This window comes from Oncorhynchus kisutch, linkage group LG27 (assembly GCF_002021735.2).
Source record: "Oncorhynchus kisutch isolate 150728-3 linkage group LG27, Okis_V2, whole genome shotgun sequence".
NCBI classification, from domain to species: Eukaryota; Metazoa; Chordata; class Actinopteri; order Salmoniformes; family Salmonidae; genus Oncorhynchus; species Oncorhynchus kisutch.
The window spans coordinates 23,144,075-23,288,253 of NC_034200.2; the positions used below are offsets into that span (position 1 = coordinate 23,144,075).

At 40.9% G+C, this 144,179-nt stretch overlaps 2 protein-coding genes across 3 annotated transcripts; both read right to left on the reverse strand.

The window, feature by feature from the left end:
* Nucleotides 1-10,144: 10,144 nt before the first annotated feature.
* Nucleotides 10,145-15,587, reverse strand: kiaa0040 (KIAA0040 ortholog). 2 transcript variants are annotated; one of them, XM_020463578.2, is made up of 2 exons: nt 15,208-15,587; nt 10,145-12,980 (listed from the first exon to the last, which is right to left on the reverse strand). In XM_020463578.2, exon 2 carries the CDS (start codon nt 12,379-12,381, stop codon nt 12,064-12,066), a length of 318 nt encoding a protein of 105 aa, XP_020319167.1. In that variant the 5' UTR covers nt 12,382-12,980; nt 15,208-15,587; the 3' UTR covers nt 10,145-12,063. The 2 variants fall into 2 exon arrangements, with proteins under 2 accessions (XP_020319167.1, XP_020319166.1); XM_020463577.2 differs by having other exon boundaries at nt 15,052-15,426.
* An 18,667-nt stretch (nt 15,588-34,254) lies between these two features.
* Nucleotides 34,255-90,098, reverse strand: tnr (tenascin R (restrictin, janusin)). Its single transcript, XM_031807371.1, has 21 exons — nt 89,499-90,098; nt 88,713-89,189; nt 83,096-83,359; nt 81,882-81,997; nt 78,767-78,917; nt 76,232-76,501; nt 74,395-74,598; nt 73,362-73,451; nt 70,998-71,261; nt 67,759-68,025; nt 65,430-65,549; nt 64,837-64,980; nt 58,761-58,880; nt 57,969-58,112; nt 50,632-50,762; nt 48,082-48,214; nt 47,636-47,787; nt 47,380-47,476; nt 38,366-38,527; nt 37,730-37,893; nt 34,255-36,320 (listed from the first exon to the last, which is right to left on the reverse strand). Exons 1-21 carry the CDS (start codon nt 90,013-90,015, stop codon nt 36,198-36,200), a joined length of 4,110 nt encoding a protein of 1,369 aa, XP_031663231.1. The 5' UTR covers nt 90,016-90,098; the 3' UTR covers nt 34,255-36,197.
* Between the last annotated feature and the right edge of the window lie 54,081 nt (nt 90,099-144,179).

Consider the following 144,179-nt stretch of genomic DNA (forward strand, 5'->3'; position numbering starts at 1 on the left):
AACTTTTTCAGTTCAGCAATATTCTTGGGATGTATGTCTGGTGTGAACCGCTCTCTTGAGGTCATACCACTGCATCTCAATCGGGTTCAGGTCAGGATTCTGACTGGGCCACTCCAGAAGGCGTATTTTCTTCAGTTGAAGCCATTCTGTTGTTGATTTACTTCTGTGTTTTGGGTCGTTGTCCTGTTGCATCACCCAACTTCTGATGAGCTTCAATTGGAAGACAGATAACCTTACATTCTCACGCAAAATGTCTTGATAAACTTGGGAATTCATTTTTCAATCGATGATGGCAAGCTGTCCAGGCCCTGAGGCAGCAAAGCAGCTCCAAACCATGATGCTCCGTCCACCATACTTTACAGTTGGGATGAGGTTTTTATGTTGGTGTGTTGTGCCTCTTTTTCTCCACACATATTGTGTGGTCGTTCCAAACAACTCAACTTCAGTTTATATGTCCACAGAATATTTTGCCAGTAGTGCTGTGGAACATCCAGATGCTCTTCTGTGAACTTCAGACGTTGTCCTGTTGGAAGGTGAACCTTCGCCCCCAGTCTTAGGTCCTTAGAGCAGGTTTTCATCACGGATCTCTCTGTACTTTGTTCCATTCATCATTCCCTCAATCCTGACTAGTCTCCCAGTCTCTGAAAAACATCCCCACAGCATGATGCTTCTACCAGATTTCCTCCAGACGTGATGCTTGGCATTCAGGCCAAAGAGTTCGATCTTGGTTTCATCAGACCAGAGAATCTTGTTCCTCATGGTATGCGAGTCCTTCAGGTGCCTTTTGGTAAACTCCAAGTGGGTTGTCATGTGCCTTTTACTAAGGAGTGGCTTCCGTTTGGCCATTCTACCATAAAAGCCTGATTGGTGGAGTGCTGCAGAGATGGTTGTCCTTTTGGAAGGTTATCCCATCTCAACAGAGGAACTCTGGAGCTCTGTCAGAGTGACCATCTGGTTCTTGGTCACCTCCATGACCAAGGCTCTTCTCCCCCGATTGCTCAGGAACCACCAGGAAGAGTCCTGGTGGTTCCAAACTTCCATTCAAGAATAATGGAGGCCACTGTGTTCTTGGGGATCTTCAATGCTGCAGAAATGTTTTGGTACCCTTCCCCAGATCTGTGCCTCGACACAATCCTGTCTCGGAGCTCTACAGATAATTCCTTTGACCTCATGGCATGGCTTTTGCTCTGACGTGCACTGTCAACTGTGTGACCGTATATACTGTATACAGGTGTGTGCCTTTCCAAATCATGTCCAATCAATTGAATTTACCGCAGGTGGACTCCAATCAAGTTGTAGAAACATCTCAAGGATGATCAATAGAAACAGGACGCACCTGAGCTGAAAGGGTCTGAATAGTTAAGTAAATAAGGTATTTCTGTTTTTAATTTTAATACATTTACAAACATTTCTAGTAAACCATTTTTGCTTTGTCATTATGGGGTATTGTTTGTAGATTGATGAGAAAAACAATATAATTGAATACATCTTAGAATAAGGCTGTGTCACGCCCTGATCTGTATCACCTGTCTTTGTGATTGTTTCCACCCCCCTCCAGGTGTCGCCTTTCTTCCCCATTATCCCCTTTGTACTTATACTTGTGTTTTCTGTTTTTCTGTTGCCAGTTTGTCTTGTTTGTCAAGCTTACAAGCGTTTGTCCTGTCAGCTCCTGTCTTTTCACAGCCTCGCCTTTTCTCGCCCTCCTGGTTTTTGACCCTTGCCTGTCCTGACCCTGAACCCGCCTGGCTGATCGCTCTGCCTGACCCTGAGCCTGCCTGTCATCCTGTATCTTTGCCTCTGTTGCTGTAATAAACATTGTTACTTCAACACGGTCTGCATCTGAGTCTTACCTTATCCTGATAGCTGTAACGTAACAAAATGTGGAAAAAGTCAAAGCGGTCTGAATAGTTTCCGAATGCACTGTATGTTATTTATTAATCATATGCACATAATTGTCATAGCATGTTGCTTGTATCGCTGGCAAGAGCACGCGTTTAGGGCATGGTGATATATTTAGGCTACTAATGTTTTGTTGTTCCACTATTGCCCCATCAATGCACTGGCCTGAGCCTTTCTGCCCAAAAACGTTGGACATCTGGGCACTTGCTTGTAGTGTGTTTTATTTGATTGTTGTAAACATATGCTTGCACACAAACCCTGTAATTCAACCATAGTTTTACTGTCATCCATAGCTGTTCATTACATTAGTGGTCACTTCTCCGGTCTTTCCCCAACTAGTATCAAATAGTGGTGGGATCATCGTGTTGGTTTTATCACAGATTGACCCTTGGATAATCTGGGATAATGATATGCATTATTAAGTATTTTAATTACTGTGGTCATCTTCATTCTTGCTGTCGTGCACATGAAACATTTAGGTAATGCAGTTTCTTGGAGTGTCTTTATTCTAGCATAGCAGTAAGCTGTTTTGTGCATGCTTGTACATTGTGCATATGCAAAGTATCTTATAGCCTTATACAGCTCACTCGGCTATAGTATATTTTTTTATCATGCTGTAGGTCAGTTTCAACTTCCACCTGACTGTGCTGCTGCTCTAGTTTCAACTGTTCTGCCTTATTATTATTCGACCATGCTGGTCATTTATGAACATTGAACATCTTGACCATGTTCTGTTATAATCTCCACCCGGCACAGCCAGAAGAGGACTGGCCACCCCACATAGCCTGGTTCCTCTCTAGGTTTCTTCCTAGGTATTGGCCTTTCTAGGGAGTTTTTCCTAGCCACCGTGCTTCTCCACCTGCATTGCTTGCTGTTTGGGGTTTTAGGCTGGGTTTCTGTACAGCACTTTGAGATATCAGCTGATGTACGAAGGGCTATATAAATAAATTTGATTTGATTTGATTTGAGCTTCATGCACAGTAGCTGGGCATGACTCACATCTAGTACCATAGTGCTGTCCAAATGCTGTGGACTGCCATATGCGCCGTTCAGCAGCCGAGCAGCGTGATATCTCCAAATATTATTACTGGGTTTCCGTCACTAAGCATATTCGCAGCTCATTAAAATAAAGTATTACTACTTCGAATCCTAAAATTGGATTTTTCTCAGATTTCAAATGATCACCTTTGACCTTAGTGGGGAAGCTGACACTATATTGTGGTCCGATGACCAATCAGGCTTGTTATACTGTAGCTTCCGGCTGTGTTGTATGGCTGTTGATACGAGCATTATCTAACATGTGGAGGGCTTGTTAATCACCCACATGGTGACTAGCTGTTGGCTATCAAGCGTTGTACCACTTGAATGAAAATTACAATTTTATTAAAATAACATAAATAAAATTGACCAGAAATACAGTGTAGACATTGTTAATGTTGTAAATCACTATTGTAGCTGGAAATGGCTGATATTTTATGGAATATCTACGTAGGCGTACAGAGGCCCATTATCAGCAATCATCACTCCTGTGTTCCAATGGCACGTTGTGTTAACGAATCCAAGTTTCTCATTTTAAAAGGCTAATTGATCATTAGAAAACCCTTTTGCAATTATGTTAGCACAGCTGAAAAACTGTTGTGCTAATTAAAGAAGCAATACAACTGGCCTTCTTTAGACTAGTTGAGTATCTGGAGCATCAGCATTTGTGGGTTCGCTTACAGTCTTAAAATGGCCAGAAACAAATACCTTTCTTCTGAAACTCGTCAGTCTATTCATTATCTGAAAAATGAAGGGTTTTCCATGCGAGATGTTGCCAAGAAACTGAAGATCTCGTACAACGCTGTGTACTACTCCCTTCACAGAACAGCGCAAATGGGCTCTAACCAAAGAGGAGTGGGAGGCCCAGGTGCACAACTGAGCAAGAGGACAAGTACATTAGAGTGTCTAGTTTGAGAAACAGACGCCTCACAAGTCCTCAACTGGCAGCTTCATTAAATATTACCCGCAAAACACCAGTCTCAACGTCAACAGTGTCATGACGTTGACCTGGGGGGTAGGTGTATGACTGTCATAAATACCTCTTCCCCCCTTTTTCCTCTCTCTACCCTACTGAGGTTACATTTGCAAAACCCCTGGTTAACATAGAGATTCTGGGAACATCAGAAGATGGGGGGAAATGAACTATATTCTGGTAATCCGACCAATGGAACATACAGTGGGGAGAACAAGTATTTGATACACTTACAAAGCATTTAGAGGTCTGTAATTTTTATCATAGGTACACTTCAACTGTGAGAGACGGAATCTAAAACAAAAATCCAGAAAGTCACATTGTATGATTTTTAAGTAATTCACTTGCATTTTATTGCATGACATAAGTATTTGATCACCTACCAACCAGTAAGAATTCCGGCTCTCACAGACCTGTTAGTTTTTCTTTAAGAAGCCCTCCTGTTCTCCACTCATTACCTGTATTAACTGCACCAGTTTGAACTTGTTACCTGTATAAAAGACACCGGCCCACACACTTAATCAAACAGACTCCAACCTCTCCACAATGGCCAAGACCAGAGAGCTGTGTAAGGAGATCAGGGATAAAATTGTAGACCTGCACAAGGCTGGGATGGGCTACAGGGCAATAGGCAAGCAGCTTGGTGTGAAGGCAACAACTGTTGGCGCAATTATTAGAAAATGGAAGAAGTTCAAGCTGACGGTCAATCACCCCCAGTCTGGGGCTCCATGCAAGTTCTCACCTCGTGGGGCATCAGTGATCATGAGGAAGGTGAGGGATCAGCCCAGAACTACACGGCAGGACCTGGTCAATGACCTGAAGAGAGCTGGGACCACAGTCTCAAATAAAACCATTAGTAACACATTACGCAGTCATGGATTAAAATCTTGCAGCGCATGCAAGGTCCCCCTGCTCAAGCCAGCACATGTCCAGGCCCGTCTAAAGTTTGCCAATGACCATCTGGATGATCCAGAGGAGGAATGGGAGAAGGTCATGTGGTCTGATGAGACAAAAATAGAGCCTTTTGGTCTGAACTCAACTCGCCGTGTTTGGAGGAAGAAGAAGGATGAGTACAACCCCAAGAACACCATCCCAACCGTGAAGCATGGAGGTGGAAACATCATTCTTTGGGGATGCTTTTCTGCAAAGGGGACAGGACGACTGCAGCGTATTGAGGGGAGGATGGATGAGGCCATGTATCACAAGATCTTGGCCAACAACCTCCTTCCCCCATTGAAGATGGGTCGTGGCTGGGTCTTCCAGCATGACAACGACCCGAAACACACAGCCAGGGCAACTAAGGAGTGGCTCCGTAAGAAGCATCTCAAGGTCCTGGAGTGGCCTTGCCAGTCTCCAGACCTGAACCCAATAGAAAATCTTTGCAGGGAGCTGAAAGTCCATATTGCCCAGCGACAGCCCCAAAACCTGAAGGATCTGGAGAAGGTCTGTATGGAGGAGTGGGCCAAAATCCCTGCTGCAGTGTGTGCAAACCTGGTCAAGAACTACAGGAAAGGTATGATCTCTGTAATTGCAAATAAAGGTTTCTGTACCAAATATTAAGTTCTGCTTTTTTGATGTATCAAATACTTATGTCATGCAATAAAATGCAAATTAATTACTTAAAAATCATTCAATGTGATTGTCTGGATTTTTGTTTTAGATTCCGTCTCTCACAGTTGAAGTGTACCTATGATAAAAATTACAGACCTCTACATGCTTTGTAAGTAGGAAAACCTGCAAAATCTGCAGTGTATCAAATACTTGTTCTCCCCACTGTATGCGGTGGTACTTAATGAATATGATGTCAGTTCGGTTGTCATCTGAGACATTCTCATCAATGATAAGATGACATAAACTCTACAGTGGAAAGTCTACACATCAGAGTTATCGGATTCACATGGAATTCTTGTTCAATTTAAATGTTTGAATATGAAATTATTTGTGATGGGATGAAATGTGATTTTAGCTTCTAAAATGTGAGATTTGGGTTTTCATAAGATCTGCTCTGCTCTGCTCAATCAGTGGCCCGCCCCTGTGAAGGGACATGGGCTATAACACTTTTCAAACACGCCCTCCTCTCCCTTCCTAAATAATGCCTTGATGACAATATAACCTCCTGTTCCGAGGACGACGGTCCTATGTCAGAATGGTTCAGATAATAACTACAGAACTAAGCCAACATCAGCGTGAGTTTTGGTTGCGAATGGTATGAACTCTTATTCACTACAGAAGTGAGACCTCCTAGCCGTTGAGTTAGCAACAGCAGATGCAAATGAGGGTTAGGAAGGAACAGACAGACTATCCCGTCTATCACCCAACAACGTTACTACAACGTATCCAATTGACAAACAGAGACATTCTTCAAAGGACTCGGTTGGGCAACACGGCCTTCCATCTACCACCAACCTACCGAAGCGCAGCTCAGAGTAAATATTTGCATTTTCCTTTTCCAAATGGGTGGTAATTTAGAATGCATCAGATACTGTATTTACGATAGCACAGCTTCTTCCCTTTGTTCCTCAGTCTTCCCGCTCTTTCACTCAAACCCAGCCCCTTTTCTTTTGTGTAACAAGCTGTCATACAGTATCTGTTCTGCCCACTAGGGACGTTTTCCTTTATGACGTAATTTGTAATCAAGTTATGATATGATTATGTGTATGTGTAATTCTGTGTGATTAGATAGGTATTTAGTAAATAAATAATTTAACCCAATTTTGTATTGCTGATTCAACTTGTGAGCCAGGGTTCGTGCAGATAGCCAAGAATGTACAACTTTCAGATGAGACGATGACGATTAAATATTGACTGCTATTGATGTAAAATATTACTAGGTCTTTAAGAGTTTATTCGGAAGATAACAGCTCTATAAATATTATTTTGTGGTGCCCGACTCTCTAGTTAATTACATTTACATGATTAGCTCAATCAGGTAATATTAATTATGGAGAGGGGATAAAATTGAATAGCATGTCGTATCACTTAATCCGGCATAGCCAAAGACACGACAACAGTGAAGAGGCGACTCCTGGATGCTGGCCTTCTAGGCAGGTACTTTTGCGGGTACTATAAGGTCTTCACCTGTTGTATTCAGCGCATGTGACTAATACAATTTGATTTGATTTGATCATGCTAGCTCTGAGCTATAGACATCTTACTCTAGCATGGGCACTGCTACTGCTTCTCAACCAGTCCCAGCTTCACCCTCAAGATCATGGGCCGATGATCCTCTGCTGCTTACAAAAGTTACATTTGATTAAATGTTCTTAGATTGTGGAAGCCTAGTTGAGTTCCTGCATTAATGGCTAATTTTGTCATGATTGTCAGCCCCATGGTCCAATAGCCATGTTGCTTGTCTCTTATTGCATTACAATCTGCTATATAACACTGACTGTAGATGCAGGTGGTTGGCAGGGGTCACAGGTAGAATATTGTCATGTACCAGATGACGGCTCATCTTGCCTCAGGGAGGGCACTGGACTGTGCGTCACATGAGAATAAGCCTACTCATAGTTCTGAGAAGCTATCTCAGTGTCGTGATTATGGCACAGTGTAGATGCGTTGATTCTTTTCATTTACCAAGATGGCAGGTTCATCTTGCCTCGGCGAGGACCCCATGTGGTCAGTATACGAGAGATAAGCCTACTGAGATTTTCTGAGAAGCTATCTCAGTAAGGTGTGCCTGCTATACTGTAGTTTACACAGAGTTTCAGAATGCTACACCATGTCATACACATGACATTGCTGAATTACTGTTTAAAGGACATGTTGCTGCCATACACATAGTTTGTTGTCTGTCAGCGGTTCTGCAGTTTTGGGGATTGGTACAGCGTACCTTGCTCACTGCTTGTGATTATTATTATTTTATCATGATGCAGGCTCTGGTAGTGAGCTACCCCGAAGGAGCAGACCCTAACACCAAGACAACATATTGCATGTATTGTAATCTTTTCTAATAAATGGTTAAACGGATATGTGATGTTTCCTGTCTGAACTTGAGGTTTCTCAACTTCCACTGGTTTCTCCGCTGTCGTTGCAATCCACTGCTGAGAAATGATTTGTGTAGATCACTCTGTGAATATCTTTTCTTGCATTGCTATTCACACAGAGTTAAGCAAGAATGACAAGAAGAAGAGGAAGAGACCCATCCTGGAATATGGTAGTTAAGCTTTTGAAATGTCTCACGGGAGCCAGTTGATGCAATAGCCCATTTGAGCCACACCGATGTCAAATTTTGGTAAATAAAATTGGTTCCTATAACAGCACTGCGGGGCAAGTGGCCTCTTAGTGCTGAGATGTATATAATAGTGATGGAAAGATAAAGAAATGCCTCACAATTCTTCACACATTTTTATTCAGTTAGACAAATCACATTAATCCTCCCGTAGGAAAATAAATAAACAGCTTAACCCTGCTCATGACTCTTTTAAAGTCTTATCCGTGCTGCATAGGCCGACTCTAAATGTTTTCTGAAGTCTGTACCTGGTTACGTCTATTGTCAATTAACATATAGAAAGTCTAAGCTTATTTTGTCATCCCTATGTAACAGTGTGAAACTGTTGAAGTGTTGAATGCAGCCTCTGTCAGCACCAGGAGTCTGTAATTGCCAACTGTGTGGCAAAAGGTATACATACTTGTCTGTTTCATTCATTCAGGGGACCCCTTACTATGTGCAGATTAGCATGCCTTGGGAGGATGCGTGTGGAGACTGTGGCCTAGACCAAAGTGATGACAATATATTGTGAGCATGTTCATGACAAGGTTGCCATAGCCACTGGTACCTGTTCCCCTTCTCCCATGGCACGACTCCCATGATACAATATGTATTTTGTGTGTTGGCCAGAAACAATAAGAATATTGATTGTAATGTAATACACTCATTGATGTATGTATGTGTGCTAATGGAACTCTGAGGATGATTTTCACCCCGTTGTGCTTGTCAGCAGTGATTGTACAGAGAACTAGGTGCAGAAGATGTCCATGAGAAGATTTCATTGAGTTGCTTGAGTAATTGTGATTGTGAATAAAACGTATATTTCTGGCCCGATCATTCCCATGCTCCACTCCCGGATGTAAAGAACCTGTGTATTTTAGATAAATCCCGAGGACCTCACCTCGAGTATATAAAAGGTGGTGTAGTACAGGTACAGGAATACAATTTTATGTTAAATTCCACATTACACTTACATTTTTGTCTATAATTGCAGCAGTGTTTGATTTTAGTATGTGTCTATTTTTGTCTCACTCCCAGGGAACAAGTTTAACACGAGCACAAGTTTGGACTTCAACAGATTCCAAAGCATGTGTCATCTGACGAGGACTTTCAAACAACCGAGTACCCATGAACATGAACCGAATCACAGTTGAGGCGGCTAAGCGTAGGGTTGATGTATTTTTTCCCCATGCGTGGTAGTGTAATATTCTAACAAGGCTTGTTTGTTCAGAGGTGGAGTAGTTAGTGGGAGGGGTGTGTCATGGCAGGCAAGCTGCCATCAGCTTGCAGACACTTTCCACTGCATGGCTGTGTTCTGCCTCTGGATGGTTGGGTCTGTCAGTGCTGTAGGACTCAGCTACACAGCATGTGTGACAGAGAGTGGGAAACCCCCACACCATACACTTGTCACACCTTTAGCTAGTCACTGCTCCAGAGTCAGACTATGTATCACTACGTATCAATTCGAAATAACAAGCTCAAACATCCAGTGTGTGTGGATGCTAATGATTTGTCAGTTACCAAACATCAGATAAAATTATGATAAAATTGCCCAAACCCCGTAGGGATGAAGTCAACATGTACAACAAAGATGACAGAAATGGAAGGCCTACAGAAATGATGTATGATGATCTCCAAGTGAAGATGGGTCTGATATGTGAATGGGCATAATCACTGGATTGCAGCGACTAGTTGGTGTCCATAAACTACTTTCGAGGTCAGAACATGTTTAATAACAAAATGGAAATAGCTCTAAAGGTAAAGGCCTACATTTTCCGTTATAAAATGTATCATATATTGTTAGGGCTCTATTCAATTCGTATCGCAGAAGTTCAGTGTTACAGCGTCATTGAAATTGAAATGCAATTTTCCCACGTTAGGTGAGATTGTGATACACAATCGGAAATTGCCTTCACATTTATATTGTGCGATCGGTACCGCTTCAGCGATACAGACTGAGTAGAGCCCTAATCTAATCGCACATATTGTGAGCCTGAGCCAAACATTAGCCAATCAACAAAGAATTAACAAAGCATAAAAAAGACTTTATTTTTTTGGCCCCCTTTTCTCCATATAGCTGTTATGTAAAATCAAATGACAGGATAAATTATGCATGCGGTATCCACTGTAGCCTGAGCTCATAACTTGAATGATTACCTCAGCTTTTTCTTGTGTAATAACAAAACAGTCAGAATATACAGTATGTTCTCATGCATAATTGGGACAGATCACAGCTTCAGTGATAGAATGTGAAACTATCGTCTATGGCAGACTTCCTGTTCAAACAAACGGCAAATCCCCCCCCCCTCCTTTGCAAAGGAAAAGTATTTTTCCACCTTCAGATTTTTTACATGTGAATAACTAACGCAGAAGTCTTTAATCTCAAAATAAGGATCATGAATAGATAACAAATAAAAATGATTTGTCACCGGATTTGTAATTTGCAAATCAATTCAGAGATTCTTGAAAGATGGAACAATCTCTACTTTTGTTTCAAAAATACAAACATTTGTAAAATATAGAAAATGATTCATTTGAAAATCCCAAATAAAAACACAACAATTCTCAGATCTTACAGCACTCTGATGGACTTGACGTCAGACAAAAATCTGACAGAGTTTAATTGCCCTTTTCTTGACAGTTTATGGTTGTGACCATTATGATTTCAAAATTGTGTGTTTAAATCTATCAAAAGTAGAGAACTTTACAGACCATGAGTGGTCTTGCTACGCTACATGTAATGAGGACATGAATAAGGGGTCCTTATGGTATAGCTGACCCTGCCCACTCCTGATTCATTTAGGATTTTAAACATCTGATGGAAGTTAACCAAATCCTCTGACAAATTTTTTAGGAATCCCAGTTTTGAGATAGAATAACTATTATTTTAAGTCAGAGGGCCACATTGGCACTGAGGGATGGAGGATATAAGAAGGATCCACTCAGCGCCCCATACATCTGAGAACCTGGTGTCCATGCATAATGATATTATGAACCAATAGGGATAGTGCAAGACAGTAAACATGAATCTGTGTCATCAATCTGAGCATAAGGCAGCGTAAAACATGGAAGTGTTAGATAGATTTTTTTATCCACAATCCTAGCTGCTGTATGTAGGATACTCTACGGGGAAAGAAACATATACATTGAGCAATGCAATTGAAAGATCTGAGTGCTTCACTTGGTTCTGTTATATTCTGCGTTTGGTAATTAACTCATAAATGGAATTAAGATCTCCATTCAGTGGGTATAGCAAGTACAGCAAAATATTTCAAAGTAGTTACACAAATTTCTGTTGTAAGTGCAATAACTGCAAGTGCTTTGAACTTAAAATGGTCTAACCTATTAAAAATAGTCTTCTAACTGAATCCCAATACTAGATTGCTGGCCTCCAGCATTGGAAATATAAATAGTCCCCAAATGTGAAGACAGTGAATTTCACACAGAAGTGCACACCATGTGTCATCTATCACTCTTCCTTGCACATACACACATTTGCTCATGCACACGCACACACCCACGTATGCAAGCACACGCGCACATGCGCACACACGCACACACACACACGTTTTGTCCTTCTATACTTGTGGGGACCTAAAATTTGATTTCCATTCAAAATCCTATTTTCCCTAACCTTAACCTGTAACCCTGACCCAAACCCTAAACCTTACTCCTAAACCTAATCCCTTACCCTAACCCTAAACCTAACCTAATAGTCTTTGTCCTCATGAGAACATGGGAATTTGACTTGTTTTACTATCGTTGTGGGGACTTTAGGTCCCAACATGGATAGAAGAACACACACACACACATCGTTGGCTCTTTTACTGTGTTTCAACCGTTTCTGTCGAGCATATTGAACACCAGTGCTCGGCATCATGTACCTGTACCTTGCAGTAAAAAAAGAGCTTAATGTGAATACAAATAAAACCTTATCTGAACCTTACACCATCGTCAGGGCAACCCTGTCTGGTGTCATAGGTCCTGTTTTGACCGAGATCCACAAGTCCTCATCTTTCGGACTCTTCTTATTTTTGTCTGATTTTGCTGTGGCTGAGCTGGGGCTGTCTGCACAGCAACCAGCGCAGTTAGCGTGGCGACAGCAGCAGCAGTGGCAGCACACCACCAGAGAAGTGAAGAGCACCACCATAGGCAGGGCTAGCAGCACCACCAGGCAGACTGTGTTATAGATCCCCTGGTCATGCTTAGTGGTGGCCACCTTCCACAAGTCACTGAAAAAATCCAAGATGTCTTCCTTCATTGTTCACTGACAGTGTCTTAACAATTCCTCTTGAGGGTAATCTTTGAAGAAGAAACCAATTACAATAGTGAACACGTTCTGATTGAAGTAGTCAGCAAGGGTGTTGCTGTTATCTGGGGATTGTTCTTGTGGTGATTTGACCCTGATCTAGTGCTGGTTTCAGTTTCTTGGTGAACTCATGACATTGAAGATTTCACTGATATAGTAGGACATCCCAGTCACAATGAATATCTGATGAAGGAAAGGGAGGATGGGACAGACTAGAAAAATTCTTGATGCAGGGAGAATCTCTTTATCCTCCCCTCCTTCCTTAACCGCCTTATCTGGGGGTTTGAAGACCAACGCATTTTTTTATGAAAGTTTGAAGTCCAAAGATCAATTGTTTATGAGAGAGGGGGGTTTTTCCTTTGTAATCCTTCAGTTGCTGTAATGATTCCGATCTCTCCTTGCCTTGATGGGAAGGTCTATGAAGTCTGCCTGTTTGTGTTGTTTGTTTGTTTCCTCTTTTGGGATATGGGTTCCCACCTCACGTCCTCTGGAGTCTCCTCTCTATTTTAATCCATTCTCCTCTGGGAGAAGTGATGGAATGAGGACATTTTCTGTGGAGAGAATTAGAGAGAAGAAGGTGAGCAGAGTGAACCCCAGTCCCACTGGTGCCTTTTTCGCTCTCTTCCCTCCCCTGCTCAAGTATCTTATTCAGCTTTCCTCTCATTAAAGTTGGAGGAAAATGTCATGGCTCTGGCTGCCTGAATGCACCATGGAGGGAAATACATTTAAATGTGCCGGCTAATGGCGGCCTAGCTTCGATGGCTTTGACTTTAACATTGACTGAGTGTAGCACTCAGTGTAGTAACTTGGATCAATGGTAACCGTTATGGGTATCCAGGAGGTCAAAGGGTAGTTTATAGGTTTATGTTGACTAGGATTATGGCCCTGTGAGGGAAAAAAAAAGATATATTATATTTCCTGCTCCATTTTCTAAGCCAAATGTTTCTGACTGCAAGTGAACAGAAAAAAAGTTTGTGTTTTGTCTCACAGCCCATGTGTGAAATTGGCTTACCCATAGTCAGCTTCACTTCCTTCCCAGCATAACAAAACAGGAAACTGTGCGCTGCTGCTACTTTGTTGCATTGAGTTAAGAAGGCTGCACCTACTTGCAGTTTGTCAACATTAAGGTCCCATTTCAGCTAAACACATTTTGTTCACCAAATCCATTAAATGTAAGCTTCTCCATTATTCATGTATGTAGGTCTATGCATTTGTTTTATGGTGATGCTGAGTCTAAAGTTGAGACATACAAGGTATGATGACTGGAAGGAATGAGTAACAATCCCATTGGGCACGCACTGGTTGAATCAATGCCACGTCATTTCAATGGAATGCTGGTTCAACGTAAAATAGATGTGGAGTTTACATCTTATCCCAGTGGGATATCACTCATTAGCATTGTCCAGCAAGGTGTAAGAATCATCTTCCTCGCCAGAGTAGAAAATGGTCAGAGGTCTGTTGTTGTGCACACCACATACATTTACAGATGCTGAGGTAGTTCTCAAGCCGAAATTGAGAACGAAGAGAATCAATGAAAGCTCAATGCATTGAAAAATCTATCAAGATCTAATTCTCTATCACAACATCCCCACTCCATAGTGTGTCATGCCATCAGACGGCCTTTGCACTCTGGTCAGGCCGTGGGAATTCATGTAAAATAACAACAACGTAACAAAATGACATAACATTGTCTTGGCCTATGATCAGCTGTGAACAGGAAGATACTTTCAGTGGCTCACAAAGCCAGGATGGGGGAAAAACTCTTATGACTGCATTAGTGAGCTACAGCTATTTATGGAACATGGAACTCTGTTCTGCCCAACCTAAAAGCCTGAATGACAGCAGGCAACACAAGGCAAAACAGGAATATTTAATGAATGGCCCACGGTAATCATTTGTTGAAAAACCCTTATGAAGAAGAACTGGCAAATGTTCAATTCTAATTATCTTAATAATAAGAGTCAGTCAACAGTGTTTTGCAGAGATAGTCAAAAGTTTAGAGACAGCAAAAGTCATGTGTTAGTGTACCAAATTCATATCTTTACTCAAAATCAGTGTCGTGGTAAGAAACACAAGAGTGCATATTTTTGATGGGAACAGTTGGGAACATGCCCATATCTCCACACAGTATAAGAGAGGACATTCTCTCAATGCGTTACAGATCAAGCTGAAAGGTAACCTTTGAGTCAGGGAGAGTGAAATAGTATAAGTAGAGAGCATAACGAGGCAAAGTTTCAAATCAAATGATAGAAATCTCAGACATTTAAGATCTTAGGTGAACCTTAGGTTTCAGTCATCAAAACCATAATGTCACTAGTCATAGACAATGTGCGAAGCATTGTGCAAAGGCCCAATGCTATATTTAAGATTTACATTTCCTGATAGAGATATGCTATAGAATGGCACTGAGTAGTGACTGAACAGCAACATATCACCTGGTACATCATCATTAACTGACGGAGGGGACTTTCCAAAACAAGACCTCCAGTTCACACATAGTATTATAAGTATATACATCGACTCCTTAGCCACAGATACTCAACCAAATAAGATCAACAGCATTCAAGATCAACAGCTTCCCATTCATCATTTCTCAACAGTCTTTTGAAATGTACACCTTACCGGCAAAAGGTTTTAGAAGTCCGGGCCAGTAAAGCTGTTTTTTTCCCTCTCCTCTTCCTTGTAAATCCTGCTTTTTGTTGATATTCTCTAAGCTCTCAATGTTGCCCCATACTTGGTATGTATTGAACTGTGCTCTTTGTGCCTGTATCTCTTTACCTCTCTCTGCCCGTGTGTGTGACTCTCTCAGTGCAGCGTCCCTTCTCCCTGCCCTGCATACCCGGTGAAAGAAAGGGCCCTCTGTCTGTACTCGCGTTCCCTTGCCTGACACGCTGCATTCTTGTGGTTACTTTATACACACAAGTTCCCAGTGATGTCAGAGAGAGAGCGAGAGAGAAAAAAAAGAGAGAGGACAGAGAGCTCCCCTGAGAATCCCACTGCTCATAATTAATTGGATTTGTCTGCAGTTTGTAACTTGATGTTTTCAAATTCGTATTCTAAAGAGCTACTGACTTTAGTGTTTGAACGCTTTACCACAACATTAATGCGCATAATTATAAGTGTTATAAACCTAAAATTAACCAAAACACCTCACCCATTTCAGCGCTACCTCACTAACTCTAATTGGAAAGAGGAAATTAAAGTGTGTGTGCATGCGTGGGTGTGTGTGGGCGCGTGTGTGTGTGTGTCCTGTATGCTCAGGGTGTGGACAGAGCAGGGAAACAGGTGAAGCAGAGAGAGATGCACTGATGTGTGACTGCTCTGTAGAAATCTGTGAGAGATCATGTGACCCTGTTCGTGAGGAGAATGGACCTCATCCATGCCTGTGGCAAACAGCATGCACTCACTGGTAAGAGACTGTCACATCCCACAACATACACACTTTGACCCTTGTACTGTAATTCACAGAGAGAGATGAGGACAGAGAGAGGGAAATACCCACTGAAATATGTTATTTTAAACCAAATAGGTGCTCTGACTGTCTGACTGACTGTATTATTTTGTTAACCTCCTACTGAACCATGAATATGCTGTCTGTGGCCATGTGAGTACATGTGTTTCATGATCACAGTAATCCTCATTTTGCAATAAAAATGTGAGATTTATTCTGTTTGCTCCAGGCTTTGTTATAACGTGGAGTTTATTGGGATAAGCTACACCCAGTTACCTGTCTGTAGGCTATATACTGTCGTACTTCACATTGAGGGGTGAGGACTGAATCGTACAATCTTAGAAAAAAGGTGCTAGCTAGATCCTAAAAGGGTTCTTTGTCTGTCCCCATAGGTTAAACCTTTGAAGAACCTTTTTTGGTTCCAGGTATAACCTTTTTGGGTTCCATGTAGAACACTTTCCACAGAGGATTCATTCTACCTTGATCCAATAAGGGTGCTACTATGGGGACAGCCAAAGAACCCTTTCGGAACCCTTTTTTCAAAGAGTGTAAAGAGGTAAAGGAACTGTAATCAGGATGTAAAGACTAGCACTACCGCAGTCATTGCTCAAAGCTAGGATTCCCCTATTTGTGCTGCTAAATCAACCCATTATCTCTCCTAATTTCCTGTTTGGAAACTCTATTCTCAATTTTGTGGCAGAAACCAAGAACACTGCTCAGCAGAAAACATTCTCATAAAGAAGTGGCTCTTCTTGGGGATCTTTGGGGGTATGCCCTGCATTGCCCTGCACAGCAGCATTAGGGGGCCTTTGAAACGTTACTCTGCACATTTTATGAGCTCGTGTGCTAATGAAAAGTAAATCAGAAGGATGCGGAGGCCAAAAATAGGCTCGGCCGTTCCGTTGCTAACAGGTCCCAAAAGCAAAGCAGGCCATGAGTCACTCCTGTAAAATGTTTTGGCCCAGTGCAATGAAAACAGGAGGAGGGATCTGAAGAACACACAAAGTTGATTTGATGGAGATTACTCTATATATGGAAGTAGCTCTCCTGTATTTTCAGTGATGGCATTGTAAAGAAAAAGTAGTTATTAGCTCTGATGTAAACAAAGGCCTGTTTAGGAACTTTCCAATCCACTTTCTGATTGACTGGTCCAACATACAGCTTGTGTAAATGTGACTGGATGAAAGTAATTTGACTATGTCTATGATATCAGATTCATGTTAAAGAGACTACTGATTTCGAAAGCACATCAATAAGTAGCCAATCAATTCCAGGCTAAAGGTCGAGAACTTGAGGCAGGGGCGTCAATTGGCTATGGCAGACACCATACCCTAGCTCAACACCAACTATTTAAAATAGGCTACAAAAATCATTCCAATCCCGATTAAAAGGAAATTAGGTTTGCAAGAAAGGCATTTCACTGTACTTTTGCATGCAATATTAAAACTTAAAACTTAGCGGGCTGGTTTTAAGACCATGCGGACAGCTCAGAGTGGACGGGGATGCTGTTTGCCTCGCTGCAGTGAACAGCTCTAAAGAATGCAGAGGTGGAAGATGGCTGTAGATGACTATGTAAATCCTATTTGACTTGATATGAAACGAAACAACACTTTTTTAATCCCAGTGCATAGAAACCAATCGCTGTATGACGTGCTGTATGACGTGCTGTATGACGTGCTGTATGACGTGCTGTATGACGTGCTGTATGATGTGCTGTATGAATTGTTGTGTTCAAAATGTTTGTCCCTTGTCAGCTGAGGGGAATGATGCTACAGCAGCCAAGGTGTTCTCTGAATGGTTTTAAATTGTGTAGAAATGCAGTTAATAAGATTCTTTATAAAAATGACGCGGATTAGCTGAAATTACACCACTGACTCAAGGTACATTTGACCACATGATATACTGGACACACTGTTTAAACCGGTTGGTTATTCCCAAGTGACTCATCTCTTCCTTCCCGTTATTCAAGTATTTTAAAAGGCAGAATAAAGTAGGCACCTTGTCAACCTGTCTGAACATGGATTAAGAGACCCTACCAATGCTTGGATTTGTTATTCTCAGTAGTTGACTACTAGGGTATACTGTCTGGTACATACAGTCCAGTAAATCAGACAACATCTATAGTAGAAACAGAAGTATCTGATTTTCAGGAGGAAATCAGCAAGATGGAGACATGAACTTGTGTGGTCTGGCAACTTACTTTCTGTTTCTCTGTCTGTATTGTTCTGTTGCATTTCTCAGTAAATTACCCAGTATCACCATGTGGTATGTACACAGAAAGGAATAAATTCCACAGAAACTCCTAAAGAAGTGTATATTTTGGGGGAGGGAGTAACTTTTCCCACTTGGCACAGACATCATTTCAATGTCTAGTTTTGAATGACATTTGGTTTAAAGTTTTAAAAAAGTATATACTTTTTTTGTTGTTGCTTTATTTAACTAGGCAAGTCAGTTTAGAACAAATTTTTATTTACAATAACGGCCTAGGAACAGTGGGTTGACAGATTTTTACCTTGTCAGCTCTGGGATTCCATCTAGCAACCTTTCGGTTACTGGCCCAACGCTGTCAAGTAATGTGAATTCAACGTGAAATCAACCAAAAAATTCACGTTGTTATTGGTTTTAGGATAAAAGTTGGATGAAAAATAGACTAAAATCCCTTCTTTTGATTACTTTTTGCAAATTCAATCCATTTTCCATGTTGATTCAACGTCATCACATTCATTTATTTTTGTTGAAACTATGTGGAAACAACAACATAACAGCCTAGTGGGTTGTTACGTGATTGTATTTGCAATAACATAAAGATTTTCCTGAATTACAGTTCATATAAGGAAAGCAGCCAATTTAAATACATTTATTAGGCCCTAATCTATGGATTTCACATGACTGGGAATACAGATATGCATCTGTTAGTCACAGATACCTTTAAAAAAAGTAGAGGCGTGGATCAGAAAACCAGTCAGTATTAAGTGTGACCACCATTTGCATGCTCAATGGGTGACATGTCTGGTGAGTATGCAGGCCATGGAACAACTGGAACATTTTCAGCTTCCAGGAATTGTGTCCAGAGCCTTGTGATATGGGGTTGTGTATTATTATACTGAAACATGTAATAGTGTAAATAGTCCGGGAGGCCATTTGATTATATGTTCAGCGGTCTTATGGCTTGGGGGTAGAAGCTGTTGAGGAGCCTTTTGGTCCTAGACTTGGCGCTCCGGTACCACTTGCCGTGCGGTAGCAGAGAGAACAGTCTATGACTTGGGTGACTGGAGACTTTAACAATTTTTTGGGCTTTCCTCTGACACAGGTCCTGGGTGGCAGGAAGCTTGGCCCCAGTGATGTACTGGGCCGTACGCACTACTCTCTGTAGCGTCTTACGGTCAGATGCTGAACAGTTGCCATTCCAGAAAGTGATGCAACCAGTAAGGATGCTCTCGATGGTGCTGCTATAGAACTTTATGAGGATCTGGGGACCCATGACAAATCATTTTCAATCTCCTGAGGGGGAAAAGATGTTGTCGTGCCCTCTTAACGACTGTCTTGGTGTGTTTGGACCATGATAGTTTGTTGGTGATGTGGACACCAAGGAACTTGAAACTCTCGACCCGCTCCACTACAGCCCCGTTGATGTTAATTGTGGCCTGTCAGCCCGCCTTTTCCTGTAGTCCACGATCAGTTCCTTTGTCTTGCTCACATTGAGGGAGATGTTTTTGTCCTGGCACCACATTACCAGGTCTCTGACCTCCTCCTTATAGGCTGTCACATCGTTGTAGGTGATCAGTCTTACCACTGTTGTGTCGTCAGCAAACTTAATGATGATGTTAGTCATGTTTGGCCATGCAGTCATGGGTGAAAAGGGAGTACAGGGGGGGGACAAAGCACACACCCCTGAGGGGCCCCAGTGTTGAGGATCAGAGTGGCAGATGTGTTGTTGCCTGAAGTCCAGGATCCAGTTGCAGAGGGAAGTGTTTTGTCCCAGGGTCCGTAGCTTAGTGATGAGCTTTATGGAGACTATGCTGTTGAACACTGAGCTTAAGTCAATGAACAGCATTCTCATAAAGGTGTTCCTTTTGTCCAGGTGGGAAAGGGCAGTTTGGAGTGTGATTGAGATCTGTGATTTGCGTCATCTGTGGATCTATTGGGGCGGTATGCGAGTGGGTCTAGGGTTTCTGGGATGATGGTGTTAATGTGAGCCATGACCAGGCTTTCAAATCACTTCATGGCTATAGATGTGAGTGCTACGTGTCAGTAGTCATTTAAGCAGGTTACTTTGGTGTTCTTGGGCACAGGGACTATGGTGGTCTGCTTGAAACATGTTGGTATTACAGACTTGGTCAGGCACATGTCAGTGGAGACACTTGCCAGTTGGTCAGCGCATGCTCGGAGTACACGTCCTGGTAATCCATCTGGCCCTGCGGCCTTGTGAATGTTGACCTGTTTAAAAGTCTTACTCATATTGGCTACGGAGAGCGTGATCACAAGTTCGTCTGGAACAGCTTATGCTCTCATGCATGCTTCGATGTTGGTTGCCTCTTTGTAGTCTGTAATAGTTGGCAAGACCTGCCATATCCGACGAGCGTCGGAGCCGGTGTTGTACGATTGATGGTTCGTCAGAGGGCATAGCGGGATTTCATATAAGTGTTCGGGTTAGAGTCCCGCTCCTTGAAAGCATCAGCTCTATTCAGACCCTTTACTCAGTACTTTGTTGAAGCACCTTTGGCAGTGAATACAGCCTCGATTATTCTTGAGTATGACGCTACAAGCTTGGCACAACTTTATTTGGGGAGTTTCTCCCATTGTTCTCTTCAGATCCTCTCAAGCTCTGTCAGGTTGCATGGGGAGCTATTTTCAGGTCTCTCCAGAGATGTTTGATTGGGTTCAAGTCCGGTCTCTGGCTGGGCCACTCAAGGACATTCAGAGACATGCCCCGAAGCCACTCCTGCATTGTCTTGGCTGTGTGCTTAGGGTCATTGTCCTGTTGGAAGGTGAATAGTTGCCGCAGTCTGAGGTCCTGAGCGCTCTGGAGAAAGTTTTAATGAAGCTCTCAAGGATCTCTCTGTACTTTGCTCCGTTCATTTTTTATCTCAATCCTGACTAGTCTCCCAGTCTCTGCCTCTGAAAAACATCCCCACAGCATGATGCTACCACCACTATGCTTCACCATAAGGATTTTTATTTATCCTTTATTTAACTAGGCAAGTCATTAAAGAACAAATTCTTATTTATAATGCCAGTTTACCCTGGCCAAACCCAGGCCAATTGTGCACTGCCCTATGGGACACCCAATCATGGCCGGATGTGATTGAGCCTGGATTTGAACCAGAGACTATAGTGATGCCTCTTGCACGGAGATGCAGTGCCTTTAACCACTGCGCCACTCGGGAGACCTGGGATGGTGACAGTTTTCCTCCAGATGTGATGCTTAGCATTCAGGCCAACAAGTTCAACCTTGGTTTCATCAGACCAGAGAATCTTGTTTTTCATGGTCTGAGAGTCTTTAGGTGCCTTTTGGCAAACTCCAAGCGGGCTGTCATGTGCCTTTTACCGAGAAGTGGCTTCCGTCTGGCCATTGTACCATAAAGGCCTGATTGGTGGAGTGCTACAGAGATGGTTGTCCTTCTGGAAGGTTCTCCCATCTCCACACAAGAACTCTAGAGCTCTGTTAGAGTGACAATCTGGTTCTTGGTCACCTCCCTGACGAAGGACCTTCTCCCCTGATTGCTCAGTTTGGCCGGGTGACCAGCTCTAGGAAGAGTCTTGGTGGTTCCTACCTTCTTCCAATTAAGAATGATGGAGGCCACTGTGTTCTTGGGGACCTTCAATGCTGCAGCCATTTTTTTGTACCCTTCTCCAGATCTCTGCCTCGACACAATCCTGTCTCTGATCTCTACGGACAATTCCTTCAACCTCATGGCTTGATTTTTGCTCTGACATGCACTGTCGACTGTGGGACCTAATATAGATAGGTGTGTGCCTTTCCAAATCATGTTCAATCAATTGAATTTACCACAGGTGGTCTCCAATCAAGAAACATCTCAAGGATGATTAATGGATACAGGAGGCACCTCAGCTAAATTTTGAGTATCATATCAAAAGGTCTGAATATTTATGTAAATAAGGTATTTCTGTTTCATTTCTATTTAAATAAATTAGCAAACAATTCTAAAAACCTGTTTTTGCTTTGCCATTATGGGGCATTGTGTGTAGATTGCTGAGGATTTAAAAAACATGTCATCCATTTTAGAATAATAATAAAATGTGGAAAAAGTCAAGGGGTCTGAATACTTTCCGAATGCACTGTACATATTTTATAGACTTTTTTTATTATCTTCATCAATTGTGCCAATAATTCTGGAGATACTTTTTCATTTGAAAAGCTTGGTTAATCTCAAATTCGTTTTTTAAATTATGAATGCCAGTGACATCTATTTTTCAGGTAACTGTCATTAATCAATATATTAAAGTAGGTACCTTACCTTCGTTATATTAGCAACACAAATAATCAATAACTGAATTACTGGTAATGATCTATGCAGTTCCTATAAGGATACCTGCCACAACATATGTAACTGGATGTTTCCTAACTTTATATTTCAGGCAGTTGTGGAATCTTATAATTATAGGGCTCCCGAGTAAAAGGCATCACTACAGTCTCTGTTTTGAATCCAGGCTGTATCATATCCAGTCGTGATTAGGAGTCTCATAGGGCGGTGCACAATTGGCCCAGCGTTGTCTGGGTTTGGCCGTGGTAGGCCATCATTGTAAATAAGAATTTGTTCTTAACTGACTTGCCTGGTTAAATAAATAGGCATATTTTACCCCTCCTCTAAAAGAACAGACACATTGTAGAGAGTTTCCCACCAGGCAGTGGATTGACCTCATGTTCAAACCTGGCCTAAAATTCTTCAAGAGCAATGAGCTCACTCAAAATAATACAAACATAATAATAGCTCTAGCTCCAAGCTAGAGTCTAGAAGAAGCACATGCTACACAGCATGACTTAGATTATGATTCAATCATCAATGTAAAATTACATTAAAGAAACAGTAACAGAGGTCAAACATTGTGCGTTCCATCGTACAACATGACATTATCTAACTGTATGGTTTAACACACAAAACAGAACTAGAGGGGTGTCAAAATGAAATGCTGCTGTGTCTTGAATGTTTTCACTTGCATGTCCTGAGATTTCAATTCTATTACTTCTAGTCTGCTTCCCAAACAGAACCATATTCCCTTTATAGTGCACTACTTATAGTGCTTTGGGGAATAGGGTGCTATTTGGGGCGCATTTCTATAATTTTTCACCCTGAACGGCCTGTAACAGCTCTGAGCTGGACAGATATAGAACAGAGCCCGGAGCCCTGAGGCAGAACGATAAAGTGGGCCTGAGACTTCACATTCACATGGACCAGGAAGTGCTTACTTGGACTACATCCAGAGGGGCAGGAATAAGGTCTCCAGGACAAAACATTACTTATTTTGGAGACGAAGAAGCAAAGCATTAACAATGCTCGCCCAGTCCACAGCCTTAAGAGGCACTTTTGTGATTGTCTATGCTGTGGCATATTAATAAATGGGACAAAAGAGAGTGGTTTGAATAGACCCATGGATGGAAGGAGGAGGGGATTTGTACAGAGATGATGCCTTTGAGCATCAATTCCAACAAAAGATTGCACATTGTAGAGAAATTCTATACCTTCTGGCCATGTTGACTTATACACAGATGATCTCTTTCCTGTATTATCTCAGCATGAGTCAACTCTGACCAGAATATTTACACTCCAGAAATGATGCTTTGTAAGCATGTTGCCACAAGTATTGCATAGTCCTCATTTGTCATAGTCCTCGTCATGGACTGTTTAACAGTACAAGACTGATATCTTATGATTCCTTAATTATAACATACAAGCCCATTTCAATAACTGCACAATGCTGACATAGTTTGCCTTTGTAATCATGGCTATTCACTATTGATGAGTTATCAGTGATTTGCTGGTAAAGCACAATTCTGGTAACCTTGGCAAAACTCTATATGATCAGTTCAGATAACGACATCGTCACCTTGCACACAAACGTACACAACACTAGATCACTGACTAAATCACGCCCTACAAGAAGAGAAAAAGCAAGAGAGAGACAGCACAACATGTGGACAAAAACTCATACCTCTTATTTTCCTGCCTCCAATGGAGTTGTCACTCGTCTTCTTCATGGCCTGGAAACATTCATGTCGCGTAGCCCCACTGGCTTACTAAATGTTAGCTATGTCAGAAGTATCAATGCTGCCCATCAATCCGTTCCCGGTCCCTCAATTCTCAATTAAGCCAACACGTTTACGGCACTATTACACAGTCCAACGAAGAGCAGCACTTGTCATACCCAATCTGCTTCCAGGGCTCAGTGAGTTGTGAAACCAACGCAAGCCGCCCAACCAGGCTGAGGTTTGGGACTTTACAGTGTCGCCTTTCATCACATTCCTCCCAGTGATCTGTGAAATGACTGGTGTGTTGGAAGAGGGGCAGAGGGACCCCAGGACCCATTAATGGTTGTCATCCTTATACAGTATGTTTGAGACAATTGTGCTGTTAAGCAGGAGTACACACACGTTACTACGAGCACAGTGAAGAATACCAAGAGTCCTATTCTGGTGTTAAGCTCAAGCTGGCTACAGACACCAAACATCAGGTGTTGACATTTATCCTATGTTACTGTTTGTTATAGGTTCATTATTGTTTTACCACAGTATATTGCAATACCTCGTGACAACCTGGAGTCAGTGACATGTTTTTTCAATTAAGGCAGAAAGAATTATGTTTTTCAAAAGCAGCGCTGTCCATGTTGTATTTGGATAAGGACAGAGTATAGATAGCCATGACTTGTGCCTAATCTTTGGTCTTTCCCGCAGTATGCTGTTCTGTTTTTAACATAACTACATCCGGCAGTAATTGTGTTGTTCATTATTTAGTGCATCATTTCTGCTCGCTAGACATTTTTATTTAATTAATGACTAATTAAGACATTCCATTATTGTCACGCCAGCTCCCGCTCTTCCTCCCCCTGGCACTCAAGGGTGCCAGGATCCCCAGCATTATGCGCTCAAGCCACCATCAGTACGCACACCTGCCATCCCCTGTCACGCGCATCAGCAATCATTGAACTCACGTGAACTCAATTACTTGTGTCATTACCGTCCTTATATCTGTCTGTTCCCAAGCTCTGTTCCCTGCTTTGGGATTAATTGTCTCATGTCTGTGTTACCCGTGTTCTGACGCTGTTCCTGTCTTGTTTCCTTGTCTGTTCCCGAATAAATGTCTGACTCCCCGTACCTGCTTCCCCTGTCCGACATTGGCCCTTACAGAATCCCGAAGCCATCACACGAAGCATTGGAGAGTACTGGTGTTCCGGTTGGTGGTGACGTCGGTCCTGGGTCGCGGGCCGATGGAACTGGTGGTGCCTAGCCAGCTCGTCGGGCTTCCATGCCCTAGCTGGCTCGAGAGGTTTCCTTGCCCCGGGTTTGGCTCGGAGGGCGCCCATCCCAAGTTGGGCCTCGGCAGGATCGTCAGGTCTTGTTCACCCAGCTGGCTCGTTAGACTGTTCCATCTCCGACGGATCATCGGGCTTCCATGCGCAGCGGGATCGCCAGGCGTTCATGCCTCAGCCTTGATGTCAGGCTCCTATGCCTCAGCCGGCTGGAAAGGAAACTATTACGAAAACTATTATGGACTACAAAGGGAAATCCAGACGTGAGCTGCCAGTGATGCGAACAAACCAGATGAGCTAAATGCTTTTTATGCTCGCTTCGAGGCAAGCAACACTGAAGCATGCCTGAGAGCACCAGCTGTTCTGGATGACTGTGTGATAATGCTCTCGGTAGTCTTTACTGACATTTTCTACCTCTCCCTGACTGAGTCTGTAATACCAACATGTTTCAAGCAGACCATGCTCAAGCAAGCAAAGCTAACCTGCCTAAATGATTACCGCCCCGTAGCACTCACGTCGGTAGCCATGAAGTTCTTTGAATGGCTGGTCATGGCTCACATCAACAGCATCCCCCCGGAAACCCTATACCCACTCCAATTCGCACACCGCCCCAACAGATCCACAGATGACCCAGATCCACAGATGGGCAGTGTGGAGTGCCCTTTTCCCACCTGGACAAAAGGAACACCTATTTGAGAATGCTGTTCATTAACTACAGCTCAACGTTCAACACCATAGTGCCAATGAAGCTCAAAACTAGGCTAAGGACCCTGGGACTAAACACCCCTTTCTGAAACTGGATCCTGGACTTCCTGACGGGCCGCCCCCAAGTGGTAAGGATAGGCAACAACACGTCTGCCACGCTAATCCTCAACACTGGGGCCCCTCAGAGGTGTGTACTTTCTCCCCTCCTGTACTCCCTTTTCACCCACAACTGTGTGGCCAAACACAACTCTAACACCATCATTAAGTTGCTGATGACACAACTGTGGTAGGACTGATCACCGACAACGACGACACAGCCTATAGGGAGGAGGTCTTTTTTCCTCCTCAAAAAGTTCTACAGCTGCACCATCAAGAGCATCCTGACCGGTTGCATCACTGCCTGGTATGGCAGCTCCTCGGCATCTGACCGTAATGCGCTACAGAGGGTAATGCGTACAGCCCAGTACATCACTGGGGCCAAGCTTTCTGCCATCCAGGACTTATATAATAGGCAGTGTCAGAGGAAAGCCCATTAAAATTGTCAGAATCTCCAGTCACCCAAGTCGTTGACTGTTTTCTCTGCTACCGCACGGCAAGCGATACTGGAGCGCCAAGTCTATGACCAAAATGCTCCGTAACAGCTTCTACCACCAAGCCATAAGACTGCTGAACAATTAATCAAATGGCCACCGGACTATTACATTGATCTCCCCTCCATTTGTTTTGTACACTGCAGCTATTCTCTGTTTATTATCTATGCATTGTCACTTCACCCCTACCTACATGTACAAATTACCTCTAACCTGTACCCCCGCACACTGATTTGGTACCTGTACCCCCTGTATATAGCCTCGTTATTGTGTTACTTTTTAATATTTTTTTAGGTTTTACTTTAGTTATTTGGTAAATATCTTCTTGAACTGTACTGTTGGTTAAGGGCTTGTAAGTAAGTATTTCACGGTAAGGTCTACACTGTTGGTTAAGGGCTTGTAAGTAAGTATTTCACGGTAAGGTCTACACTGTTGGTTAAGGGCTTGTAAGTAAGTATTTCACGGTAAGGTCTACACTGTTGGTTAAGGGCTTGTAAGTAAGTATTTCACGGTAAGGTCTACACTGTTGGTTAAGGGCTTGTAAGTAAGTATTTCACGGTAAGGTCTACACTGTTGTATTTGGTGCATGTGACAAATAAAGTTTGATTTGATTTTTAATGCTTAAGCATGATATCCAGGTTGTGTGAGTCTCTGTCAGACTCTGAGGTTGTGTCCCTATGTGATGCACTACTTGATCAAAATAAGTGCACTATATAGAGAATAGGGTGGTGGGAGATTTACACCTTCTCCCCCGGATTTTCAAGGGCCAGCGAGAGCTCACCGGACGCCGCCGGAACCGCAACACTTTCCAGGGCTTGGGCCCCTCTCTCGGGGCGAACCCATGCCAGGGTGCCCTGCCCTTCACAAAGAAAAGAGATCTCTCCCCGGGACGTTGCTATTTGGGACACACCCTAATGTCTCCGTCAGGCTCTTCCTCTTTGGGTCAGTTAGTGTTGAGTATGATGGCAGCCCCTTTGCTGCAGCCATCACAGAGAATCCCATCGTTGCATGACCCAACACAACACAAAATCACCCACACATTTACTTAACTTTCAATCAATCACTTTCATGAACTCACAACATGTTGTACATGTGAGTTACTGAGAATACATTCTCTGTAAAAACAAATAGGCCAAGAGATAGTAGTATTGAATTAAATTCAAGCAAAAAACAACTATTAGTTTGAGTGAAATTACTGTTAGATTGTTGTGTTTATTTTTTAAAGCATGTAAATGGTCTTGAAACAGAAAATAACATCTGAAATAACTGCACTTGTAAACAGCAACATTGACTATTGGAATATTTTATTAATATGTAGAAAATGTATTAAAAAATTTACTATACAGTACACGTTTTAAATCAAACTAGAACTAATCTGATCAGTAATATCCAAGATTATACAACACAATCCAGATACTAATCAAAGTAGCTTTTCCACGGTCTCAACCTTCCTCAACATTCTTCATGGGATCTTAAGCCAAACAGGTAAAGTACACCTTTTAACATTCCCTGGGTCTCTTTTCAGCTATACAACAGTTTTGCATCAATGGAACAATTAATAACATAGCTGTGTCTAGTAGTCATAAATACCACAATATAAATAAATGACCGGAAAATATTCCACACACTTACTCTAAGCCTGATTAAATCACACAACAGAGGAACAGATTGTGGGTTTGAGTAGTGAGCCAGTGCGAGTTGTTGTTCCAGTAAATTGTGAAGCTGTGATTGGTTAAGTAATGGGGAAATATGGAACATTCTGAAGCACTAGATGAGCTCCTACCATCTGTTATGCAAATGAATAATAGAGTAAACTCTGCCCTAGACATTGTTAGAAAAATGCAGTCTTAATTTCACTCCCATCCTTAGACAGAAAAATCTCCAGACCTCTCTCAGATATAAATACAAAGATCTGCTGTGTGTGTTCCAGATAAAACAGAGAAAGACGCTTCACACTTTCTCATCTATTCAAATAGAAGAGCAGCTTCTCATGCAAGTCACCGCTCATAAATCCTTTAAGGTCGAGATGCTAACTTGGCCTCAGGCCACATTCAAAACCCTAACTGCATCCCAAATGGCACACTATTCTGTATATAGTGCACTACTTTTGACCCTGGTCTGGGAATAGGGTACCATTTGGGATGCAGGTCCAATCTGACTATTGTCCTGATCCTCCTACATCAGCTCCTGGGTAGAGAGGGCAACAACATTAATTTAGAATGCCTACTAACAGAGTAACAGCAATGTTATTCCTACAGCATATCAAAAAGCATATCAGCACTAATGATTCTAGGGCAATATAATCAAAGACACGGGTAAACAAACCAAGGTACCTAATTGGCGTTGTTTCCAATGGGAGCAAATTAAGCACTGTGGCAGAACAAGCAAGGACGTGGGCAGAGCCAAGCACGAGCTAGTGAGATCCTACTGGTGCTTTTTAGCATGTATTTGCATATTTCTGTTAGGGAACGCCTTCTCTGTGAAGTACGTGTGTGCAATAACTCAATTCGCCCTACTACTCCTACTACTAACACATTATTTGCACTCTGTTCGTAACAGATTCTAGTTTTGGGGGCAGAAAACTGTATTGAGAGCAATGATAATTAGCAGAATGTCGGCCAGGTTTCTTCTAGCTCCATTTTCTCCCACTTCCCGCCACTGGACCTTGTATTTGATGGTGAGTGGAAATTCTAAACCAATGCTTCAGTTGAATCTAGCTCCTTCTTCTGTCAGTGATATAATCATCCTAAAGTGATGAGATAATTCACCCATAATCTGCATGATGTTTTATACTGCCATGCCATTGTCCGTCATTTAATTTACATAGGCTCTGTGATAAACTGTGACTAAAGCATTAGTCTTTTCTGTGAGGTTGATTATGTGCAGTCCTATTATCAGAACCATAGAAATGGAATCACAACGGTGTGTGTTAGACCCATTCTAGTGATTATATTTCTATGATCAGAGCTATTCCTTCTCCTTTATGATGAAAGTGATGGCATGGGAGCAATAGTAGGACAGATCGAGTTGGCACTAAGGGGAAATACATTTTTTCCCCCAAAAATGTAAGAATTAACCACATTCTCACTTCCCGCCACTGGACCTTGTATTTGATGGTGAGTGGAAATTCTAAACCAATGCTTCAGTTGAATCTAGCTCCTTCTTCTGTCAGTGATATAATCATCCTAAAGTGATGAGATAATTCACCCATAATCTGCATGATGTTTTATACTGCCATGCCATTGTCCGTCATTTAATTTACATAGGCTCTGTGATAAACTGTGACTAAAGCATTAGTCTTTTCTGTGAGGTTGATTATGTGCAGTCCTATTATCAGAACCATAGAAATGGAATCACAACGGTGTGTGTTAGACCCATTCTAGTGATTATATTTCTATGATCAGAGCTATTCCTTCTCCTTTATGATGAAAGTGATGGCATGGGAGCAATAGTAGGACAGATCGAGTTGGCACTAAGGGGAAATACATTTTTTCCCCCAAAAATGTAAGAATTAACCACATTCTTCCCGAGTGGCGCAGCGGATTAAGGCACTGCATTTCAGTGCTAGAGGTGTCACTACAAACCCTGGTTTGATCCTGGGCTGTATCACACCCAGCTGTGATTGAGAGTCCCATAGGGTGGTGCACAATTTGCTCAGCGTCCTCCGGGTTAGGCCAAAATAAGAATTTGTTCTTAACTGACTTGCCTAGTTAAATAAAATAAAACCATCTATACAGTACCAGTCAAAAGTTTGGACTCACCTACTCATTCAAGGGTTTTTCTTTATTTTTTACTATTTTCTACATTGTAAGATAATATTGAAGACAGCAAAACTATGAAATAACACATATGGGAATCATTAAATAACCAAAAAAGGTGTTAAACAAATCAAAATATATTTTATATTTATATTCTTCAAACTAGCCACTCTTTGCCTTGATGACAGCTTTGCACACGCTTGGCATTCTCTCAACCAGTATCATGAAGTAGTTACCTGGAAAGCATTTCAATGAAAAGGTGTGCCTTGTTAAAAGTTAATTTGTGGATTTTCTTTCCTTCTGAAATGCGTTTGAGTCAATCAGTTGTGTTGTGGCAAGGTAGGGGTGGTATACAGAAGATAGCCCTAATTGGTAAAAGACCAAGTCAATATCATTGCAGGAACAAAAAAAAAGCTAAGAGAAATGACAGTCCATCATTACTTTCAGACATGAAGTTCAATCAATCTGGAAAATTTCAAGAACTTTGAAAGTTTCTTCAAGTGCAGTCGCAAAAAACATCAAGCGCTATGATAAACTGGCTCTCATGAGGACCGCCACAGGAAATGAAGACCCAGAGTTACCTCTGCTGCAGGGGATAAGTTAATTAGAGTAACCAGCCTCAGAAATTGCAGCCCAAATAAGTGCTTCACAGAGTTCAAGCAACAGACACATCTCAACATCAACTGTTCAGAGGAAACTGTGTGAAACAGGCCTTCATGGTCAAATTGCTGAAAAGTAACCACTAGTAAAGGACACCAAAAAGAAGAATAGACTTGATTGGGCCAAGAAACACTAGCAATGAACATTAGACCGGTGGAAATCTGTCCTGTGGTCTGATTTTTGGTCCCAACCGTCGTGTCTTTGTGAGACCCAGAGTAGGTGAACGGATGATCTCTGCATGTATGGTTCCCACCATGAAGCATGGAGGGTGAGGTGTGATGGTGTGGGGGTGCTTTGCTGTGACACTGTCAGTGATTTATTTAGAATTCAAGGCACACATAACCAGCATGTCTACCACAGCATTCTGCAGTGATACACCATCCCATCTGGTTTGCACTTAGTGTGACTATCATTTGTTTTTCAACAGGACAATGACCCATCACACCTCCATGCTGTTTAAGGGCTACTTGACCAAGAAGGATGGAGTGCTACATCAAATGACCTGGCCTCCATAATCACCTGACCTCTACCCAATTGAGATGGTTTGGGATGAGTTGGGCCACAAAGTGAAGGAAAAGCAGCAAATAAGTGCTCATTATACGTGGAAACTCCTTCAAGACTGTTGGTAAAGCATTCCAGGTGAAGCTGTTTGAGAGAATGCCAAGAGTGTGCAAAGGTGTAATCCATGCTCAGGGTGGCTACTTTGAAGTATCTAAAAAAAATTTGGTTACTACATGATTCCGTATGTGTTTTTTAAAATAGTTTTGATGTCTTTACTATTATTCTATAATGTAAAAAATAGGATAAATAAAGAAAACCCTGGAATGAGTAGGTGTGTCCAAACTTTTGAATGGTACTGTCTGTTATTCTGCTTCACAGTTGCTGTCTAGTAGAGGTCTGACAATGCCTGGTAGAGGTATACTTTATTTACACGGTTCAGTTTCCACAGTTTATGGAATTAGTTCCAGCATCGCAAATACTCCTGTTACGTACACTACATGGCCAAAAGTATATGGACACTTGCTTGTCAAACATATTGTTTCAAAATCATGGGCATTAATATGAAGTTGGTCCCCCTTTGCTGCTATAACAGCCTTCATTCTTCTGTGAAGGCTTTCCGTTAGATGTCGGAACATTGCTGCAGGGACTTGCTTCCATTCAGCCACAATAGCATTACAGAAATCGGGCACTGATGTTGGTTGATTAGGCCTTATTCGCAGTCTGCGTTCAAATTAATCCCGAAGGTTTAAGGTCAGGGCTCTGTGCAGTTCCAGTCAAGTTCTTCCACAACAATCTCGACAAGCCATTTCTGTATGGACCTGAAATCATGCTGAAACAGGAAAGAGCCTTCCCCAAACTGTTGCCACAAAGTTCGTAGCACAGAATTGTCTAGAATGTCATTGCATGCTGTGGCGTTAAGATTTCCCTTTACTGGAACTAAAGGGCCTAGCCTGAACCATGAAAAACAGCCCCAGATCATTATTCCTCCTCCACCAAACTTTACAGTTGTCACTATGCAGTCAGACAGGGAGCGTTCTCATGGCATCTGCCAAACCAAGAATTGTCCGTCGGACTACCAGATGGTGAAGCCTAATTTATCACTCCATAGAACACGTTTCCACTGATCCAGAGTCCAATGGTGGCGAACTGTACACCACTCCAGCCGACACTTGGCATTGTGCATGGTGATCTTAGGCTTGTGTGCGGCTGCTCGGCCACGGAAACCCATTTCATGAAGTTGTGCTGAAGCTGTGCTGAAGTCGCTTCCGGAGGCAGTTTGGTAGGTTGAACAATTTGGAAGGTTGAACAATGTTTACACGCTATGCGCTTCAGCACTCGGTGGTCCTGTTCTGTAAGCTTGTATGGCCTACCACTTTGCAGCTGAGCCGTTATTGCTCCAAGGCGTTTCCACTTCACAATAACAGCACTTACAGTTGACCGGGGCAGCTGTAGCAAGGCAGAGATTTGACAAACTGACTTGTTGGTGCCAAGTTGAAAGTCACTGAGATCTTCAGTACGGGACATTGTACAGCCAATATTTGTCTATGGAGATTGCATGGCTGTGTGCTCGATTGTATACACCTGAAAGCAATGGGTGTGGCTGAAGTAGCTGAATCCACTCATTTGAAGGGGTGTCCACATACTTTTGACAATTTAGTGCATGTACAAAGTGTTGTCCTGGAGTGTAAAGGCATGATTAAACAACTTTATATTCAGCATATTGAGATTCTATTACCTTTCTTACAGACAATACATTTTTAGTGAGCATTTATTTTCCTCCTCGGTATCCCTCAATCTGTTTATAATCTTTAGCACTCAGCATTTTCTCAGCCAACATTGATTACATGCATTTGCACTTGAGGTTCCCTTCAATAGTTAGATGTGCTTTTACATCGTAAGCCAAACACAAGATAACAGTATCTTAATACTCTAATACCTTTCAATCAAAAGTCTAGTTCTTTGTAGATATTCTCTCTTTAGGCTCCCCTGAAACCATATCAAAACAGGTAAGGGTATTTAATCACTGCATTTGAAATACTTTTCCAGCTCAGACCTCAACTTGAATTCTTGGAAGAGATTCTGGGGGTTTAAATAGTGACAACTAGCTTAATGTGTGTGCACATTGCACACAGCCCTGCTAAACCAGGGGTGTGAAGGAAAAGGTTAAGTTACTGAAAGGAATCATAACATAAATAAGAACTACAGTATACCTGTCCTACAGCTTGGAATAGGCCTGCATCAACTTCTGGATAATCTTCTGGATAATCAGAACACTTCACTTGACCAAGCTTGAGGCTTTGCAAAATAAGACGGTGTCATTCTGATTGATTGATTGATTGACAATTCATTAATTTCAGATTTCTGTGAAAGAGAGCAGGAGTCAGTAAGCATTTGGATTACAATTCGGGCACACCAGCGTTTGACAAAAGTGATATCTCTTATGTTACATACATTCCATCTGTTATCTACAGAGCTTCATCACTCTCATTCCTTGCACAAAGTGCCATGAAGCAAAGTTAGTCTAAGTAGTTAATAAATAAGTACACATCCTATTCTAGTAAAAAAGAAAACACTATGTCTTGCTCTGGGAGATGCATTGCATTAACAGATCTGAAACAGTCACTTGACAAGCAGAATTCAGAGGAGAATTTCTACATTTAAATTCAAAAGTAAATCAAAATCAAATCACATTTTATTTGTCACATGCGCTGAATACAAAGGGAATTGGAATTTGTGGAATTGGAATTTACCGTGAAATGCTTACTTAAGAGCCCTTCCCAACGACGCAGATTCTGATGACACGTTTGTTGTTACCATGGAGGTGTTGATCATGATTGTTAGCATGCAGTAGGCTCACCCCTTTTCAAAACAAGTCTGTGTTAACAACTATGGTTAGAACAATAGGGGAAGTAGTATCAGCGTTTCTTAATGCTTCTATATTACTCTGCATCTACAAGGGTAAATATTGAAATATGTCTCCTCCTCCTAATTCTTATATGGATATATTAGTACCAGTAGTCTATAGGATGGACAATCACCAAGTCTAAAGGACAATGAACGACATAAAATGTACAAAATGATTATGACCCACTGTGTGGTTGTTATAGTTTGTAGAGATTGGGTGAGGGTATTTAAGCCATATCTGAATGAAAATATGAGTCAATTAGTCAATAAAAACAACTAAGGAGAAAACAGTTAAACGATTTGATGAAAAGTATTGGATAAGTAGGATTACAGTGTATCCATCAAATGTACATCGAGGACATGAGGGGTTCTCTACAGCAGGCCAAGTGTTACTTGCACTGGTGGCATAACATAGTTAAACATTAAATACGGGTGAGACAGGAGGATTGTATAACGTACAGGACGACTATCGAACACCAACATACAGTAAATGAGCTTATCAATTTCAAATCATTCGCTAAAATACTGACAAAGAACTAATGTTCACAAAGTAACCATGAGAATTGTTGCTGGGCCTAAAACTGAGGATCACAAAAACATCTGCTAAGGTGATGATGAGGCTACAAAGAAAGAGAGCTCTGTCGACAGCGCATTTTCTCTTCAGCAAATCTTTGGTTTCATGTCAGAACTATTAGCACCATCAATGCAAGTAACATAGCGGGGAAACATTTTAGAGTGCTAATTCCTAAACAGGATCTTCAGTTGGAATCTCCTCATGGAGAATACCGTATGTGAATATTGGTCAACAATGTTATATATTTGAGTTATGCAGGGCAGTGTAAAGACAAGTATTGAATGACAATGGTCATACTATGTATTACCTCAGCGCAAATAACTTGCTCACTGTTATTTTCTTACTAAATGGGCACTGGAGTCTAGGCCTATACATTTCAAGTTGAGCAGCTATTGTTTGATGATCCTGTTTCTTCCATTCCAACAAGGGTGTGGATTTGGGATTTTATTGTATATTCAAAAGCAAATTGGACAAATGGACATAAATAAATAAATCAATAGCTGATGTTGAATCTACTGCTACAGGCTGGTGTGTAGCTTGGTGATTGCTAATGCTGATTGGCTCATTATGAGTGCCAATGTTTTGTCAATGTCCAATGAATTTCTCCATGCAGGCATTTGACTATGAAACTCATGGAGGGTTGCTATTTCAATAAAAATATCAATAACAAGGCATCAAATTATATAATGTAATAAATTAACTTTGTTACAATATCAGTTATAAAAATAGAGATATCTTACTTGTTTACGGGCATATAGAATTTAGTTAAAATTACTTTTTTTTTAATGGGGAAAATAATCCCAGCTCTCATGTACTTATATTGTATAGATAGAGAGAAGATCATGACAGCTACTCTGAGTTCATCTCTTCACCTTCCAGGACAGGGCAAATAACTAAACACAAAAACCTTATGGTTACCTCCCTATTTTAGCAAATAGATAGCCTTAAAATCCAGACTGAATGGATTGTGAAACAAACATGAAACAGAGCTGAGTTCAGTCTGGATATCTAGGCTAGCTAACAGAACCATTGTCATTCAAATTTTGTATAAATTGCATAGCTCCTCCTTTTGTCTTTCAGCCTTATGTAAAAGTAGGAACAGCAAGCTGGATTGGGGTTGAGGGGTAAGGTGTAGGGGTTTATTCTGGAGGAGTGGACCTCCTTCGCTTGCCACTGATGCTTCGATAGTTGAACGGCCTCATTTTCATCTCCACAAAGGGGACAGAGAACTCATGGCCCTTCCAGTGGTACCAGTTGATACCCTGTATAGGATGAAGAGAGGACAAAACGTAGGATCAAGAGAGAACCGTGTTCAGAAACTAAGATATCTGATATCTGATATCTGATATTTTAGAATATGTACAGTGCACTTCATTTATCAAGGATGTGCGTACGCCACAAACTTTACTATATGACTTATACAATATGTCTATTATGGATATTGTCCTCAATGTTCAGTTCACTTCTAATTCAAATGTGACATCCTCAGCTGTCTCCTGTCTCCTCAGCTGTCTCCTGTCTCCTCAGCTGTCTCAGATCAACCTTAGTGGTATTTCTAATATTGCCCATTGTGCTGTTCAGAAAAATGTGTGGACATTTTCAATGCTATTTGTGGTTTGAACTCACTATGGTCATTGTAGACCATAATTCAATTAGTGGATAAAAAATAATTATCTGTATCTTACCTATCTTACCTACAGTACAATGCACAGGTAACTGCCAAAATAAAGGAAACACTTGATTAAATTAGGGATACAAAGTATATTGAAAGCAGGTGCATCCACACAGGTGTGGTTCCTGAGTTTAATTAAACAATTAACATCCCATCATGCTTAGGGTCATGGATAAATAAGTCCAGTAGCCCATTATTTTGGCTACCATGGCTAGAAGTGGAGATCTCAGTGAGTTTGAAAGAAGATTATCAAAGGAGTATAGGGGGTTTAAAGTGTGTGTGTGTGTGTGTGTGTGTGTGTGTGTGTGTGTGTGTGTGTGTGTGTGTGTGTGTGTGTGTGTGTGTGTGTGTGTGTGTGTGTGTGTGTGTGTGTGTGTGTGTGTGTGTGTGTGTGTGTGTGTGGGCGTGTGTGCGAGCGAGTACGTGTGTATGTGTGTGTCTCAGTCACCAGATCTCAATTGAGCACCGGTGGGAGATTCTGGAAACAGCGCTTTCCACCACCATTGATAAAACACCAAATTATGGAATTTCTTATGCAAGAATGGTGTTGCATCCCTCCAATAGAGTTCCAGACACTTGTAGAATCTATGCCAAAGCACATTGAAGCTGTTCTGGCAGCTCGTGGTAGCCTAATGCCCTATTAAGACACTATGTTGGTGTTTACTTTATTTTGGTAGTTACCTGTAGCTAATTCCTCTTTTTATGTCTGAGATCATTTCATGTCATCAAAAGGTTATATTGGAAACTGCTGATCTGTGTAATGTTGCAAGGCTTCTGTAGTAGTCTCATCAAAAGCTCTTTACAAGACTCTTACTTGTGACAAATATCACACTGTTGGGAAAGCAGTAAGAGATTTAAAGTTTTCTTTACGTCTTTAATGGAAATGACTGGGAATCTCACAGAGTGTGGCCTTTAATTCCAGTCATCACAGTGGTAAGCTGAGACAGCTGTTCAGTCCCACTGCTCAGTCCCAGTGCGGATGATAACAGGGACACCAACCTGACTGTGTCTCGACTCCCCGTATTTCCCGTTCAGGTTGGCCCGATGGCAATTTTTGTACCACCAGGCTCCTTTGTAGGACAGAGCGCAGTTGGTCACGGCGATGTCATTGTCTCTGTCCTTGGTGGAGAAGGGACGGCCTTGGTGATAGCTAAGCGAGTCCCCTGTGACAGGGAATAAAAATGAATTGAACTGACGGAACCAGCAAATGACATGGGTACACTGGCAGTCTGAAGCGTATAATACTACAGGGCTAGAGCCAAGTGTTGAGGGATGGGGGATAAAATAAGTACAAATACATTTCATCAAGAAACCATAAAGAAGATGGAGGAAAAAGGCTTTTACTGTTCAGTGGGGCGGCAGGTAGCCTAGTGGTTAGATCGTTGGGCCAGTAACCAAAACGTTGCTAGATCAAATCCCTGAGATGACAAGGTAAAAATCTGTTGTTCTGCCCCTGAACAAGGCAGTTCACCTACTGTTCCTAGGCCGTCATTGTAAATAAGAATTTGTTCTTAACTGACTTGCCTGGTAAAATAATAAAAATGTCTTGGCTGTCAGAGGTCATATATGTTTAATAGATCAGTTGATTGGTCATAAATCAGCACCACATAGAATAGTGTGTACATAAGCGCTCACCAGCTGTGCCATTGTACTCTCCTATCCTGAGTTTGTACAGATTCCTGACGTCTCCAATGGCGAACTTGTCATAGCTGGCGTAGACAGACTCCTGGCCATCCTTCATGTCGATCCGGAGCTCATAGCGACCTTGAGCTGAGAGCTTCTGTATGTTGTCCAAACCTGAAGAAGAGACAATAAAAACACACAAATATTATACATACATACCAGTCAAAAGTTTGGACACACCTACTCATTCAAGGTTTTTTCTTTATTTTTACTATTTTCTACATTGTAGAATAATAGTGAAGACATCAAAACTATGAAATAACACATATGGAATCATGTAGTAAGCAAAAAAGTGTTAAACAAATCAAAATACATTTTATATTTGAGATTCTTCAAAGTAGCAACCCTTTGCCTTGATGACAGATTTGCACACTCTTGGCATTCTCTCAACCAGCTTCACCTGGAATGCTATTCCAACAGTCTTGAAGGAGTTCCCACATACACTGAGCACCTGTTGGCGGCTTTTCCGTCACACTGGGGTCTTCACTATTATACTATTATACTATAAAATAGTAAAATAAAGAAAAACCCTTGAATGAATAAGTGTGTCCAAACATTTGACTGGTACTGTGTATACACACTATATATACAAAAGTATGTGGACACCCCTTCAAATTAGTGGATTTGTCTATTTCAGCCATACTGTTGCCAACAGGTGTATAAAATCGAGCACACAGCCATGCAATATCCATAGACAAACATTGGTAGTAGAACGGCCAGTACTGAAGAGCTCAGTTACATTCAATGTGGCACTGTCTTTCCAACAAGGCAGTTCGTCAAATTTCTGCCCTGTTAGAGCTGCCCTGGTCAACTGTAAGTGCTGTTATTGTGAAGTGAAAATGTCTATGAACAGCTCAGTCGCGACGTGATAGGCCACACAAGCTCACAGAACGGGACCGCCGTATGCTGAAGTGCATAATGTACTCACAACTGAGTACCAAACTGCTTCTGGAAGCAACATCAGCACAATAACCATTTTCTCGGGAGCTTCGTGAAATGGGTTTCCATGGCCGAGCAGGCGCACACAAGCCTAAGATCACCATGCACAATGCCAAGCATCAGCTGGAGTGGTGTATAGCTCGCCGCCATTGGACTCTGGAGTGATGAATCACGCTTCACCACCAGATTTGTCAGACGGACAAATCTGGGTTTTCCAGTGATGGGAAATCTTAGGTAAAGGACAGCATACAATGACATTCTAGACTATTCTGTACTTACAACTCTGTGGCAACAGTTTGTGGAAGGCCCTTTCCTGTTTCAGCATGACCTCAGCCCCATGGAAGACCTTTGGGATGTATTGGAACGCCGACTGTGAGCCAGGCCTAATCGGCTAATATCGGTGCCGACCTCACGAATGCTCGTGGCTGAATGGAAGCAAGTCCCCGCGGCAATGTTCAAACATCTAGTGGAAAGCCTTCCAATAAGAGTGGAGGTTGTTATATCAGCAAAGGGGAGACCAACTGCGTATTAATGCCCATGATTTTGGAATGAGATGTTCGACAAGCAGGTGTCCACATACTTTTGGTCATGTAGTATATATGGTGCATTCGGAAAGTATTCAGACCCCTTGACTTTTTCCACATTTTGTTACATTACAGCCTTATTCTAAAATTAATTAAATAAATGTTTTCCTCATAAATCTACACACAATACCCCAAAATGACAAAGTGGAAACAGGTTTTTAGAAAAAAGAAAAAAAGAAATACCTTTAATATATAAGCATTCAGAACCTTTGCTATGAGACGCGAAATTGAGCTCAGGTGCATCCTATTTCCATTGATCATCCTTGAGATGTTTCTAAAACTTGATTGGAGTCCATTTGTGGTAAATTCAATTGATTGGAAATTATTTGAAAGGCACACCGCCTGTCTATATAAGATCCCCCAGGCCATGAGGTTGAAGGAATTGTCCTTAGAGCTCTGACACAGGATTGTGTCCAGGCACAGATCTGGGGAATGGTACCAAAACATTTATGCAGCATTGAAGGTCCCCAAGAGCACAGTGGCCTCCATCATTCTTAAATGGAAGAAGTCTAGAACCACAAGACTCTTCCTAGAGCTGGTTTCCTGGCCAAACTGAACAAATCCAGGGAGAAGGGCCTTGGTCAGGGAGGTGACCAAAAACCTCATAGTCACTCTGACAGAGCTCTAGAGTTACTCTGTGGAGATGGGAGAATGTTTCAGAAGTTCAACCATATCTGCAGCACTCCACCAATCAGACCATTATGGTAGAGTGGCCAGATGGAAGCCACTCCTCAGTAAAAGGTACATGACAGCCCGCTTGGAGTTCGCCAAAAGGCATCTAAAAGACTCAGTGCATGAGAAGCAAGATTCTCTGGTCCGATGAAACCAAGATTGAACTCTATGGCCTTATTGCCAATCGTCACGTCTGGAGGAAAGCTGGCACCATCCCTACGGTGAAGCATGGTGTTGGCAGCATCATGCTGTGGGGATGTTTTTCAGCTGCAGGGACTCGGAGACTAATCAGGATCGAGGGAAAGATGAACTGATTAAAGTAGAAAGAGATCCTTGATGAAAACCCTCTCCAGAACGCTCAGGACCTCAGACTGAGGTGAAGGTTCACCTTCCAAAAGGACAATGATCCTAAGCACACAGCCAAGACAACGAAGGAATGGCTTCGGGACAAGTCTGAATTTCCTTGAGTGACCCAGCAGAGCCTGGACTTGAACCCAATCCAACATCTTTGGAGAGACCTGAAAATAGCTGTGCAGAGACGCTCCCCATCCAACCTGACAGAGCTTCAGAGGATATGCAGAGAAGGGAAAAACTCCAAATACAGGTGTGTTTGCTGTAATCGCTGAAGAAGGTACTTCAACAAAGTACTGAGTAAAGGGTCTGAATAATTATGTAATTGTGATATTATATTATATAAACTGATTTTTGCTTCAGCATTATGGGGTATTGTGTGTAGATTGACGAGGGGGAAAAAAACTATTTCAAACATTTTACAATAAGGCTGTAACCTAACAAAATGTGGAAAAAGGAAATTGGTCTTAATACTTTCCAAGTGCACTGTATATATATATATATATATATATATATATAGAACAAGTCAAAAGTTTGGGCACACCTACTCATTCAAGGGTTATTCTTTAAATTTACTTTTTTCTACATTATAGAATAAAAGTAAAGACATCAACACTATTAAATAACACATGTGGAATCATGTAGTAATTATTCAAAGAAACCACCCTTTGCCATGAAGACAGCTTTGCACACTCTTGACATTCTCTCAACCAGCTTCACCTGGAATGCTTTTCCAACTGTCTTGAAGGAGTTCCCACATATGCTGAGCACTTTTTTTTGGCTGCTTTTCCTTCACTCTGCGGTCCAATTCATCCCAAACCATCTCAATTGGGTTGAGGTCGCGTGATTGTGGAGGACAGATCATCTGATGCAGCACTCCATCACTCTTCTTCTTGGTCAAATAGCCCTTACACAGCCTGGATGTGTGTTGGGTCATTGTCCTGTTGAAAAACAAATGATAGTCATACTAAGCGGAAACCAGATGGGATGGCGTATCACTGCAGAATGCTGGTTTAGAATGCCTTGAATTCTTAATAAATTGACCACAGTGTCACCAGCAAAGCACCCCTACACCAACACACCTCCTCCTCCATGCTTCAAGGTAGGAACCACACATGCAGAGATTATCCGTTCACCTACTCTGCTTCTCACAAAGACATGGTGGTTGGAACCAAAAATCAAAAATTTGGACTCATCAGACCAAAGGAGAGATTTCTGCCTGTCTAATGTCCATTGCTCGTGTTACTTAGCCCAGGCAAGTCTCCTCTTCTTATTGGTGTCCTTTAGTAGTGGTTTCTTTGCAGCGATTCGGCCATGAAGGCATGTTTCACAGTCTCCTCTGAACAGTTGATGTTGAGATGTGTCTGTTGCTTGAACTCTGTGAAGCACTTATTTGGGCTGCAATTTCTGAGGCAGGTAACTCTGATGAACTTATCCTCTGCAGCAGAGGTAACTCTGGGTCTTCCTTTCCTGTGGCGGTTTTTATGAGAGCCAGTTTCACCATAGCACTTGCGACTGCACTTGAAGAAACTTTCAAAGTTCTTTTCATTTTCCGGATTGACTGACCTTTGTCTTGAAATAATGATGGCCTGTCATTTCTCTTTGCTTATTTGAGCTGTTCTTTCCATAATATGGACTTGGCCTTTTACCAAATAGGGCTATCTTCTGTATATCACCCCTACCATGTCACTATACAACTGATTTGCATTAAGGAAAGAAATTCCACAAATTAACTTTTAACTTTTAACTTTTAATTGAAGCTGGTTGAGAGTATGCCAAGAGTGTGTAAAGCTGTCATCAAGGCAAAGAGTGGCTAATATAAAATACATTTGGATGTGTTTAACACTTTTTGGTTACTACATGATTCCATATGTGTTATTTCATAGTTTTGATGTCTTCACTATCGTTCTACAATGTAGAAAATAGTAAAAACATTGGAGTAGGTGTGTCCAAACTTTTGACTGGTACTGTATGTATATAAAATAATTGCTCATTTCAAATGATAACTGTCACTTACTCAAGTCTAAAATTAACTTCTACCTGCATCTTGACATGGTTAAAACTGATGCACACAGCAAATGACATGTAGAGATAACAGGAAGTGGTCAGATGGTGAAAAGTGTCCATATCTTCCAGTCAACAGTCTGTGGCGGATTTGGCCTTGCTGCTACTGCCAGCCCAGAGCCTAGCCAGGCTGTGAGGATAAGGACCAGCGAGATTATACCTATCTTACCCAAGATAACAAACCTTCCTGCTTGGCATGGATGTTTCCTGTTTAACCTCAAGCTGAAAATCATATGATGTTGTAGATGCCTCATGATAGCAGATGGCAGTTTTTTGAAGCTGTCAAGCTTCCGATGATAAGCATTGGGCTGAACCAGAGCAAAACTGGGCTTGGTCTTCGATATGTCAGCAAAAGATACAGTCGGCATTAGAAAGCAAAGAAGGCACTTGGTGGTGACAAGGGAAAAGCAATTGCTGTAATAAGATGTGTTAAACATTGAGTGAACTCAGATTTGCCATCGCAGAATGCAGGATCATCTGCTATTCATCGCTTAGATAGCTTCGTTTTTCATTACAAATTGCCAGCAGGATTAAAAATGCACTCAGAGGCTGTATTCTGTTCAAATTTTATCTCCTAAATTAACATCTCTTATCTTTTATTACCCATCTTACTCCTACACTTCCACAGAAATGAGGGGTCAAATTAAAAAGTGCAATAATAATTGCATATTGCACAACTGCATCAATTTCTTTATATTACGACCTCAAATTGACAATATATTTGGCCAGGGTCAGGTCAATGAGTCCGATTAATGGATAGCTCCCCAACTTAAAAAAAAAAAAAACGGCCTCTGATAATATCATCCGCTAATTCCCGTTTCTTCCGTGTGAGCAAATCGTACTCTTAAGTGTCCCAGTAGATAGAACTCTTCCATATCAGGGTAGTTAAACCAAATGTTACTGTGTCTCCCTGTACTGCAGGATGTTGTAGATAAGGTCAGGTGCTGTGTGCTTACATCATCTGAAGCTCCACTATGCTGTCCTCCGGGAGCACCACTATTCTCCTCTCATGGTCATATCTATCTATACCAGTGGCGGTCACTGCCGTTTAAGATGAGGGAAGAGGATTTTTTGAGGGCCTGACTTCTATGACAGCATATTGGATGACTCTCATTCATATTCCATTCACCCAGTTCAATGTAACAGTGATAGGTTTAGGCTACTACATGATGCTCATATTGTTCGCTATACCCATCGTGAGCTTGCTACTACCTAGCCTATGAATGAAAGTTTACAATGTAGGTGCACACAGGTCGAGAGACAAATTTGCGGCGACACATGGACAGACAGTGACATTCATTACCGCCTTTCACACTCTTGCTTGCATCTAGCTGATATAGGGTGTAATCATTAGTCCAATAGTTGCACGCGAGAGTTTCTACTGGACAAATTCAGGTATGTTTATCCCAGTTTTGTTCTGTTTACTACCGTTTAAGAAACTTTTTTTGAACAGAATCGGCAGAATGAATGCACCCCTGATCAGCCATTTGGGGCGCAGAATGGGTCTGCCAGCAGGAGTGAACACAGAACTGAGTCAGGGGAAATGAAACCAATGAAGTCATAAGGAATATTTACTGGATGAGAAGTGCTTTTACCAATCAGGAATGGAGTCATGAATCATAGTCGTTTACCAGGATCTGTGTGTCACTAGTACATGTGGTACAGCCTGGGTAGGGGCTTAGTGGCATTTGCTGATATAGAAAGAGGCATGGATGAACGCTCTGACGTAAATGCAGGGTCATCAAGACTCTGTAATGTTCTAAAGCTTAAATTAATTAACAATCCTTTTATCAAACAGACAGATTTGGGTTCTGAAAGTGTACTGTCTTGTCATTCTATTTTTCTAATTAAAAGTACCAAAAGTATTTCTCAAGGTTGGGATCTCTGTTATGAAGTATTCATGGGTACAATCTTTTATCTATTTCCAAAACAATAACATGAAAACTGGCCCATGAAGAAACAGCTTTTCTAATGAATATAATTATGGCTATTATAATGAGATTTGCAGAAATGTTTCACAGTGCATCAAAGGAGCGAGCCTTTTGTTTTGTTTCAGAATCAGAGAATTGATGAAAAAAAATTACCATGCAGTGAGAAATGAGAGCAGAATACATCCATTAATAAATCACAGAACTAGTGTTGTGAAGTAATAAAATAAAGGAGAGAGAGAGTGAGAGAGAGACAGCGAGAGAGAGAGCGAGAGAGAGAGAGAGAGAGAGAGAGTGACTACAAACCAATGTGTAAATGAGGTCAACTGTTAACCCTGCTCTGGGAGAGATAAGCAGAAGCAGACTGCAACACAAACACAAGGGCCTCCTGTTCCTATTTTAAAGAGTTTCTTCTGTACTTTTTGTACTTTTTAGCCAGTAGTTCTGAACGTAGTACTCCCGAGCCAAAAGTGGTCCCCTGAAAACTGCGTACTACGTGTACCACGTCATTGCTCTCTATCTCTCTCTCTGCTGTGTCCACTGAGCTGTTGGGCCCACCCTGCAACCTTATTGGATAACGCTGGGCAGACCTCTTGCTAGCTGTCACTCAAATGCCAAGTGCTGAAGCTCATTGGCTACAACTCAAATTGCTAGGGGGCTGGCCCATGTGGGGGGAATGTGGGAAAATTTGTGACGCATTCTTATCTGTAGACTCAATAGCCTTGGCTTCTCAAATGACTGCCTCACCTGGTTCACCAAGTACTTCTCAGATAGAGTTCAGTGTGTCAAATCGGAGGGCTTGTTGTCCGGACCTCTGGCAGTCTCTATGGGGGTGCCACACGGTTCAATTCTCGGGCCGACTCTTTTCACTGTATACAGTATATCAATGATGTCACTCTTGCTGCTGGTGATTCTCTGATCCACCCCTACGCAGACGACACCATTCTGTATACATCTGGAACTTCTTTGGACACTTTGCTAACAAACCTCCAAACGAGCTTCATTGCCATGCAACACTCCTTCCATGGCCTCCAACTGCTTTTAAATGCTAGTAAAACTAAGAGCATGATCTACAACCGATTGCTGCCCGCACCTTCCCGCCCTACTAGCATCACTACTCTGGACGGTTCTGACCTAGAATATGTGAACAACTACAAATACATAGATGTCTGGTTAGACTCTAAACTCTCCATCCAGACTCACAATAAGCATCTCCAATCCAAAATTAAATCTAGAATTGGCTTCCTATTTCACAACAAAGCCTCCTTCACTCATGCCGCCAAACATACCCTCATAAAATTGACTATCCTACAGATCCTTGACTTCGGTGATGTCATGTACAAAATAGCCCCCAACACTCTACTCAGCAAACTGGATGTAGTCTATCACAGTGCCATCCGTTTTATCACCAAAGCCCCATATACTACCCACCACTGCGACCTGTATGCTCCCGTTGGCTGGCCCTTGCTTCATATTCGTCACCAAACCCACTGGCTCCAGGTCATCTATAAGTCTTTGTAAAGCCCCGATTTATCTCAGTTCACGGGTCACCATAGCAACACCCACCCGTAGCACGCGCTCCAGCAGGTATATTGCACTGGTCATCCCCAAATCCAGCACTTACTTTGGTCGCCTTTCCTTCCAGTTCTCTACTTCCAATGACTGGAACGAATTGCAAAAATCTCTGAAGTTGGAGTCTTAAATCTCCCTCTCTAACTTTAAGCATCAGCTGTCAGAGCAGTTTACCGATCACTGTACCTGTATACAGCCAATCTGTGAATAGCACACTCGACTACCTCATCCCCATATTATTACTTACCCTCTTACCCTTTTGCACCCCAGTATCTCTACTTGCACATCATTATCTGCACATCTATCACTCCATGCTAAATTGTAATTATTTTCACCTCTATGGCCTATTTATTGCCTACCTCCCTATTCTTCTACATTTGCACACATTGTACATAGATTTTTCAATGTTTATTTTATTTTGTGTTTTTGACTGTACGTTTGTTTATGAGTAACTCTGTGTTGTTGTTTTTGTCACACTGCTTTGCATTATCTTGGCCAGGTCGCAGTAGTAAATGAGAACTTGTTATCAACTGGCCTACCTGGTTATATAAAGGTGAAATATTTTTTTTTAAATGAAATGGAAAGGCCCAACTTCAGGAAAACAGTCGCTTTCAAACTATGGATTTCGTGGCAAATTGAGGTGAGACAGTAATTATTTTCATAGCTTATGCATGAACTACACATTGACACATCCAGCCTTAGTCACCAAAGTACTGGTACATGTATTTAAGCAGTGTACAATTCAAACTACATTCTCTATCCCAGGAGTGGGGGTACCTCTCTAGAGAGCTAGATATAAAGTACCTCCGAAAAAGTGTTATGGGGTTGAGATGAGTCATCTAGAAAACAGTCTTACCGAGCCAGAATTCATCCTCTAGGTTTCCAAAGCCGACCCTGTAGTCACTCCACTTCCTGGAGAAGTCTGTCAGGCCGTTCTGACGACGTTGGAAGACCTGAAACACAGATGCAGATAAAGATAAGACCAGGTGACAAAACTTTATTCTACCAACATTTTGATCAAGTACAGTCCCAAATGGCACCCTTTGCACTGAAATGTTAGGTGTTGTTGGGTTTTTGTCTGCAAGGTATACATCTTGCTATGAGACACTTACGATCCAGCCTCCTTCATCTGTGGTCATATCACAGTAGACCTGCACTCCCTGATTGGCATCTCTGTTGATGTAGATGGTGTAGACGCCATTGAGGGACTCCCCGTTCAACAGATGCTGGGCACAGTTCTGAGGGGTGGCAAACAGACGATTTCCTGGAGAGGAATAGAACAGAGCACATGAGATCAGCTCAACACAATGGAGAATCACCAGGACTGGGCCGTATTCATAAAGTGTGTCATAGTAGGACTGCTTATATAGGACTGCTGATACAGGATCATAGTGAATACGATTATATAGACAGGGGAGATCTGATCCCAGATTAGCTATCCTACTCTGAGATGTTTATTGAATATGGGATTGGACTTTAGATAGAGATTGTGGATATGGGGATAAATGGTAAATGTGTGTGTGTATATCTATGTGCTTGCATGCGTGTGTGTGTTTACCTGTTGTGAAGGCCGTAGAGACGATTCCGCTGGTCTCTAATCCCCTGGCAGCCTGCAACCTCACAGTGTATTCTGTGGTTTCTGCCAGCCCCTCCAGACGGATCCAAGTGTCCTCGGCATCCAGGATCAGCTCCTGTAGTACCACCCACACACACACACACACACACACACACACACACACACACACACACACCAGGGAACCGGAACTATGAGTGGATACGGTACAGCAAACTGTTTTATCTAGATACAATCCTAACAATTGTACAGCAGACAGTAGCCCAAAGAGGGGACACTATCTGACTCCTACTGTACCAACAAACAACAAAAGCACCCAGGCACATCTACAGAAATGAAAAATGTAGGTGAGGCCCATTTACATGTTGAATTCATTATTCAGTGTTGTTGGTCCTTATACAAATCTGTCCTGTGTTTTTCTTAGAGTTAAAAAGGACAACTTAAATCACAGATTGAGGAGAGGAAAGGACCTTATCAGACACTGGTGCTATAAGGAGCTGCCAGGAAGAAGAATAATTTATATTTCTGTCTAAATCTCAAGATGGCTCAATTCCCTTTCGTTGCTTTTGACAAACCGACTTTTATCAAGCGGATCTTCTGATGGCATCATGTTTCTCTCAGAGATCTCTTTTTCTGGCAGATGAAAAAGAGATCTCTTTGATAAGCTCTCTAGGAGCCTGCCGTGACAGCAGAGTGAACTGTGAATTTAATGGGGCTTTGAGCCACATGAAATATCTATGAAGAACTGGATGAAATATTCAGCCATTTTGTAAAAAGTCACACATTTTAAGGCAATTTGTTGGATGAATTATGCAGTTAAAGCCGCTCTTTAATTGATGTTTCTCTCACAATGGACCTTACACTGTTTCGCTGCCGTTTTTTTGTAAAGATTATTATTTTTTGTTAGAAAGACTTGTTACTAATATAAAATATTTGCATGTTTGGAATTGTTGATCATGTACAAGGAATCATTTACAATAGAGGTTGCCTAATTACTGTATATGATCTAGTATCGCTCTGATCTGGAAGGTCAACATATGATTCATAACCAAACTAAAACAGATTGCTGTGGTGAATATGAACATTATATTAACAGAGAGAGGAGGTTGGGAATAATTTATGCAGACAGAAATGAACTCAAACAGAGTAAAATAACATAGTCTGTGACTTAAACCAACTCCTCTGTGCATGACTGACACCCACTGGACAAACACAAGCACCAAAAAAGGTCAATATAGTAAAACACATGCATCTTAACAGATGTGTGTGTGTGTGTGTGTGTGTGTGTGTGTGTGTGTGTGTGTGTGTGTGTGTGTGTGTGTGTGTGTGTGTGTGTGTGTGTGTGTGTGTGTGTGTGTGTGTGTGTGTGTTGAAAGATATAGAAAAGACGAAGACAGAGTACAGTACAGTCTTGAGCTCTTTCTGTGACTTCGTACCAAATGGCACTCTATTCCCTTTATAGTGCACTAGATTTGACCAGAGCCCTATGGGAATAGGTTGCCATTTGGGACGTATCCTTGGGCTCTGTCTGTATGATGTAATTAGTTGAGAGAGATATCTGCTGCAGAATATCAGGGGAATTGTTCCTGGTGAGTCATTAATAGAGGTATTGCATCAGAATAGATCGGTTAATCTACTTTATTATTATTACCCAGCTACATCAAAGAATTTTATTAAAATGAAAAATGTTCCAGGAGGCAAATTAAAAGATCTAAATGGCTCTATTGCCTGGGCATCCACTGTGGAGTAGAGCTGCATGGGCCTGTATTAAGAGGCAATTTGTCTGGGAGATACAGGATGTCCACTGTTTTGGTAGCTTCAAAACGCTACCGGTAACACTCACATTACGGCTCATATATTATCAATCATATCTCCTGTGAACATGTTTGGCTTGATGATACAGCATGGAGGCTACAGTGTGTGATTTAGATTGGAAATTCATAGACAAAGATAAGGCAGTATTTTGGTAGCCTGTATGTTGGGGCTATGATGCTAACTCCTTGTCACTAATTCATTGTCATGCCAATGTTTGACTTGACAATGACAGCAATGGAGAAAACAAGAGCACAGACAGATCCAGGACCAGGCTAGTATTTGGGCAGCTTGAAAACACTACACATAACACTTATGGCTCATATCAATAGGGCTGGCACAATTACAGTATAACTGTGTAAAAGAGAAAAAATCATAAAAAAAATGACTGACAGATGTGGATGAAAACCCTCATGAAAATAAAATAAGTCAAAAATGTTTTGGGTGGAATGAACAGGGACAGACGGGAATTTGTATGGTTATTGATCCTAGCTGAAATGTAAAATGGTCAACTGTTTAAAAAAGTATATATGGTGACGGTGGTCATTTGGCAGGCCAATTACCATCATCCAAAATTCCATGACTGTCACAGCCCTACATCTCAATTCCTCATGTGAGCTTCTTTGGCCTGATTATACAGTAACAGTTCAGTGTGTGTCTGTGTGAGAGTGATTGGAAACTCTTGTTGATGAAGTTAGATAAGACCTACTGTATTCTACTTACCTTTCTGTTGCCGTCCACTGACTTGTATGTGAGCATGTAGTTGTCGATGTCTGCGATGGGCGGTTGCCAGGAGATGAGGGCACTGCGGTGGTTCACCTCGCTAGCTGTCAGGTTCAGAGGAGCGTCCATGGCTACAGGGGACCAATCAAATAGCAGATTATCACATAACAGTTCCATTGAGTCAAATCATTATGTCTGGTGGTAACATTTTTTAAATCCATATACTGTACTTAAATTGGAAATATTGCCCAATTATGGTCTATCTCCTAATCTGATGACCCCCCTCTAGCGGACCTTAGTTGAAGTCACCCTTCTGAACATGCATTCTCATGTCCTTTACCCAGCATCCATAACGGCAAAATGTTTTATCTGCTGAAAATTCACACAAAAAAAAAGAATTAGCCATTCCAAACAGAAGATTTTTTTACCCAAGACCCTATCCTCCTCTCACATCTAGATAGCTGATACATGCACTCCTTTTCCTATCTCTCTCAATTTCATATCTCCCTCCTCCTGTTGTCCTCATGTGTTTTTAGGGGGCGGGGGAATCTATGACAGTTCAGTAATCAACAGCGTGTTCTACCACTGATAGCCTCAGGACCGAAGGATTTTCTACATGAGATGCAATGACATCTCAACACTGCAGTAGTGCCGACGAGAGAAAATTACAATGTGGATGTCCACACTGACCTGACTGCCTCTTCCAGGAGAGACTGTCATTCTCCTTCTGCCTCCTCAACATGACTGCAATGCCTGAGAGAGTGTTTATCTTTCCTTTCCCTTTCATCCCCCTTTCATTGTGATGGACACTGATTCAACATTTTCATGTCGTCCGAGGGCACATCTCAGAAGCTTTTTCAGTCATCACAATGCCTACACTTCTCTCTTGTTTCTTTTCTCTCTCGCTCACTCTCTCACTCTCTGATCTCGGTCAATTCTTTCTCGACTCGCTCTCTCATTCCTGTCTTTAATTACAGTATGCCTGCACTCTGAGGCGTGTTAACACTCTTTACAATAGGACGTTCTGTAACATTCTAATGTTCTATAGTTTTGCCACATTCAAATGTAGAGGTGTCTCAATAGACAAACAGATGGCAAGGGCAGTAATGAATTATTATTAATATTACTCCTGTATGCATTGTACTGAGACAAAATAAACGTGTTTCCTTCAAGAAACAATTATAAAGTTCATCCCAATGCACTGGTTCAGGTGGATACTAAACCAGGCTTTAGTTATTTGGAAGAAACATAAAAACTTCTGTGAATAACATATCTCTCACTGGTCAAGTCTTTTAGAAAGTGAGTCAACCAATAACTTCATGCTCATTAGAGGTCACCAACACTGGAACTATTCATCAAAGCATAACAGCCAGTGAAACAAAGCATAAGCAATGCATAACCACATCAAAAACATTTAATGAGACGCAAATTAAGAGCAAAAAAGCCCAATAAAATCTGGTGAATTTGGCCATCCCATCCAGTGATTATGTGTCAACATCAGACAACAAGGCTGGGACTGGAGTAGCAAAGCCAATGGCCTGTGACACTTTAGACTAATTCATTTAGCCAAAAACAGTGTCAATAAATAAAGTTTTGCAAAGGCCACTGTTTGATTAAACATTGGGGAATTGCCCCTCATTCTAGGGAGACTTTTACTGCAAGACACATGAAAAAAATAAAGCCAGAAAAAAGTACTGGTTGTTGTTTTTTCTGGGAATAAGTTTTTGTACTCTACAGAGGCAGAGCAACAGCACACGTGTTCTGAAAATGTTCTAAAACTCTGCCGCTCTGCTCCCTTGGGGATATTAATGGCCTGCTGCTGACAGGGAAATCTTGTCTCAAAAATAAGTTTAGAGCCCCAACTAAACTAAACTAGACCATTTTCTCCCCTCCTCTTCTCCCTCCCCTGCCGTAGAGTAGGTATGATCTCATTGGCTTGTGGAGGTCGTTAGCTAGGAGTAAGGTGGCATATTAGGACAGCCTCAGTCTCGGCAACTCCTGCGGAGATTGAAAAAAATCTTGCTGAGACTGAGGCTGTCCTAATATGGACACTGTATAGCAGGAGTAGAAACATGGTCAGCCACTGCAAGGGCCTCAGTAAGAGGGGCAATGATTCCTGTTGCTAATTAGACACACTTTATCTGGGAGGTGTAAAAGGGCACCCGTTAATTGAATAGGAGCAAGTTTCAAGTAGCTCCAGGTAGCCTGCCTTTCTCTGAGTAGTCTGTCTGTGCTGCTTCTTGAACATGTGATTCAGAAATTCCACATTTTGATGTGTTATAGTCTGGATTTAAAATGTATTATATTTAGATGTTGTGTCTCTAGCCTACACACAATACCCCATGTTGAAGTGGAATTATGTTATTACAAATTAATTTAAAATGAAAAGCTGAAATTTCTTTAGTCAATAAGTATACAACACCTTTGTTATGGCAAGCCTAAACAAGTTCAGGAGTAAAAATGTCACATCCCATGTTCAAGAATTGGCTTTTTCTCACTCACTCTAGGTTAAATAAAAACGAAATCTCCAAAATATTGTTATTTTTTAAACAAAGAGATTATTATTATTATTACTGAATTTAGAATGATATAAAAGTCCTTTAGATATTCTCAGATATTCTCACAGATCCTAACAGAAAATGCCCCTTAGATATTAATTTAGAATCCTCCAATCCTCTAAATGTAATTATTGGCAGAGAGACACATCATTGAAAAATATATTTTTTAGATATACTGTAGGCCTACCATAGGTGAAATGAGTCTCGCTAGTGTTGAGTAATATGCTGTTAAAAGTGGTGTAGGTCTAATTTCTTTAAAGAGCATATTGAAGTTAGAAGCAATAGGATTTGAAGCAATAACCTGCAACTATTTTAGCACCATTTTGCGCTGCTCTGAGACAAGCATGGGGACTGGTCTTGATAAATCAATAATATTTGTATTTTCACTTAATCTCCGTTTGGGTATAGGTTAGACTAGAATTAGAAAATTAGGGTGCAAAAATGTTATGCTCTTAGTGTAACCTTTATTTAACTAGGAAAGTCAGTTAAGGACAAATATTTATTTAAAAGGACAGCCTACTTCTTCCTCCCCATCAGGGAATTGAACCCCGGTCTCCCACGTGCCCTGCCTGCAAGACACAGGGATTCTTTTGCTAAATAGCCCAGTAATGTACTGCCGACTGTCACGTTATACAGCGCCATATTTTCCATTCCATCCTAATGGAAACCCAGAGGGATTTTTGTTTTTCTTGTAATAGAAACACCATAATATTAGTCAAATGAATTAGCCTCAAGTACAAGTACAAGTTAAAAGTTTGGACACAACTTCTCATTCCAGGATTTTGCTTTATTTGTATTATTTTCTACATTGTAGAATAATAGTGAAGCCATCACAACTATGAAATAACACATATGGAATCAGTTAAAAACAAATTCTTATTTACAAGGACAGCGTACTTTTCCTCCCCATCGAGGAATTGAACCCCTGTCTCCTGCATGCTCGCATTCTCTAGTACAGACACTGCTCTCCCTATGTAAGGAATTATGATAAAAATACTATTTTCAACATGCAGATGTGAATTAGTTATGGATCCATGACAAATTACTATGGGAATAAATATCACTGATTTACAGAAATATTGGAACAAAGTTTTCCGATGAAGGCAAACAATTTAGAATCCTCCAATCCTGCTGTAGCCTACCTCCGACCATCACGCTGTACAGCGCCATAATAACCCTGAGGGTTTCGTGTTTTGTTTTTATTGGAAAAGAAACACCATAATATTGATCAAATTAATTAAGCAAAATTTCTTAAAATCAATCCCATATACTATGTTATTACAAAAAAGGGTTTAAATTATCTGGTAATGCCAAAATGGAAGACTATCAAATGCTTCTCAAAGAAGTGGTCAAACTAGCACTAACTTGCAATAACTGAAAAAATGGCTGACAATTAAATAACGTGCCACGGAATGCTCCAGCAGCCTACAAGGTGTGCTACAGTATGACACGGCTTTTAATGGAGGAACCAATGTAATAAGTTGCATGGATGGACTCTGTTTGGAATAATAGTGTTTAACGTGAATTTTTAATGACTACCATCTCTACACCCCACACATACATTTATCTGTAAGAACCCTCAGTCGAGCAGTGAATTTCAAACACAGATTCAACCACAAAGACCAGGGAGGTTTTCCAATGCATCGCAAAGGGCATCTATTGGTAGATGGGTAAAATAAAAGCAGACATTGAATATCCCTTTGAGCATGGTGAAGTAATTCATTACATTTTGCATGGTGTATCAATACAGGCAGTCTTAACAAAGATACAGGTGTCCTTCCGAACTCAGTTGCCAGAGTGGAAGGAAACCACTCAGGGATTTCACCATGAAGCTAATGGTTGTTTTAAAACAGTTACAGAGTTTAATGGCTTTGACAGGAGAAAACTGAGGATGGATCAACAACATTCTAGTTACTCCACAAAACTAACTTAAATGACAGGGTGAAAAGAAGTTAGCCTGTACATGATAATAATATTCCAAAACATGCATCCTGTTTGCAAATAAGGCACTAAAGGAAAACTGCAAAAAACGTGGCAAAGATATTAACTTCATGTCCTGAATGCAAAGAGTTATGTTTGGAGCAAATCCAACTCAACACACCACTGAGTACTACTCTTCATATTTTCAAGTATGGTGGTGGCTGCAACATGTCATGGGTATGCTTGTCATTGGAAAGGAATAGGGATTTAGTTGTTTTTTTATATAAAAATAAATAGAGCTAAGCACAGGCAAAATCCTAGAGGAAAATGTGGTTCAGTTGTAACGATTGTCCTCTTCTTCTGACGAGGAGTAAGAGATGTCGGACCAATGTGCAGGGTGGTAAGTGTCCATTTTAATATATAAAACTGAACAATACAAATAACAATGTGAATGAACAAACGAAAACCGAAACAGTCCCGTATGGTACAGACACAGGAAACCAGGTTACCTAAGTATGGTTCTCAATCAGGGACATGAATGACAGCTGCCTCTGATTGAGAACCATACCAGGCCAAACACAGAAATCCCAAATCATAGAAAAAGGAACATAGACAACCCACCCAACTCAAGCCCTGACCATACTAAAACAAAGACATAACAAAAGAACTAAGGTCAGAACGTGACATCATTCTGCTTTCCAACAGACACTGGGAGACAAATTCACCTTTCAGCAGGGCAATGACTTAAAACACAAGGCCAAATATACACTGGAGTTGCTTACAAAGACAACATTGAATGTTCCTGAGTGGCGTAGTTACAGATTTAAATAAAATCGTCTTGAAAATCTATGGTAAGACTTGAAAATGGCTGTATAGCAATGATCAACAACTATCTTGACAGAACTTGATTGTTAACAAGAATAATGTTTAAATATTGTACAATCCAGGTGTGGAAAGCACTTAGATACTTGTATTGTATTGAATACTTGCAGTTGAAGTCGGAAGTTTACATAAACTTAGGTTGGAGTCATTAAAACTTGTTTTTCAACCATTCCACAAAGGTCTTGGTAACACACTATATTTTTGTCAAGTCGGTTAGGACATCTACTTTGTGTATGACACAAAGTTTACATACACTAAGTTGACTGTGCCCTTAAACAGCTTGGAAAATTCCAGAAAATTATGTCATGGCTTTAGAAGCTTCTGATAGGCTAATTGACAACATTTGAGTCAATTGGAGGTGTACCTGTGGATGTATTTCGAGGCCTACCTTCAAACTCAGTGCCTCTTTTCTTGACATCATCGGGAAATCAAAAGAAATCAGCCGAGACCTCAGAAAATAAATTGTAGACCTCCACAAGTCTGGTTCATCCTTGGGAGCAATTTCCAAACGCCTGAAGGTACCACTTTAATCTGTACACAAGTACACAACAATAGTACGCAAGTATAAACACCATGGGACCTCGCAGCCGTCATACCGCTCAGGAAGGAAAAGCGTTCTGTCTCCTAGAGATGAACGTACTTTGGTGCGAAAAGTGCAAATCAATCCCAGAACAACAGCAAAGGACCTTGTGACGCTGCTGGAGGAAACAGGTACAAAAGTATCTACTGTATATCCACAGTAAAACAAGTCCTATATTGACATAACCTGAAATGCCGCTCAGCAAGTAAGAAGCCACTGCTTCAAAACCACCATAAAAAATCCAGACTACAGTTTTCAACTGCACATGGGGACAAAGATCGTACTTTTTGGAGAAATGTCCTCTGGTCTGATGAAAGAAAAAATTTAACTGTTTTTCCATAATGACCATTGTTATGTTTGGAGTAAAAAGCGGGAGGCTTGCAAGCCGAAGAACACCATCGCAACCGTGAATCACGGGGGTGGCAGCATCATGTTGTGGTGGTGCTTTGTTGCAGGAGGGACTGGTGCACTTCACAAAATAGATGGCTTCATGAGGGAGGAACATAATGTGGATATATTGAAGCAACATCTCAAGACATCAGTCAGGAAGTTTAAAGCTTGGTCGTAAATGGGTCTTCCAAATGGACAATGACCCCAAGCATACTTCCAAAGTTGAGGCAAAATGGCAACAAAGTCAAGGTATTGGAGTGGCCATCACAGAGCCCTGACCTTGATCCCCATAGAATATTTGTGGGCAGAATTGAAAAAGCATGTGCGAGCAAGGAGGCCTACAAACATGACTCAGTTCCACCAGCTTTGTCAGGAGGAATGGGCCAAAATTCACCAAATTTATTGTGGAAAGCTTGTGGAAGGCTACCCGAAACGTTTGAAGTTAAACAATTTAAAGGCAATGCTACCAAATACTAATTGAGTGTATGTAAACTTCTGACCCGCTGGGAAGGTGATGAAAGAAATTAAATCTGAAAGAAATCATTCTCTTTTCTTTTATTCTGACATTTCACATTCTTAAAATAAAGTGGTGCTAACTGACCTAAAACAGGTAATATTTACTTGGATTAAATGTCTGGAATTGTGAAAAACTGAGTTTAAATATAATATAAGGTGTAAGTAAACTTCCGACTTCAACTGTATGTAAATGGAATATTTCTGTTTTGAATTTGAAATACATTTGCAGAAATGTTTTGACTTCTTCATTATGGGGTATTATGAGTGTTATGAGTTGTATTCAGGCTGTAACACAATAAAATGTGGAATAAGTCAAGGGGTATGAATATTTTCTGAAGGCACTGTATTTGTACTGTAGCTGCTCTCAGTCTGTGTGGGTTGCTTCTGAACAGCTGGGAGGTATTTTTTTATTTCACCTTTATTTAACCAGGTAGGCTAGTTGAGAACAAGTTCTCAGGTAAGTAACTAAGCAAGTAAAGTAACTAACATACGTGTTTCAAAGTTGGCGATGACGGTTCCACTGGTCAAGGGTCCCTTGGTGGCGTAGAGGGCTACAGAGTAAGTGGTGCTGGGCTTGAGTTTACTAAGCTGGTGCTCCTGTTTCACACCTTCCACCAGGAAGGTATTAGCTGTCACTACAAGAGTAGGAGGAACACAAATACATATTAGATTAGGAGAATACATGAGATAGTAAACAAACCTGATTTGTATGATTACATTAAACAATTTGGAGTCTTAATTATTAATGTATAGTGGTTGCCTTGGATATGCATGTACACGGTCAGGGTTGGTAGATTGTGGTTCCTATGGGTGTTACATAAATCAGGTTTAAATCCATTTAGCTCAAATTCATGATTCCTTATTTGTTTGCATGACTAAACTTTGTACAATAAATCTAAATAAATTGCCTGTTTAATAAATGGTTTGCTGTAGCCTCAGAAATACCAGGATCCATGTCGATGGTGAAAAATAATAGGTTAACAAAAATGTTCAGCCAATGTTTTCATTGCTTGGCTGAGTAAATTAGAAAGGACACCTAATGAACACACCAAAGAGTCAATAGAACACATTGGCAAGAGGTTGCTGAAGAACCATCATTTGTGGCCATATTGATGAAAGCTGCATCGACTAGCAAGCGGATGTCTGAGCTGATTTCCATGTAGCTGTGCGACACTTTCCTCTGAGAGCCGACTTGGCAGGAGTCCAGTCCAGCTGGTCTCACTCTACAGCTCCACCCCTGTAGCGGAGAAACGTGGCTGTGAGAAGACAATCAATCCGCCTACCCTGGTAGCAGGTGAGGGTGAACACGTAGTTGTCAACGCTGGACAGAGGAGGGTTCCACCGGAGTAAAGCTGCTTGTGGGGTAATGTTGAGGGCTGTTAGTTCCATTGGCATGTCCATCGCTATATCAAAGAAAGAGATGAAAGCAATGTATGGCTCAGAGAGGGTACCAAGATGGCCCCATCACTTTCCAAAATGTAATCAACTGTATGTTCCAATTTGCAGACCACCATGTGGACTATATACTCTGCAGATTGAGGCTAATTTATAATGACTCTTTTCTCCAGTGAGATCACAATTCTTGCTAGTATAACTGAAATCAAAGGCAAATTATACAGTCAAATATTCTGTACAGTACACAGAAGAACAGTTCTTAAAAGCTTTTATTTCAGACCCCCTACTTACCGGAAGAACCAAGAGAGAGTATAAATGTAATTACATGTTTCACTTAGTGTTTTAACCTCCAAGTTTTCATATGGATTTTTGGCTTAACAGAAAAAGTATAGAGAATACAGAAGTAAACAGCTTGACTTGATAGGACTTGAATCAACCGTTAATTCACCATACCCCCATGTCTGGGAAATGTCTATGATTATATCTAGGAACTTTAATCACACTGCTTGTGAATGAAAGGTGTTTGATTACACTCATTACTTAAATTACAATAATATTTCATTTCATCTAATAAAAGCTGCCAATTTGAAGTGAAATAAAATTTAATTAGATTAGATTGAAAAAAAACTATAATTGTATTTCTGTAACTGTTTATTGTCCTATTTGAAACTAATGAATATATGTCAGAATAAAAAATAAAAAAATATATTAGATTGAATAAAGCGTGTAATGATGTGTGGGGATGTCAGTAGCACCACTACTGAGTAGGGATGTGTTTGTGACTAGTTGGTACTGGATGAACCTTTAAAGACGATATCGATGGAGAAGGATGGAAGCGGAATGCCAGAAATCGGGTGCAAAAGAGGTGGTAGATTTATTAACAAAAATGGTTACAAAATTAATAAATTATTCATGCATAAGATGTATAAATTAATATATTCCCGGGGAAATGAAAATGATTAGAATAAAGTACAAATAAACTTACTCAAAAGTTTCCACAGTCTCAGGACACGCTGTTCACTACCAGCTATATACTTTCACAGAGCCCTGCCCTGCTTGGACTGAACCATTTCTGCCGGTAAGTAGAGGGTAGGCTAAACAACCGGAAGTATAGAGTAAATGCTTTTTCCAACTATGAGGTTGGAATAATACTGTGAAATTGTGATGATAATGCCCTTCAGCATAAGAGATGTTTGAAAAGATGGAGTTTTGTTCTGCCTGTCACCAGGCGGTAAATTAGTTAATGGATAAATAAGAAAGAGAGTTCCAAACCTTTCTGCCAATAACAGCTAGTTTTCAGTTCTCCTCCCCACTCAGACCACTACCACACAGTCTTAGCAAAATTCTTCTTTTAGAAATTGCTCTTTGCTAAGAAGCTATTTTGTTTCTTTTTGACCATTTTAATTGACCATTTTAATTGAAAACGATCACAGTAAGGTACTTATTTGTGTTGATTTATTTTCCACTTTGATGGCAAACTTTCTGTACTGATAAAATTCACATCAAGACATTCTCGTTTTCCCCAAATGTGTTTATTTCAGAACCCTTCTGTATGGAATTATGATGCTGTCTTAAAGCCCCATGGAGAATTTGCATTTTATTTATTAAATCTAATAAATCAATTAACAGGTATGCCTTGTTAAAAGTTAATTTGTGGAATTTCTTTCCTTCATAATCTGTTTGAGCCAATCAGTTGTTGTGACAATGTAGGGTTGGTATACAGAAGATAGCCCTATTTGGCAAAAGACCAAGTCCATATTAAGGCAAGAACAGCTCAAATAAGCAAAGAGAAACGACAGTCCATCATTTATTCAAGACATGAAGGTCAGTCAATCCGGAAGGTTTCAAGATATTTCTTAATGTGCAGCCGCAAAAACCATCAAACGCTATGATGATACTGGCTCTCATCAGGACCGCCACTGGAAAAGAAGACCCAGAGTTACCTCTGCTGCAGAGAATAAGGTCATTGGAGTTACCAGCCTCAGAAATTCTACCCAAATAAATGCTTCACAGGGTTCAAGTAACAGACACATCTCAACATCAACTATTCTGAGGCAACTGTGTGAATCAGGCTTTCATGATTGAATTTCTGCAAAGAAATTGGGCAGAAGGTAGCCTAGTGATTAGAGTGTTGGACTAGTAACCAAAAGGTTGCAAGATTGAATCCCTGAGCTGATAAGGTAAAAATCTGTCGTTCTTCCCCTGAACAAGGCAATTAACACACTGTTTCTAGGCCATTATTGAAAATAAGAGTTTGTTCTTAACTGACTTGCCTAGTTAAAGGACATCAATAAGAAGAGTCCAAATTGGTGAGTTTTCGTTCCAACCGCTCTGTCTTTCTGAGGTGCAGAGTAGGTGAACGGATGATCTACGCATATGTGATTCCCACGTGAAGCGTGGGGGTGCATTTCTGGTGACACTGTCAGTGATTTATTTAGAATTCAAGGCATGGCTACCACAGGTTTCTGCAGCGATACGCCATCCCATCTGGTTTTCGCTTAGTGGGACTATCATTTGTTTTTCAACAGGACAATGACCCAACACACCTCCAGGCTGTGTAAGGGCTATTTGACCAAGAAAGAGAGTGATGGAGTGATGCATCTGATGACCTGGCTTCCACAATCACCCGACCTCTACCCAATTGAGATGGTTTGGGATGAACTGGACCTCAGAGTGAAGGAAAAGCAGCCAACAAGTGCTCAGCATATGTGGGAACTCCTTCAAGACTGTTGGAAAAGCATTCCAGGTGAAGCTGGTTGAGAGAATGTCAAGAGTGTGCAAAGCTGTCATCAAGGCAAAGGGTGGCTACTTTGAAGAATCTCAAATAGAACACTTTTTTGGTTACATTTCATAGTTTTGATGTCTTCACTATTATTCTACAATGTAGAAAATAGTAAAAATAAAGAAACACCCTTGAATGAGTAGGTTTTGACTGAGCCTACTTTTGCCATTGAAATTCTCATTCTGGTCATGTGGGCGTGATGCACAAATTGTAATATATTTACATACCCACGGCCCTGATTGGCAGATAGGATCATCTAGGCTCTAGAGCCTACCCCCGCGTACCCCTTCAAAGTATGAGGATACATATTCAAATAAAAGATGTCTGGTCATTGGTCAGAATAATCAGATCAGATTGTGATGTCATGCTGTGGGCCAAAAACCATCCCACCTGAACAGGCTGAAAATCCAGGCATTGTATTCAAAAAGCTCTTACACTAACAGGCATTTTATTTCATGTTATTTCAACCTCATTGTGTGGAAATATCATAAAAAAACAGGAATTAATGTTTCTGACTGTATTGCCCCTTTGTTATCTTCAACCTAGTGGACAACCAGGAATGGAAACGCTTTGTTTTGTCGCTTTCTTAGTAAACTTCAGCGTTAGCATAGCAAACACAACATTCTGTTAGTTATAGCATGACTTTTGCTGTGTAAATATCATTGTGGGTTTACCAATAAAGTTACCATATGGTTTTTACCATGATAACCGTCGTCTGTCATCTTTCATCATTATGAATTCGATATGGATGTAACTTTCAATGAGGGTTGGTAGCAAAGTGGGTCTCGTGAAAAGGTAGGGGGATAACCTTTTCACGTGATGTAGACACCTGTCTCAATCAATGAGATAAGATTTGATGGATTACTTCATGGAGCCAAAATAACAGAGCATTTTGTAAATTCAAATGAACAACCTGAAACTAGCCATGCACGTGTAAATGACATGCGTTGTCTTCCAAGTCGGGAATTGAGGAAGTATCACCAAGTAAAGGTTATTCAAAAATGATCTGTGCTACGCTTTACACTACCTAAGAAATAACGCCTATCTGCCAGCTGGAACAGTAGTAATGGTCTGACTAGGCAATATTTTTAATAGCTAATATTAAATGCAACGTTGTAAAAACACCAGAATCTGCTGAACCACAGTACCTGTCCGCCCCAGCCAAGGCCATTAGCTGGACAGTTGACTCAGATCGAGTGAATCCTGGACAGTCATTACCTTTGGAATTGCAGCTAGTGCCTCAGTGCCTTACAACAGTAGCTACCAAGCCGGCAGGACTCTCCAGCGACAACACAAAAACTCTTCCTTAGCGCCAAGGATCTTAATAAGCTGTCCGTGTTTTTGTTTCTGGCCTGTAAGTGGAGCACCAGCCCAGCTCCGTTCGTGGCAGAGCTTCTCATCTGACACATTGGATTTTGAGACACTTTTAGGCACAGCGAGCTCCTCTTTCCGTAATGGTTTTATCTCTTTCTTGCTGAACCACACCACAATGGAATGGTATTGTTCTACTTATGACCCTGTTTTAATGAGAGCTGCCAAGAGCTGCCAACACTGCCTGCAACTCTGCAGCATTAGCAGAAGGCTTGTGTTCATCTGTTTCTCTGAAAATAAGTTAATAGCAAAGTAAACGTTAGTGTTTTCTGGTTTTGTATTACATGAAGAATGTTTTCCCTTTTTTGTTTATTTGGGGGTGATGTGTAGCAGCAAATGTGCTCACTGGAGCACCCCAGGCCCTTCATTAGAAGAAGAGTTGGCATGTCAAAATGCAGAGATTCTTTCTGCTTTAAAGGGGGATGTCTAACACTTTTTATTCACATACAAATTCAAATCAATTGTTGGCATGGTATTCTCTATGTTTTTCCTCTGTCATCGTCCATCTGTCATATTCTCTGTCTGTCATATTCTGTCTGTCTGTCTGTCTGTCTGTCTGTCTGTCTGTCTGTCTGTCTGTCTGTCTGTCTGTCTGTCTGTCTGTCTGTCTGTCTGTCTGTCTGTCTGTCTGTCTGTCTGTCTGTCTGTCTGTCTGTCTGTCTGTCTCCCTCAATTCAATTCAATTTCAATTTAAGGGCTTTGTCTCCCTCCCTCCCTCCCTCCCTCCCTCCCTCCCTCCCTCCCTCCCTCCCTCCCTCCCTCCCTCCCTCCCTCCCTCCCTCCCTCCCTCCCTCCCTCCCTCCCTCCATTAAATTTCAATTTAAGGGCTTTGTCTCTCTCTGTCTCTCTCTGTCTCTCTGTCTTTGTGTGTGTGGAGTCCTGAACCTTTTGGTTTTTGGAAAGACATCTCTACCTGGCTTATCAGTATGCAGTGGTGCACTCCCTTTGCATGCAGTGGCAAGCTGGTTAAGCCCATGTTAGCGGAGTTCACTTCACACCCAGAGGAGCTACTGCAGCCTACACACCTCTCTCTGGTGGTTCACTAGATGTCAAATATATCTCACATCTCACACAGCTCAATGCTGCGGAGGTCTGTCTATCTGACTGACAAACTGCCTGACTGCCTGTCTGACAGAGGAGAAGCAGAGATAGAAATAAGGTGAGGCTAACAATTATAAGGCCAAGGGGGTAATGGTAGTTACACTCGCTGCAGCAGCAATGAGAGGCAGGTATTCTACTGTCTGTGTCTGAACATCATTTCTTAGTGTGCAGGTGGCAATGTGAGAGATCCACAGAGTGGGTACTAATAATACATTTCCCTGAAAAGACAGAAAGTCCCATTTATCTTGGAAAGACGCTATGTCTGACTCCAGAACATTTTGTTCCCCAATCTCATACTCCGAGGAGCACATATAATAATAACTCTAGCTATCATTTTAGCAAACAAGCTAACTCACTTGTCAGTCAAGAAAACATGGACTCACTGGAAAAAATACCAAAACAGGATTGTATTGGTTGTTCTTTGATAGTTGTGCAGGATGTGGAGACGAAGATTCCATCAATATAATGTGTACATTTACCTTTGGACCTATACGAATGGTACATTGTCCGTCCCTTTCTATAGTGGCATGGTGGCTGAGATGGTAAGGGTTTAGGGGTACCACAGCATGTTTGCAGAAGTTGTATAGGATGTGGAGACAAAGATTATATAATGATATACATTGTCAGATCCTCTCTATAGTGACATTATAGCAGAAGCAGTACAGGATCGTAAGGGGTCAGAAAAGATAGTAAGGGGTCAGAGCTCAGACCTGTGAAGACACTGGTGGTGATGGACTTGCTCTCCTGGCTGCCTCGCACAACGTTCAGGTTGATCTCGTACTCTGTTGCTGGGTGGAGGCTGGACAGGGTGTAGTTAGTGACGTCATTGTCAATTACCACGCTGTCCACTGTCCCTGAAGAACATTGTATTCATTTAATGTCGCACTGTTACAGTATGCAGCCATTCTTTTATAAGAAGTTTAACTTTCTCCTCCAATGCCAAACAATGGAAAAACATGATTTGGTCACACTTGGATTTGGATCGTCCCATATAGAATATCTACAAACTGTTATACTATCAACAAACTATAGGTTGATAAGCAACTGCTTACTAAGGTTACTGTTAGGGTTAGGTTCAGAATAATGATTAGATTAAGGGTAAACTTTATGGTAAAGTTTAAGTTTAGAGTAGGATGAGGGTTACGGTTAGGGTTTGGGTTATGGTGTTGAAATGTGGTTGACAGTTATTGAACATCTACGGAATATCTACAAACCATCTACTTGGGTCTATCCAAATAAAGTGTTACCCATCATTTTTTTAAATGAACTTTTCAATGAAAACATGCCAGATGTTTTTGCTTACCTCTTGCTGATTGATAGGACATCTTGTAGTAGTCGAAGGGAGCAAATGGTCTCAACCATGATATGATGACGGAGTCTTCAGTGGCATATGACACAGTCATCTCTTTAGGTGGATCCATTCCTCCAATAGAGAATCATAGTACATGTTAAGAACGAAGAGATGTCCTTGCTATTGAGACACACACTATACACTAATACAAGATGTTCTTGAAATTTAACATAACCTTCTCATGAAAACGGCTAGCCCCATGTCTCCATGTATATGAAAGGGAAGGGGACACTGACACTATCTCTGTCTCCAATCAAGGTGCATGAATTAGGGAACAAACAGAAGCGAAGAGGAAATTCAGCTACTCTTGGAGGACATTCAAGGCACTGGAAGTTAAAGCGTAGATAAAAATGCTTCTTTATTGATAAAAAAACCCAATGCATTTCTGGACACATTTTCCTACAATAGTGTAAAAAGCCCTGTGTTTATCCTGCATATTAGGTACATCATAAAATATGTACTAAAATAGCATGCTTCTCTGGCCAGAGCCAGGAGAACAGAGAGGGACATTTGCATTGTGATCGAGTGTGGTTGCCCATAAGGGATTAGTTCATGATTTGTTTATGTGTCCCCAGAGCTCTTACCGCTGCGACAGCAAAGGTTACCAGAGACAATGTGAGCAAACAATTAAAGTGACTTATAAGGTCGGCATCCATTATGGAGAGAAGGGATAGAGAGATTGGTTCTCTCTATTGTTGTGGAATGAAGCTATAGAAATGCTTGTAAAACCAACGCCACCACCCTCCAATTCCCATTACAATAATGAATATTATCCACCAGCGCTGACGACGATTCATAAGTTAGGCTTCAAGCCTCATTTAAATTCTGCTAGTAGGAAAGAGTGGTGTAAATAAGTTGTGATTATTCATGTATGCCTATCTTTAATTATTTCCCATTCAGCAGTGCAGGCGGCTGTAATAGCTCTGAATTTAGACTCAGTATTCATGTGACATGAGATAATTTGTGCAAACTGACAGACTGCATCAATGTGCTCTGCTGATCCAAGGTGCATCCCAAATGATACCTATTACCTACAGAGTACATTACTTTCGATCAGAGCCCTTTGGGCCCTGGTCAAAAGTAGTGCACTGAATGGGGAATAGGGGCCATTTGGGATGCGACCCAAGTCTAACCTGCATTCACCTGAGGCATTACAACATATGGTACAGTAAACATGTTGTCATCACTTTATTCAGATTTACCATAAGAACTACCACTTAAACATAAAGAAATACGTTCCACCTACAAAGACGGTCAGGTGCAACAGCAAGCCCACCAACCCTGTGGTGAAATTAGCATATAATAACATAGCGTGATAACAAGCTGAAAATAGCAACTAAATAACAAAACACACAGATGCCAAAGAGCTGCAACAAATGCATCCGTCTGAATCTACGATACCCCTAGCCTTCGTTCCAGAAATCTGTATGTCACCAGACAAAGAGAAAATGGCTGGCACTCTGGCAGACAGTGACTAGAGCAGTAATCAGACAGAGCAGTAATCAGACAGCAGTATGCAGGTGGCTTTCCGCAGAGTTAATATCAGAGTGTTTAGAGAGCTGTCCTGTCCCCCTCAGACAATAGATCTTCCCTTGGGCTTGGCAGCTGTAACTGTGAGTAACAGCCTGCTGATGCGACAGCTGAATATTCCTGACACCTCCAGGTTTAGGCAGGGGTAATTATGGGAGGATTACACACCCAAGCATTAATAAAGAAATGAAAGGTGGAGGGGAACATTGTTCTGCAGTGAGTGCAGCTGTGTGTGTAAGAATCTTAATGAGCAAGAGGAGACATGCCATAAAAGTGTCAAGATGTTGTTCTGTTCTGGAGCTAGACTACTTGCTGACAAACAGAACGCCATTTGAATACCACAATAAACTCCAAGCACGTACTGCATGTATAATGTGATGTGTATCCTAAGTACAGGAAGTTTTATATATTCTAAAATGTAGTCCTTCGTTAGCAACTGTCTTGTGTCAGCAAACCATCAGCCAAAATCAGACATCAATGCACCCTGTGGACAATCAATGCATAAGATGTTGCAGCAGTTTTGTATTAGTCAGTAGTTATTTAGCCTTGTTGTCGTTCCTGTGTGACCCTCCATGAACCATGGGAACCTCCAGCGTAGCTCTGGGTAGTATGCATTAGGGCACACCGTAGCAAAACGTTTTGCAGCAGGACTTAACTTTTTTGTTTGTTTATCATTGTTTCAGTCTGTTTTCTTCCATTTGGTGCCTAATGAATACAACCTTGTTTCCCCTTGCAGAGATAAATAGCCTACCTGTGGTGAGCGTGGCTGTGACAGCCTCAGACAACACCTCTCCATGTATGGTGATAAGGCTGACGGTGTACTCTGTGGAGGGCAGGAGTCCCTTGATAGAGGACCGGGTCTTGGATCCATCCAGGGTAACCTTGGACGTGTCAGTGCCGTCCTCAGAGCTATAGGTGAGGATGTAGAGGTCTGCGGGTGGGGCAGGGGCACTCCATGCCACCGTCACCGAGTCCCATGTGACATCAGACAAGTAGAGTGCTATGATGGGGCGGAAGCCTGAAAGTCAAAGGTCAAAGATACTGGCTGCATGGTCATGAAGGACTGTAAGGGACAGCTGCTGTCAATATGGTTGGAGGTGCTGAGGTTCTCAGTCAGTCAGTCAGTCAGTGGATGGCATGGCTGGTTATTAATTGGCAGATCTCTCTGGAGGTTCTCTCCTTCTCCGTGAGACTGGCAGTAAAGTAATGAGCATGACAGGGGAGCGTGGAAGTGAAGAGCTGCAAATGGAATACACACAGCGTGGAAGGCCCGTGACAATGGAATGAGGCTGAATGCTGAGCAAAGGACGAATGTCAAAGTTGACAGCAGAGACTGGATGAAAACATGTCTGTCAACGAGGCATGGCTGTTTTTGAAAGATTCACCAATAAAAGACACTGGTTGAAGTGTGTTGTCAGAACAAGAAGATGCAATAGGAAATATAAAGACTGCCAGGACAGTTTGTTGTCTGATGTAGATGAGTGTGAAAGAAAGAGGGACAGGAAAGATTAATGGAGTGAACGCAAAAATAAACATTGATATCATTGGATGGGTGAATTTGATGAAGGACAGTTATGTGATTAACAACCTCATGTAATAGCTTATTAACATGAATTGTTGCATCAAAGCTTGACACTATCTAGTAGCTCGATTTGTAGTCTCCTTCCCAAAGTAGTTCCACATGATATGCAATGTCAAGCCTATTCTCTAGTACAGCAATAATCTCTACTTTTCAGCGACATAATTGCTTATTTAGGGATGTGAGAGCTTCACTGAAAAAGCTCACCTTTATCCAGTTTATTTAAAAATAAGCCGTTATTTATAGACTACTGTACATCATCTATTCATCTAATAGATGAATTTGGTGGATGCCAATTTGTCCTGTTTTTCATGTACAAGTGTGTATTAAACACATGTGTGAATTGGAAATGTGTTTTTGCATATCCCAACTCCCACTGAGACACACTCGGGGAGTGGGGTCATGGCCAGGGTTAGCCATTATCAAAGGCAACCCTGGAGCAATTAAGGTACCGATGCACCAAGTCTGGAACCAACAGGACCCTAAACAACCCCCAAGCTATAAGACTGCTACGTAAATAGTTAACCAATAGCTAAGTGGACTATATGACCCCTTTTGCACTAACTCACTAACTCTTTTGACTCATTACATACGCTGCTGTTACTGTTTATTATCTATCCTGGTGCCTAGTCACTCTATCCATACCTATATGTACATGTCGATCTCAATGACCTCGTACCACTGCATTGACTCGGTACTGGTACCCTGTGTATATAGCTACTCTTTGTGTATTTATTCCTTGTGTTATTATTTTTTATAATGAAATGTTTTTTCTCTCTGCATTGTTGGGAAGGGTCCATTAGCATTTCACTGTTAGTCTACACCTGTTGTTTTACAAAGCATGTGATAAATACAATTGATTTAGTGCCTTGGTCAAGGGCACATCAATATATTTATTTTACCTTGTCAGCTCAGGGATTCGAACTAACAACTTTTCGGGTTACTAGCTAAGCTACCTGCCGCTGAAACTGATACAGGTGCAGTTACAGTCCAGTCTGCGTCCTAAATGGAACTGGTACAGGTGCAGTTACAGTCCAGTCTGCATCCTAAATGGAACTGATACAGGTGCAGTTACAGTCCAAACTGCATCCTAAATGGAACTGCTACAGGTGCAGTTACAGTCCAGTCTGCATCCTAAATGGAACTGGTACAGGTGCAGTTACAGTCCAGTCTGCATCCTAAATGGAACTGATACAGGTGCAGTTACAGTCCAAACTGCATCCTAAATGGAACTGCTACAGGTGCAGTTACAGTCCAAACTGCATCCTAAATGGAACTGCTACAGGTGCAGTTACAGTCCAGTCTGCATCCTAAATGGAACTGCTACAGGTGCAGTTACAGTCCAGTCTGCATCCTAAATGGAACTGATACAGGTGCAGTTACAGTCCAAACTGCATCCTAAATGGAACTGGTACAGGTGCAGTTACAGTCCAGTCTGCATCCTAAATGGAACTGATACAGGTGCAGTTACAGTCCAGTCTGCATCCTAAATGGAACTGATACAGGTGCAGTTACAGTCCAAACTGCATCCTAAATGGAACTTGTACAGGTGCAGTTACAGTCCAGTCTGCATCCTAAATGGAACTGCTACAGGTGCAGTTACAGTCCAGTCTGCATCCTAAATGGAACTGGTACAGGTGCAGTTACAGTCCAGTCTGCATCCTAAATGGCATAGGGCACTAATCTTGACCAGAGCCCAGTAGAATCTCTAGAAGGGGATAATAACCTCTGACCATGGTTAACTCATGGGGTAAATGCAGTGGTGTGAAAACAGAACTACTTAAATCATTTTTTGGAGTATCTGTACTTTACTTTACTATTTATATTTTGGGCAACTTTTACTTTTACTTCACTACGGTCCTAAAGAAAATAATGTTCTATTTTCCATGACACCCAGAAGCACTTGTTACATTTTGAATGCTTAACGGGACAGGAAAATGGTCCAATTCACATACTTATCAAGAGAACATCCCTGGTCATCCCTACTGCTTCTGATCTGGTGGACTTACTAAACACAAATGCATCTTTTATAAATTATGTCTGAGTATTGGAGTGTGCCCCTGGCTATCCATACATTTTAAAAATAACAAAATGGTGCCATCTGTTTTTCTCAATATAAGCAATTTGAAATGATTTATAGTTTTACTTTTGATACTTAAGTATATTTAGAACCAAATACTTTTTGACTTTTACTCAAGTAGTATTTCACTGGGTGACTTCCACTTTTATTTCAGTAACTTTCTATTAAGGTATCTATACTTTTACTCAAGTATTACAATTGGGTACATTTTCCACCACTGGGTAAATGCTATTGTTATGTTTAAACTACTTCCACCTCTGCTATTCATAATAGTAGAATGTAATGTCAGTTGTGTCAGTTACTTGGTCCTGGTACAGTACACTTCCAGTACCTGTGAAGCCATCGATGGTGGCTGCAGTGCTCTGCTGCCTTCCCCTCTGGGCAGCTACAGTGATGGTGTATTCTGTGCCTGGCTCCAGGTCATTGAGCGTGGTGGTGGTCACGTCCTTGGGGATGGTCACCTCCGTGGTCAGGCCAGATGAGGAGGTGTAGGTGACCATGTAGTGGTCGATAGGCCCCTGGACCACCCCCCACAGCAGGGTGATGGTGTTGTCTGTGGATGCTGTCACAGTTAGGTCCATGGGGACATCTAGACCTGAAACGCACAGTAATGAGTAGTTCAAGTATAATCAACATATAGTGAACAGACCAATAAAATGATTTATATTTAAGATTCAATTCTTGATTGCCATACCAACCAAAGTTGTAAAGAATTTGATTTAGTGCAGCTAATTAAAACAGAGACAAAAATACACATACAGTATACAGGTGCCTTCAGAAAGTATTCACATCCTCTTGACTTATTCCACATTTTGTTGTGTTACAGCCTGAATCTAAATTGGATTAAATTGAGATTTCTTGTCACTGGCCTACACATAACATCAAAGTGGAACTATCTTTTTAGATTTTTTTAAACAAATGAATAAAAACATATAAGGTGAAATGTCTTGAGTCAATAAGTATTCAACCCCTTCGTTATGGAAAGCATAAATAAGTTCAGGAGTAAAAATAAAGTTAACAAGTCACATAATAAGTTGCATGGACTAAGATCATTGTGTGAGTAACTAAAAGGTCGCTGGTTCGAATCCCTGAGCCAGCAAGTTGGAAAACTCTGCCGTTCTGCCATTGAGCAAGTCAGTTAACCCCCAACAACAATGATTCAGAAAGGTTAGGTTAAATGCGGAAGACACATTTCAATTGAATGTATTCAGTTGTGCAACGGACTAGGTATTCCCATTCCCTCTGTGTGCAATAATAATTTTTGAATGACTACCTCATTGCTGAACCCCATAAAAACAATTATCTGTAAGGTCCCTCAGTCGAGCAGTGAATTTCAAACACAGATTCAACCACAAAGACCTGGGAGGTTTTCCAATGTCTCACAAAGGGCACCTATTGGTAGAAGGGTAAAAAAAGCAGACATTGAATATCCCTTTGAGCATGGTGCAGATATTAATTACACTTTGGATGGTGTATTAATACACCCAGTCACTACAAGATACAGGCATCCTTCCTAGCTCAGTTGCCGGTGAGGGAGAAAAACACTCAGGGATTTCACCATGATGGTGAATTTGGTGGATTTGAAACAGTTACAGAGTGTAATTGCTGTGATAGGAGAAAACTGAGGATGGATCAATGACATTATAGTTAATCCACCAATACTAACCTAAATGAAACAGTAAAAAGAAGGAAGCCTGCAAAGAAGAAAACATTCCAAAACATGCATCATGTTTGAAATAAGGCATAAATTAAAACTGCAAAAAATGTGGTAAAGAAATTAATTTTATGTCCTGGTTACAAAGCATTATGTTTGGGGCAAATCCAACACAACACATCACTGAGTACTACTCTTCATATTTTCAAGTATGGTGGTGGCTGCATCATGTCATGGGTATGTTTGTCATCGGCAAGGACTAGGAACTTTCTTAGGGTAAAAATACACTAAATGGAGCTAAGCACAGGCAAAATCATAGAGGAAAGCCTGGTTAAGTCTGCTTTCCAACAGACACTGGGAGACCAATTGACCTTTCAGCAGGACAATAACCTAAAAAAAGGCACAAATATACACTGGTTGCTTACCAAGACAACATTGTATGTTCCTGAGTGGCCTAGTTACAGTTTTGACTTAAATCGGCTTAGAAATCTATGGTAAGACATGAAAATGGCTGTATAGCAATGCTCATCAACCAACTTGACAGAGATTGAAGAATTTTTCAAGAATAATGTGCAAATATTGTACAATCCAGGTGTGCAAAGCTCTTAGAGACTTACCCAGAAAGACTCACAGCTGTAATGGCTGCCAAATGTGATTCCAAAATGTATTGACTCAGGGGTGTGAAAACATATGTAAATGAGATATTGCTGTATTTCATTTTCAATATATTTGCTAACATTTCTAAAAACATGTTTTCACTTTGCCATTATGAGGTAATGTGTGTAGATGGGTGAGACAATTCAAGTTGTATCACGACAAAATGTGGAATTAGTAAAGGGGTATGAATGCTTTCTGAAGGCACTGCAAATCGGTATTTTGACATGATTTTCTTTCATGCTTCAATGAAATTCAAACAAACAAAACATGTAAGAAACAAAAGAGAACAGGGTGGTGAATTTCTATTTACTGATACTGGTAGTTGTGCTTTTCTGTGTCAGATCACTGATTTACACAGATGAGCCAGGCGATTAACTCACTTACCAGTTCTGGCATTCATTGTGGCAGGAAAACTCTGGTTGGTGCCAAGCATAGCCGATATGCCAATGCCATACTCTGTACCTGGCAACAAGTCTGTGAGAGGAGAGGAGAGGAGAGGAGAGGAGAGGAGAGGAGAGGAGAGGAGAGGAGAGGAGAGGAGAGGAGAGGAGAGGAGAGGAGAGGAGAGGAGAGGAGAGGAGAGGAGAGGAGAGGAGAGGAGAGGAGAGGAGAGGAGAGGAGAGGAGAGGAGAGGAGAGGAGAGGAGAGGAGAGGATGAGAATGAGAATGAGAGGAGAGAATGAGAATGAGAATGAGAATGAGAATGAGAATGAGAATGAGAATGAGAATGAGAATAAGAATGAGAATGAGAATGAGAATGAGAATATGACAGATTGACAACGACAGAGACAAAACATAGACAATACCTCAACAACTATTGATTTTAATTTGTATATGAATAGAAAACCATAAACACAAGCTGGTTATGTGAATGAATATCTCCATACAATACCCCGGGAGAGAATACAGTATGATGATATTAAAGAGGAAAAATGAGCAGGCAGATGGAGCCTTTCAGAACTGCCTATTAAAAACTGCATTAATAATGAAGGGCTTGCAACAAACCATGTCTATCTATATGTTTTCTTAAGAATTCTGCTAACCTTTTTCCAAAAGCATAATTAATCAGAGTCACATTCGATATTGCAACAGTAAGCTTATCAGGTTACAGAAATGGAGAGAGGAGAGCATTGATTGCTGTCATCCCGCACAGACAAGGCCTTCCCTTATTCTGATATGCCCTTTACGTAAGCCCGACACCATACCGTTTCCCACATATCTGAAAACTGTTCATGTCGGCATCTTGTTAATACTCTTTAGTTAAAATGTTTTAATAAAGTGTACGACGTTTGTATCTCACTCGGTCGTTCAACAGACATATCCTTATCATACTACACAATGCCACTATAGTGAATCATGAGTAAGCAACATTTTGTCCTAAAAACAGAGGTGTAACAAAAACTCAAATTATCCCCACTTGTGAGTGTGGTCTTGCTGGTGGGTCCATCGTTGAGTGGGACAATGACTTTTTCATATTGGTCCCCTGCTAGGGTGCTGTAGACCACCTGGTACCCCTCTACCTCCGCCTCGCTGTTGTCCCACTCCAGCTCCAGGGTGGTGGAGAACTTGGACAGCACTCGCAAGTTCTTGGGCGCGTCGATCTCTGAGAGGAACACCAGAACTGACAATGTTGGGGCCACTGAGACCAATCATCAGAAGTGAGACATAGTTTCCACGTGCAGTTTCATCAGCAAGTCAGATTGTAAAAAAGGATGATATGACCATAGAAATAAAATTACTAATGACTATTTCTATGCCATTCTTTACTGTATTTGTCAGAGAAGACATTGTGAAAATGTCAAGAGCCAAGAGTACAGTAGGTGCTACACTACTGTTCAAAAGTTTGAGGTCACTTAGAAATGTCCTTGTTTTTGAAGAAAAGCACATTTCTCGTCCATTAAAATAACATCAAATTGATCATAAATACAATGTAGACATTGTTAATGTTGTAAATGACTATTGTAGCTGGAAACGGCAGATTTTTACATAGGCGTACAGTGGCTCATTATCAGCAACCATCACCCCTGTGTTCCAATGGCACATTGTGTTAGCTAATCCAAGTTTATCCTTTTACATGGATAATGGCCAGAAACAAAGGACTTTCTTCTGAAACTCGTCAGTACATTCTTATTCTGAGAGATGAAAGTTTTTCCATGCGAGAAATTGCCAAGAAACTGAAGATCTCGTACAACACTGCGTACTACTCCATTCACAGAACAGCGCAAACTGGCTCTAACCAGGATAGAAAAAGGAGTGGGAAACACCAGTCTCAACGTAAACAGTGAAGAGGCGACTCTGGGATGCAAAGTTCCTCTGTCCAGTGTCTGTGTTCTTTTGCCCATCTTAATCTTTTTCTTTTTATTGGCCAGTCTGAGATATGGCTTTTTCTTTGCAACCCTGCCTAAAAGGCCAGCATCCCGGAGTCGCCACTTCGCTGATGATATTGAGACGGGTGTTTTGCCGGTACTATTTAATGAATCTGACAGTTGAGGACTTGTGAGGCGTCTGTTTCTCAAACTAGACACTCTAAAATACTTGTCCTCTTGATCAGTTGTGCACCGGGGCTTCCCACTCCTCTTTCTATTCTGGTTATTGCCAGTTTGCGCTGTTCTGTGAAGGGAGTAGTACACGCCGTTGTACGAGATCTTCAGTTTCTTGGCAATTTCTCACATGGAATAGCCTTCATTTCTCAGAACAAGAATAGACTGATGAGTTTCAGAAGAACGTCCTTTGTTTCGGGTAATTTTGAGCCTTTAATCGAACCCACAAATGCTGATGCTCCAGATACTCAACTAGTCTAAAGAAGGCCAGTTGTATTGCTTTTTTAAACAGCACAACAGTTTTCAGTTGTGCTAACATAAAAAGGTTTTCTAATGATCAATTAGCCTTTTAAAATTATAAACTTGGATTAGCTAACACAACGTGCCATTGGAACACAGGAGTGATGGTTGCTGATAATGGGCCTCTGTACGCCTATTCAGATATTCCACTTAAAATTGAATGTCTAGACTGTATTTCTGTTCAATTCAATGTTATTCTAATGGACAAAAAATGTGTTTTTCTTTCAAAAACAAGGACATTTCTAAATGACCCCAAACTTTTGAACGGTAGTGTATATTCGATGGATGTGTCTATAGTGATGGCTGTGTCTACAGGGCTGTATGTATTCACAAGAAAACATCTTATTCCATCAAACACAATAATGTGGAAGCAGCTGCTTGTACAGTACGGTCCTATTGTTGTACGGTCCTCACCGGTGCTGAATTCTGTGGAGATTGTTCCACTCTCATTGCCCTTGCGAACACCACTGATGGACACCTCATAGCGCGAGCCTGGCCTCAGCATCTGCAGGGAGTACTGGCTGAGGGTGGGCTGCAGACGGAAAGTGGTCTTGGGACTGTCCCCTCCTACCAGGCCATAACGCAGCACTATCTGGTCCATCTTGGCCTTGGGATTGGTCCACTCCACGAAGGCCACCGAGTCCGAGACATCACGCACTATCAGCTGTGTCGGCCCATCAATCACTGTAGGGGACAGGAGAGGTAAATCTACATGACAAGGTTCATGATCTGAAGTGATTCCAAAATCATACCCTATTCCCTATGTAGTGTGCTACTTTTGGGTTCTATATAAGGGTTCTATATAAGGGATAGGGTGCCATTTAAGCACCTATACAGTTCACACTAATACTGCAAGAGGCACGTTCTACATGACTATTGTTGTACCAAGTAGCACCAGAATTAATTAAAACCATTGCTTTGCACATTTAGAAACATAAGCTTCAATAAAAAATAAGTTATACAAGCAAGAGCAGTGTGTGGGTTTCTCTTTTCTTTGAAATTATCGCTGTTCCCATCCTATCTGCAACAAGATACATGTACAGTATATCAGATGTTCGCCTGTGTGCCTTTTTGAAATTTGAATCACATTTAGAGAAGTAAAATGGAGGTGCTGGTAGTGTCACGCCCTGATCTGTTTCACCTGTTCCTGTGATTGTCTCCACCACCTACATGAGTGGCTTATTTTCCCCAGTGTATTTGTCCCTGTGTTTCCTGTCTTTCTGTGCCAGTTCGTCTTGTATGTTAGTCAAGTCAACCAGCGTGTTTTCCGTGTGTCTTTCCTGCGTGTTTTTCCTTTTGCCATTCTCTTTTTGATAGTCTTCCCGGTTTTGACCCGGTTTTGACCCCTGCCTGACTATGGACTACTTTTCCGCCTGCCTGATCATCCTGCCTGCCCTGACCTTGATTCTGCCTTCCCTTTGGTACCCTTTGGACTGGTTTTGACCCTTTTGCTTGTCCAAGACCATTCTCTTGCCTTACCCTACTGGATGAATAAATATTGTAAGACTCCAACCATCTGCCTCCTGTGTCAGCATCTGGGTCTCGCCTTGTGTCATGATAGGCAGGGAATGCAGTTTAGTAATTGCTGACCATGTAAAACAAATCAAGAGACTTGGGGCATTACTAAAATAACTGCAAAAATAAACCCAATAATCAAATAGTTTCCATGGCAATTGTGTGGATTGTTAAATGATTTGATTACATCTGAGAAAACAAATGATGCTGTTGGTTATACAAGCATAAACAACTAAATGTTATTGGAGGTGGAGGAACATTTGCTGCAGTGTAGTTAGCTCGACTGAACAGTACACTACTTTTATAGCGTTGTCATTCTGTGAGGGACCAATGTCAAAGTGGTGCCCTCTGATTGGTCACGTTTCTCTCAGAGTGCTAATTGGCTGTCCTTGTAATTTACTAGTTTTTCACTGAGTCTGCAGGGAACATCTGCTGCTTCAAAAGGCCTTGTAACTAAGCTAAACCGCATCCATTTCTTCTGACCTGAAGATTAACACCTGAAACACCTACTGTAATTGACTGCTAAACTATTAATGTGATAAACCAGACAGAAAACCGTTTGCTGTGTTTTCTCGAAGATTACACTAGGGGTTTCAAGATTCTTGGCTAAGAATGAATTCCCTCATTCCCTCACCAGAAGTTTGGTATCTTTCTCTCTTTTTTTTCTTTCCTCAAAGAAGGATGGCTAAATCTTTACACCTATAAATAATTGAGTGACTTAAAATTTGTCTTTCTTTATCCAATAAGGTATCTGTGGGTGGACATGGTGAAAAATGTATGAAGGCTCATGAATTATGAATGCCTTAATTACAACCGACAGTGGGCCTGGGTTGGAAAATTAATGGTGTTTTCACTGCGGACACGTAATTTGAATTGTTATGGAAAAGTTCAATTGAATCTAATCCCACTGTCTGGAACTGTCAGTCTGAGGAATTCCCGGGTGAAGTTTACATTAAGTGCATAATTGCTGGCAGACCAAGTCATTCGTCAAGGTGACATTTCCCATTAGTCTCAGCCATGTGATGCATGTAGTGTATGTGAGATGTGTATGTGTGAGTCCCCCACATCTTGAGTGGTCTTTTTCTGAGCTCCACTGATTAGCCTGAAGACTATCACATGGAAAGAACAGGGTAGGGAACACATCCTGTGGAGACAACAGCGGCAAAGAGACTCATTTTCAGTGACATGGGGATAATACAGAAACAAAAGCTGCAGTAGGTATATGGAAACTGTGGACCAACTGCGGGAGTTAAGTCTGAAAACTGTGGGACTTCCTAGTATGGATGCCATACACAAGACACCCACAGGTCTACGCCCTCAAAAACCTACCAGCAGGGATATTTCAACAACCAAATGTTTATGGACATATTAGATAGATATAAGTTTGTGAATTATGGTTTGGTGAGATTTGAGAAATCACAGAACCATACATACATGTGGTGACGGTGGCGGATACAGGCTGACTGCGGCCTTGGTCCCTCAGAGCTACCAGGTTGACGGTGTACTCCTCCCCTGGCCTCAGGCCTGTCTGGTGGAACGAAGTGATGGTGCTGGGTAGCTGGGCTGTCATCCCTCCATCATTGTCCTGTCAGAGAACACAAACGAGCATAACGCTTTGGCTTCACTTGGGCTCCTCTTGTCATACAGTACATAGGATGGTTTCCAAATGGAATCCTATTCCCTATATAGTGCACTACTTATCATAGGCTCTGGTCAAAAGTAGTGTGCTATAAAAGGAACAGGGTGCAATTTGGGACACACATTGTGTCTTCACTATAATATACATACACAGGTAAACAACCCCACCTGCTGCCCGTGCAGGAGTGATTTATGGTTCCACCTGGGCTACTCCTGGACAGACAGTAGTGCAGGGGAAGGATCTGAACAAACCTCAACCCTCACTGCTCTGACGAGCACCAAGCTATGGCATCCATAAATATAATATTGTGACTGACTATGATAAATTCAGCTCGAGTTAGTTGTTCGTTTGGCAGTTAAGCTCAAGGTCTTGTTAAGAGTTCTGTGATAAATTACATTGTAAAAAGGGTGATCCACATAATAGTTGATTGAGAGGTTGATGATAGATAGATAGATAGATAGATAGATAGATAGATAGATAGATAGATAGATAGATAGATAGATAGATAGATAGATAGATAGATAGATAGATAGATAGATAGATAGATAGATAGATAGATAGATAGATTGATTGATTGATTGATTGATTGATTGACTCCCTGACTCCCTGACTCCCTGACTGGATGATTGAAAAGTGAACAACCCTGATAAGTACATTGGTATGGTATATTGTGTAAACAACTGTGAATATGTAATATTGCCAGGCTACCTTGTCTCAGATAACTGCTGTTGGTGTAGGGTGGGTGAGCCCTCATCTCTCATTGCTTTGGCACTGTGAACTCTTGTTTGTCACTAGTCGCTGGTTTTTTTTCACATCCATTACGATATTGTCAAGTTTCAGGGCGCTTTGGATTAAACCCACAGAGGTTGAGACTCTGACTTCTAATATGATTTCCCAAGTGTTGACGTTGAGCTTGAACCCCTCAAACCCTTATGGGGAAGGAGATAGATAGCAGACAGTCTCTTAGACAGATTCACACCAAATGATTTAGATTGAAGTGCACTGTGACCCAACTACTCCCATGCCATTTGGTATTCATAGCCTGTCACCTCCAAAAAAGCTTTCCAAGTTAATGTCCATGGCATTTATGCTTTTCATCTAAAAGCCCCAGGCTTAAAGTCTTTGAGCCCAGCCAAACTTCTATCCTTCCTAGCCGGGAACACCTAAATGAGAAAGCCAATTATGGAGAGAGGTACTGAGGATTAGAGTACCTTGTGTTTATAGAGGGAATTAAAGGGAAAGCTCTCCTAACTTTGAACCTGTAGCTATTATGGTTATGAGTTTGAAGACGGCTCCTGCTTGCTGATCCACCTAATCGTCAATAAGCCTTGGGCAATCCATCATCTAATTTGACAGAGACTTTAAGTTGAACGGTGAGAAATCAATCCCCCTCCCAAAATGTTCCACTTTTTTCAACAATCCGAGAGTCAAATTCTAGCCAAGGATGGGCATATCAAAAGTGCATGTTAAATTTGGTTTGGTAATATAATGTTGGTATTAAAAAAAAAAGCTTCCTGAGATAGAACTCACCTGAGCTGACAAAGACATTTTTTACAGTTTGTTGTTGTTTTTGTATGTGTTGCTCTTCAGCATACTGCCGTGTACAGAGTTACGTTGCTCTTCCCAGAACATCGCCAACCATGTTCTGAATGTTTTGATGCCACAGTGACTGAATGTTTTCATCTCCATGGGGAAGCTGCTATGTACACTACCTTTCAAAAGTTTGGGGTCAATTAGAAATGTCCTTGTTTTTGAAAGAAAAGCAAATTTTTTGGTCCATTAAAATAACATCAAATTGATCAGAAAGACAGTGTAGACATTGTTAATGTTGTAAATGACTATTGTAGCTGGAAACGGCAGATTTTTTTATGGAATATCTACTGTACAGAGGCGTACAGAGGCCCATTATCAGCAACCATTGCTCCTATGTTCCAATGGCGCGTTGTGTTAGCTAATTCAAGTTTTATAAGGCTAATTGATCATTAGAAAACCCTTTTGCAATTAGGTTAGTACAGTTGAAAACTGTTGTCCTGATTAAAGAAGCAATAAAACTGGCCTTCTTTAGACTAGTTGAGTATCTGGAGCATTAGTACTTGTGGGTTTGATTACAGGTTCAAAATGGCCTTTTCTCCCCGAAACTCATCAGTCTATTCTTGTTCTGAGAAATGAAGGCTATTCCATACGAGAAATTGCCAAGAAACGGAAGATCTCGTACAACACTGTGTACTACTCCCTTCACAGAACAGCGCAAACTGGCTCTAACCAGTAATTTTGTATACATTTATAACAATTCTGAGGGGATTCTGGTAAGATGCAGGCAAAGTTGGCTGAATTCCGGTAGACAGAAACGGCCCGATGTACTTGCACCTATTCTGGGCGGTCATTCATTTTGATTGCGGCCGAGTCCGACACCCGATTCCGGGCCGATTCAATCATTTCCTGCCACCCGGAAGAAGGCCGCTTCTGGGCCGATTCCTCATTGCTATCTGGGTACACGCACACACACTGGAATGCATTTCTGAGTGACAGAGTGAGGACTTTGCGTTGTAGCGTTTTTTGTGGGGGGCAAAATGCTTGGAATGTAAAATAGCATTATTAACCAGTTCCGATGATTTGAAAATAACGGTTCTGTTCCGGAACAGTATAGATCACTTTGGTTCCTGGCTTTGATTCGTCTTTTCAGGTTTTGTTACCTGAACTGGTTCCAAACCCTGAAATATGTTTACCCAAATCTGTAGACAGAGACAGATTATTTGCATGCTAGGGGATTCCAGCGATTGTAGGTACAAAGTAACAAATCATATCTACCCTGTACTATTTACTCTGCATTCGTTCAAATGCTTTATTTACAGTATGTGGCTAAAGATGAATATTCATCCACATCTGTCCTCTCTGCCTGTGAAACCTTACCTTGGGAATGAAGCTTATTTCCCAGCCATCAAAGGAGTAGTAGAAAGGTTTCCACTGCACCTCCACTGACGTCTCTGTGATGGATTTGAAGAGTAAACCGTCTGGATTTGAGAGATCTAGGAGGCAAGGAGAGATGTATTATAGGCGTCCATCTTCTGTATGCTCAATAAATCACCCTCTTTACAAAGGCAGAGACAATTCCTCTCTGGGAATAGGTGCAGGGGGAAGAATACCCCAAACACCCTGTTGTTAAACCATCTGTCTTTCATAGTGGAGGGCAGGCCAGGCAGCAGGTGCACATCCATTGCTTTTAAACAAACTGTTGAATACTGTGGTAGTTAGCATAGCCCCTATGTAAACATTTTCCTCATTGGGTAAGCTTTGATCTATAAACACATCATCATGAAAACAACATTTCCAAATACACTAGATCAGTCTTAATCAGAAGGACTAAAATAGATATGCAAAGAACTAACTATGTAAAGCTTCACAAATATATTGTATTATAGGGAGAAAAAAGCTTGAGCAGAATTGCATGAACATACTCAAAATGTGTGATCATATCAGAACTAGGAGTGCTGCCTGCCGATGGGAATTGTAATTTTTAGCGAAGGCCCAATCATTCCATGACAGATAATTGAATGTTTACTGTTTTAAAAAAACGCTTTCTATTCTGGGCCGGAGTGAGAGTTTTGCATATGTCTGAGAAGCATTGAATGGAAAGTAAGAGACTGCAGCAATTTGCCCATCTGACATTTATACCCAGCAGGTGGCAGGAGTCTAGTCACATCCTGTAGGCAAAAATGCCTGTCCTCCTTCCAACAAGATTTCACTCAAGATGTGGCTGTGAACGTATATGGGAGTTTATTTATTGTTGTCAAAAACTGTATTTAAAAAAAAAGTGAGGACAAGATGTATACCTAAGATAATGTATGATACGGTTGCTTTGTTTGAAGGTGGACTTTAAGTGCATGGATATTTCACAGTATCCAGAAAACCTAAGCAGAAAATGAATACATTGTGGAGGACTTAAAGGACTAATCTGCATTTGGTACATACATTTAGATCATGTGTTATTATTTATATACAGGCCTACCCATTGATTCTTGAAGAATGCCAATTATAAATCACCAGATTTCCCCTTTAAGCAGAGGTCCACTTGGCATGATGAGGCCTGAATATAATTATAGAAAATGGCTGCCCGTTGTACTCACAGGTTGACACCTGAGTGTTGGTAGGGGCACTGATGACGTTGTTGAGCACAGCGTAGACGTTGATGTTGTACTCGATGCCAGGCTCCAGGTCTCGGATACTGCAGGTGGTGGTGTTCCCAGGGATCCTGATCTCCAGCTGGACCCCACCTGGGCTGGTGGCCACGTAGGTGACCAGGTAGTCCGTCATCAACACTGACCCCTCCCACTCCAGGTCAATGGTATGCTCCGTCACTCCCCGCATGCGCAGGTTCAGAGCCGGAGCCACTGTGGGTGAGATGTAATTTGCATAGTGTGAAATCAAAACCTTGCAACCTTGCAGGAACATGCATTACATTACATGCAGCAGGTGATCTTATTCATTATTGTTCAGTCCCACTTGACCCACCTACAAAAACAACAGATTCTGATTTGCACTTGACTTCCAATATCGTGTTGGAATAGCATCACTCAACATGCAGAGAAAACAAACAGTGCAAGACCTGTTCATTTTAACTTACAATACACCAGTGGGGCCACCACCACAACTAAGCTTGCATATGAGTGTGGATTCGTGGAAGGCTTTGATGTTCTTGTGGGCAACGGAGACAGAGCCAGGCCATAAACCTGAGAGGGTTTGAGTGTAGAATGCAAATGAAGCCCTGCATCAACAAGAGTGGATAAGTTTATAGCTCAATCAGAGAGAGTGAGTAACAGATCTTGTTCTGAAGGCAGCTAGTGGTGTGGGACTTTACTCTGTAGATTGGACTCAGTGGTAGTGGTGGCGGTGGAGCATTAAGCCCTCCTAGGGGAGCCGTTGAGGGACTCGAGGAAGCGTTTGAGTTACTTCCACACGAACACGACAGATGGAACCGAGCCTGCCTCCTCCTCAAGACTGACCCTGGAGTGAGGAAAACTCCTGCGGCATTCACTTAGGAAGATTAATCGCATGGACCAGATTCAGTCTTAAGTAAGACACAAAAAAGTGAACCAGTGGTAAAGTGATTGATATGGGTTATAGGGAGTGAGCACTGTAACTAAGCCTTCCAACAGAATGAAGGACACCCACGAGAGAGTGCCCACGTGAAGCAGTGTCTAGATGCTTAGAACAGCGGTCCTGCTGAAGGGCTTTGGGTACATCCCAATAGGCACCCTATTCTCTTAATAGTGCACTACTATGGACCATGGTCAAAAGAAGTGCACTATAAAGGGAATAGGGTGCCATTTAGGATGCATTATTTGAGCCAGGACAGGCCCTCCCTCCAGTGCTATGTCTACCTCTCATTAATCAGACTTTCATTGGGATGGATGATCCATCCTGGATCAACAGAGAGAGGAGGGGAGTGAACCACTGCACCGCTGCACTGCTGCACTGTGTTACACTGGGGTCATGAGGGTCAGAATGCTGGCATGATGAGGCCAAGGCCCCACAGCACAGCTGAGGACCACATCACATCACTGGTTTTTGTTTCCATCCACTTAATTTGTTATTGCTCACAGGATACAGCCTTCGCTGCTTGACTGATCTTCTGTTTACGGGGCAGCGGTTGGCCCTCCAATATTGTACATTAGGACAAAACACAATTAGTAGAAGGGGTGAACTCCCTCAACTCATCTCATATTGTTGCATTGGGTTTAGACTGACAATGTGAGTACTTATAGAAGCGTGATTGGAGTTTAATCTTTAGGGACTGTTTATCAGAGATGGGATTATAAATAGGCCATAGGTCATTGTATTACGCTAACATTATGCAAGGTAATAAACAGCACTAATAAACAGCGTTGTATAAACAGCAAAAATGTGGTTATCCTAAAAATGATCCATAACATTGAAGCTAATGTTGAGTTAGATATACTTTTTGGAGTGAAAGCATTAATGAGGACACAGTGATGTCATATGGCTCTGGAGGAGGGTAAGCAAAGCTACTTCTATCTCTGCTGGATTGAGCTATTGATTACACATTCATACTCTCCACCATCACTCAGTTAAGTTGAGTAATAATTGAAAAGTGTGATACAAAATGCAGATGTCATGAAGACTGTATATAAAAATATAAAAATATATTGTCATTTAATGCAGTTGAGCTACTATATGAAGTCAAGGCTTTGTCAAAAAATATGTTTAATTCAATATTGATGGTATTCTGGATGTCAAGGTCATTGATATGTTCTCTCTGGCTAAAAGTGGCTGTCAGTCAGTGAACAACTCTGTTAACAACAGGTGACAGGATGAACAGGCTCACATACAACCTGACTACTAGTGAGAACTCCTGTATTTCTCTGGCACAAACTTCAAACCATTTGCATTAGGTGTATATATATTATTATTATTATTTTTTGGGGGGGGAACTATTTTGAAAACCTTTTAGTCACGCATAATTATTTTCCAATAGGATAATTTGCAAAAGTGGTGGAGTAATGATGAATAGCACTTTGAATGGTAAACTCATCATGTGAATGCTGCTGATTTGTTTCAATTCCATAGTCTCATTATTCTCATAGCAGGAGAAAACGGGGCCACAAAAGCATATCCTGATTTTTCTACTTTGATAATATGAAACACTTACAATGCCTGCCACCCTATGAGCCCTGAATAGGCCCTGGTAATTGAATGGCCTATTTTTGTATTCTGCTACCTCCCCCAAACGTGCCTCTGCTACTTAAATCTAATTGCAAAGAAATAAGCAATTTTGGCTTCGGCAGGTCCTGCTGAAAATGAGAGGGAGCGAGGTAGTAGATAGGTAATATGATTTGTTCTTTTTTTCCTTTCCCGTGTGAGATGACAGCTGTCTACAGCAATGGGGGGGATCAGAAGCCTTACTGAGAAATAGCTGTGAACCCAAGCTAGCTTGATTCAGATATTGTCTCAGCATAGGTTAATGTGACACATCTTCCCCAGTGAATGTGACTTTTGACAAATGAATGCTGTTACACCAGCGAGCCGTCACCAATTGTATAGCTACTGTTAGAAGCACAGGGTATTTGCATGAGGTGTTTGACTCCAGGAGTCCTGTTTTTGGTCAAGCGCTGTGGATTCAACTGCTATTGTATGGAGAGCATTTCTATTATCTGGAAATATTCCGTTCTTGGAAGTGTTTTCCAGAAAATAAAAGCTTACATATCAAAGAACCAATGGGATCTGAGTGGCGCAGCGGTCTAAGGCACTGCATCTCAGTGCAAAAGATGTCGCTAGAGGCCCTGGTTCAAATCCAAACTGTATCACATCTGTCTGTGATTGCGAGGTCCATAGGGTGGCGCACAATTGGCCCAGCGTCAGCTGGGTTAGGCCGTCATTGTAAATAAGAATTTGTTTGTAACTGACTTGTTAAATAAACTTTTCTTTAAAAAAAGACTGCTTACCATAACCTCTGTGAAAATTCACTATCTCTAGATATGATGGGATGCAGAGCCTTATGCCCCATTTACATTGTAACATAATATCTTATCCTCCTGCATTCTCCGCTACTGGATTGAGAGCATAGGGTTCCACAACGCAAGACAATGTGGAGGAGAGTCTCTCGTCAGAGATTTTGGAAGATGGCAAAATATGACCTTCTTATTCAAGACAGGTGTTACGTTCGTCGTCGGAATGAGACCAAAGCGCAGCGTGGAAAGTGTACATCTTTCTTTATTTTTTTAACACCAACAAAGCAACAAAAGAATACACAAACGTAACGTTCTGCAGGCTACCTAGTAACTGTGCAAAAACAAGATCCCACAAACTCAGGTGGAAAACAGGCTGTCTAAGTATGATTCCCAATCAGAGACAACGATAGACAGCTGCCTCTGTTTGGGAACCATACCCGGCCAACAAATAAATAGAAAACTAGAATGCCCACCCAAATCACACCCTGACCTAACCAATTAGGCAAATAAACAGGCTCTCTAAGGTCAGGGCGTGACAGTACCCCCCCCCCCCCCATAGGGGCGGACTCCGGCCGCAAAACCTGACTCTATGAGGGAGGGTCCGGGTGGGCATCTAGCCTCGGTGGCGGCTCCGGTTCGGAGCATAAACCCCGCTCCGCTTGCTAATCCCTCTGCTTCCGTGGAACCGGACGATGGATCGTCGCCGGAGGCTCCGGACCGTGGATCGTTGCCAGAAGAACCGGACCATGGATCGTCGCTGGAGACTCTGGACTGCCGACCGTCGCTGGAGGCTCTGGACTGCCGACCGTCTTGGATCATCACTGGAGGCTTCGTGCCATGGATCATCACTGGAGGCTTCGGGCCATGGATCATCACTGGAGGCTCCGGGCCATGGACCATCAATCCAGGCTCTGGGCCATGGATCATCACTGCAGGCTTCATGCCATGGATCATCACTGGAGGCTTCGGGCCATGGACCGTCTCAGGAGGTTCCGGACCGTGGACCGTCTCAGGAGGTTCCGGACTGTGGACCGTCTCAGGAGGTTCCGGACCGTGGACCGTCTTAGGAGGTTCCGGACTATGAAACGTTGTTGGATGTCCGGGAATGTGAAAGGTCGCCGGAAGCTCTGGACTGGGTACTGTCGCCGGAAGCTCTGGACTGTGGATGCGCACTGGAGGCCTGATGCGTGGGACCGGTACGTCCGTCGTCGGAATGAGACCAAAGCGCAGTGTGGAAAGTGTACATCTTTCTTTATTTTTTGATGAACACCAACAAAACAACAAAGAATACCCGAACGTAACTTTCTGCAGGCTACCTAGTAACTGTGCAAAAACAAGATCCCACAAACTCAAGTGGAATACAGGCTGCCTATGTATGATTCCCAATCAGAGACAACAATAGGCAGCTGCCTCTGATTGGGAACCATACCCGGCCAACAAAGAAACAGAAAACTATAGAATGCCCACCCAAATCACACCCTGACCTAACCAAATAGAGAAATAAAATTGGCGTGACAACAGGAGAAACATATTGTTTTATTTAGTTACTTTCTCCTCAACTTGTTTCTATAACCTTCTAGCAAGGCAAGCTATCTTACAGTGCAGCTAAAGCTAGGACAGGGCTCTCCCATCTAATTCCTTGAAAGCTACTGTCCTGTAGATTTCCACTGCAACCCCAGTTGTTACTAACCTGATTCCACTTATCAACCAGCTAATTATTAGAATCAGGTTTGCTAGATTAGGGTTGGAGTGAAAACCAGGACGGTAGCTCTCCAGGAACGGCGTTGGAGAACCCTGAGCTAGGCTATACTGTAGCTAGTGACCTCCACCTAATAATTATACTCAAAACAAATGTCATTACCATTAAAATGAACTAAAACGGGAGGCAACAGTCATAAAGTAATTGGCTCATCAGCCATTATTAAAATAGTACTTTATTATTTTTCAAGTTGCTCTTACTCTGGCCGGACTGAAGAAGACACAGAGTTAGAAAAAATGATGTATTGCGGCATCCGTCTCACAACGGAGCCTTCAACCGCAAGGGGTCATTGCGATTCCACTCCATTGAGGACCGTCACCATTCAAGTGAATGACATCCGGCGCAACGTAACTGAGTGCTTATAGTTCATGTGAATGAGGCTTGTCTCAAATAGCCAAATATCCACCCATATATATCCACTCTTGGAAACTACAATAGTAAAAAGTATGTAAGTAAATGAATACCTCTCTCAGAGGAGCTACTGTATGTTTTCCTATGGTTTCCTTTTTCTCTCACCTGCAGAGCAGTCTTCTCCAGCGAAGCCATCTTGGCAGACACAGAAGCCTTCTTTACAAATGCCCTTCTGACTACAGTTGTTGGCGCAGTAGGCCAAGGAGCAGTCTTCTCCTACGTATCCCGGGCGACACTGGCAGGTTCCGTTGGTGCACAGGCCCTGGTCAGAACAGTCATTGAGGCAGCGACCCAGTGTACAGTCCTCTCCAGTGAAGTTCTCCTCACAGATACACTCCCCATCCATGCACAGCCCTCGACCGGAGCAGTCCGCCGGGCAGCGGGGCTCTGAGCAGTTGTCCCCCCCGAAGTCACGGTCACACACACACTCACCCTCCATACACACTCCCTGTCCGGAGCAGTTGTCTGGGCAGCGCGGCTCAGAGCAGTTCTTGCCCGTCCAGCCGTCCTCACACACACAGCCACACAGATCCATTTTGAAGCTGCCATGGCCACTGCACTGGGGAATAAAGTCCAGGTGTCCTAGAGGAAGAAAGGAGGACACAAAACAACATCACTAAAGATACTGTATGGCTTTCTGATGTCAACATCATCTGTTGTAACAGTGTACATTTATTATTATTATTTTTTACAAAATAACAGTCTAAAATAAACCTATGAACACTAGAAATCGCCAGGTTTTCATATCCTGGTGCTATCTACTCAAACCAAGACGCTCAGTAACTGAATGAAATGAAACCCTGACATTCCACATTGGCTTCAAATTAGCCTATGACCAGGGTATAGTAGCTCTAATAATACTGTCAAACTGTTCTATTATTCCGCACTTACCCATGGCTGAACTCTCCCCACAGCCACAGTTGCCAGAGCTGCACTGGGCTCTCAGCAGCAACACCTCTCTCTCCAGCATCTCGATGCGGATGGCCAGCTGCTGCACGATGTTGGCTGTAGGACAGGCGCAGGCCTGTTTGGGGATGTTGATGCGGTGGGTGAAGGTGACCTGGCTGTCTGCGTCCACTGTCTGCTCTGTGAACTCCGTGGCGCCCTCCCCACCCCCACTGGACACAGCCCCTCTGGTGGCCTGGCTAGGTAGAGGCACTGCTGAGTCCAGATCCACTGAGCACAGAGACTCTAGGGGCACGTTGATGTTGTACACATGGTTGAAGACCATTGGCTGCTCCTTGATGGTCTGGTTGTTAGATTGGCTGGTGGGGCCATCTGAAGGTGCCTGTCGTCTGACCCTGATGGTCCGGACCAGCTTCCCATCCTCGACGGACGGAGATAGAGCAGCCTGGGTCCCCAGAAGGAGTAGAACCTGGCCCAGCAGCCAGCCTCGTACCGGGCTCATGGTGAACCACCACGGTGTTAGAGCCTCGTACCTAGAGATAGGGCTCTCCTGACACCACCGTGCTTACCGGCAGACTTCCGATAGGATCTACAGGGAAGAGATAACAGTGAAAAACTGTGGTGGGTGGTTGAGTAGGGTGTTGGGGTTTGCCTCTGTTAATTTTTTTTTAAATAGTCTTTGATCTATTGTGAAAGAATAATTGGCTGTGGAAAAGAACTGGATGCTTATGCTATGTTCAGAACCCCTAAATATATTTCAGCACACAATACCAAATATTTGATCTTTGCCACAGGATAGGGATGTCGAAATATTGAGCACATAGAACATGTTGATACAGGGATTCAATAGAGCCATGGCTTTAGTGATTTTTCCTTCTACTGTAATCCTCTCACAGGAACAAACCGCAGAATGAATCACATTGAGGGACTGCTTCCCAACTAGAAAAGCCCCTGGTCAGAAAGTGATTATCTGCGATGACATTTTACCATCTCTGTTAGACAGACTAGACAGAGGGCTTTTCTAAAACGATGAAGTATTTTATCAAAGCTCAATCAGCACAATAAAAGTGAGACTTACACTAAATGACACATGCTCTCTGTTCATGGGAGAACAATTCATTTTTTAGAGGACACAAATTGAACTGTGTATAAGGTTGTGTCTCTCAGATGTATCTTTAGGAAGTCAAACACAGCATGCCAAGAAGCCTGCAGAGTCTGAATACTTAAAGACTTTTCCAAAAGAATATATCTAATTGAAAATCTGCTTTTTTTTTTTTAACTGAAAAGGGAAGTCAACCTTTCATATTATTCTCTTGTTTTTTTATCACAAAGCAGGGCAATTCCCCTAGACTGCATATTTGAAACCAACCACAGGCATGAGGTTTGCAGTTCATGTCATTACTGCTAATCTTTAAAGGTTACTTATGAGCACTGCACCCTCAGGGTGAGAACATACAACTGACTTGGAGCATGTGTGCTGAACTGAAACAGTCATTATAAAATTGAAGACGAGACGGTGTGTAAGTCACTCCGGGTATTTGAGAGTTGGGAGATATGTTCAATTATAAACTGGGTGGTTCGAGCCCTGAATGCTGATTGGCTGACAGCCATGGTATATCAGACCCTATACCACGGGTATCACAAAACCTTTATTTTTACTGCTCTAATTATGTTGGTAACCAGTTTATAATAGCAATAAGGCACCTCTGGGGTTTGTGGTATATGGCAAATATTCCACGGCTGAGGGCTGTATCCAGGCACTCCGCATTGCGTCAAGCACATGAACAGCCTTGGTCTATTCTTTTAATATATTTTTTACCATTATTTAACCAGGTAAGTCAGTTAAGAACACATTCTTATTTTCAATGACGGCCTGGGAACAGTGGGTTAACTGCCTGTTCAGGGGCAGAACGACAGATTTGTACCTTGTCAGCTCGGGGGTTTGAACTCACAACCTTCCGGTTACTAGTCCAACACTCTAACCACTAGGCTACGCTGCCGCCTTGGCCATATACCACACCCCCTCGTGCCTTATTGCTTAAATATACTTTGTGATATACTGTAACATATTAGGTTCAGCTGCTATATGATCATATATGACTTTGGCCTTGGGACAGGTACATTTTTAACCCCTCCCCCCGCCCGTAGATAATAGGAAATGTCCTCATGTGAAAAACCCAAGCCATCTAACCAGCGAATCCACCAAATTAATGAGAACCAGAAAGATGAGAAATAAATCAAATGGACAAAATTATTTTCATACCCATTAACTAGTGCAGGGTCCCTTTGATTAAAGTGAAACGTGTTACATGCAGTTCTATAGTCAAATTGACATATTCAATAAAAGGCCCTGAATGGCTCTCTGACTCACTCTCAGCCACACACATAGGACTTGCATAATGGTCTTGCTCCTCTATGCCACACTAACTGAGATACACCAAGTTTAGTTTAGTTAATTTGCACAAATATGCAGGTACATACTGTTTTTACCTACTTTATATGTACATACTGTATTCTAGTCATGGATCATCCTACATAACTACTCTGTACACACCTTTTCTTTTCATATACTGCCAATATACTGCCAATATACTGCCAATATGCAGGTACATACTGTTTTTACCTACTTTATATGTACATACTGTATTCTAGTCATGGATCATCCTACATAACTACTCTGTACACACCTTTTCTTTTCATATACTGCCAATATACTGCCAATATACTGCCAATATGCAGGTACATACTGTTTTTACCTACTTTATATGTACATACTGTATTCTAGTCATGGATCATCCTACATAACTACTCTGTACACACCTTTTCTTTTCATATACTGCCAATATTCTCTATACACACCATATGCTATATATTGCATGTTCTGATGTTGCTCGTTCTGATATTTCTTAATTTATTTTTTACTTTTTTACTGTTGAAACATAAGCATTTCACTGCACCCGCAATAACATCTGAAAATCTGTGTACGTGACAATACACTTTGATTTGATGCCCTCATTGCCCTGCTCTCCAGCTCAGGCATCAAATGGGCTAAATGTATTGAAGTTGTATAGAGAGACTACAGAGTCATAGGACGTTTTCCTCAGGTATTTAGGTCTCTACATTTGCAGTGCGCCCACATCATTTGGAGACAATTGGGTTTCATCAAGGCCTGTTGTCAGGCCTCAATTAGGATGCCTCTCAATTAGAAGCGACAAAGAGGAGGATGAGGATCAACGGCTCGGGGCAACACCATTGACTATCTCAATTTACTCTTCAAGAGCAAGGTGTTTTATCACGCATTTCCGCCCTGGATGCACTTAATGGTCATCCTCCTGACTTGACCGTAATGAGAACTGACAGCGTGGCGGCTCACAATCCTACGGCCTCCGGGCTGCCTACTGCTGAACGGGTGGAAGTGAGGAGGCACTGTGGGAGCTGGGAGCACGTTGACAAGTAAGGAAATTATTTTGGCACTACTATGGCATATTGCTATTTTAGGCTATATCTTGTAATGACTAGTAGTGTGAAAGTGAGTAGAGAATCTTCTAAGGTAGATGACCAGAAAACAATAGTGTCAGTTTTCCTGGAAGTGGTAATTTTCTCTGGAAATTGAATGTGAATTGGTTCTCCCAGTTCAACCCCCTGCTAGCTGGAATGATTTAAAAAAACACTGAGGCATAAAGCAATTCTGCTCAAAGTTTATGATCATGAACCCTATAAAACTGGCTGCCAGAAACAATATAAAATATACAAACTGTACTTTAAAATAATACACATTTGGGTACACCCTCTGACAACACACTCTGACAGGACACTCAGTAAGCACCGACAGCATTGGGATGCCATTGTCAAGCACTACACAAAAATCAATAAGTGACCTGAGCAGGCAAATAATTCACCAAAAGAAAGTCATTTTAATTTCACCGTGCACCCAAAAGCATGCTTAAAAGTGTGTTTTAAAAAGAGTTGAAAAGCCTTGATTTTAGTCAGATACGTATTTTCTTTCAGAGCCATAAGCTGAATATCCCTTTCATCCAAAGCTTTCTTTTTATGGCTCAGGCTGGAGATGATACAAGAGAAGAGTTGAAATATGCATACTCCAATTATGCAAAGATTTCAGGTTTTGTCTTAACGATGTAGAGAGAGAGGTCTAAAAAGAGAACTTTTCTTATAAAGTTGCATTGAAGGCAGTGAAGAGGGATGACTCACGAGAGTCGACAGTAGAGTGCTTCACTTTCACTGGAGACAAATGCTCCACTCCTCATCACAGATCACAGAGGAACAAAAGCAGAGTATCAGCACAGGCAATAATGAAAACACAAATCTTGTCATGCATTTTAAGCAGCCATTCCAATAACAAATGTACTGAGCCTCCCCTATGTCCCGACCATCTACTTTCACCTTGAACATAACATTACCATCAAGCTAGACCATGAAATAACTCCTGTCTGTTGACGGCCAGTAGCACTTTTCTGTCTCACAGAGAACAGGTACCAGGACGCCTGGGGCTTGATTGAAATGTCAGGACAAGGAGCATGTATGACAAAAGCTCAAGTGGAATAAATAGCATGTCTGGACGTTTGAAAAATATAATTCTGTGCTGAGCCTTTGGGCTAGCCGTAATGTTGCTGGTCAGTCACACTGCTCCCCACTGCAGAACGGGGTTCAATCGCTGTGTCCACCTTTCCTACTGTTCTCCAACTTGACTGTCTTCCCCATCTGTTTCCAACTGTCTAAATAAAAATGTACAAATATATACTGTATGTAACAAAAAATATATTTAATTATGTTACAGTTATTTTATAACTGTATAGTAATGGTGAAATTACACAAGTAACACCATTGTTCTGTTGTAGGTTAGTGGTAGATTGTTGTAGGTTGGTACAACTGTTGTATGTTGTTAAATATATGCAAACATTTGTTTATGATGTTTATGGTTATGATGCCAATGGAAAATGTACATCAGTGTCTGATCTGATCAACAGTAATCATAGTCAAAACCCTGGGGTGTTCTTGTGTTTTTTGTGAAATTGTCCTATGACACTGACTCTGAGTGTGTTTACCATCTAATGCGTCATCAATAGAGAAACACTGTAGGGAAGTATCAAAATAAAATGTACAGTAATATGCTGAAAACTACATGGTGTTACAACTAGTGTAGGTCAAGAAATGCATGAACCTTTCCCTTAACATAACACAGAATCCTATTTAAAACTTGGGAAGCCTAAATCATACTGTAATAAAGAGATAGCAGAGATGCTGCAATTGCAACCTTTCAGTGTGCAATGAGTGACATTCTGAATGACCTGCAGTAAGGTTTTATATTAGACAAAAAGGCACAAAGATCAATTTCTCAGAAATTGAAGAAGAATATGAAGGCTGGGATACACCACAAAGCCAGGACCGGATAGAAAGGAATCATGTTACTAGGCTACCTCTTGTTTTATATATACTTCTAATAAACTTCAGAACTTTCATCTGATGGGGAATATACTTTTTGTAAAATGTGTCTATACAACACCTTGCTCTCATTTCTCATTCAGCTGCCATTACACTGAGAGGTTCTTAAAGAGGGGTTACACAAGCTATTACAGCACATGCTGCATTATATATGAGAGCGACATTGATGTTCCTTCCCTCCCTGGTGCCGTGCTAGATCACAGTGTCACCCGGCACCCTCAGGGAATAGCATCCTTGTTGTAACACTGAGGCGACGCTCTGCATATCTTTATACACTTTATAAGCTTATCTGAGTGGGACAGAGGCCTAAAGCCTTTTGACTTTTCCTGCCCCCCCCCCCTCTTTTCCCAGTACTGAACATTGTGAGATGTTTTAAAATCCACATGTGTATATCTTTCCCCTTGAGGACTTTCTATCTACAAAAATAAGCCAGCCTTGGTGGCTTAGTGGCTGCCTGGATCTTTCAGGAGGTCAAATTGCCTGTTTAACATACTGTACTAGGGGAATGAAGTGTCAGTATTTCCTCATACCCAGTGTCCTGTGTCACAATAGAACATGTGGGGGGGCAAAGCACCAGAGCAATTCTGTAATGCTGCTACAGATGTAGGATCTTAATTTTGTTGCTGAACATTTTCCTTTACCGCAGGAAACGCAGATAAGCTTCGTGACTTACATAAATTCACTGAAAACCCCACACTAACACACAGTTGTATTAACAGTATTGCACTTTTCATGTAGCCTAATATTGGCCAGCTACTAGCCTAACCACCAATCAAGCAACATTATGGACTAAACATTCAAATCCTGTTGCTAAAGGATTCATTTGCTGCCACAATACTGGTCGAATTAAGATCGATCCTATACCTGTTCCTTTCCCCCCTGGTTCTGTTCAACTCCATCTTTCTCTTGAGATCTCTCGACTGTCCTCCTTTATTTCACACAGTATACAGTATCTGTCCAGACCAGAGCTGCTGAATAAAGAGATGTCTGCATGTATGGTGCTGAATCCCTAATGGAGCTGGGTTGCTACAGAGCTCTGTCAGGCTCTGGCTAACCGCAGACAGACCCAGGCCCTGGGAAGTGAATCTGTAACCCCTATTTGCACAGGTTAATGTGCAAACACCCTGACATGTTCACTATACCAATAGCCGGCCTCCACCGGCACTCTGCCCCTCTACCTTGTAAATCTCTCTCTAGCAACATTACGATTCTACACTGAGTTTACAAAAGATTAAGAACACCTGCTCTTTCCATGACATAGACTGACCAAGTGAATCCAGATGAAAGCTATGATCCTTTATTGATGTCACTTGTTAAAGTCACCTCAATCGGTACAGATGAAGGGAAGGAGACTGGTTAAAGAAGAAGAAGATTTTAAGCCTTGAGACAATTGAGACATGGATTGTGTATAAGTTCCTTTCAGAGGGTGAATAGGCAAGACAACATATTTAAGTGCCTTTGAACGGGGTATGGTAGTAGGTGCCAGGCACACCGGTTTGAGTAAAAAATTGCAAATCTGTTGGGTTTTTCACGCTCAACAGTTTTACGTGTGTATCAAGAATGGTCCATCACCCAAAGGCCATCCAACTTGACACAACCGTGGGAAGCATTGGAGTCAATATAGGCCTTCATCCCTGTGGAACACTTTCGACACCTTGTAGAGTCCATGCCACGATGAATTGAGGCTGTTCCTAGGAGCAAAAGGGAGGGTGCAACTCAATATTAGGAAGGTGTAATATTTGGTATACTCAATGTATTCTCATTACTCCAGCTGCACTTGGCAAATTGCCTTGTATTTCAGGATCATTGGCCACAGTTCATTTTCACCACCTGTGACCTATAGGGGTTGAAGGTCTCTTCTTCTCCTCACTCCTTAGGTCTTTTTTGCATAAGTATACATACCAATACTACTCACATTGTTTAAAAAAAGTATAGCTTAACAAATTATATTTGGAGAAGTTTCCTGTCTACAAATGATGTAAATTCTATATTTCCAAATGAAGTAAGGACCTTATCAGTCCTCAATAGCCTCAAAAGAAATGACCTTGTTACCTAACACAGGCTGTGGCCCAACTGACACCCTCTTCCTTATACAGAGCTCTACTTTTAATCAGAGCCCATAGGGCTCTGTGGTCAAAAGTAGTACACTTTATAGGGAACATGGTGTCATGTAGGAAACAGCCACGGTGCATTTAAATGAAGAATCACTGAGTTTATGATGCTATGATTCAGGATGAATTGAATTTCATATTTGTATCACCAGAACAAGGCTGTATTATCTCAGGTCAGAGGCTGCAGGCATACTGGGGCTGGGCGCCATGGTGATGGCTTTTAGATGAACTACTTCTTCTATTGTGATGTATTGTTTCAGAGCCATATATTTAGGATATGTCTAAATATATGGATATGTATTGTTTTCTTTTTATGCTAATTTTGTTGTGATGTAAGTTTGTTTTGCCCGAGTTTAAAATAACACATTTACAGTACGAGGAAATATGGATGCAAAAATAATGAATGTGTTATCTAGAGGGTGGCTTTTTGAGTGGATGTATGTTATTTAACTAAAAGACGGAATTCTGTCCCTTGCGTCCTGCAGCAGTTTGCTGGGCCTTAACCAGCTATGTGTAGTCCTCAAGTATTTGATAAGGGAATCCCCATTTAGTATACGTAAAGCCAATGACTGCCAATGAGTCAGACACTATGGCATTCCAATGAACCCATGTTTGTGTAACTCCTCTTTCTTTGCAAAAAGTGAATCTCACTTATACAAAGCATGAAATAATCTGTCAATGCTGTGGCCTGACAACCACTAATATCCTCCTCCTCCCTCTACATCACTGTTCTGATCCAACCCAAACAGCCTGGTCTCCATAACCCCCTCTCCTAAGTCATTTTTTTCAGAAGACGCTGTTTCCTGTGGGCCAGAACTGGCTGTTAATTGTTCTTCCTTTCATTATAATTAGAAATGTCTTCTCTCTGCCTTTGTGCCACGAGAAAGAGTCAGGGATTAAGGTAGTTAGAAATGAGGGCGCAACACAACAACATAATACCACAAAGTGTCAGAGACATGATCAAATAAATACAGGAATCAAGACGGGATAAATGTGTTTTGTTGTTGGTGCCTGTTTGAGTTAGATGCCAAACCAGAGGAGATCATAAATCATTTTACCTGGTTAGGATTTCATTCAATCATCAAAATAGGTTTCTATACACATCACAGTGATACACTGATTTTGCTTGGAAGGTGTAACATGATATTTTATGGAATGGTATCAATAAAATGCTAAATAACAGTTTTTATATGAAGTTTTACGAGACTAAGGGAAGGTCCAAGGATGAAATAAAGTGCAAACCTCCTGTATGCAACCAGCAATGTTTAAGCCTCTTATCTTCCACACTTGGAAATGGAGATTTGTCTGTGAGAACTACTCAGAATCACCTTGTGAAGATCCACTGAAAGTAAGTTACATGTCAACTCAGATAGGGTTAAAAATAACACAGTGCAAGAAGAAGGGGAAAAAGTCTACATGCTCCGAGAAAAGTTGGACATTGAGTCGACTGTCATAAATATCGAACACTTCCTGATGGGATGCAACAATGGTCAGAGGAGAATGCGTGTACCGATAGGATGCATGGGGAGGGAGTAGCTCTGTTTTGTACCATCAAAACTGTGATTATTAAGTTGAAGTCGGAAGTTTACATACACCTTAGAAAGTACATTTAAACTCAGTTTTTCACAATTCCTGACATTTAATCTGAGTATAAATTCCCTGTCGTAACAAACATAACGATGGTCATTATGGCCAAACAGTTCTATTTTTGTTTCATCAGACCAGAGGACATTTCTCCAAAAGTACAATTTTTGTCCCCATGTGCAGTTGCAAACCGTAGTCTGGCTTTTTTATGGCGGTTTTGGAGCAGTGGCTTCTTCCTTGCTGAGCAGCCTTTCAAGTTATGTCGATATAGGACCCGTTTTACTGTGAATACTTTTGCACCTGTTTCCTCCAGCATCGTCACAAGGTCCTTTGCTGTTGTTCTGGGATTGATTTGCACTTTTCGCGCCAAAGTATGCTCATCTATAGGAGACAGAACGTGTCTCCTTCCTGAGTAGTATGACGGCTGCGTGGTCCCATGGTGTTTATACTTGCGTATTATTGTTGGTACAGATTGAACGTGGTACCTTCAGGCGTTTGGAAATTGCTCCCAAGAATGAACCAGACTTGTGGAGGTCAGTTTTTTTTCCCTGAGGTCTTGGCTGATTTCTTTTGATTTTCCCATAATGTCAAGCAAAGAGACACTGAGTTTGAAGGTAGGCCTTGAAATACATCCACAGGTACACCTCCAATTACCTCAAATGATGTCAATTAGCCTATCAGAAGCTTCCAAAGCCATGACATAATTTTCTGGAATTTCTCAAGCTGTTTAAAGGCACAGTCAACATAGTGTATGTAAACTTCTGACTCACTGGAATTGTGATACAGTGAATTATAAGTGAAATAATCTGTCTGTAAACAATTGTTGGAAAAATGTATTGTGTCATGCAAAAAGTAGATGTCCTAACTGACTTGTCAAAACTATAGTTTGTTAACAAGAAATTTGTGAAGTGGTTGAAAAACTAGTTTTAATGACTCCAACATAAGTGTATGTAAACTTCCGACTTCAACTGTATGTAACAGCCAGACAACATAGTTGAAATTAAGCCTTTAAAATCAATAGATCAATATATCCCCAAGCAACCAGGAGAGAGTGAGTGGTCAGTTATAGGCTGTTTCACATCTGGCCGTGATTGGGAGTCCCATATGGTGCAGCACAATTGGCCCAGCGTCATCCACGTTTGGCCAGGGTAGGCCATCACTGTAAGTAATAATTTGTTCTTAACTGACTTGCCTAGTTAAATAAAGGTTCATTTAAAAATATATTATGTACATATTATGTACTAATCTGTGGGTAAAGCAATGCTGCGATTCGAACCCAACAAGACATGGATTCCCTTAGAGGAAAAAACTACTTGGAGATGCAAATGAGAGCAACGAACAGCTGAAAGATATCCAGGAAAACATTGCTAAATGCTCTCAATGCTCTCAATGCTCACCAAAACAAACTGTCAAAATCTATTGTTAAAAACGTAGATTTGCTCGAAGGGAAAGTAGAGTCTATCACGTCAGATGTGCATGTACAGAAAAAAGTGGAGAAATAAGACAACTAAATTGGCCTCTGGAAACAAATGTGCAAACTATAGAAGATGAACTTGACCCGCTAGAAAACAGAACAAAAACAAAATAATATGAGAATATTGTCTTTACCGGAAGATGAGAAAAAAGTAGACCTTTCCAGCTAAGTATTCAAGCTGATATCGGAGAAGCTTGGCATGTACACTAACATTCAAAAGTTTGGGGTCACTTAGAAATGTCATTGTATTTGAAAGAAAATCAAATTTTTTGTCCATTAAAATAACATCAAAATGATCAGAAATACATTGTAGACATTGTAATGTTGTAAATGACTACTGTAGCTGGAAACGGCAGATATTTTATGGAATATCTAAATAGGTGTACAGAGGCCCATTATCAGCAAACTTCACTCCTGTGTTCCACACTCCTGTGTTAGCTAATCCAAGTTTATAATTTTAAAAGGCTAATTGATCATTAGAAAACCCTTTTGCAATTATGTTAGCACAGCTGAAAATTGTTGTTCTGATTAAAGAAGCAATACAACTGGCCTTCTTTAGACTAGTTGAGAATCTGAAACAGAAGAACTCTAAACACCCTTAAGTGGTAATAATTAAGCTGTGGAACTATCAGTACAAAGTCAACATTCTGAAGGCATAGGGGGGAAAGGAAATCAAAATCCATGGCAAGTGCATTTGATTGGTCCAGAACCTGTCTGCTAAGCTGAGGAAAAAATTCCAGAAATTCATTCGGATTCACCAGAGGAAAAAGGAATCAAGTCTCAACTCTGATTCCCGGCAGTGCTGTGGGTATGGAAGAGAGCACAGAGAATGGAGTTCACAAGCGCCGATGAAGCCCTGAACAGGCTGTAGAAAACCTTTCCAATTGAAAGAAAGCTCAATTCCCTGAGGAGAGGTAGAAGCAGAAAAAAAGAGAAAAGCACACTAGGCTACATACAGTGATGCCCAAACCCAGCTTATTGTAAATTGAGACAATATTCGTTCCCTCTCACCCCAATACAATCTATTACTCAAGCGATTGTTCTTCTCCAGGAAGTAACAATATAATTATCCAATGAGATACATGTCACTGAAAAGACAATATAAGAGGAAATATAGCATGTAAGTCAATAATTGTCAATAATTGTTCTATGGATGTGTGTGTATGTTGGCAAGTGTGGGTCTGTGAACGACGTGAATATGTATATGTACAGGAGGGCGGGCAGGAGAGAATGGGTGTGCGGAGGAATAGGGTGTATGTTGTGTGTGAATGAATGAGAATGGATGAGTAATCGATGTATAGAGGGGTATAAATGTGTCTGAGAAGAAGGGAGGGGGAGATGGAGGTTGGGATAAACTTGGTCTGGGTGGGTAAAGAAGGGCAAGGATTGAAGGAAGTGATAAGCTTGGTTGGGGGGGCAAGGTTTGGACAAGCTTGGTTTGTAAGGGCAAGGGTGAGTAAAGATGGGAGGGGGATAAGCTTTGCTTGGGTGGGGTAAAGGGAGGAAAACTGGGAGGGGGTGGTGGAGAGAGATATATTTAGTTTGGGAGAGAGAGAAGGACTTAATTATATTACAATGTAAACCTGTTTTAAAATGAATAAGATTTCTGGACAGATTAGAAAAGGATATTGAATCATTATTATTCCTTGTTTGTTATTACAACTAAGATGTAATGGTGGTTATTGGTGAGAATGGAGAAGGGCTATGTCCAGGGGATTGGGATGGGGTGACTGGGAGGACATAAGACACTTCTCTGAGGTGTGTGTGGGGCCTCCAATCATCCCATTTCAGTCTCTCGGAGGACACAGTCACCCCAAGTAGACCCCCACCAGCCACTCTACTATAATTAAATTTCAGGGCTATACAAACTAACCACAGTACTTAAGTGGCAGTCTTTAATCAAATGTATGTACAATGTATCCACAGTTATTTTTGGGGGTACATTAGGAGAGTGTTACGGAATCTAGTTGATAGGTAATCGACTAGCCGGACTGTTCCCCGGACTCCGCGTGTAGGGATTTGTACAATGCTTGAACAAGGCTATTGAACTTGACATTGGTGTCTGTCTTTATTTCTGTATCCAACATATCATACTGAAACAGAGAGGAGTCGTTGCTTAAAGGCCCTAAAAAGGCATAGCATCTCAAGTACACGTATTTTACTTTATGTGTTTATTTTTTTGTTTTTTTGTTAAATGTCTACTCAGCCCACATGTCCACACTGTCTACTGTATATACTGTATGTAATGTATACAATAACTATGTATTTATACAATGATCCTCCCATATTATAGAATGCCCACCGCCTTCCTATGTCATGCCTGCTAAAATGTTTTACTTGATTCTTCAATAACACTGTAGACGGAACAGACTTAACTTTGATTCTATTCAGGTAAATTTGTCACATGGAATGTGCACGGGCTCCATAATGGAATGGAATGTGCACGGGCTCCAACATTTAAAGAGGAGCTGGGTTGGAGAGGCCTATGCTTCCACGTACTGTAGTAACAGTAGAGGTGTAGACATCCTGATAAATAAGAATACACCATTTTCCCTTGTATCTCAGCACATGGACCAAGAAGGCTGTTTTCTAATGTTGCATTGTACCTTGCCTGGTGAAAAATATACATTGATTTCATTGTATATCCCACCAGGGGCAAATCTGGTGTTTTTAGATAGAATTCAAGCTATATTAGATCAAATCCAGACAGAAATATTTTTTTAGCAGGGGACATAAATCAAAAATTTGTGATTTTTGGTTCTAACCGCCGTGTCTTTGTGAGACACAGAGTAGGTGAACATCTCTCTGCATGTGTGGTTTCCACCGTGAAGCATGGAGGAGGAGGTGTGATGGTGTGTGGGTGCTTTGCTGGTGACACTGTCAGTGATTTATTTAGAATTCAAGGCACATTTAACCAGCATGGCTACATTCTTCCTCTAACCTCAACCTCTCCCATCTATTTCTTCCACAAAGGTTCCACAAAGGTTCTGAACCTATATATGTTTTATGGACACTGTATGTTTTACTTTAGTTATCTTGTTGTTATTAGTTGTTATTATTCCCAACCTTCAACTCCATTCAACCGCTCCCATTAAATCTCTTAACACCATCCATTGGATTTCTATTTGGCATTTATTTTTCAGCTGTGCTGCGATGTTTCACAAAACATCTGAACCTTTCCAGCTCCAGGTAAATGTTGCAGTTTTTCAGCCATTCCTTGACCTGTGACCAAAAAGATGCTAAATATGGACCGTACCAAAACAAATGATCTAATGATTCTGTTTCTTCGCAGCAAAATCTGTAGAACTGGGAAGGTTGTATCCCCCATATGCAGTATATAACATTATATTTGTTGCAATAACTTTGTATAGTAATTTAATTTGAGAAATTCAAAGTTTTGAATCCGGTGTCGTATTGGGTATCAATTCATAAACCATGTATCACGCCCTGACCTTAGATATCTCTGTTTTCTATATATTTTGGTTAGGTCAGGGTGTGACTAGGGTGGGTACTCTAGTGTTGTATGTCTAGGGTTTTGTATGTCTAGGGTTTTGTATGTCTAGGTCTAGGGGTTTTTGTATTTCTATGTTGGCCTGATATGGTTCCCAATCAGAGACAGCTGTTGATCGTTGTCTCTGATTGGGGATCATATTTAGGCAGCCCTGTTTCCCACTTTCTGTTGTGGGATCTTGTCTATGTGTAGTTTCCTGTCAGCACTTGTTTGTATAGCGTCACGTTTCGTTATTTTGTTAGTTTGTTCAGTGTTCATTCTTTAATAAATAAGAATGTATGCATACCATGCTGCACCTTGGTCCGATCCTTATAACAAACGTGACACCATGTGCCATGGAATCAGTACGTCAGTTGGTTAGTTGGTTGTAATTTTTGGTAGAGCAGACATATCCATATATTTTTGTTAACTGCATGTGTGACATACTGTAACTCCACCAGTCTTATTTATGATGCCACTTGCAAAGATTATACCTTTTTTTAACCTTTTTTAATATATATATTTTGTATTATCAATTAGTAATTTGAGTTTAACCACAATATTTGTTTTATTTGTTCTGGTTTTTTTTCAGGTAGATTAAATAGAAATTGAAACCAACTTTCTATGGCTTGTTTTAAAAATAGTAATATTTGGGAAATGATTTCCTTTTCAAATAACTGAAAGTGTGAGGTTGTATTCTGAATGAAAGGGAAAAGGCCATTATTGAACATAGTGAGATATTCTTATTATTTTTCTAGAGAACCAGTTTGTATAATTATAATTATAAAGTATAATTTTGTATGACTGAATCCTTTAGTGAGAGGTCTTAAGCTTTAACATTGAATAATTTATGCCCTCCAAATTCATATTCATTATATAAATAGGACCGTTGAATTTTGTCTGGCTAGCCATTCCAAATAAAATTGAATATTTTTTTCTCATATAATATAAATAACTGTTTGCTAGGTGTAAATAAGTAAATAGGTAAATTGGGATATGACTAAAGAGTTAATCAGGGTGATATTTCCACAAATAGACAGGTATTTTCCATTCCACGGGAGCAAAATCGTATCTATTTTTGCTAACTTTCCATTGTAATTTATTGGCGTGAGATCAATTTATTTATTTCGGGATATGTATATATCACCATCAGACCATGTTAATGGTAAACTACACGGTAATGTAACGTTTGTATTTTTTTGTGGTCCAATACGTAATATAGTGTACACTTATCATAATTTCGTTGTAATCCAGAGAGGTTAGAAAAGTATCTAAATCCTCTATGAGGCTGTGGAGGGATCAACATTGTGGATTTAAAAGAAACCATTAATCGTCAGCGTACAATGCAACCTTTGTTTTTAAGCTCTGGATTTCTAGCCCCTTGATATTATTGTTGGATCTGATTTTAATAGCTGACATTTTGATGGCTATAATAAATAGATGTGCCGATAGTGAACAACCTTGTTTTACTCCTCTTGACAGTTTAAAACTTTCTGAGAAGTAGCCATTATTTATTATTTTACACCTAGGGTTACAATATATGACTTTGACCCATTTTATAAGAGATTCTCCAGAATTGAAATATTCCAGGCATTTATATATAAACTCCAGTTGTACTTTATCAAAAGCCTTTTCAATGTCAGCTATGAATAGCAGGCCTGGTTTCCAAGATCTTTTATAGTGTTCTATTGTTTACAGTATTTATGACCCATTTCAGGAAACTAGGCGGGTGTCGCAGGTCACTACATCACAGGAGAGCCTTTTGAAAGTAAACTTTTTTTAAATCAATATGCGTTTTTTTTTAAATGCCTGCTCGAACATATGAAATTTCATGTGCCTTAATAGCAAATGTGTATGCCATCTGTAAATCCAAATAAAATTGTTCAATTCCGAACCCAGTTGGTTTAGTCACAGAAAAAGTCAGGAACCTTCCTGCTAGCCATGATTGGCTGAGATAATGAGTGTGTTTGACATGTCGCGAGATGAGTTGGATTGGTCTGCCATATAGCACGCTTCTGTCTATTTGAGCTGGTCAGTATGGCTAGGTAATCTTGCCTAACGAAGCATTTTTAAAAGGTGTTGTGTAGAAAAACTGCAGAAGCCTAATCTCAAGTTAACTTTTTATGGCTGCAGGGGCTGTATTGAGTAGCTTGGATGAAAAGGTGCCCATTGTAAACGGCCAGCTCCTCAGTCTCAGTTGCTAATATATACATATTATTATTAGTATTGGATAGAAAACACTCTAAAGTTTCCAAAACGGTCAAAATATTGCCTGTGAGTATAACAGAACTGATATTGCAGGCGAAACCCTGAGGAAAATCAAAACAGGAAGTGGCTTCTATTTTGAAAACTCCATGTTCCATAGCCTCCCTTTGCTGGATTTAAAGGGATATGAACCATATTCCATTTCCTATCGCTTCCTCAAGGTGTCAACAGTCATCAGACATAGTTTCAGGCTTTTATTTTGATTAATGAGCCAGAACGATAACATCGCGTCAAGTGGTCACATGAGTTTTGCTCGCGCAACAGAGTTTGGATAGGTATTGCTTTTCCCTCTCCTACTGTGAAAGACATTTGCGGTTGATATATTATCGATTATATATATTTTTAAAACCTGAGGATTGATTATAAAAAATGTTTGACATGTTTCTGTGGATATTATGTCAACTATTTGGAATTTTCGTCTGCGTTGTCGTGACCGCTCTTTCCTGTGGATTTCTGAACATAACGCGACAAACAAACTGAGTTATTTTGGATATAAAAATAATCTTTATGGAACAAAAGGAACATTTGTTGTGTAACTGGGAGTCTCCTGAGTGAAAACATCCGAAGATCATCAAAGGTAAACGATTAATTTGATTGCTTTTCTGATTTTCGTGACCAAGCTTCCTGATGCTAAGTGTACTTAATGTTTTGTTGTGCGATCGATAAACTTACACAAACGCTTGGATTGCTTTCGCCGTAAAGCATAATTTCAAAATCTGACACGACAGGTGGATTAACAAAAGGCTAAGCTATGTTTTCCTATATTGCACTTGTGATTTGATGAATATAAATATTTGTAGTAATATTTATTGAATGTAGCGCTATGCTATTCAGCGGTTGTTGATGACACTTATCCCGATAGGGGGATTGCAGTCATAACAAGTTAAAGTTTACTGTTAGCTAGCTAAAGTTTCTGGAGGACCGAGTTTTGAAATCAGTGGAATTCGCGTATAATAGCTAAGGAGATGAGGAACACCTGTCTCCGGATTACATCTTCAAACTAAGAGCAACCATGGCATCCGACAGGAGACACGTCCATCCATGATGCATACGGGTAAGATAGTCTAGCTAGTTACATTTCATTTTGACCGAAAATGGTATCATTTCAACTTAAAGTGTACTGTTATCTGGGTGTCACAATAGCTAACATTACGTGTATGACCGTATTATTTGTATCTAAGAGCCATTTGCTTGACTAGTTATAGCCTAGCTATATGTCTTAAGACAAGACTCCACTATGCAAATATCCATTTCAACAGAATGTCACTGCAACAACTAGCTGGTAAATTCGTTCTGGCTATCTACTCTGATTTCAGACCACGGCTAAGATTGTCTAGCTAGCTACATTTTCAGATATTACACATTTCAAATGTTTACAAAAGTATTTTCATTTCAAGTTAAAGTGTACTGTTAGCTAGATAGCTAATGTTAGCTGGCTGGCTGGTTAGCTAACGTTACATATATGAGCTTATTATACATATCTCAGAGCCATTTGCTTGACTTGTTATAGCCTAATGTAACCTAGCTAGCATCCTTGTACTTTACAAAGTATTTGGAACAGATTCCTGTTGGAATGTTCCACAAATTATACCCACCCTGACTGCCATTGTGAGGTCAGAACGTTCGGATCAACCCTACTCATCGGCCAGAGCGTCCAGTGTGAGCTCAGAACTCTCCGAGAGCAAAACGCTCTGAATATACGAACGGACAATCTTACAGCACATTTGCAGTCGCCAATGCTCTGGATAACATAACAGCCTAACCAGCTCTGCTAGGGTGAGTAATGTTCAGTGAGCTGTTCTCTCAAATGTGTCTGGAAGTAGCTAGCAAGTTAGCTTGGGTGCTTGGTTGCTGTTAGTACAGAACGCTCGGATCAACCCTTAAAGAGATGGGTAGGGATAAAGCTTAAGATGATGTGAACGATGCTGAATGGGTGTAGACACAGAAGGGCTCTCCAGTCATAGTCCCAAAACATTCAAAGGCCATTTTCTCAAAAGTGAGTTTTCAAGTTAATCAACTTCCAAAGCAATATTACTTTCCCATTGTTCCTAAACTGTAGTGTATGATATATTGTTTTGTAGCTCTGAGTCTCTACCTTTTAAATGTAGCTACTTACAGTAAGACCGATTTGAGCTGGTCGGTCAATGTATCGTCCATGTAAAACATCTGTCTGATTAGAATGAATAATATCCAACAATACTACTTTAATTCTATGTGCTATACATTTTGCTAGAATTTTTGCATCATTACACTAAAATGTAAAGCGCCCCCAATTTTTTAAATGGACTGGATCTTTATATATACCACTTGGATCCTGTTTCAGTAAAAGTGAAATCACACCTTCTTGTTTACTGTCTGATAATCTACCATTTACATATGCGTGGTTAAAACATGCTAATAACGGTACTCTGAGTATATATATAAAAAAAAGTGTGGTATACATCAACTGTCATGCCATCCAGCCCTGGAGTTTTACTGGACTTAAAGGCTTGAATTGCATCAAGAAGCTCCTCCTATGTTATTTGTCCTTCACATGATTCTTTATGTACAGCTGTTAACTGTACATTATTAATAGCAAAAAATCCAGACAATTATCTTCGTTAGAGGAGATGGAGGAGACTGAAGTACTTTGCTTCATCTTTCAAAATATCATTTGGTGAATCATGGGTGACACGTTTCAGTAAATTGTATTTGGTAGCATTTCTATGTTGAAGATGAAAAAGGAATTTGTTGCATTTCTCCCCATATTCCATCCAGTTTACTTTATTATTACACGTCCTATTTCTTGAATAAGTTCATACATTTATTTTTGTTTTTCTTCTAACTTATTCTGAGCCTCTATGCTACAGTTTTATTGCTATCTATCTGTTCTGTTAGACCTTCTATTTCCTTTGCTAATATGACTCTTTTGACCTAAATTGCTTTTGTTTTAGAGCTGAGTACTGAATTGCATGGCCTCTAATGGCACATTTAAAAGTGTCCCATATAATAAGGGGATCTGCTGTACCTATGTTATGTCGGAAAAATTCAGTTATAAATTCCTCTGTCCTAGTTAAAAACAAGTTATCATCATTAAATTTCCAATATCCCATGTGGAAATTCAGTAAGTGTAATGTGTATGCCAATTTATCTGATGGTCCGACCAAATTCTGCCCCCTATCAACACTTACTTAACTGCCTCCATATATCCACAAGTTACAATATATTGGATATATACAATATATACAATATATCCTTAAGAGCATGAGGGTGATAGTTTGTAGTGTGGTTTCCTTTACAGTCCATTGAGCTATTTAAAACAGTATCATTATCTCCCACCATAATAATAGAGTCTTGTATTGCTTGTAGGGTTGATAATTTTTTATATATATTTTCAAAGAAACATGGATCATTATTTGGTCCGTAAAGGTTAATGAGCCATATCTGTTAATGGTCCAATAGCATATTTAAAATCATCTGTCTACCTTGCAGATCTGTTTGGACGATTTGCACATCCGGATCAAAAGGACTGTTAATTAATATCATCACCCCTTTTGAGTTTCTTTGCTCATGGGAGATGTAATTTTCACCCCCTAGTCCTTTTCCACACAACTTCATCTAAAATTGTTAAATGAGTTTCCTGTAAACAATAGATATTATTATTATTTAACTAGGCAAGTCAGTTAAGAACAAATTCTTATTAACAATGACAGCCTAAGAACAGTGTGTTAACTGCCTTGTTCAGGGGTAGAACGACAGCTTTTTACCTTGTCAGCTCATGGATTCAATCTAGCAACCTTCCGGTTACTGGCCAAATGCTCTAACCACTAGGCTACCTGCCGCCCCAAATTGTATTAAATTCCTTCTCTTTAAGTCAGATCAATATTGTTAGTCTTTTCTTATTATCTGCGAAGCCATTACATTTATAACTGTCTATAATATTACCATAATGAGATACATATATTTGAAACTTGTGTCATCATTTATATTTGTAAATTTACCATAAAAAAGTATCATAGTGATTGAGTATCCATATATAGCTGTACTATGATATTTGCATTGCTACTAAATAACCCTCCGATTGTTCTCCACTATTCCACCCGCTAAAGCCCCTCCCCATCCCAAGTTGGGTTGTCATCCCATGGACCAACAGGCCACCCATGTCCCCCGGATCCCTAGACCACCTGAGAGGACCCATCCTTCGAAAAGAGCACACAGTGCCACCCACAGAACAGAAGCAGATCAACCTCTGAAACCATTTCCAATGCTCTCAACACAAGTTGCTTTATATATAGCTATTAAAAACCACATATATTCAAAAATCTTGTGCATCTTAATTAATTATTGCATAATAATGTTGAGCGTTCATGCAAAGGATTGTTACTTATAACCAGGATTGTCATTGCATTACATTTTTGTCAAGCAATTATTATTTTAGCAAACAATTATTTTGATTCATTCAATATTGTCCCTAACATCCTTACCCCCTAGCAACAGATGTGGGATACACACACACACACACACACACACACACACACACACACACACACACACACACACACACACACACACACACACACACACACACACACACACACACACACACACACACACACACACACACACACACACACACACACACTCTTACACACTCTTACACACTCAACCCATTTCCCCCCAAATCAACCATAAGATAAGATGCTCAACGGTTGTTACATTCCAGAGCCCAACTCAAGAAAGGACTTGATTTACGAATGCATCTACAGTTACAGCTGTTTGAGAAGGCATGCAAGATTGGCAAAAATGGGGTGATTTGATTGACCAATGTCAAGTCCTAGATCCTAAGTCCTAGAGATCAGAAACACCCCCTTTCCCTGAAATACACACACACTGGTCCCCTGTTGTGACCACTTTCCCAAGCATTTCTGTGCAGTCAGACCTTTGATTATTTTGTGCCACAGGGGTCACAATAATATGCCCTCTCCCTGATTGTCCGACTGTGACCCCTTCCCCATGGATTACTGCAGCCAGTGTTGTCAGCACTGTCACTACCTGGGAGGGGGTACCCCACCGGAATCCCCACCGGCTAGGTACAAGGTCGTCAAGGTTCTCATTGGCAGCTTTGAGAATTTCTTTGTGTATTATGCCCTCCCATCAGGGTGCTCTGGCTTTATAGGACCAACCCTGCCAGGCATGCTCCGAATCTTGAGGGGCCTGTGCTGCTCTAATAGGTCTTTGTCCACATTCCTCTTTCTGTTTTGGCTGCATATAGGCAACTTACAGTAAGCCCACAAAACAGATATGGACTTCTCTTTAGTGTATGGGTGTCTGGAGTATAGGGTTGGGGACCGTTCCATCATGATAGGACAATAAATACATTAATATTTTAAGATGTATAAACCTCATCTGAACAACATTGAAAGCTCTCTCTCGCAAACCCTGCTCACAGATACACATTGGTTCTGGGATATGCAACAGTTTCCTTACTCACTCACTTAATGCCATGCTTTTCCAAACACAAAAACACACACCACACCTTCCATCACACATCCACACATCTCCACCATGTTGATTGAGAACTTTTGTGTTCCAATACATTATATTTGAAGATATATTATTTTGCTAGAATTCCTTTCTTATAATCCTGTCTTATCCACTTATAAAATGCTTTAAATGGAAAGTTAAATTATTATTATTTTACAACATGCTATATCTTGAATGGTATAGTGTAGTTGTAGTTTATTTAACATTTGTTTAATTTTATTGCTTTTTTATCTATTTTAAAATATATATTACAATCCCTACCATGGCTAGAATTTGGTGTTGACTCAATTTCTCATTGACTCATCTATGAGAACTTTAACATTTTTTTAGAATAGCAATGGACTGGTCTTTGTGTCACGGAACATTTGGTTGTCAATATACAGTTGATCGACTACGAGAGCTACACGCTTCCCTTTTAATCTATTCTGCTTGAAGATTGGACACAGAAATTTGCCCCATTCTGCAATCTCCCTCGGGAACTGATCATTCATGCCTATTTTCATGCCAGCGAGTATTTTACACAGGCTTTTAACCATTATTTTTCTTTGAAGAAAGCTAATTTGGCAACGATTGGGCGCTCATAACTCTGTCCTCGTTGTCTGAAAGAGTGTACATGTTCGAGTTGGATTTTATCGACAGCATCGGTTGGGATTTGAAGCGCTGTAAGAAAGAATGAATTCACTGATCTTTCAGGAACTTCTCATTCTCTTTCTTGAATACCAGAAAGTATTCGATTTTCTGTCATAGATCTGGTCTGTATATCAAGGAATGATTCTCTCTGAAAGATGTTCTCCTTTTTAAGTTCATTAACGTCTGTTTCTATTGTATTGACTGTCACTTTTAGCTTGTTTCTTTATCCATTGTCACAGCTTTATCGTCAGTCATTTCGAGGCCTGCCTTCAACTCCTTTACATCTTTACCGACTAATTCAAGTATGCCAAGTTTGAGCGACCCGGGAGAGAGGCTGCCCGAAGTTACTCCAGCTTCGGCAGGACACCCTCAGTGTGGCAGACTATGAGGTGGAGTTCTGCACGCTAGCTGCGGAGGGTACCTGGAATCGGATGCGCTGTTCGACACGGTCCTGTACGAATTACCGGCGAAGGTAAAGGATGAGCTGGCAGCCCGAGAACTACCGACAGATCTCAACTCACTCATCGCTTTAACCATCTGGATCGATGGTCAGCTACGGGAAGGTAAAAGGGAGAAGAGGTTCGATTGCGGTTCGTATCGCTCACTCAGGGATCTCACCTTGCAGCTAATAAACTCCGGAAGTCCCCGAAAGGATCCGTGCCTAATCGAGTCCCTTCAAGAGCCTCCGGAGACTGCCAATTCACCTCTTCCCGAGCCAAGGCAGCTCGGCAGGGCTAGGCTGCCTCCAGCCGATCGCATATGCACACTTGAGACCCAGAGTTTCCTGTAATGTGGTACTGCTGGTCATTTTGTGTCTACCTGTCCCTTCAAGAGAGCTAGCTCATTCGTTGGAGTGAGTACACTGGTGGGTCTGAAAGATAATGGTTCTTCTCCCCTTGCTCTCCCCCTCTCTATGCCATCCTGCTGTGGGGCGACCAGTCCAAGTCTCTCCAGGTACTCATCGACTCGGGGGCCAATGTGAGTCTCATGGATGTTACCCTGGCGTCTGAGCTGTGCATCCCCACTCAACCCCTCTCCATTCCCATGGGTGTTAGATCGCTGGATGGGCGCTTTATAGACCGTTTCACCCACCAGACCACCCCCGTCAGCCTACGCGTGTCTGGGAACCACAGCGAGGCCATCCAGTTCCTGCTGGTTGAGTCTCCACAGGTTCCTGTGATATTGGGATTCTCTTGCTATAGGGCCGTGGCTATACCCCCAGAAGCCGAGACCTGTCTCCCCCGCTCCAAGACCATTAGCCCCTCTGCTGTTCATCCACTGTTGACCTGTATCCTCCGTATTTTTCTACATTTTCTGTGTTGAGTCAAAACCATGTCTAACTGTCTCTTGTCTTCTGTTTCTAGGCCCATCTCTCCCGCTGTGTCATCGATGGCCAGCCAGCGTACACGGTGAAACACCTCCTGAGGGTTCGACCACGGGGCAGGGGTTTCCAGTACCTGGTTGCCTGGGAGGGTTATGGCCCAGAAGAGAGGTGCTAAAGACATCTTGGACCCAGCCCACATCTCCGACTTTCACCGCCAGCACCCCAGTCAACCAGGTATTTGCCCAGGTGGAACACCAGGTGGCATCCCTAGAGGGGGGGGGGGGGGGGGGGGGGTACTGTCACGCCCTGATCTGTTTCACCTGTCCTTGTGCATGTCTCCATCCCCCTCCAGGTATCACCCATCTTCCCTATCATCCCCTGTGTATTTATACCTGTGTTATCTGTCTGTTTGTTGCCAGTTTGTCTTGTTCGTTCGGGCCAACCAGGGTTTTCCTGTCAGCTCCTATCGTTTCCGCCCACCTGACCCCTCTGCCTGACCCTGAGCCTGCCTGCCGTCATGTACTTTTGCCTTACCCTGGATCTTCGACCCCTGCCTGGTTTGACCTGTCTTGCCTGCCCCTGTCGCTACAATAAACAGTGTTACTTTGACAGTCTGCATCTGGGTCTTACCTTGATTCCTGATCATTTGGAGATTATCTTTCTGATATAAGCGACCAATATTGTAAACTCAATGCCCCTTTTGCTAAAAATATTTTCAGAATGCTCAAAAATCTCAGGATATAACTTTTGTGGAAAGAATTAAATAATGGCAATAGTAAAAAGAAAAGAATCACAATCTACAGTAAGTGGACCACTAACAATATTGAATACTTAGGATGCTTAATAAGTGACAACAAACACAGTGCCGTGAAAGTATTTGCCCCATTTCTGATTGTCTCTATTTTTGATACGGAATGTTATCATATCTTCAACCAAAAGCTAATATTAGATAAAGGAATACATTTACAAATAACAAAGCATTTTTATACTTATTTTATTTATTTAATTTACAAAGTTATTGAACACACAATTCACCCTTGTTTGCGTGCGTCTGTAAGTTGTTGTTGTTCGTATGTGTATGTTTGTATATGGAGTGGAGGAAAAAAGAAGAGAACCTGAAAGCACTTCAACAGGAGCATGTTAACAACTAAATAATAGACATAGCTAACAATTGCAGACTCATAAATTGCAGACTTTGTTTCATCGTGACTTCCACCTAGTAAGATTTGACTGGTTATGATTAATAAGGTATTTTGATACACCTTTGGAAACAAGCTTTATGATACAGTGTAGGAAGCGGAATGTATAGAAAGTGAAACCAATCCATTTCCAATCATCCATTATTGATCAAGCCACTGTAACATTTGGCTAGATTATTCATGTATCACCACTGCCTGTACCAGGGGCATTGAATTCTGATCTGTTCAGTTCCCAACATATACCAGAGAGGTGACTCCAGGTCTAATTCATTAACAGGCAGCCACCCGTTAGACTGCCAGGTCTAGTGTACCATGCCCTGGGAGGACAACTCATCAGCATTAGGGGCTGTGTGTGTGCGTGTGCGTGTGTGTGACTGGTGCATGCATCATGATCTAAGGCTTCCAGTGGCTTACTTCCATTTCATCTCATGTCTGCCGCCCCGCCACAATAACAACAATCCCTCTAAGTATTTCATTAAGAAGTTAAAGATGCCATATCCCAGAGGCATCTAGAGTCTCTGAGCCTCCCGTCATACATAAAAAAAAAATCCTAATCTGCTATTGTGTGGAACGAATAAATTAATGTCTACAGTACGCCATTACTTATTCATTGCTAAGCCCTGGCTGTGATGCTGTGATCACATTAGTAACAATTAAGCATGGTCAGGTCAGTCAGACAGTTACTCTGGCCTCTTGAGCACCAGAATACTTTGCAGCATGCAACAAGTGATATCTCACTTGTTTTCAACCAGTTTAGAAAAGTTAGAGGTTTAATTGAAGATGAAAGAAAACTAGTCTCTAAATGTTTCATCAAATGTATGTAAGTAGGGATGATAGCTTTATAACTAGGTAAAGCTCCGCCTTATCTCAGCTCACTGGTGACGATAACAACACCCACCCGTAGCACGTGTTCCAGCAGGTATATATCACTGGTCATCCCAAAAGTCAACACCTCATTTGGCCGCCTTTACTTCCAGTTCTCTGCTGCCAATGACTGGAACGAATTGCAAAAATTGCTGAAGCTGGAGACTTATATTTCCCTCACTAACTTTAAACATCAGCTACCCGAGCAGCTATCCCATCTGTAAATAGCCCATCCAACTACCTACCTCATCCCCATATTGTTTTTATTTACTTTTATGCTCTTCTGCACACCAGTATTTCTACTTGCACATCATCATCTGCACATCTATCACTCAAGTGTTCATTTGCTAAATAGTAATTACTTGCTACTATGGCCTATTTATTGCCTTACCTCATGCCATTTCTTCAGACTTTCTTTTTAAAATTGTGTTATTGACTGTACGCTTGTTCATTCCATGTGTAACTCTGTGTTGTTGTTTGTGTCGCACTGCTTTGCTTTATCTTGGCCAGGTCGCAGTTGTAAATGAGAACTTGTTCTCAACTTGCCTACCTGGTTAAATAAAGGTGAAATACATATTTTTTTTAAATTACAAACCTTTGCTTTTTCACTCATCTCCTTTACTGAGGGATGCATTGAAAAGTCAATACTGTGCATGTCAACAGAATATACATGCTGACTTCCAAACCATAAATACTGAATGATAAACCATAGCTTTATGGATTATGCTGTTTTACCTTCAATTCAAGCGGTGGTTCTCCTGTGTTCGATGTCTAATCTTGCACCTGTCAACACACAAAGAGAGGAGAGGTGTTATAGTCAGACAAAACACACACACGCGTAGCCTATTCCCCTTCACATGAGCTCTCTGTCAGCCAGGGTAAAGAACATGCATACTACGCCAGCACCCTCCTGCTGTTGGAATAAACAAAGTAGTGAAGACAATCCTTCTCTCAACATGAAAAGAGAAATCCTCATTTACTTTCCTCGCCTTGTCTCATCCTCAGGGCCTTTCCTCACCTACTGGGAGATGAAGCGACAGCCTTTGCAACTTGTGTTGTCAGCTGTAAGGAATTGCAAATATGCCAAAATTGCTTCATTTTCGCTCTCCGACAGCTATTCAGTTTTATTATACACTGAGGACGGCAGCAGGGTTAGATCTGAAATACGACATGGTGCTGATGATACCTATCTCAGTGTTCCTAAAAGAAAGGCCCTTGGTCACAAGGGCATCCGTCCACTTTGTACTATTGTGCCCCACACACACACATGCACAAAGGCAAACCCACAGACACAGGCACACACACTGTTTACTATTTCTCTGCTGTCCCAGTCCTGGAGGAGGAGAACGATGCAGATAATCCTGTTTTAGGTCCTTCTGTTTTATATATGGTTGTGAGAGAAAGGGATTTTAAATGTAATTCATACTGCTTCCTGGTGTTCATTGAGCAGGTTAGCAAAGCTAATAATAATGATAGTCATTTTGAGCAAACAGAAATGCATAGTATTAATTCAAACACCAAATGCATTACACTTCAAACTATCATACATAACAGATTGTTTTGGGGGGAATTTGTCACTTTGCCAGCAGTATGACTGTAAGGAGAAGGTAAATGGGATCTCTACAATACTACTTGTGGCTGGTCTCTGTGTGAATCATTGCTGGCTTCTTGTAATTTGTTATCTTTTGGAGATCCCATTTTCAATTTGTTGATGCAGCAGATAGATTCCCCCACAGCATCCATTTATCACCTGTCATGGAAAACCTGTTTTGTCGTTTTCTACCAGCAAAAAAATGGGTAGCGGGAGGGGTGCGGGGGGGTGGGGGGATAAAAGCTGTTATTAACTGTATTTTTTAAAGGTTTCCTCAAACAATATTGAAACCGTTAGTTCCACAACTGGAGTTTTAAAACCTTGACTATGACATATCAAGTTCAACCTCAGAATGCATAACGAAATGAAAATGAAAAGCCACTCAATGTGACAACTTCTCGTTCTAGTGAAAAACTATTTTTTAGATAATGAAAATGCGTCATGCCTCAATACACAAATGATTATATGCATAATAATTTACTGGATAAATGGAGCATTTTAATTTAAGATACATTTTTCATCCTAGAAACAAAGGATCTTTTGGGCTGGCTGATGGGATAATTGCAAGCTGAAAGAGCCATTGTTAGCGGTTCAAAGCTCTCTGAGTATCTTAGACTTTTGACACAAGCTTTTATTTCAGAAACTACTAACTGAAATAATGAATTCAACACTGGTTGCAAAATCCATTACACTCACCAACTTGCTAGCTGAATTAGGAGACTGCACAGTACAGCAGCAGTGTGTTGTATTCTAAGCTTTACAGTAGGAGGAAAAACAACACAGTCTATTGAACCATAGAAGAAAATCCTTTTAGTCCAAGAATAGGCTTAATATATCGGCTTTATTTACATAAACTTGCTATTTTGTCATTTGATCTTTCAATTGTCTTTGACGTTTTCTTGGTTTATTGCTGTGTGCAACAGGCTGTACGCTAGCTATCACTGCATACAAAAATGTCACAGGGATACAAATACATGTTTTATGCAAGGCCAGGCCAAGTATTTCTTGTTAGACATGTTTTAGTAATTAATTTTATGTAGCTATTAGCCTAGTCCATGAGATATGGAAGGAAACAAAATAGTTGCTGAAGGGTGTTTACAGAGCTAAGCTAGTTAAGCGAATCCTCAGTTAATCAGGATGCCAACTCTCACAGAGCAGTACCAGGTATGATTAACCTGAACCCAGCAGACCACAGGCCCTTTCCACAGTCATTAATCTGGACTTTGCCAGTTCCCAGCAGGACAGGCCAAGGGTGGGCAAAAAATTGGCTGTGCATATCTATAACTATCTGACATTCCTGCATGCCAAATAAGACAACTGATTAAAATCCATGAATCAATATCTTAGCACAGGCCTCTTCAAATTAGAGCCCTGGAGTTAGAGGCAACAACATAAGTCCATTTCTAGCGGAGTGATAGGGACAAAAAAAAAAATTCATTGATGGAAAATGTATCTGCACAATGAAATTTTACACTTGCTTTAACTTTAGAGGTGAACAAAAAGCAGACATGTTTCAGCTTTTAAAGGAGTCTTCACCCCAGGAGCAGAGTCTTTTATTTTTACCTGCCTGCCATACTCGAGGATCTTCTAAGTGCTTTTATCTCTTGCATTTCATTGAGTGGCAGGGTTCAATGAAGCACAGTTCATTTGTCAGAAAGCAGCAAATAGTGAACTAGCAATAGGCTACATATCAAAACCCAAGAATGTATACCCTAAAACCCATCCTAAAGGTAAATGTTTGACCTGCCAAGTCCATTCAGTTAGTTATTTATTTTCTTAAAATGCACCACATTAGCAACACCTTAAAATAATGCTCCATGCTGGGCACTACGAGCAGTGTTTTTCCCATGCTTTCAACTAGTAAATGTATCCATCAAAGTCAGCGTAAAAGCACTGACAATTCAAGTAATGTGCTGTGGGCAAGCCACATCTGATTAAGAGGTTTTTAATGGCTTTATGGCCCGTGGCAAGCACAACAACAGCCTTCTGGAGGCATACAAGCCCCATTCCCTCACTGGAAATATCCCAAATGCTACAGACGTAGGATCTTAATTGTATCACGCTGTTGCAGAAGAACAGGACATTTTAAACTTGTAGGGTATTTGAGGTTTAAAAAAGGTTTGACATTTCAGACTTGATTTTCCCTTACGAGAAATAAATCAACTAATAGAAATGTCAATTAATTATAAACTACATAATAATTCACATTTCATGTTGTTGCAGGATAATTTCCCCAACTGGCTCAAATTAAGATCCCACATCTGTATATACCCACCAAGCGTTGCACCTGAATTTATTTTATTTTTCTGCACATCAGAGATTGGTTTGGTTTTGAGAATGTGTCCCTGCTTGCAACCTCAATCTACAAAACTCAAGAAAAAGGTTTATAGAATTGTTGGAAATTAAGGGGAGCATGTGGGGTATCCCTGGAGCGGGGTTGGGGGCGTGCCCCCTGAGATATTTTTAGTTGTTGATTGACTGTGAGAAGGTTACTTAGCCTAGTAGTTAAGAGCATTGGGCAAATAACCGAAAGCTCACTGGTTCAAGCCGACAAGGTGTCAAAATCTGCCGTTCTGCCTTTGAGCAAGGCAGTTAACCCGCAACAACAACTTCTCCACAGGCGCCGGTGACGTCGATTAAGGCAGTCCCCTGACTCATTCAGAGGCGTTGGGTTAAATGCGGAAGACACATTTCAGTTGAATGCATTCAGTTGTGCAACTGACTAGGTATCTTCCATTCCTGGTGAATTCTTTAAAGAACATTCTATTGCAAATTAAATTATGTTATCTTCCTTTGAAACTCTTCTGAAAATCGAGGACAGTTTAATTTGAATTATCACTGACATCAGTAACCAATTATATATTAACCCCCAAAATAATTTTACTAGCATAACATTACTGTATTTTAGCTAATAATTACTACATACATCTATATATAAGATTGGCTACACTTCCAGGATTACAAGCTAGCTAGATAGTTACCTTGGAGGTTTCTCAGATGACCTGATAAGAATCTGAGGAAGATATGTCATTTGTTGTAACTTGTCACTGATCTTAAAATCACGTCTCAGCAGACATTTAAAAAAATACATGTATACTATTATATATTTTTTTGCAGTGGCAGCAACGATAAAATTAATATATGGGAAAACACTGACCCCTCAGCCCCCACTCTCTCCTTGAACTGCAGCAGAGAGGTGTGGGCAGCAGAGAGGTGTAGGGAGCAGAGAGGTGTAGGGAGCAGAGAGGTGTGGGGAGCAGAGAGGTGTGGGGAGCAGAGAGGTGTGGGGAGCAGAGACGTGTGGGGAGCAGAGAGGTTTGGGATGGGAGGTGAGGACAGCAGGCCAGTCTTAGATTTCCTCCAGATTGACACAGAAAGGGTGAGAGTGTGAGAGAGAGTGAAATTGCACTCCTCAATCAATTGCTATTGACACTTATTGCAGTAGGGAAGGGATTATGAATATGCCTTCCTCTGATATAAAAACAAGTATTTTTGTTGTTGTTGTTGCTGACCCCTGTCTGTTATACCGTACCATCTGTGTTATTACACATTTCTGCCCTCTGTAAACAAGTAAGATGTCCTGTCAATTAACATTGTGAGAATTGTTTGGGTCAGCAATAGGCCAGTTCATTACTTGAGTAGCCTTAGGAATGAGTGATTGGGTAAGATAATTGGAAACTCTAACACAATCAATTTAGCCTTTAATATTTATTTGTACAGCTTTCTTAACCCACAAAGGCACCTCAAATCTCTGATTAATTTCAAATGCCTTTTTTTTGTCTTCCATAGATATTTAGCAATTGATTTCAGATCGGATGCTGTCATACAATCTTCATGGATTCGGTTCCCAGTTCTACTGTCTTGTTCAAATAGTCAAGTCTCAAATTACCGAACACAGGCATACATGACATTCTTTGACAAACTCATTTTTAGATTCGTGAGTTACAAAGATCAGTAGCCACCGACCTGAGGGTTGGAGGAAGTACATGTGGAGGACATTAGAGGAAATCAGGTGGATTCATGTGTAGTGTTCAAGATCCACATCCAATATGCCGAAAATGATTCCTTCCTGTGCTTCAGAATATTTCCTGCATGACTCACTCAATTAATTAAGCAAATCAACTCTGGCATTACAAGCTCTCTGCGTTTTATATATAACTTATGCATCTGGGATGGAAATGCAAATGCAACAGACTATTTCTTGTGGTGAAGCTGTATAGGAAGTTCTGGTTATGATATGTTCTTAAAGTGTGTTGAAAAGTTTGCACGCTTAAAGAAACCAATTTTTTAACAAGATGATTTGCTGAGAAAATAATCTCTCAATATTCTGCTGAGCAGGCTACCCCAGTTGGGACCTATGCAGCTACACTCACATCAGGCCTTTCTTCTGCCAGTCAGCTTGGTAGTGGCATGACAACGGCACAGGCAGACTTCTGAAGGCTCCTGTCACAACTGTCACACGCACTCCTATCACTTCAGAGACGACATTGCCTCTCTGGAGGCAGTATGGCGCACAACCAAATTGATTTCTGTATGCTCATAGAGAGAGTTCTGACCGACAATGTGTTAGCCCGCAAATATCTGACCTTTGGATTACAGTGTATAAACCAAGGCAGCTCAAAGAGGTTTATCTTGATTTCTTCTGGGACGAGGCAGCGATAGATAGATGTGATAGAGCTTTATAGATGTATGTTCTGTATGCCTCCCCATAGGCAGTATTCCACTTAATCAGTGTCCAGGACAAGGCTATTGGCTGTGATGTCAAAGTGGGTGACGAAGCCAACCAACCCCCTGGTGGCATCTATACTAAAAGTCGACTGTGCTGGCCTGGCTGTCAGATCTGGATTGGCATATTGGACTAGCTTGTAGAACTGGCTAGAATCGGATCAATGCATTGGGATTCATTGGGCCGTTGGGCTGGGTGGAGGGGGAGCATGGGAAGCATTGATGGTGTTGCCTGCCCTTGAACACATGCTGTCTCTAAACAGAGATCAGTTGGCCCAGTTTTGTCTGTGGATGTAGCGCAGAGAACGGATGTGTATCAGGGGAACTGCTGGTGAATCAGTCCTAACATCAGCCTCATTCCTCAAAGGGGGGAGATGAACACTGGAACACCAGGAATTTGCATTGTGAGAAAGAAACAGGCAAGTAAGTATTTCGTTGGACAGTGTATACCATGTGTATCCCATTCATACGACTAATGAAACTTTAAATGTTACTTTATGTACTCTGGCCTTGTACCATAACACGTTCTCTGTTAATGAAAAAACACTATGAACTAGACTGTCTATTTTTTATTGATTCGTTTTTTTAAATGTGTTATCAGATGAGAATTCCACCTCACGGATCATCAATGTGCACTTGTGAATGAGCAATACCATATAACTAACAACTCAGAGAGCATCACTTGGTATAACGGAAATTGCTCATTGAAACTATGCTTGTTTCATTAAGAATCATGTGATGAAAGAAATCTTTTTTCATCTAGTATCTCGTGGTGTTTATTTTTACCTTGGTAAAAATATGTTACAAGTTACCTTTTGTTGGATACAAACTAAAGGAAACATGGACACCTGTAGTTCTATTGGATATTTAGCTTTCTTCACATTTAACGAGTAGTACTTACACGGTGAGACCCAACAATACTCCAGTTTATTGGGAAGGTGCTGTCCTCGAAACTACTGGCAAAGTCACAGTTATGAAATCATCTTTAAAATCAGTGTTCATTAAACTTCTAATTCAAGACAACCACAGAGGATCTATTATTTGCTTTTAAATATAAGTTTTGTTTTGACTCCCTGCACTCCCTGCTTAGAATGAGGGCTCAAATAGGCACACAGAGAACCAAATCATAAGAATAAGTCACTTTGGCGAAACTGAGAAGCTGGCTTTGTACTGTATGTAAAAGATCCCACAGATGGACCCTGTAAGCATATGGCTCTGCTGTAGACAAGACTATCATCTGCAAAGTTGACAGTGAGAATTAGGATTTTACATGGGGAGGATGATACTTTGTTATCGCACAACCAAATTTGTTGGCACAGTTGATTTTTAAATCAATGGATTATTCCATTTGGGAGTCAGTTACTGCTAAGGTCAAAAGTGATCGAAAGTCATTTTCACTGGGGGCTGTTTTCCATACAGTGTGAAATACTCACCCGAATGACCATGGAAACTCTGAGCCCTCAAACTTTGCCTGAAAGTTATATGAGAATATAAATTACATGAGAATATATCAAAACAGATCTGCTGACTCATTAGCTACTCCAACATGCTGCATTGTAAATCATTGCTTTAATTTCCACTTTCCATGTTGCTTTAATGAATGCAAATAATCAGAGAGTTCTACATGTACTTCAGGTAGAAACTTAGCCTGGTCCCATATCTCTTGCCATGGCATGGCAATTCCATTAGGAGTTGGTATGAGAGCAGAAACAGACTGGCATCCAGGCTATAGAAACGTTCAAGGGGTGACAAGAACTCCGGGCAACTGTCACCAGCAGAGGGAGTAGACTACAACCATATTAAAGTTCACAAAGCCAGGGAACAAAAGGGTAAAAAGCCATCATCCCTTTCTCACATGTTGAAGTCTGGACATGAGCTCACCAGAGAAAACAAGCTTGTTTGGACAATCAACTCCATACCACAGCTACATAAAGCATTGAAGCATCTATTCAGCTGTTGCCCTGTGTCTATCAACCCCCTTTCAAAATGGCCTTCTGGGAACTAAATTGTTTTGCCTTTTCTAGATTAGTGTGCACCCATTTTATCCAGAACACTATATTTTCGTAGTCATGGCAAATTTCTATGATTTTATAATAATAATAATATAATAATATATAATGTAATACAAAGCTATAATTTCAACCTGATAATTTCCATTTCCAAAAGAGATACTCAATGGACTATCTAATCTTAACCCTTATGTTGTTTTATTAACCCTTAGGTTGTCTTATTAACCCTTATGTTGTCTTAACCCTTATGTGGTCTTAACCCTTATGTGGTCTTAAGCCTTATGTGGTCTTAACCCTAATGTTGTCTTATTAATCCTTATGTTGTATTTTTAACCCTTATGTTGTCTTAACCCTTATGTTGTCTTATTAACCCTTATGTTGTCTTATTAACCCTTATGTTGTATATTTAACCCTTATGTTGTCTTATTAACCCTTATGTTGTCTTATTAACCCTTATGTTGTCTTATTAACCCTTATGTTGTCTTATTAACCCTTATGTTGTCTTAACCCTTATGTTGTCTTATTAACCCTTATGTTGTCTTATTAACCCTTATGTTGTCTTGTTGTCTTATTAACCCTTATGTTGTCTTATTAACCCTTATGTTGTCTTATTAACCCTTATGTTGTCTTATTAACCCTTATGTTGTCTTAACCCATATGTGGTCTTAACCCTTATGTGGTCTTAACCCTTATGTGGCCTTAACCCTTATGTGGCCTTAACCCTTATGTGGTCTTAACCCTTATGTCGTCTTAATCCTTATGTGGTCTTAACGGTCAGAAATGACCCGCCACTATGTTTAACAGCAGAGAAAACCCCCTAAATTATATATTTTCAACTTGAAATGTTATTACTTTTCCAAGAGTGACCCAAACATTAGAAAAAGTGAAGCATCTCCTTTGTTCATATTCCCATGAATTGCTGTACACCACCAGGGTACAAAGATTGTCTTGGGGTCATTTTTGACCCGGCAGTTATAAAATCATTTACACACACACACACACACACACACACACACACACACACACACACACACACACACACACACACACACACACACACACACACACACACACACACACACACACACACACACAGAGAAATTTAGATTGTGTGCTCCTGATTGAACTAAGACACAACTAAAACTTTTTGTGCATGTGCAGCGTCTCCCCTCCACGACCCCACACATGACTCAAGTACATAGACAAAATAAAAACAATTTCAGAAAAAATAAACAACATTTCAGACAAACAATTGTTTACTAATGGGGAATGCAGCCAGAGGCTACAAAGGTGCTGCAGATGACAGTCCCCCCAGTTCTCTCTTTGCTGAAGCCATGAGTGCACGTTTCAGTGCCCAACAGGTCGTAGATCAGATTTTTTCAATGGTTAAGAAAATGGGAGAAGACTAGTATTTTGTAGTTGAATTCCTCATTGTTCAGTATATAAGAATGTATCACTATGCTGCCAAAAATGTTCAAGACTGTTATTGTTTCCCTTCAATAGAATGCATTCAAACTACTTTCTATGCGTTTCTGCTACTTTATTAGGCTATAGAAGTACTATCTCTGGCTAAAGAAATCATGTTTACACCGATGTACCTTTTGTACGAGTACCTTTAGCAATAATAATAATAATAAAGACTGCATTTAATAATAATAATAATAAACCTCTACTTTAGTAAAGACAACAATTAGGACAGGTGTGTTGTAATAAAAATGAGTGGTGTCCACTGATTAAATGCAGTCGTTCTGCATTGGGAACAGTGAACACCCAGATATTCACAACGTTTGTGATGAATGACAGGTTGTTTCTTCAATTAAGTTACTTTATATTAGGGGTTTAGTGAAGACGGGTCATTTTTTTACCCTTAGGGCAAGGAGAGTATACCGAATGTTAAGACTACACAAGGGTTAGAAACATGTGTAATCCATTGCATAGAAATCAACACCATTTCTCACAGTGTAAAAACAGTGACCTAGTTGACACTGTTAGTGTGTAGTGTCTGCATTGTCACTACTTCTGAGGTGCTCCTATGTAATGTGATCAAGAGGAATATGTTATGTCTATGAAAACGCTTGATTCATTTTCTTATTACAGTACAAAGAACGGATCACTTTTAATACATTTTGTTTTGTTTTGTCACTAAGACATGAAGTAAAAGATAATACCCAACAAGTCACATCAATTGCTTTAAGGGTGTTAGGATAGAATATACATATAAATGACCACAATTCACACTATGCTAGTTAACCCTATGATAAGTATCTTCAGTTTGAATATAAATAGTGTTTTGTCTCTACGCTACTGTGTACTCTGTCAGCGATTCTCTAATGTTCATATGCTCTTATGCACACCTGTCAACCCAATCGTGCCATCATAATTGAAAGTCTAAGAAAACTCAACATTATACATTTCATTTTCTTATGAGAACAATATGCCTATGTGAAAGTTTATAAATGAGTGTTCTAGATTGAAGTGCCTTTACAGCATGATAATCTAAATGATGTTTGAGAGGATAGAGGGAAAAGGAGAAAATAGAATATGATAGATGAACTAAGCGGTTTACTTTGTATACCACTAACAGGAAAATGATTTGTCTAAAACATTATACGCATAATTCACTGGTACATTGCAGCTGATGGACTGAAACATTTCACATTGGTTTAATGTGAAACTTAACCAAGAGAAGTAAACACATTCTGATAAATGCTCTGTTCTCTGTGACATTAATTAAATAAGTCAATGAAAGTCCATCATGTGAAAAACGTTCATTAATGTTCTTAACTAGATAATGATAGCTTCCTCAATGTCGTGCAGCAAAGTAGGTAATTGGTTTTCATGGACTGAGACTTTGAATTGACTTTTATCACGAGGAGGAGACTAACAAAATGCAATGACGTGGAGAATAATTAGTCTCATGGCTGGATTGGAATTCAACCATGTCAACATTCAATCACTTTATTCAATGTGATCTATTCATCATTTCCTTCTACGGATGATTAAATATGTATTGAAATGTTTTACTTTCCACAACAAGAATCATGACTGTGCATTTTAGTTATATGATTACATTTTTCACTTTTTCAATGATATCATCTTGGATTCACATAAATCATTTTTTATACAATCACAGCATTCACAATATCCTATAATAACCTATGGTGGCATCACGATGACAAATGAAATATATGCAGTGCCAGGACGGCGGAAAATGTGTACAATGTTCTCTAATTCTACAGAAGTGGGGATAGTCTAGTCTACAGTGTTCCTCCTTCATTTGAAAAGATTAGGATTCCATTTGAATTGAGAGTGCTTAACGTTCAGCAGTATCCCCAGTTCTCTTTCACAAGTTCACATTTTTACGGTCAAACATAGACATTCCGTGGTAACTGCGAGCTTTTGCTGTCTATTCAATGGCAGAGGAATTGTATTTCAGGCTATTGACCTCTGCAAGCCATTTAATAACTATGGGGAAGAGACTGTGGCAACAACTGAATTGAAGTGCTAATATGGTCTGTACTGTGTGTTGTTTGCTGGTCTAAACAGTTAGGCAAAGGTCATATCAACGAAGATTAAAAGTAAAAGAAAATCTGAAAATGCGATGTAATTCAACTAAAATGGATGGCACATATTGTGTAGACACCTTTCCCTCACAATACAGCATGGAGACATACCGGTATACATGTTGTGACTACTACTCATTGCATTGATAGGAATGCATCGTGAGACTGATCACAGAAAGTTCTGTACTTTGACCCAAGCTTGAGTGCGTTCCAATTGGGACTGCTTTGGGTTTGTGTGAACCACAGCTTCTTATTACTCCACTACCTGCTCTTCCTCAACCCAGTGCTCCTGACTCTACACCCTCTACAACGCCACCAACCCAGACAACCATCAACAGCATCTATCATGTAGACAGAAGTGCTGAGTGGCTATTACTCCTCAGCAGCCCTCATAAAACCAGGCAATTAAATGCTACTGGCCCATTCTACTTTGGCTAAGCCCCAAATGGCATCCTATTCCCTATGTAGTGCACAACTTTTGACCAAGGACCTGGCTCTGGTCAAACATTGCGCACTACATAGAGAATAGGGTTCCATTTGGGATGCGTTCTTTGTCTCAGAGCAGAGACCCCTAGTCGCTCTGCTTTGAAATGGAGATGGAGAATTAAAGACTGTGACAGTTCCTGTGAAATTGGAGCTGATGAAGTACCTCTCACCAGGGCCACGGACTGCATCACTTTCACTAAGGAAGGAATGGGGATCCTACAAGGAAATTAAAGGTACTCAATGTGTCCTCTCAGAGTATTTTCCACTCTAGATGGAGGCCTCTTTAATACTGTATATTAAGTTATAATATGTAAGTGCTATATATAGGGTAGTTATCTGATTCAGTGGACATCTCAATGGTATTGGCCACTCTAGGTGTAGGCCTCTGTGAGGTACAGTACTGTAAGTACTGTAAGGAAATATACAGTATATCTGTGCTGTATGTAGGGTAGTTACGGAGTCAATTGTAGCCTGGCCCATGCTAGAGTCTCAGAAGTACCCAAGCACAAAGGGCTAACCCTCTCTGACTGTGTCCCACTATTTAACATTGCCAACTAGGCAGCAGTGGGTTTCTCCCCTGTCACAATGGGAAAAAGGTCTCATTCATGAAGGCCACCCTGACATTCCCAGACAACTAAAAATAAACCACCAATCAAGCAGGAGATGTAGGTACACAATGCAGCAGACAATGATGAGCAGAGAGCTGTCTGTCTGTCTGAAATGACAAATGCCTCTGTCTCATTAGGCAGGCAAATCACATCAAATCTGGTCTTTAGCTCTTCCTATATGTACATATCTACCTCAAGTACCTTGTATTCCTGCACATTGTTATGGTGTTGGTACTCACTGTGTATATCGTCATTCTTGTCTATTTTATTCCAACATAGTGTTATTTTTCTTTTTATTCATTTTATATTTGCATCGTTGAGAAATGGTAAGTAAGCATTTCACGGTAAAGTCTACACCTGTTGTACTCAGGGCGAGTGACAAATACGTTTTGATTTGATTTGCAACCATATTCAGTTGTTGTACACTCCTTCTCCAGGTTATGTGGAGCTGACAGTCAGTCACATTAGAATCTCAGTCATCGAAGGTATTCCGTTATTCAAAACCACCCAGAGAGAGGGGTCGGAACAAATACTTTGTTATGGTATTATTCACGTCTACACTTATGTATGTATACAGTTTTCTATTGTAGCTACACATACTGCAGGTCCTGGAAAACTATAATACATTACTATTATCAAAATACTCCCTACACAGGATCCACAACCCACCAAAAATGAACAGTCTTTCAAAATAAAAAACAACACATTCAAGAATAATGCATTCATTTAAGAATACATCCTCTAGGAAAAGGACAATTGCGAGTCACAGTGACTTGATTCACAATCGTGTATCAATGATTGGAGGAAGCCAATTCATCTATTCGTCCAATGACTAACCATCCTGCTGTCAACCATACTGGGATTGAGCTGAGGAAACTTCACCCTCTGCACTTTTAACATGTGATCTATCACTCTCACAAACAGCCAGAGTGGCACTCGCCTCTGATGAATTCTTCCAGCCAGCTCTGTTAGCTCAAGATACAAATGCAATAATAGCGATCAAACAAATTGTATCTCAAGTATGTACAGTATGATGCATTGATGCAATGTTTGATCCAAAAGTGGCTAATTGGTCATTGGTAATGGACCAGATGGCGTGCCATCACAACCATAACCTTTTCTAGGGATTTGTTTGTTCTAGAGGAGATCAGTGTGATTTTTCCAGATGACAACAAGCACTTTACCAATTCTGGCCTGAGCCATCAAGCTACAGTGCCTTGCGAAAGTATTTGGCCCCCTTGAACTTTGCGACCTTTTGCCTCATTTCAGGCTTCAAACATAAAGATATAAAACTGTATTTTTTTGTGAAGAATCAACAACAAGTGGGACACAATCATGAAGTGGAACGACATTTATTGAATATTTCAAACTTTTTTAACAAATCAAAAAATTATTCAGCCCCCTTAAGTTAATACTTTGTAGCGCCACCTTTTCCTGCGATTACAGCTGTAAGTCGCTTGGGGTATGTCTCTATCAGTTTTGCACATCGAGAGACTGACATTTTTTACCATTCCTCCTTGCAAAACAGCTCGAGCTCAGTGAGGTTGGATGGAGAGCATTTGTGAACAGCAGTTTTCAGTTCTTTCCACAGATTCTCGATTGGATTCAGGTCTGGACTTTGACTTGGCCATTCTAACACCTGGATATGTTTATTTTTGAACCATTCCATGGTTATGCTTTATGTTTTGGATCATTGTCTTGTTGGAAGACAAATCTCCGTCCCAGTCTCAGGTCTTTTGCAGACTCCATCAGGTTTTCTTCCAGAATGGTCCTGTATTTGGCTCCATCCATCTTCCCATCAATTTTAACCATCTTCCCTGTCCCTGCTGAAGAAAAGCAGGCCCAAACCATGATGCTGCCACCACCATGTTTGACAGTGGGGATGGTGTGTTCAGGGTGATGAGCTGTGTTGCTTATACGCCAAACATAACGTTTTGCATTGTTGCCAAAAAGTTACATTTTGGTTTCATCTGACCAGAGCACCTTCTTCCACATGTTTGGTGTGTCTCCCAGGTGGCTTGTGGCAAACTTTAAACAACACTTTTTATGGATATCTTTAAGAAATGGCTTTCTTCTTGCCACTCTTCCATAAAGGCCAGATTTGTGCAATATACGACTGATTGTTGTCCTATGGACAGAGTCTCCCACCTCAGCTGTAGATCTCTGCAGTTCATCCAGAGTGATCATGGGCCTCTTGGCTGCATCTCTGATCAGTCTTCTCCTTGTATGAGCTGAAAGTTTAGAGGGACGGCCAGGTCTTGGTAGATTTGCAGTGGTCTGATACTCCTTCCATTTCAATATTATTGCTTGCACAGTGCTCCTTGGGATGTTTAAAGCTTGAGAAATCTTTTTGTATCCAAATCCGGCTTTAAACTTCTTCATAACAGTATCTCGGACCTGCCTGGTGTGTTCCTTGTTCTTCATGATGCTCTCTGCGCTTTTAACGGACCTCTGAGACTATCACAGTGCAGGTGCATTTATACGGAGACTTGATTACACACAGGTGGATTGTATTTATCATCATTAGTCATTTAGGTCAACATTGGATCATTCAGAGATCCTCACTGAACTTCTGGAGAGAGTTTGCTGCACTGAAAGTAAAGGGGCTGAATAATTTTGCACACCCAATTTTTCAGTTTTTTATTTGTTAAAAAAGTTTGAAATATCCAATAAATGTCGTTCCACTTCATGATTGTGTCCCACTTGTTGTTGATTCTTCACAAAAAAATACAGTTTTATATCTTTATGTTTGAAGCCTGAAATGTGGCAAAAGGTTGCAAAGTTCAAGGGGGCCGAATACTTTCGCAAGGCACTGTATCTGGATGTGCAAGGCAAGCACACACATAGTTGCATGGCAGATCAATGTCTCAGTGTAGGTCCCAAATGGCACCATACTCCCTACATAGTGCATTCATTTTGACCAGAGCCCTATTGTACCTGGTCGAAAGTAGTGCACAATATAAAGAACAGGGTGTTATTTGGGATGTACACTCACAGTCTGGGTGCAGACATGGCCCAAGCTAAAAGAACAGGGTTCCTTCGCAGTGCACCAGGATCAGTGGCATTCAAGTCATACAATAAGTCTTTAGAATACCCCAAATCAATTCACATTTGCAACAATCAAGGGCCGGTTCCTATCTGGAGTAATTACACTTGCCGAGTAAAATAAAAATAAATCAAATATAAATTAGAAAGGCAAACATGGATGGAGGGAGGGAGAACACGGATGTGTCCCAATTTAATTGGCTTATTAAAATGTTTTAGTTTAGCGAAAAGCTAAATTGCGTATACAAGTACAAACAAAAAACAAACAAATCATAAATGGTGAGAGTAATGGAACTGGAAGGGAAGATGGAGGAACAGGGAAGCAGCTCTGATGGAAATGAGACCAGAAGAAGCATTGATGGTCTGATTATCAGATGAGCGGAGAAGGGAGTCGGTCAGAGTAGAGAGCCAGTCAGGCCCATAGCCTCAGCAGTACATCTGGGTGTCCCCTCATGTCCTCTGAGCTGGTGATGGTTAGCTTGGATGGCTAGTCACTCCTCTCCACTAACACTAGCCCCCCTGGTCTCTCTACTCCTCTGTGGCTCAGTTGGTAGAGAATGGTGCTCGCAATACCAGGATAGGGTTTTTTATTCCCGGGACCACCTGTACTCAAAATATATGCATGCATGGCTGTAAGTCGCTTTGGATAAAAGTCTCTGATAAATGGCATGTACAGTATTATGGGCAAAAGTAGTGCAATGTACAGGGAATAATAATTTATTTTAGTGTCAACCTACTGATGACCGTATCAAACATACCATTGGTAATAGCAATAGCTGGAATGACTGCAAGGCAATACCTATGTGGGCACTGTGCTCGGTGTAATGTCTGTGTCTGTACTATCCATTGTGTGAGAAACCTTGCCTGCCTCGGGCTAACACTTTTATTATTGGGAGAGTGTTTTAGAATCAGTTTCCATCACAATGCAGAACAGAATCTACTACTGCGCTTACTTGAAATTAGTTCTGTGCACTAGCCATACAGTATTGAATCGAATTGCTCAACATTCTTTGAACAGATTGGATAAAAGAGCAAACTAATCCTTCTTGGAGTCACTATAGCCATGAATATGTGTTACAGAGGACCAATGTCTTTTCAAGGTTAATACCACCCATTGTGCTACCGCTGCGAGTGAGGTACCCACTACAATGGGGGAGTGGACTAATAATACTGGTCAGTTTCGTGCTGGCTAGTCATGCCTGAGACAAAATATCTGGTTATGGTCCATAGGTTTTACAGGTCATATAGTCAGAAGTGAATCCATGCATTCACTGAGAGTTGATCATGTTTACCTCCTTTCAAATGTAGCCGATGATGACAGAGCCAATAAATCATCTGCTAATATCAGTTTCAAACAAGTTATTTTCCCCATTCACGACTAACATTACAAGTGTTTGGCTACATTGAGCTAAGCTAGTCATCAGAGTAAATTACACCATCATCAACTGAAATGAATCTGCTACTCTCACATATCCTTAAAGTATGTCCTCATTTTTAGGTAGTTGAATTACAATGAACAGAGGTAGCCATTATCAGCAATTAGTGACAACAGGAACAACAGGGAAACAGAAAGGAATGGAAAGAAGTCAAAAACAAGGTTTTTGTAGAACATAGAAGACCAGCCTTGCCTCAGTCAGTGCTGAGATCCTGAGAGCCTCCATCTACAGTATGTGCTGCCAATCCTCCTGAGTGCTTTAACCTGCTCTTGAAGTCACAAAGCTCTGTGATCACATTTCTCTTTGAGTGATGATATATTTCCCTCCCTCCTCTTTTACAAGGTCAGTTCTCAGCTTGAATGAAATATTTATTTAATACTAACACGGATAGCACAACACACAACACATTCAAACAAGTGCTTTCAGAGTGGAGTGAAGGAGTGAAGAGAGATACGGTGATGTCAAAGCATGTACACTACCGTTCAAAAGTTTGGGCTCACTTAGAAATTTCCTTGTTTTTGAAAGAAAAGCTATTTTTTGTCCATTAAAATAACATCAAATTGAATAGAAATGCAGTGTAGACATTGTTAATGTTGTAAATGACTATTGTAGCTGGAAACGGCAGATTTTGTATGGAATATCTACATAGGCATACAGAGGCCCATCATCAGCAACCATCCCTCCTGTGTTCCAATGGCACGTTGTGTTAGCTAATCCAAGTTTATCAGTTTAAAAGGCTTATTGATCATTAGAAAATCTTTTGCAATTATGTTAGCACAGCTGAAAACTGTTGTGCTAATTAAAAAAGCAATAAAACTGGCCTTCTTTAAACTAGTTGAGTATCTGGAGCATCAGCATTTGTGGGTTCGTTTACAGGCTCAAAATGGCTAGAAACAAAGACCTTTCCTCCGAATTCTGTCAGTCTATTCTTGTTCTGAGAAATGAAGGCTATTCCACATGAGAAATTGCCAAGAAACGGAAGATCTCGTACAACGCTGTGTACTACTCCCTTTACAGAACAGTTCAAACGGGCTCTAACCAGAATATAAAGAGGAGTGGGAGGCCCCGGTGCACAACTGAGCAAGAGGACAAGTACATTAGAGTGTCTAGTTTGAGAAACAGACGCCTCACTAGTCTCAACGTCAACAGTGAAGAGGTGACTCCAGGATGCTGGCCTTCTAGGCAGGAGTTACAAAGAAAAAGCCATATCTCAGACTGGGCAATAAAAAGTAAAAAATATTAAGATGGGCAAAAGAACACAGACACTGGACAGAGGAAATCTGCCTACAAGGCCAGCATCCCGGAGTCGCTTCTACACTGTTGACGTTGAGACTGTTGTTTTGTCACCAGGGTCTGCCGGTATAACTGCTAAACTGCTTGCTGATTGTACACTTTACTGCATGATTGTAGCGGGTTTACTAACACATTAGTTCTACTATATATGTTGACTATGACATCACTAGCATCGTTAGCTAATGACATTGTTAGCGGTTATGATATGAAGATCTGGCTTGGAAAGTTTTTTTTCACCTGGTCCCAGACAGCTGATGTGTTGTCCACTGAAGTCCACAAGCTAAGGGAAAAGGTGTGAGGAGGAACATGCGCAGATGCAAGAAGGAATTATACAACAAGCAAAATGTGCATGCTGTTTGCATGTGGCTGCTGTGAAAGTGAACTGGGTGTTTTCATTCTGCCGATTCTGTTGAAAAACGTTTCTTAAATAGAAACAAACGGAACTAAACAGGGACATCCTAGATCAGCAAGAGTGTGCAAGGCGGTATTGAATGTGTCACTGACTGTCACCTGGATTACTCAAAGTTTTCTCTTGAACTGTGTACCTATATTGAAAACTTTAATTCATAGGCTAGGTTGTAGCAACCTCATGGTGGGTATAGGGAACCTTTGAGTACCATGTATTGGCCTAAAACTATAGATGTTACATTGATCTGGGCGAATGGAATATGAATGACAGTCATCCAATATGCTATAATAGAAATAAGGCCATGCTCATAAAAAAAAACATTGTCCTCCCTCATTTTAAACGTCACCGACTGCCACTGGTTTCTACTGCAGCTAAGACTAGGCCTAAATGCTAAACAGCATGACTATGGATTACCCCTTTTCCAGCTCTAAACCAAGTCTAATTCTCCCCTTACATGGACTAAAGAGAGTCTACCAGAACAGCCTAAACCAACTGCTTGTACATACAGGACACAACAAACAAACTGCTATGGAGCACATTTTAAATGGTGTTCAACATGAGCTGAGAGAACAGGACAGCATTTATCCCTTTGCACCTCAACCCTGCCCACACTGATTAGAATAACTTTACTTTGTTAATTAGACCAGGTAACACTATGGAAAACATGATTTATGTGAATTGCATTCATTAGTTTAAATGACCATGTTTAGTCATGTACACTTTAGTTAAAAAGACAGAGTTACATAAAAAAAAACATGTTTAGAATTACTACTCAGGGAGACTGAAAGCCTGGTGAACTAAACACAAATTATCTAATTCACCACATATGGCTTAAACCTGAGCAACCAACTCCTTAGCAAACAATTAAGGTCAGAAACACCTAAACTGGTAAATAGCTATGCATGGCAATGGACTAGTGCACTTTATACAAACCACACACAAATGGTGAAGAGGCCAGTCTAAGGCTGCCTCATCACAATCTAATTGAGAATGGAAGTTATTAATTACACTTTGGACTGTGTATCAATACACCCAGACACTAAAAAGATACAGGCATCCTTCCTTACTCAGTTGCCAGAGAAAAAGGAAACCGCTCAAGGATTTCACCATGAGGCCAATGGTGACTTTAAAACAGTTACAGAGTTTTATGGCTGTGATAGGAGAAAACTGAGGATGGATCCACAACATTGTAGTTACTCCACAATACTAACCTAAATGACAGAGTGAAAAGAAGAACGCTTGTACAGCATACAAATATTCCAGAACATGCATCCTGTTTGCAATAAAGCACTAAAGTAAAATGTGCATACAATGTGGCAAATAAATACACTTTATGTCCTGAATACAAAGCATCACTGAGTACCACATTTCATATTTTCAAGCATGGGGGTGGCTGCATCGTGTTATGGTATGCTTGTCATAGTCAAGGACTAGGGAGTTTTTTTTAAATAAAAAGAAACAGAGTAGAGCTAAGCACAGGCAAATCCCAGAAGTAACCCTGGTTCAATGTGCTTTTCAACAGACACTGGGAGACAAATTCACCTTTCAGCAGGACAATAAGCTAAAACACAAGGCCAAATATACTCTGGATTTGCTTACCAAGATGACATTGAATATTCTTGAGTGGCCTAGTTACAGTTTGACTTATATCGGCTTGAAGAAAATAAATAAAAAATAATGTGCAAAATTGTACAATCTAGGTGTGCCAAGCTCTTAGAGACTTACCCAGAAAGACTCACAGCTGTAAAGGCTGCCAAAGGGGATTCTAACATGTATTGACTCAGGGGTGTGATTAAATATGTAAATGAGATAAATGTAAATTTGCAATAAATTTGCAAAAATTTCTAAAAACAAGTTTTCACTTTGTCATTATCGGGTATTGTATGTATATGGGCGAGAAACAATATATATTTAATCCATTTTGAATTCAGTCTGTAACAACAAAATGTGGAATAAATCAAACGATGTGAATACTTTCTGAAGGCACTATCATACATTTCAGCAAATTCCCATATGCCATTTATATGAAATGGCCCTCCTAACCTGGGAACAAATACATGCTTAAATCAATAAATCTCATTTGAATCCATTCTGACTGCTTTTCTGGAGTTCAAACGCAAAACTACAAACATAAACAACAGAGCTCAAATGAGAAAGCAACAGAGCACATGACAGCTGGAGTGATGGTTCAAAACACAGATTAAGAAAAATCATCATTCTGCAGAAGGCATTTTCTTCGTCTTTCCGTCAAATTTGAGTGGTGGTTCTGTTTTTTTTTTTAACTCAGAGTGAAAAGGCGCTCTATCATCGTTCAGTACCATCATTGTCTGAAACACTCAGGATGGCAGGATGCCTAGGAAGTCTGTTTGCTGCAAGTTTCTCACGCAAAATAAGTCATAGGAAGGCATCCGGTGGTAATTAATTACAAATTTCATCACTGAAAAAGCACAATGCAGATTCTGAGATACGATCACACCTCACAGCAGCTTGTCCCACAGACAGCGGGAGAGAAGATAATAGGATTATTATTATTTTCACGGGAATCAATTAATGACTCTTTCATACACTCTTAGAAATAAAGGTGCTATCTAGAACCTAAAAGGGTTCTTTGGCTGTCCCAATAGGATAAACCTTTGAAGAACCACTTTTGGGTTTCATGTAAAACCCTTTCCACAGAGGGTTCTACATGTAAGGGTTTTACCTGGAACCATAAAGGGTTCTCCTATGGGGACAGCCAAATAACTATTTTGGAAGCAAGAGGGTAGGGACACCAATACATATAAAAGCATTGATTTCATCTTTATCCTTGACAATAGTGAAACAAAGAACAGGCTGTTTTTGAGGGTCCTTGTCAGATGATTGTCATGGAATCTGGCAGTGAGGCAATCAGCAGATGCTGCATGGGTTGCACTTCACACGAGTACACTTGTGTGTTTGAGGGCTGCCAATGGCACATTAAACCTGTGCTTCTCCAAACCCCATGCCTGTTTGTCGGCATGCCACGCGCCTCTCGGTATCACACTCCTTTTGCTCCACTCTTGTGAAGAACAGCATATTAATGAAGCTCAGTTTATTGGAGTGGGTGGGCTGAAGGAGGCATGACGTTAATCATACAGCCTGCATTGGAAGAAGAAGACGTGCCACTGCTGGGTACCAGCAAAAGGAAGAACAGCAACACTTAGAGACTCTGAGAAACCACCCACATGTATTAATGAAATCTAGGCCACCGAACAGTACAGAACAGAGCAGAACAGAACCAAGACATGCCCCTGCACATATTGGAACACTCATGTCTTAATGATGACCCTGGGTAATACTAATTCATCCAACACGGTATCGTTTTTTAGAAATACATGTTTGGGATGGAAAAACACTTTCAGTGTAAACTTAAACAATTAAAACCAGATATAGAGTATGTAGAAAATATAATGTACCTGTATATTTATAAATAATATCATATTTGAGAACAATCACCATAATAAAAGCTAGACAGTCAGGGAGAATTGACAATTCCAAAAACAATGCATTTAGCAGTATTAAGTTTGTTATTATGTTTCAGCAAAGGAACAGCATAAAGTATTGAGAAATGTATAGAATTGCAGGCAAATAGCTTTAAACTGCAACATCTTCTCTCAGCTCCATGGAGAAATGTGTAGAATTGTAGGAAATTGGCTTAAAAATTAAAACATTTCTCTACACCTCCAAGATGGGGGCCTCTAAAATGTTATCTAAAATTCAGCTGTGACGACGAGCCGGCTGCGCCCACTGCCAAGCCCCCTGCCAAGCCCTCTGTCACACCTCCCTGCCACGCCCACCACCTAAGCCCCTTTTGATCCCCCCCCAAAAAACCTGTAAGGGTGTTATTGTATGAGGCTGGACCTGGAATTCAATCGAACATGCACAGGGGAAGGGAAATCCACATCGCAAGAAAAGCCAAATGAGATTTTCTGCACTGAAGGTTTTATTTGAATTCAAACCTGGATGTCAATGTACCTAAAACGGTGGGCATGACCATTATTCACTTGTTTAACATGCTGGAACACTGAATCGTTATCACAAAAACAGATTGTGAAAGTGGGCCCTAGATCACAGATAAGGAGAGCTGAAGGCCTTAACAAAGCCCCCTGAGCGCAATGCTCATTTTGTCCTTCTCTGCTCCGTTCTAATCTCAATGTGCCACCTACAATACTATACCAAGCTCACTGGGTGAAATTGAGTGTCACCATGGTATATATATATTTTTAAAAAGAAAGATTGTCTGGCAACTCTGCCATTTGTCAGAAGATGAACTGAGTGGTATTTTTCCTCATTACAGAACAGCCTCCAAATGCCTCCACTAATTTTAGCACCAATCCCTCAGGGGATCCTTTCCTGGAGTGACTGGGAAAAGTCATTTTCATGGCCGGAATTCTGGCCTCGATCAGCCCGGACTGTTGATGTTTTAAACCCACGCCGACAAGTAAATCTGCCAGCTTTAATTAAAATAGTGTCTTTACTTTTTGTCCTCCATGACATAACGATCCCAAATCTTCCAGCGAGCTCAGTCAAAGGGCTGACCCTCAGAGATATGGAGGCAGGCTTTATGACGTGCTTAAAAATATATATATTTCCTTGACCTGGTTTGTAAAGTTAAGAATGAGGAAGAGGTTTGAACTGATTTTATTGTCATTTTGAATTAAATTATACCAATACTGATTACATTAATAATTACGTTTGTATAAACTAAAAGCACAAGATTTTTTTTTACACATAATGCATCTGCACACTCTACAACGTATCTCTATGAATAAGGTGTTTTTCTTCCAAAATGCCCCCACCCCCCAAAATATATATATATATCCTCCTGCAAGGTCTCTTGTCCATTATATAGATAATAACAACACGATTCATATACGTTTCTTTGCAAATTGTCTGAAGGCTCACATTGACCTTTATTGATAAACTGATTTATATCATACATCTGGAAGGCATTATGAGTTTAGAGTCAAATCACATGGTAAACTATAAGGTGCATCTTAAAATATATCATTAAAAAAATATCTTACTAACTCCAACTCCAATGTTTCTACATGCAAACTATACACTTCACAGTGTGGTATTCATGCCATACAACAACATACTTATCAGCCAGCTCCACTTGTATTTGGAAAAACAATTACCCTGAGAGATGTGAGAGTGTCTTTTGAAATGATTTGTGCTAAAAGGAAAAACAAGACGACCACCAATTGAGAACACTGGGCTTAATGTCGAAATAGAACGGAAGCCCCCCGAGACAGGCACTAACTACCTCCCCTCTCCTCTCCCCGAGTGTGTCTTCACCAGCTGATAGAACTTCCATTGGTGGAACCCAGAACTATTATCAGAAGATGACAGAGGGCCCCAGTGTATCCTTGTCAGACTAATACACATCCTTTATGTGTCCAAGTCTACTTTGTAGAGCCACGGCAGACAGAATAGACAGAACAGACACGGGGGCCCATTGATTTCATGGATAGTTCACAGTATTTACACTACTTCCACTAATCTATTACATCTCAGACAGGGTACTATTGTTTTGCCATGCACAACTCACTGATGGCCCTTATTCTTTGAGAGATGTTCCGCTAAGCGTAACTGACATACTGTATGTTAGGGAGTGGCTACAGTGCTATACGGGCCAGCAGCAGAATCCATCTCCAACGAGTCTTTTCTTATGCCCTGTTCTTTCTCTTGTTGACACCGCACTTCAGCTATATGTTATAGGCTGTCGATTACAGCTAGAGCGGCAGAGGGGTCAAAGAGCACAAATCACAAGCATCTGTGCAACACACTGCTTCAGCACCCTGGACAGCTACCCCAAGTTAGCATATTGTTCTACAGAGGACACACAAGGAGGCAAGAGAAACGCAGTGTTGGATGATGGAAAGCAGCATTATACCATCATGTTCTATTCAACTATATGCTAGAAAAAATATGTATCAAGTTGATGTAACTTTGATTGTGTTGGTTGCCTTTTGAATTGCCCTTTAGTCCTAGTGCAATATAATCAATGATCCTGGAAAGCAGCCATTACCCAGCTGTGGCCAGGCAAGCCCTTGTTAAACTGACTAACAGACCTTCACTTAGTACATCAACACAGATGCTAATTGTATAAGAAATATGAATAATACAATCAGTTGTTTCTTAGGAAATATTTCTTAAATATGTCAAAATATTATATTCCACAAGACAACAGGACTATTGGAAAATTTGTCCGAATTAGGACTAAAAGAGATCCAGATGAAATCAAATATCAAACAATTTCATTAAACAATTAAATGTTATTTGGCTTTAAAGTTGGCCGTAGTAGGCCTACCTCTCGAAAATGTTGTTCAAAGCTTTTGGACCAAATAAACCCAATGTTCTAACAGGATAAGCATCAGATCAACACAGACCTTTATGTCCTGTAATAGTACAACTGCCATCACTGTAATGTCTTTGCTTTAAGTTAGTCTAAAACATGAAAATACGAACATTCTCAGAAGTCAACAAAAGGATGGGGGATAATGCACTAGCTACTCCCTATCAGGTCCTTTCATGAGGACAAAGACCTCCGCTGTCTGTAACCAAGTTTCCATCCACAGTTTTTATGCAAGTAAAGTCATAACTTATTTATTTTTTAAATTCAGGACAGCTGTGATGGAAACAGGAAGTTTCGGTACAATTTTATAAATGCCGACAGATCATTTGTTCGTTCGACATGGTGGGATCTTTTGTGTCGGAAAAAAATGAATTATGCCAGAAATGGTGGTGGAAACACCTTTATGCGCAAATATTAGTATAACCATCGTATCGAAGTTGAAGTGACGCGATAATATGGTGTGTGGTCCTCCCACTAAGACTCGGGAAAGCATGCAGTTTATTAGGCTACAGATGAAATAACCTGCGAGGAACTTCACAGGGTGGTAAAAGTACACTGTGACATTGATGCTCCTTTCCAATAAATATTGAGGCTCTGATTCTGGTGAAATGATGATCGATGCTTGACTGCCTTTTGAAAATATTCTTGCTCTTTCCATAATAATCTCATCATGTAGACTACCCAACCAGCACAGTTTACCCGCACTGTATCAACGAGCTGTTGGCCAAGACCAGAATAAGCAGTTTTTGTGACTGTTTTTGTGACAAAACTATTGGTAGAGTTGAAAATGACATGGAAACACATATCATTTTAGATTTGTATTCTATTTCTATGGAAACTTAACCAAAAGAGTAAATGTTGTGTGCTACCTCATCACGCAGTTAGTTTGATTCCCAACAAGTCCTTTTGGTGGAAACACCACCAGTGGGGAAATTCCCATAATTTCTTTATGCAGATTTTTGAATATTCGCTTGACAATCTGTCACCAATTGGATGGAAACCTAATTACTAATCGTGTTTCCATCCAACCTTTTTATGCAAGTGAAGTACATGTCAGATAAAACAATATCATGACAGGCCTGATAGAAACAGCTAGTTTGTCTGTAAACAGTTAACCCACTGTTCCCCGTTTGGCGTCATTGTAAATAACAATGTGTTCTTAAACAGACTTGCCTAGTTAAATAAAGGTTACATTATAAAAAGTAGTGGGGGCACACTGTATCCGCGAGCTGTTGGCTAGAGAGCATGTGCCAAGACCAGAGTGGGCACATTCTGTCACGTTCTGACCTTAGTTCCTTTTTTTATGTCTCTATTTTTGGTTTGGTCAGGGCGTGAGTTGGGGTGGGCATTTTATGTTTTTGTTCTATGTTTTGTATTTCTGTGTTTGGCCTGGTATGGTTCCCAATCAGAGGCAGCTGTCTATCGATGTCTCTGATTGAGAACCATACTTAGGTAGACTGTTCTCACCTGTGTTTGTGGGTAGTTGTTTCCTGTTTTGTGACCTGATAGGACTGTTTTTTTTCATTGTTTCACCTTTGTTATTTTGTGTTCAGATTAATAAAGTTAACATGGACATGTACCATGCCGCATTTTGGTCTGATCCTTCATATTCCTCATCAGACGGGGATGAGGACGATAACACATTCGCTATATAAAGCAACATTTATTTGTGACAAAACCATCAGTAGAGTTGAAAACGCGATGGAAACCCATTTAACGTGTCTTTTTTATTCTGTACATGGTCATTTGTACATGGATGCACTATGTCATCACGCACAGACTATTTATCCGGAAACAATTTGATGAAAAATGCTTAATTGTTTTTATAATATTTGCTGATTGGATGGAAACCTATCTTGTGGTACACATAATAGTCCTAAACCATGCATCTGTATATATAATATGGCATTTAGCAAACACTTTTATCAATAGCATTTACATTCATGCATGGGTACATTTTACATAGGGGAGGTCCCTGGAATTCGAACCCACTATTCAGACGTTACAAGCACGATGCTCAACCAACTGAGCTATAAAGGACCACGTGCTATGTTTCAGCATCCAACACAAATTAACTGCCATCAAGAAAAAGATCTCAAAGCCTATTGAAATAGCACTTAGGCCCACCTATCCAGGATGACTGCTATTTAATCATCTGAGTATACAGTATCATTACCTGTGATGGAGACAGACACAATATATTTTCAAAAACAGTTTATATAACCAGATGGACATCACCGACTCCTAAGGTAAATATTTTATTTACTTTTGACAGGCTGTTACCATATTCATTTTAGCATGACTAGCGCATCATCTTTGTGACAAAACATTGAAGTTGTCTCTTGAGCACAGGAGGTTGGTGGCATCTTAATTGAGGAGGACGGGCTCTTGGTAATGGCTGGAGCGGAATCGGTGGAATGGTATCAAACACATCAAACACGTGGTTTCCATTTGTTTGATGCCATTCCATTCGCTCTGTTCCAGCCATAATTATGAGCTGTGCTCCCCTCACCAGCATCCACTGCTTTTGGGTATTATTCAGGTTGATCATTGTAGATGCATCTAGTTTGGGACATCAACTTTACAAAAAAACAAATGAAGGTTAAATTACCATCAGGTTTCAAGGTTTACTCAGCAAATTCCCAAAGAGTCAATGGGACCTCTGACCAACAAACATCTAACCACATCCAGTGGTCAGCTGAGAGAAGCGACCATCTACCTACTATATGTCATTTTGTATAGCCCCAAGTCTATTTCCAAGAGAAATCAGTCTGAGATCTTGACGAATTGCTTTGCTGACAATGTTAGATGAGAGTTCTAATGATCTACAGATTGACTGACTGGATGATTGATTAATGTGGCTGTTTATTCTGTTATACCCAAGCCTCCTGATTGAAGGTTTGGGGGAAAAAATTTCAATGACCTGTCACAGAGTAGTACAGATCTCCCAGTGACCACAGCATAGGTAGATATATTTCAACTTTGAAACAGGATTTCTGCTAAAACTCAAAATAAGTGCAGTTTGAGTGATATACTTATACTGTATTAGATATTTCTCACAATTACATACATGAACATTTGATGAATGAGGGGTACTGTTCTAACACACACAAATGAAAACAATTGAAAGAAAAGAAAAAGAGGGACTAGAAATTAACACAGTAAACATGGTGTCTGGTCTGGACATTGTACGTGAAC

Excerpts from the sequence above, each read along its gene's own strand:
- kiaa0040 (XM_020463578.2), bottom strand. The coding sequence starts at position 12,381 with ATGAAGGAAGACATCTTGGATTTTTTCAGTGACTTGTGGAAGGTGGCC.
- tnr (XM_031807371.1), bottom strand. The coding sequence starts at position 90,015 with ATGAGCCCGGTACGAGGCTGGCTGCTGGGCCAGGTTCTACTCCTTCTG. Across the intron at positions 74,599-76,231 it reads CTCCACAGAATTCAGCACCG|TTCTGGTGTTCCTCTCAGAG; the intron begins GTGAGGACCGTA and ends CAACATTGTCAG. Across the intron at positions 58,113-58,760 it reads CACCCTCACCTGCTACCAGG|TGACAGCTAATACCTTCCTG; the intron begins GTAGGCGGATTG and ends CTACTCTTGTAG.